General features: G+C 47.8%; 3 protein-coding genes across 6 annotated transcripts in view; 2 read left to right on the forward strand and 1 right to left on the reverse strand.

Annotated features, from left to right (window-relative positions):
- The first annotated feature begins 37,566 nt into the window (after nucleotides 1–37,566).
- Nucleotides 37,567–75,892, forward strand: PHF19 (PHD finger protein 19). Of its 4 annotated transcripts, XM_040406023.1 has the most exons (16): nucleotides 41,527–41,668; nucleotides 41,770–41,946; nucleotides 42,132–42,325; nucleotides 46,758–46,839; nucleotides 51,847–51,942; nucleotides 55,011–55,111; nucleotides 57,651–57,799; nucleotides 58,144–58,239; nucleotides 58,959–59,027; nucleotides 63,490–63,610; nucleotides 68,015–68,082; nucleotides 69,285–69,452; nucleotides 73,870–73,951; nucleotides 74,139–74,224; nucleotides 74,722–74,817; nucleotides 75,124–75,892. In XM_040406023.1, exons 3-16 carry the CDS (start codon nucleotides 42,134–42,136, stop codon nucleotides 75,470–75,472), a joined length of 1,755 nt encoding a protein of 584 aa, XP_040261957.1. In that variant the 5' UTR covers nucleotides 41,527–41,668; nucleotides 41,770–41,946; nucleotides 42,132–42,133; the 3' UTR covers nucleotides 75,473–75,892. The 4 variants fall into 4 exon arrangements, with proteins under 4 accessions (XP_040261955.1, XP_040261956.1, XP_040261957.1 ...); XM_040406021.1 differs by lacking the exons at nucleotides 41,527–41,668; nucleotides 41,770–41,946 and adding an exon at nucleotides 37,567–37,687; XM_040406022.1 differs by lacking the exon at nucleotides 41,770–41,946 and having other exon boundaries at nucleotides 41,526–41,668.
- An 8,371-nt stretch (nucleotides 75,893–84,263) lies between these two features.
- Nucleotides 84,264–114,004, reverse strand: LOC120977874 (protein CutA homolog). The gene is made up of 6 exons (XM_040406032.1): nucleotides 113,839–114,004; nucleotides 112,212–112,360; nucleotides 107,864–107,923; nucleotides 93,635–93,680; nucleotides 90,016–90,065; nucleotides 84,264–84,497 (listed from the first exon to the last, which is right to left on the reverse strand). The coding sequence occupies exons 1-6, from the start codon at nucleotides 113,896–113,898 to the stop codon at nucleotides 84,395–84,397; spliced, it is 468 nt and encodes a 155-aa protein (XP_040261966.1). The 5' UTR covers nucleotides 113,899–114,004; the 3' UTR covers nucleotides 84,264–84,394.
- A 23,226-nt stretch (nucleotides 114,005–137,230) lies between these two features.
- The window catches only part of PSMD5 (proteasome 26S subunit, non-ATPase 5), a 12,403-nt gene continuing 5,454 nt past the window's right edge, over nucleotides 137,231–144,179 (forward strand). Inside the window, exons 1-4 of the mRNA XM_040406028.1 lie at nucleotides 137,231–137,425; nucleotides 141,453–141,597; nucleotides 143,156–143,269; nucleotides 143,492–143,620. Of these exons, the coding sequence (XP_040261962.1) occupies nucleotides 137,253–137,425; nucleotides 141,453–141,597; nucleotides 143,156–143,269; nucleotides 143,492–143,620 (561 nt within the window). The 5' untranslated portion in view covers nucleotides 137,231–137,252. The remainder of the gene's footprint in view (nucleotides 137,426–141,452; nucleotides 141,598–143,155; nucleotides 143,270–143,491; nucleotides 143,621–144,179) is intronic.

The following is a 144,179-nucleotide window of genomic DNA, read 5'->3' on the forward strand; positions in this document are numbered from 1 at the left end:
TGATACTGTCTGCTGAGCTGTGTATCTAATCCTATCCTGTGTGATACTGTCTGCTGAGCTGTGTATCTAATCCCATCATGTGTGATACTGTCTGCTGAGCTGTGTATCTAATCCTATCCTGTGTGATACTGTCTGCTGAGCTGTGTATCTAATCCTATCCTGTGTGATACTGCCTGCTGAGCTGTGTATCTAATCCTATCCTGTGTGATACTGTCTGCTGAGCTGTGTATCTAATCCTATCCTGTGTGATACTGTCTGCTGAGCTGTGTATCTAATCCCATCATGTGTGATACTGTCTGCTGAGCTGTGTATCTAATCCTATCATGTGTGATACTGTCTGCTGAGCTGTGTATCTAATCCTATCCTGTGTGATACTGTCTGCTGAGCTGTGTATCTAATCCCATCATGTGTGATACTGTATGCTGAGCTGTGTATCTAATCCTATCATGTGTGATACTGTCTGCTGAGCTGTGTATCTCATCCTATCCTGTGCGATACTGCCTGCTGAGCGGTGTATCTCATCCTGTCCTGTGTGATACCGCCTGCTGAGCTGTGTATCTAATCCTGTGTGATACTGTCTGCTGAGCTGTGTATCTAATCCTCTCCTGTGTGATACTGTCTGCTGAGCTGTGTATCTAATCCTATCCTGTGTGATACTGACTGCTGAGCTGTGTATCTAATCCTGTCCTGTGTGATACTGTCTGCTGAGCTGTGTATCTAATCCTGTCCTGTGTAATACTGTCTGCTGAGCTGTGTATCTAATCCTATCATGTGTGATACTGTCTGCTGAGCTGTGTATCTAATCCTATCCTGTGTGATACTGACTGCTGAGCTGTGTATCTAATCCTATCCTGTGTGATACGGTCTGCTGAGCTGTGTATCTAATCCTATCCTGTGTGATACTGCCTGCTGAGCTGTGTATCTAATCCTATCCTGTGTGATACTGTCTGCTGAGCTGTGTATCTAATCCTCTCCTGTGTGATACTGTCTGCTGAGCTGTGTATCTAATCCTATCCTGTGTGATACTGACTGCTGAGCTGTGTATCTAATCCTGTCCTGTGTGATACTGTCTGCTGAGCTGTGTATCTAATCCTATCCTGTGTGATACTGTCTGCTGAGCTGTGTATCTAATCCTATCCTGTGTGATACTGTCTGCTGAGCTGTGTATCTAATCCTGTCCTGTGTAATACTGTCTGCTGAGCTGTGTATCTAATCCTATCCTGTGTGATACTGTCTGCTGATCCCCTGTATCTAATCCTATCCTGTGTGATACTGCCTGCTGAGCTGTGTATCTAATCCTATCCTGTGTGATACTGTCTGCTGAGCTATGTATCTAATCCTATCCTGTGTGATACTGTCTGCTGAGCTGTGTATCTAATCCTATCCTGTGTGATACTGTCTGCTGAGCTGTGTATCTAATCCTATCCTGTGTGATACTGTCTGCTGAGCTATGTATCTAATCCTATCCTGTGTGATACTGCCTGCTGAGCTGTGTATCTAATCCTATCCTGTGTGATACCGCCTGCTGAGCTGTGTATCTAATCCTGTGTGATACTGTCTGCTGAGCTGTGTATCTAATCCTCTCCTGTGTGATACTGTCTGCTGAGCTGTGTATCTAATCCTATCCTGTGTGATACTGACTGCTGAGCTGTGTATCTAATCCTGTCCTGTGTGATACTGTCTGCTGAGCTGTGTATCTAATCCTGTCCTGTGTAATACTGTCTGCTGAGCTGTGTATCTAATCCTATCCTGTGTGATACTGCCTTCTGAGCTGTGTATCTAATCCTATCCTGTGTGATACTGCCTGCTGAGCTGTGTATCTAATCCTATCCTGTGTGATACTGTCTGCTGAGCTGTGTATCTAATCCTATCCTGTGTGATACTGTCTGCTGAGCTGTGTATCTAATCCTCTCCTGTGTGATACTGTCTGCTGAGCTGTGTATCTAATCCTATCCTGTGTGATACTGTCTGCTGAGCTGTGTATCTAATCCTATCCTGTGTGATACTGTCTGCTGAGCTGTGTATCTAATCCTGTCCTGTGTGATACTGTCTGCTGAGCTGTGTATCTAATCCTATCCTGTGTGATACTGTCTGCTGAGCTGTGTATCTAATCCTATCCTGTGTGATACTGTCTGCTGAGCTGTGTATCTAATCCTATCCTGTGTGATACTGCCTGCTGAGCTGTGTATCTAATCCTATCCTGTGTGATACTGTCTGCTGAGCTGTGTATCTAATCCTCTCCTGTGTGATACTGTCTGCTGAGCTGTGTATCTAATCCTATCCTGTGTGATACTGCCTACTGAGCTGTGTATCTAATCCTATCCTGTGTGATACCGCCTGCTGAGCTGTGTATCTAATCCTGTCCTGTGTGATACTGTCTGCTGAGCTGTGTATCTAATCCTATCCTGTGTGATACTGTCTGCTGAGCTGTGTATCTAATCCTATCCTGTGTGATACTGCCTGCTGAGCGGTGTATCTAATCCTGTCCTGTGTGATACAGTCTGCTGAGCGGTGTATCTAATCCTGTCCTGTGTGATACTGCCTGCTGAGCTGTGTATCTCATCCTATTCTGTGTGATACAGTCTGTGGCGCTCACAGGTTTAGCAGGCGTTGTCAGTTTAACCAGTTATGTGCCGATATAACTGTTGATCTCTCGGGGAGTATAATCTCCAGCTGTGATGTCATCGCTGACGTGTTCGGCTACGTGCTGACATTTGGTTGGATTGGATACATGATACAATGGAGCGATTACTGACCCCCACGAGTGATCTCAATCCCATGGATTCCCATTTCCCCCGCAGATACATAGTGTTTGTGATGCACAGTCTGACTCCTGTCCTGATGGTTTGTTACAGTGCGTCAGTTTGCAGTCCCTGATGTTTAGCTCATACAATTGGATACAGCTGTAACAAACCTTCAGCTGTGAGAACTAGGTTTAGTAATTTTGCTGACAGCAAACAGAGGTGTTGACAAAAGACACAGCCTGACGTGGTCTGGGCTCCTTCCTCCAGTACGGGGCCCCCTCGGCCCCCCCGTGACTTACCAAGTGAGGGATGAATCACAGGGGATGAGCGGGAGCGCCATCCTGCTGCTATGTGAAGTATCTGCGGGGTCTACACATAAGACCCCCCCAATCATACAGACATAGGAAGAGAATCACATATCATAGACATGAAAGGTGTGTTCATCCTGAGCCACCTGCTTCATGTATATACCAATCAGGATTTATGGAAAGGCTGGGTGATGTCACCAGAACAGTCACATACGGGAGGTAATTGGGGGTCATTCACACAAGTAGAGCTATGATCACCCTGCCACTGATCTTATAGTGAGGGGTATGGGAGGGCCGCTCAGGTGGGGGTCACATATAGACTGACATTTACCTTCTGCCGCTGCTCTAACCCTAATGATGGACCTGGATGAGCTGGAGCCTTGTCCTCCATGACATCAGGCCGGTGCTGTTCCTGCAGAGGCACCATGACTGGAGTAATGATGGTCTTCAGGTGGTCTGGGCTGTCACTGGACCAGTCACACAGTGTAGGCCAGTCCTGTATGGACCAGACACCGGCCCACACTGTGACACCACCAAAGGTCCGTCTGGTGACCAGTGGCTGATGCAGAGCGCTCTCCTTGACGTCCCCAACATCCCTGGCCGCCATCATCTCTGCTCAGCGTGAATCGCCTTTCATCAGTGATCAGCACTGAGGCCACTGGTCCCTCGTCAGTGTAGATGCTCCCCGGCCCATAGAAGACGATGACGCCTGCGCCTGGTGGTGCGGTCAGGTACCTTGCAGGTCGTCTAGCAGGCAGACCACGCCAATGTAAACAGTTTGCAATGGTCTGACGAGACACATGGGTGCCTCTCACCTCCCTTACATGTGCCTGGAGTTGTGTGGCAGTCATCATCCGGCAGGGCATTGCTCACAATGAAGCGGTCTTCAGTGTGGGATGTGGCCACGGGACGTCCACTTCTCTGCCTTTCTGTGACTCTTCCAGTCTCTGTATCTCTGATACAACCTGTTGATGACACTGAGCTCAGGGGCCACCTCCGTCTGAGAACATCCTGCTTGAAGCCTCACAATGGCGAGGTCCTGTTCATTAATTGTTGGTCTCATGATGTCACAATGTGAGCAGCATGATGAGGAGGACGCTTTATTATCAATTCTAACTGAACCAGGAAATGGATTCATGGATCAAACTCCTGGTGTGAATTTTGCTGTTAAGCTCCTTGTTAGAGAACAGCAAGTTGTGCAAAAAGTCCTAAAAACATTGAAGAGTTGGACGTGTGCATTCAGAAGGTTAGAGAAGGTGACATTAAGGTATCCTGTAAAGACTTTGAGTAGTGTACAGGGAAAAAGAGCATAGTATATATGAGGGCAATAGAGTGTAGCATATCCAGTCAGCACAACACAGCAAATACAGTCAGAACAGCACCAGGTATATACAGTCAGTACAGTATATACAGTCAGTACAGCCCCCGGTATATACAGTCAGAACAGCACCAGGTATATACAGTCAGTACAGTATATACAGTCAATAAAGCACCTGGTATATACAGTCAGTACAGCACCAGGTATATCCAGTCAGTACATTACAGTCAGTACAGCACCAGGTATATACAGTCAGTACAGTATATACAGTCAATAAAGCACCTGGTATATACAGTCAGTACAGCACCAGGTATATACAGTCAGTACAGTATATACAGTCAATAAAGCACCTGGTATATACAGTCAGTACAGCACCAGGTATATACAGTCAGTACATTACAGTCAGTACAGCACCAGGTATATACAGTCAGTACAGTATATACAGTCAATAAAGCACCTGGTATATACAGTCAGTACAGCACCAGGTATATACAGTCAGTACATTACAGTCAGTACAGCACCAGGTATATACAGTCAGTACAGTATATACAGTCAATAAAGCACCTGGTATATACAGTCAGTACAGCACCAGGTATATACAGTCAGTACAGTATATACAGTCAATAAAGCACCTGGTATATACAGTCAGTACAGCACCAGGTATATACAGTCAGTACTATATAGTCAGTACAGTATATACAGTTACTACAGCACCAGGTATATACAGTCATTACAGTATATACAGTCAGAACATTACATACAGTACCCAGTATATACAGTCAGTACAGTATATACAGTTATTACAGCACCCGGTATATCCAGTCAGTACATTATATAGTCAGCACAGGATATACAGTCAGTACATTACATACAGTACCCGGTATATACAGTCAGTACATTATATAGTCAGCACAGGATATACAGTCAGTACATTACATACAGTACCCGGTATATCCAGTCAGTACATTATATAGTCAGCACAGGATATACAGTCAGTACATTACATACAGTACCCGGTATATACAGTCGTGGCCAAAAGTTTTGAGAATGACACAAATATTAGTTTTCACAGAGTTTGCTGCTAAACTGCTTTTAGATCTTTCTTTCAGTTGTTTCTGTGATGTAGTGAAATATAATTACACGCACTTCATACGTTTCAAAGGCTTTTATCGACAATTCCATGACATTGATGCAAAGAGTCAGTATTTGCAGTGTTGGCCCTTCTTTTTCCGGACCTCTGCAATCCGACTGCGCATGCTCTCAATCACCTTCTGGGCCAATTCCTGACTGATACAACCCATTCTTTCATCATCACTTCTTGGAGTTTGTCAGAATTAGTCGGTTTTTGTTTGTCCACCCGCCTCTTGAGGATTGACCACAAGTTCTCAATGGGATTAAGATCTGGGGAGTTTCCAGGCCATGGACCCAAAATGTCAGCGTTTTGGTCCCCGAGCCACTTAGTTATCACTTTTGCCTTATGGCACGGTGCTCCATCGTGCTGGAAAATGCATTGTTCTTCACCAAACTGTTGTTGGACTGTTGGAAGAAGTTGCTGTTGGAGGGTGTTTTGGTGCCATTCTTTATTCATGGCTGTGTTTTTGGGCAAAATTGTGAGTGAGCCTACTCCCTTGGATGAGAAGCAACCCCACACATGAATGGTCTCAGGATGCTTTACTGTTGGCATGACACAGGACTGATGGCAGCGCTCACCTTTTCTTCTCCGGACAAGCCTTTTTCCAGATGCCCCAAACAATCGGAAAGAGGCTTCATCGGAGAATATGACTTTGCCCCAGTCCTCAGCAGTCCATTCACCAGACTTTCTGCAGAAGATCAATCTGTCCCTGATGGGTTTTTGGAGAGAAGTGGCTTCTTTGCTGCCCTTCTTGACACCAGGCCATCTTCCAGAAGTCTTGGCCTCACTGTGCGTGCAGATGCGCTCACACCTGCCTGCTGCCATTCCTGCGCAAGCTCTGCACTGGTGGCACTCCGATCCCGCAGCTGAATCCTCTTTAGGAGACGATCCTGGCGCTTGCTGGACTTTCTTGGACGCCCTGAAGCCTTCTTAACAAGAATTGAACCTCTTTCCTTGAAGTTCTTGATGATCCTATAAATTGTTGATTGAGGTGCAATCTTAGTAGCCACAATATCCTTGCCTGTGAAGCCATTTTTATGCAACGCAATGATGGCTGCACGCGTTTCTTTGCAGGTCACCATGGTTAACAATGGAAGAACAATGATTTCAAGCATCACCCTCCTATTAACATGACAAGTCTGCCATTTTAACCCAATCAGCCTGACATAATGATCTCCAGCCTTGTGCTCGTCAACATTCTCACCTGAGTTACCAAGACGATTATGAAATGATCTCAGCAGGTCCTTTAATGACAGCAATGAAATGCAGTGGAAAGGTTTTTTTGGGATTAAGTTAATTTTCATGGCAAAGAAGGACTATGCAATTCATCTGATCACTCTTCATAACATTCTGGAGTATCTGCAAATTGCTATTATAAAAACTTAAGCAGAAACTTTTCAAATTTCCAATATTTATGTAATTCTCAAAACTTTTGGCCACAACTGTACAGTCAGTACATTACATACAGTACCCGGTATATACAGTCAGTACATTATATAGTCAGCACAGGATATACAGTCAGAACATTACATACAGTACCCGGTATATACAGTCAGTACATTATATAGTCAGCATAGGATATACAGTCAGAACAGCACGAGGTATATACAGTCAGTACTATATAGTCAGTACAGTATATACAGTCAGTACAGTATATACAGTCAGTACATTATATAGTCAGTACAGTATATAGTCAGCACAGCACCCGGTATATACAGTCAGTACCAAGTATATACAGTCAGTACATTATACAGAGTCAGTACAGCACCAGGTATATACAGTCAGTACAGTATATACAGTCAATAAAGCACCTGGTATATACAGTCAGTACAGCACCAGGTATATACAGTCAGTACAGTATATACAGTCAATAAAGCACCTGGTATATACAGTCAGTACAGCACCAGGTATATCCAGTCAGTACATTACAGTCAGTACAGCACCAGGTATATACAGTCAGTACAGTATATACAGTCAATAAAGCACCTGGTATATACAGTCAGTACAGCACCAGGTATATACAGTCAGTACAGTATATACAGTCAATAAAGCACCTGGTATATACAGTCAGTACAGCACCAGGTATATACAGTCAGTACATTACAGTCAGTACAGCACCAGGTATATACAGTCAGTACAGTATATACAGTCAATAAAGCACCTGGTATATACAGTCAGTACAGCACCAGGTATATCCAGTCAGTACATTACAGTCAGTACAGCACCAGGTATATACAGTCAGTACAGTATATACAGTCAATAAAGCACCTGGTATATACAGTCAGTACAGCACCAGGTATATACAGTCAGTACAGTATATACAGTCAATAAAGCACCTGGTATATACAGTCAGTACAGCACCAGGTATATACAGTCAGTACTATATAGTCAGTACAGTATATACAGTTACTACAGCACCAGGTATATACAGTCATTACAGTATATACAGTCAGAACATTACATACAGTACCCAGTATATACAGTCAGTACAGTATATACAGTTATTACAGCACCCGGTATATCCAGTCAGTACATTATATAGTCAGCACAGGATATACAGTCAGTACATTACATACAGTACCCGGTATATACAGTCGTGGCCAAAAGTTTTGAGAATGACACAAATATTAGTTTTCACAAAGTTTGCTGCTAAACTGCTTTTAGATCTTTCTTTCAGTTGTTTCTGTGATGTAGTGAAATATAATTACACGCACTTCATACGTTTCAAAGGCTTTTATCGACAATTCCATGACATTGATGCACAGAGTCAGTATTTGCAGTGTTGGCCCTTCTTTTTCAGGACCTCTGCAATCCGACTGCGCATGCTCTCAATCACCTTCTGGGCCAATTCCTGACTGATACAACCCATTCTTTCATCATCACTTCTTGGAGTTTGTCAGAATTAGTCGGTTTTTGTTTGTCCACCCGCCTCTTGGGGATTGACCACAAGTTCTCAATGGGATTAAGATCTGGGGAGTTTCCAGGCCATGGACCCAAAATGTCAACCTTTTGGTCCCCGAGCCACTTAGTTATCACTTTTGCCTTATGGCACGGTGCTCCATCGTGCTGGAAAATGCATTGTTCTTCACCAAACTGTTGTTGGATTGCTGGAAGAAGTTGCTGTTGGAGGGTGTTTTGGGACCATTCTTTATTCATGGCTGTGTTTTTGGGCAAAATTGTGAGTGAGCCCACTCCCTTGGATGAGAAGCAACCCCACACATGGATGGTCTCAGGATGCTTTACTGTTGGCATGACACAGGACTGATGGTAGCGCTCACCTTTTCTTCTCCGGACAAGCCTTTTTCCAGATGCCCCAAACAATCGGAAAGAGGCTTCATCGGAGAACATGACTTTGCCCCAGTCCTCAGCCGTCCATTCACCAGACTTTCTGCAAAAGATCAATCTGTCCCTGATGATTTTTTTGGAGAGAAGTGGCTTCTTTGCTGCCCTTCTTGACACCAGGCCATCTTCCAGAAGTCTTGGCCTCACTGTGCGTGCAGATGCGCTCACACCTGCCTGCTGCCATTCCTGAGCAAGCTCTGCACTGGTGGCACTCCGATCCCGCAGCTGAATCCTCTTTAGGAGACGATCCTGGCGCTTGCTGGACTTTCTTGGACGCCCTGAAGCCTTAACAAGAATTGAACCTCTTTCCTTGAAGTTCTTGATGATCCTATAAATTGTTGATTGAGGTGCAATCTTAGTAGCCACAATATCCTTGCCTGTGAAGCCATTTTTATGCAACGCAATGATGGCTGCACGCATTTCTTTGCAGGTCACCATGGTTAACAATGGAAGAACAATGATTTCAAGCATCACCCTCCTTTTAACATGTCAAGTCTGCCATTTTAACCCAATCAGCCTGACATAATGATCTCCAGCCTTGTGCTCGTCAACATTCTCACCTGAGTTACCAAGACGATTACTGAAATGATCTCAGCAGGTCCTTTAATGACAGCAATGAAATGCAGTGGAAAGGTTTTTTTGGGATTAAGTTAATTTTCATGGCAAAGAAGGACTATGCAATTCATCTGATCACTCTTCATAACATTCTGGAGTATATGCAAATTGCTATTATAAAAACTTAAGCAGAAACTTTTCAAATTTCCAATATTTATGTAATTCTCAAAACTTTTGGCCACAACTGTACAGTCAGTACATTACATACAGTACCCGGTATATACAGTCAGTACATTATATAGTCAGCACAGGATATACAGTCAGAACATTACATACAGTACCCGGTATATACAGTCAGTACATTATATAGTCAGTACAGTATATACAGTCAGTACAGTATATACAGTCAGTACAGTATATACAGTCAGTACATTATATAGTCAGTACAGTATATAGTCAGCACAGCACCCGGTATATACAGTCAGTACCAAGTATATACAGTCAGTACATTATACAGAGTCAGTACAGCACCAGGTATATACAGTCAGTACATTACATACAGTACCCGGTATATACAGTCAGTACATTATATAGTCAGCACAGGATATACAGTCAGAACATTACATACAGTACCCGGTATATACAGTCAGTACATTATATAGTCAGCATAGGATATACAGTCAGAACAGCACGAGGTATATACAGTCAGTACTATATAGTCAGTACAGTATATACAGTCAGTACATTATATAGTCAGTACAGTATATAGTCAGCACAGCACCCGGTATATACAGTCAGTACCAAGTATATACAGTCAGTACATTATACAGAGTCAGTACAGCACCAGGTATATACAGTCAGTACATTATATACAGTCAGCACAGCACCAGGTATATACAGTCAGTACATTATATACAGTCAGTACAGCACCAGGTATATACAGTCAGTACATTACAGTCAGTACATTATATACAGTCAGTACATTACATACAGTACAGCACCAGGCATATACAGTCAGTACAGTATATACAGTCAGTACAGCACCTGGTATATACAGTCAGTACATTACATACAGTACAGCACCAGGCATATATAGTCAGTACAGTATATAGTCAGTACAGCACCCGGTATATACAGTCAGTACAGCACCTGGTATATACAGTCAGCACATTACATACAGTACAGCACCAGGTATATACAGTCAGTACATTATATACAGTACAGCACCAGGTATATACAGTCAGTACATTACATACAGTCAGTACATTACATACAGTCAGTACCCGGTATATACAGTCAGTACATTACATACAGTACAGCCCCCGGTATATACAGTCAGTACAGCACCAGGTATATACAGTCAGTACATTACATACAGTCAGTACCCGGTATATACAGTCAGTACATTATATACAGTCAGTACATTATATACAGTCAGTACAGCACCCGGTATATACAGTCAGCACAGCACCTGGTATATACAGTCAGCACATTACATACAGTACAGCACCAGGTATATACAGTCAGTACATTATATAGTCAGTACAGCACCAGGTATATACAGTCAGTACAGCACCCGGTATATACAGTCAGTACAGAACCAGGTATATACAGTCAGTACATTATATAGTCAGTACAGTATATAGTCAGTACAGCACCCGGTATATACAGTCAGTACAGAACCAGGTATATACAGTCAGCACATTACATACAGTACAGCACCAGGTATATACAGTCAGCACATTACATACAGTACAGTACCCGGTATATACAGTCAGTACATTATATAGTCAGTACAGTATATAGTCAGTACAGCACCCGGTATATACAGTCAGTACAGAACCAGGTATATACAGTCAGTACATTATATAGTCAGTACAGTATATACAGTCAGTACATTATATAGTCAGTACATTATATACAGTCAGCACAGCACCCGGTATATACAGTCAGTACCAAGTATACACAGTCAGTACATTATACAGAGTCAGTACAGCACCAGGTATATACAGTCAGTACATTATATACAGTCAGCACATTACATACAGTACCCGGTATATACAGTCAGTACATTATATAGTCAGTACAGTATATAGTCAGTACAGCACCCGGTATATACAGTCAGTACAGAACCAGGTATATACAGTCAGTAAAATAGTATATACAGTCAGTACATTATACAGAGTCAGTACATTACATACAGTACCCGGTATAAACAGTCAGTGCATTATATAGTCAGTACAGTATATACAGTCAGTACAGCACCAGGTATATACAGTCAGCACAGCACCAGGTATATACAGTCAGTACATTATATACAGTACAGCACCAGGTATATACAGTCAGTACAGCACCAGGTATATACAGTCAGTACATTATATACAGTACAGCACCAGGTATATACAGTCAGTACAGCACCAGGTATATACAGTCAGTACCAAGTATACACAGTCAGTACATTACAGTCAGTACAGCACCAGGTATATACAGTCAGTACAGCACCAGGTATATACAGTCAGTACATTACATACAGTACAGCACCAGGTATATACAGTCAGTACATTATATAGTCAGTACATTATATAGTCAGTACAGCACCAGGTATATACAGTCAGCACAGCACCAGGTATATACAGTCAGTACCAAGTATACACCGTCAGTACATTACAGTCAGTACAGCACCAGGTATATACAGTCAGTACATTACATACAGTACAGCACCCGGTATATACAGTCAGTACATTACATACAGTACAGCACCAGGTATATACAGTCAGTACAGCACCGGGTATATACAGTCAGTACATTATATACAGTCAGTACATTACATACAGTACAGCACCAGGTATATACAGTCAGTACATTATATAGTCAGTACAGTATATACAGTCAGCACAGCACCAGGTATATACAGTCAGTACATTACATACAGTCAGTACCCGGTATATACACAGTCAGTGCATTATATAGTCAGTACATCACCCGGTATATACAGTCAGTACAGTATATACAGTCAGTGCATTACATACAGTACCCGGTATATACAGTCAGTACATTACATACAGTACAGCACCCGGTATATACAGTCAGTACATTACATACAGTACAGCCCCAGGTATATACAGTCAGTACCTTCTATACAGTCAGTACAGCACCCGGTATATACAGTCAGTACATTACATACAGTACAGCCCCAGGTATATACAGTCAGTACATTATATACAGTATAGCCCCTGGTATATACAGTCAGTACATTATATAGTCAGTACATTACAGTCAGTACAGCACCCGGTATATACAGTCAGTACAGCCCCAGGTATATACAGTCAGTACAGCCCCAGGTATATACAGTCAGTACATTATATACAGTCAGTACATTACATACAGTACAGCACCAGGTATATACAGTCAGTACATTATATACAGTCAGTACATTTCATACAGTACAGCCCCAGGTATATACAGTCAGTACATTATATACAGTACAGCCCTAGGTGTATATACAGTCAGAACATTATATACAGTACAGCCCCAGGTATATACAGTCAGTACATTATATACAGTACAGCACCCGGTATATACAGTCAGTACATTATATACAGTCAGTACATTACATACAGTACAGCACCAGATATATACAGTCAGTACCAAGTATATACAGTCAGTACATTATACAGAGTCAGTAATGCACCAGGTATATACAGTCAGTACATTATACAGAGTCAGTAATGCACCAGGTATATACAGTCAGTACATTATATACAGTCAGTACAGCCCCAGGTATATACAGTCAGTACATTATATACAGTCAGTACATTACATACAGTACAGCCCCAGGTATATACAGTCAGTACATTATATACAGTCAGTACATTACAGTCAGTACAGCACCCGGTATATACAGTCAGTACATTATATACAGTCAGTACATTATATACAGTCAGTACAGCAGCCGGTATATACAGTCAGTACATTATATACAGTCAGTACAGCCCCCGGTATATACAGTCAGTACATTATATACAGTCAGTACATTACATACAGTACAGCCCCAGGTATATACAGTCAGTACATTATATACAGTCAGTACATTACAGTCAGTACAGCACCCGGTATATACAGTCAGTACATTATATACAGTCAGTACATTATATACAGTCAGTACAGCAGCCGGTATATACAGTCAGTACATTATATACAGTCAGTACAGCCCCCGGTATATACAGTCAGTACATTATATACAGTCAGTACAGCCCCCGGTATATACAGTCAGTACATTATATACAGTCAGTACAGCCCCCGGTATATACAGTCAGTACATTATATACAGTACAGCACCCGGTATATACAGTCAGTACATTATATACAGTCAGTACAGCCCCCGGTATATACAGTCAGTACATTATATACAGTCAGTACAGCCCCCGGTATATACAGTCAGTACATTATATACAGTCAGTACAGCCCCCGGTATATACAGTCAGTACATTATATACAGTACAGCACCCGGTATATACAGTCAGTACAGCACCCGGTATATACAGTCAGTACATTATATACAGTCAGTACATTATATACAGTCAGTACAGCCCCCGGTATATACAGTCAGTACAGCCCCCGGTATATACAGTCAGGACCTTCAATACAGTCAGCACAGCACCCGGTATATACAGTCAGTACATTATATACAGTCAGTACATTATATACAGTCAGTACAGCCCCAGGTATATACAGTCAGTACATTATATACAGTCAGTACATTATATACAGTACAGCACCCGGTATATACAGTCAGTACATTATATACAGTCAGTACAGCCCCCGGTATATACAGTCAGTACATTATATACAGTCAGTACATTATATACAGTCAGTACAGCCCCCGGTATATACAGTCAGTACATTATATACAGTACAGCACCCGGTATATACAGTCAGTACATTATATACAGTCAGTACATTACAGTCAGTACAGCACCCGGTATATACAGTCAGTACATTATATACAGTCAGTACATTATATACAGTCAGTACAGCCCCAGGTATATACAGTCAGTACAGCCCCCGGTATATACAGTCAGTACATTATATACAGTCAGTACAGCCCCCGGTATATACAGTCAGTACAGCCCCCGGTATATACAGTCAGTACCTTCTATACAGTCAGTACATTACATACAGTCAGTACATTACAGTCAGTACAGCACCCGGTATATACAGTCAGTACATTATATACAGTCAGTACATTATATACAGTCAGTACATTATATACAGTCAGTACAGCCCCAGGTATATACAGTCAGTACAGCCCCCGGTATATACAGTCAGTACATTATATACAGTCAGTACAGCCCCCGGTATATACAGTCAGTACAGCACCCGGTATATACAGTCAGGACCTTCTATACAGTCAGTACATTACATACAGTCAGTACATTACAGTCAGTACAGCACCCGGTATATACAGTCAGTACATTATATACAGTCAGTACATTATATACAGTCAGTACAGCCCCAGGTATATACAGTCAGTACAGCCCCCGGTATATACAGTCAGTACATTATATACAGTCAGTACAGCCCCCGGTATATACAGTCAGGACCTTCTATACAGTCAGTACAGCACCCGGTATATACAGTCAGGACCTTCTATACAGTCAGTACAGCCCCCGGTATATACAGTCAGTACATTATATACAGTCAGTACAGCCCCCGGTATATACAGTCAGTACATTATATACAGTCAGTACAGCCCCCGGTATATACAGTCAGTACCTTCTATACAGTCAGTACAGCCCCCGGTATATACAGTCAGTACCTTCTATACAGTCAGTACAGCACCCGGTATATACAGTCAGTACATTATATACAGTCAGTACAGCACCCGGTATATACAGTCAGTACCTTCTATACAGTCAGTACAGCACCCGGTATATACAGTCAGTACATTATATACAGTCAGTACAGCCCCCGGTATATACAGTCAGTACAGCCCCAGGTATATACAGTCAGGACCTTCTATACAGTCAGTACAGCACCAGGTATATACAGTCAGTACATTATATACAGTCAGTACATTATATACAGTCAGTACATTATATACAGTCAGTACAGCCCCCGGTATATACAGTCAGTACCTTCTATACAGTCAGTACAGCCCCCGGTATATACAGTCAGTACCTTCTATACAGTCAGTACAGCACCCGGTATATACAGTCAGTACATTATATACAGTCAGTACAGCACCCGGTATATACAGTCAGTACCTTCTATACAGTCAGTACAGCACCCGGTATATACAGTCAGTACATTATATACAGTCAGTACAGCCCCCGGTATATACAGTCAGTACAGCCCCAGGTATATACAGTCAGGACCTTCTATACAGTCAGTACAGCACCAGGTATATACAGTCAGTACATTATATACAGTCAGTACATTATATACAGTCAGTACATTATATACAGTCAGTACAGCCCCCGGTATATACAGTCAGTACCTTCTATACAGTCAGTACAGCCCCCGGTATATACAGTCAGTACCTTCTATACAGTCAGTACATTACATACAGTACCCGGTACAGGGGCGTAACTACCATAGCGGCAGACCATGCGACTGCTATGGGGCCCAGGGCAAGAGGGGGCCCAGTTGGGATCATCTCCTCTTATACTGGAGGTGAAAACTTGGTCAGGACTCTACCCTCTAAAGAAACAACTTTTAACGAGGCTGAAGTTGGTTTCTTATTCGTCCAGTTTCTTATTCACTGAAGTTGGTTTCTTATTCGTCCAGTTTCTTATTCACTGAAGTTGGTTTCTTATTCGTCCAGTTTCTTATTCACTGAAGTTGGTTTCTTATTCGGCAGTTTCTTATACATTACTATGACAAATAAACCTTTTTTTCTCTTATTCCTCTGCAGTAAATCTGTTTTTTTTCTGGATAAATGTTAAATATTATTTGTGAACAATCAGATTAATAAAAAAAAAATCTAGATTATTTGTGTTTTTACAAAAAAAAGAGTGAAAAATGGATGAAAAAATATGCATTTTGAATAAGTAACTGAGGAATTTAAGGGGTTAAATGCCGTTGGGCCACTGATCTAAGGGTGGAAATATAAAGAGTAAGGACCCCTCCATAATACCCAACTGTACCCAGCCTGGCCCAAACTGTGGATTGGCAGGAAAACAGGTGCCAACCTTGCCAACTATATACATTTTCAGCATTTTGAATAAGTAACTGGTGATTTTAAGGGGTTAAACGCCGTTGGGTCACTAATCTAAGCGTGGAAATATAAAGAGTAAGGACCCCTCCATAATACCCAACTGTATCCAGCCTGGCCCAAACTGTGGATTGGCATTAAAACAGGTGCCAACCTTGCCAACTATATACATTTTCAGCATTTTGAATAAGTAACTGGTGATTTTAAGGGGTTAAACGCTGTTGGGCCACTAATCTAAGGGTGGAAATATAAAGATTAAGGACCCCTCCGTAATATCCAACTGTATCCAACCTGGCCCAAACTGTGGATTGGCAGGAAAACAGGTGCCAATCTTGCCAACTATATACATTTTCAGCATTTTGAATAAGTAACTGGTGATTTTAAGGGGTTAAACGCTGTTGGGCCACTAATCTAAGCGTGGAAATATAAAGAGTAAGGACCCCTCCATAATACCCAACTGTATCCAGCCCGTCCCAAACTGTGGATTGGTAAGAAAACAGGTGCCAATCTTGCCAACTATATACATTTTCAAGATTTTGAATAAGTAACTGAGTAATTTAAGGGGTTAAACGCTGTTGGGCCACTAATCTAAGGTTGGAAATACAAAGAGTAAGGACCCCTCCATAATACCCAACTGTACCCAGCCCGGCCCAAACTGTGGATTGGTAAGAAAACAGGTGCCAATCTTGCCAACTATATACATTTTCAAGATTTTGAATAAGTAACTGAGTAATTTAAGGGGTTAAACGCTGTTGGGCCACTAATCTAAGGTTGGAAATACAAAGAGTAAGGACCCCTCTATAATACCCAACTGTACCCAGCCTGGCCCAAACTTTGGATTGGCAAGAAAACAGGTGCCAACCTTGCCAACTATATACATTTTCAGCATTTTGAATAAGTAACTGAGGAATTTAAGGGGTTAAATGCCGTTGGGCCACTGATCAAAGGGTTAAAATATAAAGAGTAAGGACCCCTCTATAATACCCAACTGTATCCAGCCTGGCCCAAACAGTGGATTGGCAGGAAAACAGGTGCCAACCTTGCTAATATACATTTTCTACATTTTGAATAAGTAATGGAAGAATTTAAGGGGTTAAATGCCGTTGGGCCACTAATCTAAGGGTGGAAATATAAAGAGTAAGGGCCCCTCCATAATACCCAACTGTACCCAGCCTGGCCCAAACAGTGGATTGGCATTAAAACAGGTGCCAACCTTGCCAACTATATACATTTTCAGCATTTTGAATAAGTAACTGAGGAATTTAAGGGGTTAAACGCCGTTGGGCCACTAATCTAAGGGTGGAAATATAAAAAGTAAAGGCCCCTCCATAATACCCAACTGTATCCAGCCTGTCCCAAACTGTGGATTGGCATTAAAACAGGTGCCAACCTTGCCAACTATATACATTTTCAGCATTTTGAATAAGTAACTGAGGAATTTAAGGGGTTAAACGCCGTTGGGCCACTAATCTAAGCGTGGAAATATAAAGAGTAAGGACCCCTCCATAATACCCAACTGTATCCAGCCCGTCCCAAACTGTGGATTGGCAGGAAAACAGGTGCCAACCTTGCCAACTATATACATTTTCAGCATTTTGAATAAGTAACAGAGGAATTTAAGGGGTTAAACGCCGTTGGGCCACTAATCTAAGCGTGGAAATATAAAGAGTAAGGACCCCTCCATAATACCCAACTGTATCCAGCCTGGCCCAAACAGTGGATTGGCAGGAAAACAGGTGCCAACCTTGCTAATATACATTTTCTACATTTTGAATAAGTAATGGAAGAATTTAAGGGGTTAAATGCCGTTGGGCCACTAATCTAAGGGTGGAAATATAAAGAGTAAGGGCCCCTCCATAATACCCAACTGTACCCAGCCTGGCCCAAACAGTGGATTGGCATTAAAACAGGTGCCAACCTTGCCAACTATATACATTTTCAGCATTTTGAATAAGTAACTGAGGAATTTAAGGGGTTAAACGCCGTTGGGCCACTAATCTAAGGGTGGAAATATAAAAAGTAAAGGCCCCTCCATAATACCCAACTGTATCCAGCCTGTCCCAAACTGTGGATTGGCATTAAAACAGGTGCCAACCTTGCCAACTATATACATTTTCAGCATTTTGAATAAGTAACTGAGGAATTTAAGGGGTTAAACGCCGTTGGGCCACTAATCTAAGCGTGGAAATATAAAGAGTAAGGACCCCTCCATAATACCCAACTGTATCCAGCCCGTCCCAAACTGTGGATTGGCAGGAAAACAGGTGCCAACCTTGCCAACTATATACATTTTCAGCATTTTGAATAAGTAACAGAGGAATTTAAGGGGTTAAACGCCGTTGGGCCACTAATCTAAGCGTGGAAATATAAAGAGTAAGGACCCCTCCATAATACCCAACTGTATCCAGCCTGGCCCAAACAGTGGATTGGCAGGAAAACAGGTGCCAACCTTGCTAATATACATTTTCTACATTTTGAATAAGTAATGGAAGAATTTAAGGGGTTAAATGCCGTTGGGCCACTAATCTAAGGGTGGAAATATAAAGAGTAAGGGCCCCTCCATAATACCCAACTGTACCCAGCCTGGCCCAAACAGTGGATTGGCATTAAAACAGGTGCCAACCTTGCCAACTATATACATTTTCAGCATTTTGAATAAGTAACTGAGGAATTTAAGGGGTTAAACGCCGTTGGGCCACTAATCTAAGCGTGGAAATATAAAGAGTAAGGACCCCTCCATAATACCCAACTGTATCCAGCCCGTCCCAAACTGTGGATTGGCAGGAAAACAGGTGCCAACCTTGCCAACTATATACATTTTCAGCATTTTGAATAAGTAACAGAGGAATTTAAGGGGTTAAACGCCGTTGGGCCACTAATCTAAGCGTGGAAATATAAAGAGTAAGGACCCCTCCATAATACCCAACTGTATCCAGCCTGGCCCAAACAGTGGATTGGCAGGAAAACAGGTGCCAACCTTGCTAATATACATTTTATACATTTTGAATAAGTAATGGAGGAATTTAAGGGGTTAAACGTTGTTGGGCCACTAATCTAAGGGTGGGAATACAAAGAGTAAGGACCCCTCCATAATACCCAACTGTATCCAGCCTGGCCCAAACTTTGGATTGGCAAGAAAACAGGTGCCAACCTTGCCAACTATATACATTTTCAGCATTTTGAATAAGTAACAGAGGAATTTAAGGGGTTAAACGCCGTTGGGCCACTAATCTAAGCGTGGAAATATAAAGAGTAAGGACCCCTCCATAATACCCAACTGTATCCAGCCTGGCCCAAACTGTGGATTGGCAAGAAAACAGGTGCCAACCTTGCTAATATACATTTTATACATTTTGAATAAGTAATGGAGGAATTTAAGGGGTTAAACGTTGTTGGGCCACTAATCTAAGGGTGGGAATACAAAGAGTAAGGACCCCTCCATAATACCCAACTGTACCCAGCCTGGCCCAAACTGTGGATTGGCAAGAAAACAGGTGCCAACCTTGCCAACTATATACATTTTCAGCATTTTGAATAAGTAACAGAGGAATTTAAGGGGTTAAACGCCGTTGGGCCACTAATCTAAGCGTGGAAATATAAAGAGTAAGGACCCCTCCATAATACCCAACTGTATCCAGCCCGTCCCAAACTGTGGATTGGCATTAAAACAGGTGCCAACCTTGCTAATATACATTTTATACATTTTGAATAAGTAATGGAGGAATTTAAGGGGTTAAACGTTGTTGGGCCACTGATCTAAGGGTGGGAATACAAAGAGTAAGGACCCCTCCATAATACCCAACTGTACCCAGCCTGGCCCAAACTTTGGATTGGCAAGAAAACAGGTGCCAACCTTGCCAACTATATACATTTTCAGCATTTTGAATAAGTAACTGAGGAATTTAAGGGGTTAAATGCCGTTGGGCCACTGATCAAAGGGTTAAAATATAAAGAGTAAGGACCCCTCTATAATACCCAACTGTATCCAGCCTGGCCCAAACTGTGGATTGGCAAGAAAACAGGTGCCAACCTTGCTAATATACATTTTATACATTTTGAATAAGTAATGGAGGAATTTAAGGGGTTAAACGTTGTTGGGCCACTAATCTAAGGGTGGGAATACAAAGAGTAAGGACCCCTCCATAATACCCAACTGTACCCAGCCTGGCCCAAACTGTGGATTGGCAAGAAAACAGGTGCCAACCTTGCCAACTATATACATTTTCAGCATTTTGAATAAGTAACAGAGGAATTTAAGGGGTTAAACGCCGTTGGGCCACTAATCTAAGCGTGGAAATATAAAGAGTAAGGACCCCTCCATAATACCCAACTGTATCCAGCCCGTCCCAAACTGTGGATTGGCATTAAAACAGGTGCCAACCTTGCTAATATACATTTTATACATTTTGAATAAGTAATGGAGGAATTTAAGGGGTTAAACGTTGTTGGGCCACTGATCTAAGGGTGGGAATACAAAGAGCAAGGACCCCTCCATAATACCCAACTGTACCCAGCCTGGCCCAAACTTTGGATTGGCAAGAAAACAGGTGCCAACCTTGCCAACTATATACATTTTCAGCATTTTGAATAAGTAACTGAGGAATTTAAGGGGTTAAATGCCGTTGGGCCACTGATCAAAGGGTTAAAATATAAAGAGTAAGGACCCCTCTATAATACCCAACTGTATCCAGCCTGGCCCAAACTGTGGATTGGCAAGAAAACAGTTTGGGCCAGGCTGGATACATTTGGGTGTTATGGAGGGGCCCTTACTCTATATATTTACACCCTTAGATTAATGGCCCAACAGCGTTTAACCCCTTATATTCCTCAGTTACTTATTCAAAATGCTGAAAATGTATATAGTTGGCAAGGTTGGCACCTGTTTTAACCGCCTCACGTCCGCCCATAGGATATAAACGTCCTATGAGTGGATGTCTATTTCTGAACGGACGTTCCAGAACATCCGTTCAGAAAGTGCAGCTGCACGCTAATCGTGCAGCTGCTGATCGGGTTGCCCGCTGTCAGTGACAGCAGGGCAACCCTAAGACAAGGCAGGGACAGTGCCCAGGTGTCCCTGCCTTCTAGATCGCTGCAGACACAGCGCTCACCGAGCGCTGTGTCTGCAGAGAAGGAAGCGCTGTGCGCTTCCTGTTCCGGCCCGGCGGTCATGTGACCGCCGGGACCGGAGAGTGCAGGAGCTGTGTGAGGTCTCTCAGAGACCTCGATCAGCCCTGCTCTGAGGCTGTACAGCGCTGTATACTGCTGTACAGCCTCTCTAGGGGTGCATTTGTCCTGTAACTGGGGCTCCTATGTCAGCCCTGCTCTGAGGCTGTACAGCGCAGGATTGCTGCTGTACAGCCTCTCTAGGGGTGTATTTGTCCTGTAACTGGGGCTCCTATGTCAGCCCTGCACTGAGGCTGTACAGCGCTGTATACTGCTGTACAGCCTCTCTAGGGGTGCATTTGTCCTGTAACTGGGGCTCCTATGTCAGCCCTGCTCTGAGGCTGTACAGCGCAGGATTGCTGCTGTACAGCCTCTCTAGGGGTGTATTTGTCCTGCAACTGGGGCTCCTATGTCAGCCCTGCACTGAGGCTGTACAGCGCAGGATTCTGCTGTACAGCCTCTATAGGGGTGCATTTGTCCTGTAACTGGGGCTACTATGTCAGCCCTGCACTGAGGCTGTACAGCGCTGTATACTGCTGTACAGCCTCTATAGGGGTGCATTTGTCCTGTAACTGGGGCTACTATGTCAGCCCTGCACTGAGGCTGTACAGCGCTGTATACTGCTGTACAGCCTCTCTGGGGGGTGTATTTCCCCTGTAACTGGGGCTCCTATGTCAGCCCTGCACTGAGGCTGTACAGCGCTGTATACTGCTGTACAACCTCTCTGGGGGGTGTATTTCTCCTGTAACTGGGGCTACTATGTCAGCCCTGCACTGAGGCTGTACAGCGCTGTATACTGCTCTACGGCCTCTCTGGGGGGTGTATTTCTCCTGTAACTGGGGCTCCTATGTCAGCCCTGCAGTGAGGCTGTACAGCGCTGTATACTGCTGTACAGCCTCTCTAGGGGTGTATTTGTCCTGTAACTGGGGCTCCTATGTCAGCCCTGCACTGAGGCTGTACAGCGCTGTATACTGCTGTACAGCCTCTCTGGGGGGTGTATTTCTCCTGTAACTGGGGCTCCTATGTCAGCCCTGCAGTGAGGCTGTACAGCGCTGTATACTGCTGTACAGCCTCTCTAGGGGTGTATTTGTCCTGTAACTGGGGCTCCTATGTCAGCCCTGCACTGAGGCTGTACAGCGCTGTATACTGCTGTACAGCCTCTCTAGGGGTGTATTTGTCCTGTAACTGGGGCTACTATGTCAGCCCTGCACTGAGGCTGTACAGCGCTGTATACTGCTGTACAGCCTCTATAGGGGTGCATTTGTCCTGTAACTGGGGCTCCTATGTCAGCCCTGCACTGAGGCTGTACAGTGCTGTATACTGCTGTACGGCCTCTCTGGGGGGTGTATTTGTCCTGTAACTGGGGCTACTATGTCAGCCCTGCTGTGAGGCTGTACAGCGCTGTATACTGCTGTACAGCCTCTCTGGGGGGTGTATTTCTCCTGTAACTGGGGCACCTATGTCAGCCCTGCACTGAGGCTGTACAGTGCTGTATACTGCTGTACAGCCTCTATAGGGGTGCATTTGTCCTGTAACTGGGGCTCCTATGTCAGCCCTGCACTGAGGCTGTACAGCGCTGTATACTGCTGTACAGCCTCTCTGGGGGGTGTATTTCTCCTGTAACTGGGGCTACTATGTCTGCCCTGCACTGAGGCTGTACAACGCTGTATACTGCTGTACGGCCTCTCTGGGGGGTGTATTTCCCCTGTAACTGGGGCTCCTATGTCAGCCCTGCACTGAGGCTGTACAGCGCTGTATACTGCTGTACGGCCTCTCTGGGGGGTGTATTTCCCCTGTAACTGGGGCTCCTATGTCAGCCCTGCACTGAGGCTGTACAGCGCTGTATACTGCTGTACAGCCTCTCTAGGGGTGTATTTGTCCTGTAACTGGGGCTACTATGTCAGCCCTGCACTGAGGCTGTACAGTGCTGTATACTGCTGTACAGCCTCTCTGGGGGTGTATTTGTCCTGTAACTGGGGCTCCTATGTCAGTCCTGCACTGAGGCTGTACAGTGCTGTATACTGCTGTACAGCCTCTCTGGGGGTGCATTTGTCCTGTAACTGGGGCTCCTATGTCAGCCCTGCACTGAGGCTGTACAGCGCTGTATACTGCTGTACAGCCTCTCTGGGGGGTGTATTTCTCCTGTAACTGGGGCTACTATGTCTGCCCTGCACTGAGGCTGTACAGCGCTGTATACTGCTGTACAGCCTCTATAGGGGTGCATTTGTCCTGTAACTGGGGCTCCTATGTCAGCCCTGCACTGAGGCTGTACAGTGCTGTATACTGCTGTACAGCCTCTATAGGGGTGCATTTGTCCTGTAACTGGGGCTCCTATGTCAGCCCTGCACTGAGGCTGTACAGTGCTGTATACTGCTGTACGGCCTCTCTGGGGGGTGTATTTGTCCTGTAACTGGGGCTACTATGTCAGCCCTGCTGTGAGGCTGTACAGTGCTGTATACTGCTGTACAGCCTCTCTAGGGGTGCATTTGTCCTGTAACTGGGGCTCCTATGTCAGCCCTGCACTGAGGCTGTACAGCGCTGTATACTGCTGTACAGCCTCTCTAGGGGTGTATTTGTCCTGTAACTGGGGCTACTATGTCAGCCCTGCACTGAGGCTGTACAGCGCTGTATACTGCTGTACAGCCTCTATAGGGGTGCATTTGTCCTGTAACTGGGGCTCCTATGTCAGTCCTGCTCTGAGGCTGTACAGCGCTGTATACTGCTGTACAGCCTCTCTGGGGGGTGTATTTCCCCTGTAACTGGGGCTCCTATGTCAGCCCTACACTGAGGCTGTACAGTGCTGTATACTGCTGTACAGCCTCTATAGGGGTGCATTTGTCCTGTAACTGGGGCTCCTATGTCAGTCCTGCTTTGAGGCTGTACAGCGCTGTATACTGCTGTACAGCCTCTCTGGGGGGTGTATTTCCCCTGTAACTGGGGCTCCTATGTCAGCTCTGCACTCAGGCTGTACAGCGCAGTATACTGCTGTACAGCCTCTATAGGGGTGCATTTGTCCTGTAACTGGGGCTCCTATGTCAGCCCTGCACTGAGGCTGTACAGCGCTGTATACTGCTGTACAGCCTCTCTAGGGGTGTATTTGTCCTGTAACTGGGGCTACTATGTCAGCCCTGCACTGAGGCTGTACAGCGCTGTATACTGCTGTACAGCCTCTCTAGGGGTGTATTTGTCCTGTAACTGGGGCTACTATGTCAGCCCTGCTCTGAGGCTGTACAGCGCTGTATACTGCTGTACAGCCTCTATAGGGGTGCATTTGTCCTGTAACTGGGGCTCCTATGTCAGTCCTGCTCTGAGGCTGTACAGCGCTGTATACTGCTGTACAGCCTCTCTGGGGGGTGTATTTCCCCTGTAACTGGGGCTCCTATGTCAGCCCTACACTGAGGCTGTACAGTGCTGTATACTGCTGTACAGCCTCTATAGGGGTGCATTTGTCCTGTAACTGGGGCTCCTATGTCAGCCCTGCACTGAGGCTGTACAGCGCTGTATACTGCTGTACAGCCTCTCTAGGGGTGTATTTGTCCTGTAACTGGGGCTACTATGTCAGCCCTGCACTGAGGCTGTACAGCGCTGTATACTGCTGTACAGCCTCTATAGGGGTGCATTTGTCCTGTAACTGGGGCTCCTATGTCAGCCCTGCACTGAGGCTGTACAGCGCTGTATACTGCTGTACGGCCTCTCTAGGGGTGCATTTCTCCTGTAACTGGGGCTACTATGTCAGCCCTGCACTGAGGCTGTACAGCGCTGTATACTGCTGTACAGCCTCTATAGGGGTGCATTTGTCCTGTAACTGGGGCTCCTATGTCAGCCCTGCTGTGAGGCTGTACAGCGCTGTATACTGCTGTACAGCCTCTCTAGGGCTGCATTTCTCCTGTAACTGGGGCTACTATGTCAGCCCTGCACTGAGGCTGTACAGCACTGTATACTGCTGTACAGCCTCTATAGGGGTGTATTTCCCCTGTAACTGGGGCTACTATGTCAGCCCTGCTCTGAGGCTGTACAGCGCTGTATACTGCTGTACAGCCTCTCTGGGGGGTGTATTTCTCCTGTAACTGGGGCTCCTATGTCAGCCCTGCACTGAGGCTGTACAGCGCTGTATACTGCTGTACAGCCTCTCTGGGGGGTGTATTTCTCCTGTAACTGGGGCTCCTATGTCAGCCCTGCACTGAGGCTGTACAGCGCTGTATACTGCTGTACAGCCTCTCTGGGGGGTGCATTTGTCCTGTAACTGGGGCTACTATGTCAGCCCTGCACTGAGGCTGTACAGCGCTGTATACTGCTGTACAGCCTGTCTGGGGGGTGTATTTCTCCTGTAACTGGGGCTACTATGTCAGCCCTGCACTGAGGCTGTACAGCGCTGTATACTGCTGTACGGCCTCTCTAGGGGTGTATTTGTCCTGTAACTGGGGCTACTATGTCAGCCCTGCACTGAGGCTGTACAGCGCTGTATACTGCTGTACAGCCTGTCTGGGGGGTGTATTTCTCCTGTAACTGGGGCTACTATGTCAGCCCTGCACTGAGGCTGTACAGCGCTGTATACTGCTGTACGGCCTCTCTAGGGGTGTATTTGTCCTGTAACTGGGGCTACTATGTCAGCCCTGCACTGAGGCTGTACAGCGCTGTATACTGCTGTACAGCCTGTCTGGGTGGTGTATTTCTCCTGTAACTGGGGCTACTATGTCAGCCCTGCTCTGAGGCTGTACAGCGCTGTATACTGCTGTACAGCCTCTCTGGGGGGTGTATTTCCCCTGTAACTGGGGCACCTATGTCAGCCCTGCACTGAGGCTGTACAGCGCTGTATACTGCTGTACAGCCTCTATAGGGGTGTATTTGTCCTGTAACTGGGGCTCCTATGTCAGCCCTGCACTGAGGCTGTACAGCGCTGTATACTGCTGTACAGCCTCTCTGGGGGTGTATTTGTCCTGTAACTGGGGCTCCTATGTCAGCCCTGCACTGAGGCTGTACAGTGCTGTATACTGCTGTACGGCCTCTCTGGGGGGTGTATTTCTCCTGTAACTGGGGCTCCTATGTCAGCCCTGCACTGAGGCTGTACAGCGCTGTATACTGCTGTACAGCCTCTCTGGGGGGTGTATTTCCCCTGTAACTGGGGCTCCTATGTCAGCCCTGCACTGAGACTGTACAGCGCTGTATACTGCTGTACGGCCTCTCTGGGGGGTGTTCCCCCTGTAACTGGGGCTCCTATGTCAGCCCTGCACTGAGGCTGTACAGCGCTGTATACTGCTGTACAGCCTCTCTGGGGGGTGTATTTCCCCTGTAACTGGGGCTACTATGTCAGCCCTGCACTGAGGCTGTACAGCGCTGTATACTGCTGTACAGCCTCTCTGGGGGGTGTATTTCCCCTGTAACTGGGGCTACTATGTCAGCCCTGCACTGAGGCTGTACAGCGCTGTATACTGCTGTACAGCCTCTATAGGGGTGTATTTGTCCTGTAACTGGGGCTACTATGTCAGCCCTGCACTGAGGCTGTACAGCGCTGTATACTGCTGTACAGCCTCTATAGGGGTGCATTTCTCCTGTAACTGGGGCTACTATGTCAGCCCTGCACTGAGGCTGTACAGCGCTGTATACTGCTGTACAGCCTCTATAGGGGTGCATTTGTCCTGTAACTGGGGCTCCTATGTCAGCCCTGCACTGAGGCTGTACAGCGCTGTATACTGCTGTACAGCCTCTCTGGGGGGTGCATTTGTCCTGTAACTGGGGCTACTATGTCAGCCCTGCACTGAGGCTGTACAGCGCTGTATACTGCTGTACGGCCTCTCTGGGGGGTGTATTTGTCCTGTAACTGGGGCTCCTATGTCAGCCCTGCACTGAGGCTGTACAGTGCTGTATACTGCTGTACAGCCTCTATAGGGGTGCATTTGTCCTGTAACTGGGGCTACTATGTCAGCCCTGCACTGAGGCTGTACAGCGCTGTATACTGCTGTACAGCCTCTATAGGGGTGCATTTGTCCTGTAACTGGGGCTACTATGTCAGCCCCAGTTACAGGAGAAATCAACTATGAAAAAATAAATAAAAAGTGAAGTAAATGTCCCCCAGAGGTCTTGTATGACCTTATGGGGGATGAAAAGTGTAAAATAAAATAAAAATAAAATAAAGGGTTGAAAAAATAAAATAAAAAAAAGTTTCACATGTAAAAAAAAAAAAAAATCCCAAGTAAGGAATAAAAAAAAAAATTAAAAATAGAAAAAATAAAATAAAATAGACATATTTAGTATTGCCGCGTCCGTAAAAACCAGCTCTATAAAAATATCACATGACCTAACCCCTCGGGTGAACACCGTAAAAAATAAATAAAAAAAACTGTGTCAAAACAAGCAATTTTTGTCACCTTGCATCACAAAAGGTGCAACACCAAGTGATCAAAAACGCGTATGTCCCACAAAATAGTACCAATAAAACCGTCACCTCATCCCGCAAAAAATGAGCCCCTACATAAGAAAATCTCTCAAAAAATAAAAAAAACTATAGCTCTTAGAACATGGAGACACTAAAACATCATTTTTTTGGTTTAAAAAATGCTATTATTGTGTTAAAGTGAAACAAATAAAAAAAAGTATACATATTAGGTATTGCCGCGTCCGTAAAAACCAGCTCTATAAAAATATCACATGACCTAACCCCTCGGGTGAACACCGTAAAAAAAAAAAAAAAAAAACTGTCAAAACAAGCAATTTTTGTCACCTTGCATCACAAAAGGTGCAACACCAAGTGATCAAAAACGCGTATGTCCCACAAAATAGTACCAATAAAACCGTCACCTCATCCCGCAAAAAATGAGCCCCTACATAAGAAAATCTCTCAAAAAATAAAAAAACTATAGCTCTCAGAACATGGACACATTAAAACATAATTTTTGGGTTTAAAAAATGCTATTATTGTGTAAAACTTTAATAAATGAGAAAAAGTATACATATTAGGTATCGCCACGTCCGTAACAATCTGCTCTATAAAAATGTCACTTGACTGAACCCCTCAGGTGAACGCTGTAAAAATAAATAAATAGAAACTGTGCTAAAACAACCAATTTTTTGGTCACCTTGCCCCATAAAGTGTTATAATGAATGATCAAAAAATCATATGTACCCAAAAATAGTACTAATAAAACTGGCACCTTATCCCCTAGTTTCCAAAATGGGGTCACTTCTTGGGAGTTTCTACTGTAAGGGTGCATCAGGGGGCTTCAAATGGAACATGGCATCTAAAAGCCATGTGGAGTTCCTTTTCTTCTGCGCCCTGCCGTGTGCCCATACAGCAGTTTACGACCACATGTGGGGTGTTTCTGTAAACCGCAGAATCTGGTTAATAAATAGAGTTTTGTTTGGCTGTTAACCATCGATGTGTTAAAGAAAAAAATTGATTAAAATGGAAAATCTGCCAAAAAAGTGAAATTTAAAAATTTGATCTCCATTTTCCTTTAATTCTTGTGGAACGCCTAAAGGGTTAACAAAGTTTGTAAAATCGGTTTTGAATACCTTGTGGGGTGTAGTTTCTACAATGGGGTCATTTATGGGGGTATCCACTATGTAGGCCCCACAAAGTGACTTCAGACCTGAACTGGTCCTTATAAAGTGGGTTTTGGCAATTTTCTTAAGAATTTGAAGAATTGCTTCTAAACTTCTAAGCCTTCTAACGTCCTAAAAAAATAAAATGACATTTCCAAAATGATGCCAACATAAAGTAGACATATGGGGAATGTTAAATAATAAATATTTTATGAGGTATCACTTTCTGTTTTAAAAGCAGAGAAATTGAAATTTAGAAAATTGCGAATTTTTCAAATTTTTGGGTAAATTTGGGATTTTTTCATAAATAAAGGTGAAATATTTTGACTCAAATTTATGACTATCATGAAGTACAATGTGTCACGAGAAAACAATCTCTGAATGACTTGGATAAATAAAGGCGTTCCAAAGTTATTACCACATAAAGTGAGATATGTCAGTTTTGCAAAATTTGGCCTGGTCAGGAAGGGGGCAAAGGGCCCAGATGGGAAGTGGTTAATGCCAATCCACAGTTTGGGCCAGGCTGGATACAGTTGGGTATTATGGAGGGGTCCTTACTCTTTATATTTCCACCCTTAGATCAGTGGCCCAACGGCATTTAACCCCTTAAATTCCTCAGTTACTTATTCAAAATGCATATTTTTTCATCCATTTTTCACTCTTTTTTTTGTAAAAACACAAATAATCTAGATTTTTTTTTTATTAATCTAAAAACCAACTTCAGTGAATAAGAAACTGCCGAATAAGAAACCAACTTCAGCCTCGTCAACTTTTAGCAAATGAGGCAGTGGAAAAAATGGCCCAAGGGTCAATGAAAAGGGTTTAGGCAGAAACCCTTCTGTCCTGTGGGGGGCTTGGTTTGATCCTTGCTATGGGGCCCAAACTTCTCTATGTACGCCACTGACCCGGTATATACAGTCAGTACATTACATACAGTATAGCCCCCGGTATATACAGTCAGTACCTTCTATACAGTCAGTACATTATATACAGTCAGTACATTACATACAGTACAGCCCCCGGTATATACAGTCAGTACATTATATACAGTCAGTACCTTCTATACAGTCAGTACATTATATACAGTCAGTACATTACAGTCAGTACAGCACCAGGTATATACAGTCAGTACAGTATATACAGTCAATAAAGCACCTGGTATATACAGTCAGTACAGCCCCCGGTATATACAGTCAGTACCTTCTATACAGTCAGTACATTATATACAGTCAGTACATTACATACAGTACAGCCCCCGGTATATACAGTCAGTACATTATATACAGTCAGTACATTACATACAGTACAGCCCCCGGTATATACAGTCAGTACATTATATACAGTCAGTACATTACATACAGTACAGCCCCCGGTATATACAGTCAGTACATTACAGTCAGTACATTATATACAGTCAGTACAGCCCCCGGTATATACAGTCAGTACAGCCCCCGGTATATACAGTCAGTACATTACAGTCAGTACATTATATACAGTCAGTACATTACATACAGTACCCGGTATATACAGTCAGTACAGCACCGGGTATATACAGTTAGTACATTACATACAGTACCCGGTATATACAGTCAGTACATTATATACAGTCAGTACATTACAGTCAGTACAGCACCAGATATATACAGTGAGTACAGCACCAAGTATATACAGTCAGTACAGCACCTGGTATATACAGTCAGTACAGCCCCAGGTACATACAGTCAGTACATTACATACAGTCAGTACATTATATACAGCACAGCCCCCGGTATATACAGTCAGTACCTTCTATACAGTCAGTACATTACATACAGTCAGTACATTACATACAGTCAGTACATTATATACAGTACAGCCCCCGGTATATACAGTCAGTACCTTCTATACAGTCAGTACAGCCCCCGGTATATACAGTCAGTACCTTCTATACAGTCAGTACAGCCCCCGGTATATACAGTCAGTACCTTCTATACAGTCAGTACAGCCCCCGGTATATACAGTCAGTACATTATATAGTCAGTACAGTATATACAGTCAGTACAGCACCAGGTATATACAGTCAGTACATTATATAGTCAGTACAGTATATACAGTCAGTACAGCACCCGGTATATACAGTCAGTACATTATATACGGTACAGCACCTGGTATATACAGTCAGTACATTATATACAGTACAGCACCCGGTATATACAGTCAGTACAGCACCGGGTATATACAGTCAGTACCTTCTATACAGTCAGCACAGCACCCGGTATATACAGTCAGTACCTTCTATACAGTCAGTACAGCCCCCGGTATATACAGTCAGTACCTTCTATACAGTCAGTACAGCACCCGGTATATACAGTCAGTACATTATATACAGTCAGTACATTATATACAGCACAGCACCCGTATATACAGTCAGTACATTATATACAGCACAGCACCCGGTATATACAGTCAGTACAGCACCGGGTATATACAGTCAGTACCTTCTATACAGTCAGTACAGCCCCCGGTATATACAGTCAGTACCTTCTATACAGTCAGTACAGCACCCGGTATATACAGTCAGTACATTATATACAGTCAGTACATTACATACAGTACAGCCCCCGGTATATACAGTCAGTACATTACAGTCAGTACATTATATACAGTCAGTACAGCCCCCGGTATATATAGTCAGTACAGCCCCCGGTATATACAGTCAGTACATTACAGTCAGTACATTATATACAGTCAGTACATTACATACAGTACCCGGTATATACAGTCAGTACAGCACCGGGTATATACAGTTAGTACATTACATACAGTACCCGGTATATACAGTCAGTACATTATATACAGTCAGTACATTACAGTCAGTACAGCACCAGATATATACAGTGAGTACAGCACCAAGTATATACAGTCAGTACAGCACCTGGTATATACAGTCAGTACAGCCCCAGGTACATACAGTCAGTACATTACATACAGTCAGTACATTATATACAGCACAGCCCCCGGTATATACAGTCAGTACCTTCTATACAGTCAGTACATTACATACAGTCAGTACATTACATACAGTCAGTACATTATATACAGTACAGCCCCCGGTATATACAGTCAGTACCTTCTATACAGTCAGTACAGCCCCCGGTATATACAGTCAGTACCTTCTATACAGTCAGTACAGCCCCCGGTATATACAGTCAGTACCTTCTATACAGTCAGTACAGCCCCCGGTATATACAGTCAGTACCTTCTATACAGTCAGCACAGCACCCGGTATATACAGTCAGTACCTTCTATACAGTCAGTTCCGGCCCCCGGCCGGTATATACAGTCAGTACCTTCTATACAGTCAATACAGCCCCCGGTATATACAGTCAGTACCTTCTATAGAGTCAGTACAGCCCCCGGTATATACAGTCAGTACCTTCTATACAGTCAGTACAGCCCCCGGTATATACAGTCAGTACAGCCCCAGGTATATACAGTCAGTACATTACATACAGTCAGCACATTACATACAGTCAGCACCCGGTATATACAGTCAGTACATTATATACAGTCAGCACATTACATACAGTACAGCCCCCGGTATATACAGTCAGTACATTATATAGTCAGTACAGTATATACAGTCAGTACAGCACCAGGTATATACAGTCAGTACATTATATAGTCAGTACAGTATATACAGTCAGTACAGCACCCGGTATATACAGTCAGTACATTATATACGGTACAGCACCTGGTATATACAGTCAGTACATTATATACAGTACAGCACCCGGTATATACAGTCAGTACAGCACCGGGTATATACAGTCAGTACCTTCTATACAGTCAGCACAGCACCCGGTATATACAGTCAGTACCTTCTATACAGTCAGTACAGCACCCGGTATATACAGTCAGTACATTATATACAGTCAGTACATTATATACAGCACAGCACCCGTATATACAGTCAGTACATTATATACAGCACAGCACCCGGTATATACAGTCAGTACAGCACCGGGTATATACAGTCAGTACCTTCTATACAGTCAGTACAGCCCCCGGTATATACAGTCAGTACCTTCTATACAGTCAGTACAGCACCCGGTATATACAGTCAGTACATTATATACAGTCAGTACATTATATACAGCACAGCACCCGTATATACAGTCAGTACATTATATACAGCACAGCACCCGGTATATACAGTCAGTACAGCACCGGGTATATACAGTCAGTACCTTCTATACAGTCAGTACAGCCCCCGGTATATACAGTCAGTACCTTCTATACAGTCAGTACAGCACCCGGTATATACAGTCAGTACATTACATACAGTACAGCACCAGGTATATACAGTCAGTACATTATATACAGCACAGCACCCGGTATATACAGTCAGTACCTTCTATACAGTCAGTACAGCACCGGGTATATACAGTCAGTACCTTCTATACAGTCAGCACAGCACCCGGTATATACAGTCAGGACCTTCTATACAGTCAGTACAGCCCCCGGTATATACAGTCAGTACCTTCTATACAGTCAGTACAGCACCCGGTATATACAGTCAGTACCTTCTATACAGTCAGTACAGCCCCCGGTATATACAGTCAGTACCTTCTATACAGTCAGTACAGCACCCGGTATATACAGTCAGTACATTATATACAGTCAGTACATTATATACAGCACCCGGTATATACAGTCAGTACATTATATACAGTACAGCACCCGGTATATACAGTCAGTACATTATATACAGTACAGCACCCGGTATATACAGTCAGTACATTATATACAGTCAGTACAGCCCCCGGTATATACAGTCAGTACCTTCTACACAGTCAGTACAGCACCCGGTATATACAGTCAGTACATTACATACAGTACAGCACCCGGTATATACAGTCAGTACATTATATACAGCACAGCACCCGGTATATACAGTCAGTACATTATATACAGTACAGCACCCGGTATATACAGTCAGTACAGCACCGGGTATATAGAGTCAGTACCTTCTATACAGTCAGCACAGCACCCGGTATATACAGTCAGTACCTTCTATACAGTCAGTACAGCCCCCGGTATATACAGTCAGTACCTTCTATACAGTCAGTACAGCACCCGGTATATACAGTCAGTACATTACATACAGTACAGCACAAGGTATATACAGTCAGTACATTATATACAGTCAGTACATTATATACAGCACAGCACCCGGTATATACAGTCAGTACATTATATACAGTACAGCACCCGGTATATACAGTCAGTACATTATATACAGTACAGCACCCGGTATATACAGTCAGTACATTATATACAGTACAGCACCCGGTATATACAGTCAGTACATTATATACAGCACAGCACCAGGTATATACAGTCAGTACCTTCTATACAGTCAGTACAGCCCCCGGTATATACAGTCAGTACCTTCTACACAGTCAGTACAGCACCCGGTATATACAGTCAGTACATTACATACAGTACAGCACCTGGTATATACAGTCAGTACATTACATACAGTACAGCACCAGGTATATACAGTCAGTACATTACATACAGTACAGCACCCGGTATATACAGTCAGTACATTATATACAGCACCCGGTATATACAGTCAGTACATTATATACAGCACCCGGTATATACAGTCAGTACATTATATACAGTACAGCACCCGGTATATACAGTCAGTACATTATATACAGCACAGCACCCGGTATATACAGTCAGTACAGCCCCCGGTATATACAGTCAGTACCTTATATACAGTCAGTACAGCACCCGGTATATACAGTGAGTACATTATATACAGTACAGCACCAGGTATATACAGTCAGTACATTATATACAGTCAGTACAGCCCCCGGTATATACAGTCAGTACCTTCTACACAGTCAGTACAGCACCCGGTATATACAGTCAGTACATTACATACAGTACAGCACCCGGTATATACAGTCAGTACATTATATACAGCACAGCACCCGGTATATACAGTCAGTACATTATATACAGTACAGCACCCGGTATATACAGTCAGTACAGCACCGGGTATATACAGTCAGTACCTTCTATACAGTCAGCACAGCACCCGGTATATACAGTCAGTACCTTCTATACAGTCAGTACAGACCCCGGTATATACAGTCAGTACCTTCTATACAGTCAGTACAGCACCCGGTATATACAGTCAGTACCTTCTATACAGTCAGTACAGCACCCGGTATATACAGTCAGTACATTACATACAGTACAGCACAAGGTATATACAGTCAGTACATTATATACAGCACAGCACCCGGTATATACAGTCAGTACATTATATACAGTACAGCACCCGGTATATACAGTCAGTACATTATATACAGTACAGCACCCGGTATATACAGTCAGTACATTATATACAGTCAGTACAGCCCCCGGTATATACAGTCAGTACCTTATATACAGTCAGTACAGCACCCGGTATATACAGTGAGTACATTATATACAGTACAGCACCAGGTATATACAGTCAGTACATTATATACAGTCAGTACATTATATACAGTCAGTACAGCACCTGGTATATACAGTCAGTACCTTATATACAGTCAGTACAGCCCCCGGTATATACAGTCAGTACCTTCTATACAGTCAGTACATTATATACAGTCAGTACATTACATAGAGAACAGCCCCCGGTATATACAGTCAGTACATTATATACAGTCAGTACCTTCTATACAGTACAGCACAGCCCCCGGTATATACAGTCAGTACATTATATACAGTCAGTACCTTATATACAGTCAGTACATTATATACAGTCAGTACCTTATATACAGTCAGTACAGCCCCCGGTATATACAGTCAGTACCTTCTATACAGTCAGTACAGCACCCGGTATATACAGTGAGTACATTATATACAGTACAGCACCAGGTATATACAGTCAGTACATTATATACAGTCAGTACATTATATACAGTCAGTACAGCACCTGGTATATACAGTCAGTACCTTCTATACAGTCAGTACATTATATACAGTCAGTACATTACATACAGAACAGCCCCCGGTATATACAGTCAGTACCTTCTATACAGTCAGTACATTATATACAGTCAGTACATTACATACAGAACAGCCCCCGGTATATACAGTCAGTACATTATATACAGTCAGTACCTTATATACAGTCAGTACAGCCCCCGGTATATACAGTCAGTACCTTCTATACAGTCAGTACAGCACCCGTATATACAGTCAGTACATTATATACAGTCAGTACAGCCCCCGGTATATACAGTCAGTACCTTGTATACAGTACAGCACAGCCCCCGGTATATACAGTCGGTACCTTATATACAGTCAGTACATTATATACAGTCAGTACAGCCCCCGGTATATACAGTCAGTACATTATATACAGTCAGTACAGCACCAGGTATATACAGTCAGCACAGCACCAGGTATATACAGTCAGTACCTTCTACACAGTCAGTACAGCACCCGGTATATACAGTCAGTACCTTCTATACAGTACAGCACAGCCCCCGGTATATACAGTCAGTACCTTATATACAGTCAGTACATTATATACAGTCAGTACCTTATATACAGTCAGTACAGCCCCCGGTATATACAGTCAGTACATTATATACAGTCAGTACAGCACCAGGTATATACAGTCAGCACAGCACCAGGTATATACAGTCAGTACCTTCTACACAGTCAGTACAGCACCCGGTATATACAGTGAGTACATTATATACAGTACAGCACCAGGTATATACAGTCAGTACATTATATACAGTCAGTACAGCCCCCGGTATATACAGTCAGTACATTATATACAGTCAGTACCTTCTATACAGTACAGCACAGCCCCCGGTATATACAGTCAGTACATTACATACAGCACCAGGTATATACAGTCAGTACATTATATACAGTCAGTACAGCACCCGGTATATACAGTCAGTACAGCCCCCGGTATATACAGTCAGTACATTACATACAGTACCAGGTATATACAGTCAGTACAGCACCAGGTATATACAGTCAGTACAGCACCCGGTATATACAGTCAGTACCTTCTATACAGTACAGCACAGCACACACAGCCGGAGGTGTGGACGGCGGGGTCCGTGGTGCTGCCCCCGGGCAGGCGGGGGTGTCTGGGGGCAGAGTCGGGGTTCTGCGCGGCCAATGACAGAGGCCGGGGGCGGCGGGGGGGACACTCCTCATTACATAAGACAAACGTCAATAATCCGCGGGAAAAGTGACGGCGGCTGAACATGGGGAAGAGCGGGGGAGCCGGGCGGACTGACAGGGTCTGCTGCACCCCCATATGAGCGGCGGAGCGACCCCCAAACTGAGGTAAGATACAGAGGGAACTCCGCCGGCATCACTGGGGCCCCCCCACCGGTCATATAGTGAGGTAACCCCCCCCCCACACCGGTCATATAGTGAGGTAACCCCCCCCCACACCGGTCATATAGTGAGGTAACCCCCCCCACCGGTCATATAGTGAGGTAACCCCCCCACACCGGTCATATAGTGAGGTAACCCCCCCCCCACACCGGTCATATAGTGAGGTACCCCCCCACACCGGTCATATAGTGAGGTAACCCCCCCACACCGGTCATATAGTGAGGTAACCCCCCCCCCCACACCGGTCATATAGTGAGGTAACCCCCCCCCACACCGGTCATATAGTGAGGTAACCCCCCCCACCGGTCATATAGTGAGGTAACCCCCCCACACCGGTCATATAGTGAGGTAACCCCCCCCCACACCGGTCATATAGTGAGGTAACCCCCCACACCGGTCATATAGTGAGGTAACCCCCCCCACACCGGTCATATAGTGAGGTAACCCCCCCCCCCACACCGGTCATATAGTGAGGCACCCCCCCCCCACACCGGTCATATAGTGAGGTAACCCCCCACACCGGTCATATAGTGAGGTAACCCCCCCACACCGGTCATATAGTGAGGTAACCCCCCCCCACACCGGTCATATAGTGAGGTAACCCCCCACACCGGTCATATAGTGAGGTAACCCCCCACACCGGTCATATAGTGAGGTAACCCCCCCACACCGGTCATATAGTGAGGTAACCCCCCACACCGGTCATATAGTGAGGTAACCCCCCCACACCGGTCATATAGTGAGGTAACCCCCCCCCCACACCGGTCATATAGTGAGGTAACCCCCCCCACACCGGTCATATAGTGAGGTACCCCCCCCCCACACCGGTCATATAGTGAGGTAACCCCCCACACCGGTCATATAGTGAGGTAACCCCCCCACACCGGTCATATAGTGAGGTAACCCCCCCCCACACCGGTCATATAGTGAGGTAACCCCCCCCCACACCGGTCATATAGTGAGGTAACCCCCCCACACCGGTCATATAGTGAGGTAACCCCCCCACACCGGTCATATAGTGAGGTAACCCCCCCCCCCCTCCCCCTCACACCGGTCATATAGTGAGGTAACCCCCCCCCCCCCTCACACTGGTCATATAGTGAGGTAACCCCCCCCCCACACACTGGTCATATAGTGAGGTAACCCCCCCCCCACACCGGTCATATAGTGAGGTAACCCCCCCCCCACACACTGGTCATATAGTGAGGTAACCCCCCCCCACACCGGTCATATAGTGAGGTAACCCCCCCCCACACACTGGTCATATAGTGAGGTAACCCCCCCCACACACCGGTCATATAGTGAGGTAACCCCCCCCACACACCGGTCATATAGTGAGGTAACCCCCCCCACACACCGGTCATATAGTGAGGTACCCCCCCCCACACACCGGTCATATAGTGAGGTAACCCCCCCACACCGGTCATATAGTGAGGTAACCCCCCCCCCACACACTGGTCATATAGTGAGGTAACCCCCCCCCACACCGGTCATATAGTGAGGTAACCCCCCCCCACACACTGGTCATATAGTGAGGTAACCCCCCCCCCACACACTGGTCATATAGTGAGGTAACCCCCCCCACACACCGGTCATATAGTGAGGTAACCCCCCCCACACACCGGTCATATAGTGAGGTAACCCCCCCCACACACCGGTCATATAGTGAGGTAACCCCCCCACACCGGTCATATAGTGAGGTAACCCCCCCCCCCCCCCATATAGTGAGGTAACCCCCCCTTACCCCCACCGGTCATATAGTGAGGTAACCCCCCCCCCCCCCCCCCTCACACCGGTCATATAGTGAGGTAACCCCCCCCCCCCCCCCTCACACTGGTCATATAGTGAGGTAACCCCCCCCCACACACTGGTCATATAGTGAGGTACCCCCCCCCCACACCGGTCATATAGTGAGGTAACCCCCCCCCACACACTGGTCATATAGTGAGGTAACCCCCCCCACACACTGGTCATATAGTGAGGTAACCCCCCCCACACACCGGTCATATAGTGAGGTAACCCCCCCCACACACCGGTCATATAGTGAGGTAACCCCCCCCCCCCCCACACTGGTCATATAGTGAGGTAACCCCCCCACACTGGTCATATAGTGAGGTAACACCCCCCACCGGTCATATGACCTCTAAAGGCATTCCGTCCTACAAATGCGTTATGGTCCGTGGTAACGGAATCCATAGCGCAATTCACCTTTTACCAGTAAACGAAGCGTGAACGAATTTCATAAGCGGAAATCCGCTCATCTCTAGAAGTGACTAACCGCTGACTTACCTGATGTAACGGAGGACAACCATGCCCATCATTCGCTCAGGGTTATAGACATGGACAGACTTCAGCTGCTAGCTTTATCAAGTCCTCAAGCAGGTGAGGTGATGATGAGGATAGTAGTCACAGCTGTGATGACAGGGGAGCCGCACCATCTGACAACTTATCCCAATACATTATAAAGGTATAGCTCCTGTTAACCCCTTCACCTCCAAAGTGGGATCCCCATAGAAGAAGAACCCACTTTCGTAACCAGACATCACTCACAAAGCGATCGCCGGGGATCAGGTTGTCAGAGCTGATTCCAGTGCTGGACTATACCATCAGTGATGGGGGTCTGGGTGTCAGAGCTGATTCCAGTGCTGGACTATACCATCAGTGATGGGGGTCTGGGTGTCAGAGCTGATTCCAGTGCTGAACTATACCATCAGTGATGGGGGTCTGGGTGTCAGAGCTGATTCCAGTGCTGGACTATACCATCAGTGATGGGGATCAGGGTGTCAGAGCTGATTCCAGTGCTGGACTATACCATCAGTGATGGGGGTCGGGTGTCAGAGCTGATTCCAGTGCTGGACTATACCCTCAGTAATGGGGATCAGGGTGTCAGAGCTGATTCCAGTGCTGGACTATACCATCAGTGATGGGGGTCGGGTGTCAGAGCTGATTCCAGTGCTGGACTATACCCTCAGTAATGGGGATCAGGGTGTCAGAGCTGATTCCAGTGCTGGACTATACCATCAGTAATGGGGATCAGGGTGTCAGAGCTGATTCCAGTGCTGGACTATACCATCAGTGATGGGGTTGGGGTGTCATTGGGGGTCATTTACTCAAGACTTGAGTTTCACACTTTTTTTTTCTTGCGTCTGTGACTGAAATCTGCACTACCCCGGAGCTGACCTAGATTCCAGTTATAATTTATGTCCGTTTTCTGGCCCCGCCTCTTTCGCCAAGCTCTGCCCTCTTTTTAAGGAAGGAGCGAGAGTGGCATAGAAAGTCAAAAAGCCGCAAATCTTTGTGCAAAATGCCGTTTCCGCACAGAAAACTGGCGTCCACGTTTTGTAAATGACCTCCCTTAGGTCTGGCTCAGGACCCCAGGCCTGGTGACTGGTCAGGACCCCAGGCCTGGTGACTGGTCAGGACCCCAGGCCTGGTGACTGGTCAGGACCCCAGGCCTGGTGACTGGTCAGGACCCCAGGCCTGGTGGCTGCTCAGGACCCCAGGCCTGGTGGCTGCTCAGGACCCCAGGCCTGGTGGCTGCTCAGGACCCCAGGCCTGGTGGCTGCTCAGGACCCCAGGCCTGGTGGCTGCTCAGGACCCCAGGCCTGGTGGCTGCTCAGGACCCCAGGCCTGGTGGCTGCTCAGGACCACAGGCCGGTGCTGAGGCCAGGAGGTGTCCTGCAGAGCGTCTCACCGAGCTGGGGGGGTGGGGGCGTTCTTGAGGTTTTACATTATTAGAAAACAGGAAATATAAATTACAGCTCAGATTTCCGTTCTCCAGTAAACCCCAGTGTAACCCTGTGTAGAGTGCGGCAGGGGGATGATTGCAGGGTGCAGGTGCCCAGCTGCAGGGTGCAGACCCGCCATCGCAGGGAGTACTGAGACTAGACCGCCAGGACCACTAGGGGGAGGTAGCGGGACGTGCAGGTAAATGCAGGCGATGCCCTCAGCTGCTGCTGCATCTTCTCCCTCACAAGGCGTTAGATGCATCATCTCATCCTCCCTGAGCGCCTGTCTCTGTATGACAGGGCGACACAGGAAGAGGAAACTGCTTCTGACTCAGAATAAGAAATGGTTCACCAGCTCCCAGAACATGTGGCCCGATTAACTAATGTCCCAAGAAGCATCGTGGCATGCTACATGTCCAGATCCTACAAAAAATGGGTCTAAGTACCCTCAGCCCCTGAGGTGCATGCAGTAACAAGGTACAGCTATAGGCCCTGCATCCTGGGACGCACAAGTAGAAAGGTCCACCCTGAGCAGCCAGCATTTAACTCTTTATTCCTAGTTGAGGGGGGCAGTTACATTGCTGATAGTGTCATATATGAACTTTCTGTTCATTGAATGATGGGTGAAATTTCTGTTTTTGGTCACATGTCCTGTCTGGCAGACATGGAAGACAGAAGCCTGGAGCCGACACTGCGAGATGTCTACCCATCCTGCGGGCACCTGCATTGTTCATCCATGGAGACATCTGCAAAGAATGGACAAGGCTGCTCAGAGCTGATGGTCAGTCAGGCCGAAGGCCAGTACGTGCTGTGCCGCTGGACAGACGGCCTCTATTACCTAGGGAAAATTAAGAGGGTAAGTGTGGAAAAACAAGCTGCGCTCCTGGGAGGCGCCACTGCCCACGGCTAGAACCACTAGTGAAGGTAATGCCAGCCGAATCCATCCACAGCCACAGGTTCCTATGACCGTGTGTATTAGATTGTGAGCTCCTGAGGACAGGGATGACAGCAGTGATACACTGTGTGCGATACAGAGATTAGATTGTGAGCTCCTGAGGACAGGGATGACAGCAGTGATACACTGTGTGCGGTAGGGAGGTTAGATTGTGAGCTCCTGAGGACAGGGATGACGGCAGTGATACACTGTGTGAGATACAGAGGTTAGATTGTGAGCTCCTGAGGACAGGGATGACGGCAGTGATACACTGTGTGCGATACAGAGGTTAGATTGTGAGCTCCTGAGGACAGGGATGACAGCAGTGATACACTGTGTGAGATACAGAGGTTAGAGATTGTGAGCTCCTGAGGACAGGGATGACAGCAGTGATACACTGTGTGAGATACAGAGGTTAGAGATTGTGAGCTCCTGAGGACAGGGATGACAGCAGTGATACACTGTGTGAGATACAGAGGTTAGATTGTGAGCTCCTGAGGACAGGGATGACGGCAGTGATACACTGTGTGAGATACAGAGGTTAGATTGTGAGCTCCTGAGGACAGGGATGACGGCAGTGATACACTGTGTGCGGTAGGGAGGTTAGATTGTGAGCTCCTGAGGACAGGGATGACGGCAGTGATACACTGTGTGAGATACAGAGGTTAGATTGTGAGCTCCTGAGGACAGGGATAACAGCAGTGATACACTGTGTGAGATACAGAGGTTAGATTGTGAGCTCCTGAGGACAGGGATGACAGCAGTGATACACTGTGTGAGATACAGAGGTTAGAGATTGTGAGCTCCTGAGGACAGGGATGACAGCAGTGATACACTGTGTGAGATACAGAGGTTAGATTGTGAGCTCCTGAGGACAGGGATAACGGCAGTGATACACTGTGTGCGGTAGGGAGGTTAGATTGTGAGCTCCTGAGGACAGGGATGACGGCAGTGATACACTGTGTGCGGTAGGGAGGTTAGATTGTGAGCTCCTGAGGACAGGGATGACAGCAGTGATACACTGTGTGAGATACAGAGGTTAGATTGTGAGCTCCTGAGGACAGGGATAACAGCAGTGATACACTGTGTGAGATACAGAGGTTAGATTGTGAGCTCCTGAGGACAGGGATGACGGCAGTGATACACTGTGTGAGATACAGAGGTTAGATTGTGAGCTCCTGAGGACAGGGATGACGGCAGTGATACACTGTGTGCGATACAGAGGTTAGATTGTGAGCTCCTGAGGACAGGGATGACAGCAGTGATACACTGTGTGAGATACAGAGGTTAGAGATTGTGAGCTCCTGAGGACAGGGATGACAGCAGTGATACACTGTGTGAGATACAGAGGTTAGATTGTGAGCTCCTGAGGACAGGGATAACGGCAGTGATACACTGTGTGCGGTAGGGAGGTTAGATTGTGAGCTCCTGAGGACAGGGATGACGGCAGTGATACACTGTGTGCGGTAGGGAGGTTAGATTGTGAGCTCCTGAGGACAGGGATGACAGCAGTGATACACTGTGTGAGATACAGAGGTTAGATTGTGAGCTCCTGAGGACAGGGATAACAGCAGTGATACACTGTGTGAGATACAGAGGTTAGATTGTGAGCTCCTGAGGACAGGGATGACAGCAGTGATACACTGTGTGAGATACAGAGGTTAGATTGTGAGCTCCTGAGGACAGGGATGACAGCAGTGATACACTGTGTGCGATACAGAGGTTAGATTGTGAGCTCCTGAGGACAGGGATGACAGCAGTGATACACTGTGTGCGATACAGAGGTTAGATTGTGAGCTCCTGAGGACAGGGATGACGGCAGTGATACACTGTGTGCGGTAGGAAGGTTAGATTGTGAGCTCCTGAGGACAGGGATGACAGCAGTGATACACTGTGTGCGATACAGAGGTTAGATTGTGAGCTCCTGAGGACAGGGATGACAGCAGTGATACACTGTGTGAGATACAGAGGTTAGATTGTGAGCTCCTGAGGACAGGGATGACAGCAGTGATACACTGTGTGAGATACAGAGGTTAGATTGTGAGCTCCTGAGGACAGGGATGACAGCAGTGATACACTGTGTGCGATACAGAGGTTAGATTGTGAGCTCCTGAGGACAGGGATGACAGCAGTGATACACTGTGTGCGATACAGAGGTTAGATTGTGAGCTCCTGAGGACAGGGATGACAGCAGTGATACACTGTGTGAGATACAGAGGTTAGATTGTGAGCTCCTGAGGACAGGGATGACGGCAGTGATACACTGTGTGAGATACAGAGGTTAGATTGTGAGCTCCTGAGGACAGGGATGACGGCAGTGATACACTGTGTGAGATACAGAGGTTAGATTGTGAGCTCCTGAGGACAGGGATGACGGCAGTGATACACTGTGTGCGATACAGAGGTTAGATTGTGAGCTCCTGAGGACAGGGATGACGGCAGTGATACACTGTGTGCGATACAGAGGTTAGATTGTGAGCTCCTGAGGACAGGGATGACGGCAGTGATACACTTTGTGAGATACAGAGGTTAGATTGTGAGCTCCTGAGGACAGGGATGACGGCAGTGATACACTGTGTGCGGTAGGGAGGTTAGATTGTGAGCTCCTGAGGACAGGGATGACAGCAGTGATACACTGTGTGCGATACAGAGGTTAGATTGTGAGCTCCTGAGGACAGGGATGACAGCAGTGATACACTGTGTGCGATACAGAGGTTAGATTGTGAGCTCCTGAGGACAGGGATGACGGCAGTGATACACTGTGTGCGATACAGAGGTTAGATTGTGAGCTCCTGAGGACAGGGATGACGGCAGTGATACACTGTGTGCGATACAGAGGTTAGATTGTGAGCTCCTGAGGACAGGGATGACGGCAGTGATACACTGTGTGAGATACAGAGGTTAGATTGTGAGCTCCTGAGGACAGGGATGACAGCAGTGATACACTGTGTGCGGTAGGGAGGTTAGATTGTGAGCTCCTGAGGACAGGGATGACGGCAGTGATACACTGTGTGAGATACAGAGGTTAGATTGTGAGCTCCTGAGGACAGGGATGACGGCAGTGATACACTGTGTGCGATAAAGAGGTTAGATTGTGAGCTCCTGAGGACAGGGATGACGGCAGTGATACACTGTGTGCGATACAGAGGTTAGATTGTGAGCTCCTGAGGACAGGGATAACAGCAGTGATACACTGTGTGAGATACAGAGGTTAGATTGTGAGCTCCTGAGGACAGGGATGACGGCAGTGATACACTGTGTGCGGTAGGGAGGTTAGATTGTGAGCTCCTGAGGACAGGGATGACAGCAGTGATACACTGTGTGAGATACAGAGGTTAGATTGTGAGCTCCTGAGGACAGGGATGACAGCAGTGATACACTGTGTGAGATACAGAGGTTAGATTGTGAGCTCCTGAGGACAGGGATAACAGCAGTGATACACTGTGTGCGGTAGGGAGGTTAGATTGTGAGCTCCTGAGGACAGGGATGACGGCAGTGATACACTGTGTGAGATACAGAGGTTAGATTGTGAGCTCCTGAGGACAGGGATGACGGCAGTGATACACTGTGTGCGATACAGAGGTTAGATTGTGAGCTCCTGAGGACAGGGATGACGGCAGTGATACACTGTGTGCGGTACAGAGGTTAGATTGTGAGCTCCTGAGGACAGGGATGACGGCAGTGATACACTGTGTGAGATACAGAGGTTAGATTGTGAGCTCCTGAGGACAGGGATGACAGCAGTGATACACTGTGTGCGATACAGAGGTTAGATTGTGAGCTCCTGAGGACAGGGATGACGGCAGTGATACACTGTGTGCGGTAGGGAGGTTAGATTGTGAGCTCCTGAGGACAGGGATGACAGCAGTGATACACTGTGTGCGATACAGAGGTTAGATTGTGAGCTCCTGAGGACAGGGATGACGGCAGTGATACACTGTGTGCGATACAGAGGTTAGATTGTGAGCTCCTGAGGACAGGGATGACGGCAGTGATACACTGTGTGCGATACAGAGGTTAGATTGTGAGCTCCTGAGGACAGGGATGACGGCAGTGATACACTGTGTGAGATACAGAGACCGTGGCACATCTGAGGTCTGGTTACATGTCAGTAGTGGTGATGATCCCTGTTCACACACATAAGTCATGCGCTGGGTATCACTTAGTCTCTGCAGCATTGTATCATTCGCAGCCTGCCCTGTCCTTGGCATTTGGGGAAGATTTTCCTCATTTTGCATTTAAATTTTTGTGCGCTTATTATCTAGCTTTCGGTCTGTAGGGGTTATTGTGGAATCAGCGGGCCGGGAACCCTGAATATTCTAGAACGTTATCATTTCTTGTCTTCTGCTTGTAGGTGAGTAGCACAAAGCAAAGCTGCCTCGTGACGTTTGAAGACAACTCAAAGTACTGGGTGCTGTGGAAGGACATTCAGCACGGTAAGTTCTAGATCCAGCCGCTGACTTACCGGCCCAATGTGGGGTCAGTGCTGAAAACCTGCCCTGACTAGTCCTGATCACACAGCTAAGGATTTGCTTCAGTGTGCCAGTTTAGAAAACTCATCACAATCTAAGGCTACTTTCACACTCTCGTTATTCTTTTCCGGTATTGAATTCCGGTAAAGGGTCTCAATACCAGAAAAAAACGCATCCGTTTTGTCCTAATGCATTCTGAATGGAAAGCAATTTGTTCAGTGTGCATCAGGATGTCTCCCTTGTACGGTATTTCACCAGACAAATTACCGCAGCTTTCTGCTGTGTTTTTTTCCGGCCAAAATCCCGGCACACTACCGCACTTGCCGGCATTAATTTCCATAGAGATGTATTAATACTGGATCCGGTACCAAGTGTTTCGGAAATTGCCGCGTTGCTGGATCTGGTTTTCCGGTCTGCGCATGCCCCGGGACATATGAGGAGCTATTTTGGCTTTTGATCTTTGAAAAAAATAAAATAAATACCAGATCCGTTATTCCAGATGAGACTAACGGATCCGGAAAAAACATATTTCCGTTTGCATACGGTTTGCCTAAACTGCGTGCCGGATCCGAACAATGCTAGTGTAAAAGTACCCTAAGCACAGCAGCAGCACGAATGTCGTTTCTATTCTGATAGTTTGCTACAATGTGTCAGTGTATGTAATATGACTGGACATAAAGTATTGCCTTTGCTTTATACAATTGTAGCAAACCCTCAGCCATGACACATATTAGGTCAGGACAGATTTTCAGCTTCTGTGTGTGTGTGTGTGTGTGTGTATGTATATATATATTAGCAGAGGACGCGGCTTCGCACGAGTATATTTCATCTATTTCATTTAATGTTTGTGTGTGTCGTTAAAAGATATTGACAGTATTCCCCATAACAGTGACCTCTACAGCACCCCGCCCCTTTAACAGTGAACTCCACAGTCGTCCATCTCCCTTAGGGCTCATGCACACGACAGTATTTTGCGTTCAGTATACTGGCCGTTTTTTGAGTTCAGTATGCGGTACATATACTGAACCATTCATTTCAATGGTTGAGCAAAAAAAAAACGGAAGTGTCTCCGTGTGCATTCCGTTCCAGTATTTCCGTACCGTGAAAAGATAGAACATGTCCTATTCTTGTCCGCAAATCACGGTGCTTGGCTCCATTCAAGTCAATGGGTCCGCAAAAAAATGGAACACATACGGAAATGCATCCGTATGTCTTCCGTATCCGTTCCTTTTTTGCTGAACTATCTATTGAAAATGTTATGCCCAGCCCATTTTTTCTATGTAATTACTGTATACTGTATATGGCATACGGAAAAACGGAAAGGAAACGGAAACACAACGGAAACAAAAAACGGAACAACGGATCTGTAAAAAAAGGACCACAAAACACTGAAAAAGCCATACTGTCGTGTGCAATGAGCCCTAACTTTGACCTTTACAGCAGCCCGCCCCTTTAACAGTCAGTTTCACAGCACCCCACTCCCTTGACAATGAACTCCTCAGGGGCCCGCCCCCTTAACAATGACCTCTACAGCACTCCGCCCCTTAACACTGACCTCCATAGGGAACCATCCACTTATCTGTGACCTCCACTGTTCCCTGCTCCCTTAACAGTGACCTCCACGGTAGCCCGCTCCCTTAACAGTGACCTCCACGGTAGCCCACTCCCTTAACAGTGACCTCCACTGTTCCCTGCTCCCTTAACAGTGACCTCCACTGTTCCCCGCTCCCTTAACAGTGACCTCCACGGTAGCCCGCTCCCTTAACAGTGACCTCCACGGTAGCCCGCTCCCTTAACAGTGACCTCCACGGTAGCCCGCTCCCTTAACAGTGACCTCCACGGTAGCCCGCTCCCTTAACAGTGACCTCCACGGTAGCCCGCTCCCTTAACAGTGACCTCCACGGTAGCCCGCTCCCTTAACAGTGACCTCCACGGTAGCCCGCTCCCTTAACAGTGACCTCCACGGTAGCCCGCTCCCTTAACAGTGACCTCCACGGTAGCCCGCTCCCTTAACAGTGACCTCCACGGTAGCCCGCTCCCTTAACAGTGACCTCCACGGTAGCCCGCTCCCTTAACAGTGACCCCTGCCCCCGCCCCTTTAATTTTAGGGCTACACGACGACATGTGTCGCGCAACATTTTGTCTCAGCAATTTTTATAATGCTAGGCTATGGTGTCGCACTGCGACATGCTGCGACGCAACAGTCGCAAAAAATCTATTCAAGATGGATTTTTCAGCGACTGTCGCGTCGCAGTTGCATCAATGTCATGTGACACATGTAGCAGTGTAGCTGTGCCCTATGTGTCATGAGAATTAGGCTAGGTCTACACGACGACATTTGTCGCGCGACTGATAGGGCACAACTGCACTGCAACATTTGTCGCGCGACATTTGCAGCAGTGTCGCGTAACAATTTTTATAATGGCAGTCTGTGGTGTCGCATTGCAACATGTTGCGACAGTCGCAGAAAAATCCATCTCGAATGTCGCATTGCAGTCGCAGCATGTTGCAGTGCGACACCATAGGCTGCCATTATAAAAATTGTCGCGCGACATTGGTGCAATAAAATGTTGCGCGACAAATGTCGTTGTGTAGACCTAGCCTTATTGACGTCCTGTAGCCCTAGCCTAAAGCTTACCTATAGCAGTGAAGAAAAATGTTTGGGTTGTTATGGAAACCTGGAGTAAAACTGTGTGTATGTGGAGACTAAGGGCCTATTGGCTGATAAGGGTCATGTGACCGCGTGTATGGCAGTTGGGATTTAAGTGAAAGCTTGCCGGCTTGTATTGGTTAATGCAGGTCATGTTTTGGGAATATCTCAGGAACGGTTCCTCCTAGAGAGCTGAGGTCTAAAACATTCCCGGACACCTGACGTACCTGTGTGCCAAATTTGGTGACGATCGGTCCAGTTGTTTGGTCGCGCATAAAGAACAGACAGACAAACTCATTTTTATAATATAAGAGATATATATATGTGTGTTTCCTTTGACTAACAGCAAGCAGAGGTCTTGAGGCATTCTGATTAAGGTATATTGGAAAGTTGCAGAACTTTTCCTACAAGTAGAAAACCCTCTGAAACTTTGAGTCCGAACCTTTCAGACCCCTGTCTTCTATCAGTCTCAGGCAACCATTCATTCACAACACAATGCAGACTTTCCCTTACTCCGTCTCAAGTCCAAACTTGTCATAATGGTACATAATAAAATGGCATTTTGACTGCAGTGTGTAGTGTTGCTGCACATGTTTGTGAATGAGCAGTCGCAGGAATTCAGTCAGAACCGACACAAACCCGATTCTGATGAGGATTTTTACAATAAACAAGGTAAATGTCATCCCATAATCTCCTGGGTGCGGGGCCGATGTGTGAGGAGGCGGCTCATGTTCCTGTTTATACCATTCATATAGGTGCCTGTGTTATTTATCCACCACAAGAACTTCCCAGACACGGCCTGAATGGAGACACAAGGCAGTGAATGCAGGAGCTGATAGCAGACCGCTCATTACCTGACATAAAGCCAGGCGTTAGTCTCGGGGTCATCAGTCACTCTGCAGATGTGCAAGGACTGTTTACCTAAATCCAGGAGGCACTCCGTTTTCCCAGCTGTGTGGCAGTATGGCATTAAGAATGGTTGGCAGTGAATTCTGCAGTCTAGAAGAGCTTCTATATCAACAACCATCACCCAGCTTTCCCAGAACCAACTAAACAGAATTTTCAGAGACCTGACGGGGGAGAATCCCATGGACACTAGAGGCGAATCCTGTGTGAGGGGCTTTCTGTAGTATTTCGGCTGTCACATAGGCTGTGCAGGGTTTCCTCCTGTGGAGTTGGGTTATTATCTCAGCAGCATATCATGTCTTGGCATCCTCCACACTTGTGGCCTCTTCAGGGGGCTGATGGTGGAGGCTGCGTCTGCATTACCAGAAATGACATCCTGTGTTTATAGTGGGGGAAAAGCTCCACAGTGTGAACTGCACCTTAGGGGCAGCTAGAATAACAGCACAGTGCGAGGGGCAGTTGTATAAGGCTACTTTCACACCTGCGTTCAGGTGTCCGCTCGTGAGCTCCGTTTGAAGGGGCTCACGAGCGGCCCCGAACGCATCCGTCTGGCCCCAATGCATTCTCAGTGGAGGCGGATCCACTGAGAATGCATCCGCCTGCCAGCGCTCAGCCTCCGCTCCGCTCAGTGAGCGGACACCTGAACGCAGCTTGCAACGTTCGGGTGTACGCCTGGCCGTGCGGAGGCGAGCGGATCCGTCCAGACTTATAATGGAAGTCAATGGGGACGGATCCGCTTGAAGATGACACAATATGGCTCAATCTTCAAGCGGATCCGTTCCCCATTGACTTACAATGTAAAGTCTGAACGGATCCGCTCAGACAACTTTCACACTTAGAAAATTTTCAAAGTAATAATGCAGACGGATCCGTTCTGAACGGATGCGAACGTCTGCATTATCGGAGCGGATCCGTCTGATGAAACATCAGACGTATCCGCTCCGAACGCTAGTGTGAAAGTAGCCTAAGCAGGATAGCCATGTGAAGACGCAGACGTCTGTGCTTGATGTCGAGTCCATGGTGCCAATACTGGGGCCCCAGGGAGCCACATCAGATTATACAAGGAGACTTTGCTATTATGTGAATGAAAACACAGTAACCTGATTAGATTGCAAGCAGGGAGGACCAACACAGTCACAGTATCATGACGACCACAAGACTATTATTTTGGGGGGACCTACTGCTGTCATGATCATTTTGGACATGGTGCAGGTACATTGTTTTGCGTTTTAGGTGTAATTGCATCCAGTGCCTTTTGACAGCTTGGGGTGAACAGAACGTTCATAGGTGGCGGCAGGAATAACTGACAAGAGACCTGGAGAAGCCCATTATCCATCTCACCTCACTCTTGTAATATATTACAATATTAGAGAGGGAACTTATCATCCAATATATCTTTTCTTCTTTCGTTACAGCCGGGGTGCCCGGAGAGGAGCCGAAGTGTAATATCTGCATGGCAAAGACCATAGCCCCACTGAATGAGATTCTCATATGTGGCAAGTGTGGACTTGGTAGGTGCAAGAGTGAGAACAATGACACAGTAATCCGCTTCTATAATGAAGTCACAAATTATGGCACAAGTAATTTATTTGCACAAAAATTTGTGACATTTCTGGGGCTTAGTGAGAGAAGCATAGCCTTCCGCAGTCCAACAACTTTACTATAATGTATTCTGTAAACTGGTGTAAAATATAGCACAAATCATATCTGGCATAGATCTGAGTGTCTGTGCATGGGCAGGCAGAAGATGCACCTCATATATTATGTAGGCTTCTTAACGGATTTGAAATACCAGATCGCATGAAATCAAATATCATAATTATTGACAAAATAAATTATAATAAAAACCAGTGCAGGGTCAAGGCGACATCAACCAGAGCAGGATGGCATCAATTCATACTGCTCCAATAATTAATCCAAAACTATATAAAGTGCACTTGAAAGCAATACTAAAAATTACACAGACGGGATCAATTACCCATAATGTGCCTCCTCTGGGATAGCACGGTCTGGTATTTCTTGTGTAGGCATTTGTAATTTATTCTTATACCATAAACATGTGCATATGTAGGGATCTATGATCGATATTATGAGGTGATAAGCCTCTTGCTCTTTTTTGGTATAGACTCTTAACAGATTTGGCAGATTTGACCTGACACTGACACACGGGGTACAGGATAATGACACTGACACTGGGGGTACAGGCTAATGACACTGACACTCGGGGTACAGGATATTGACGCTGACACTCTGGGTACAGGATAATGACGCTGACACTCGGGGTACAGGATAATGACACTGACACTCGGGGTACAGGATAATGACGCTGACACTCGGGGTACAGGATAATGACGCTGACACTCGGGGTACAGGATGATGACGCTGACACTCGGGGTACAGGATGATGACGCTGACACTCGGGGTACAGGATGATGACGCTGACACTCGGGGTACAGGATAATGACGCTGACACTCGGGGTACAGGATAATGACGCTGACACTCGGGGTACAGGATGATGACGCTGACACTCGGGGTACAGGATGATGACGCTGACACTCGGGGTACAGGATAATGACACGCTGACACTTGGGGTACAGGATAATGACGCTGACACTCGGGGTACAGGATAATGACGCAGACACTTGGGGTACAGGATAATGACACTTGGGGTACAGGATAATGACACTTGGGGTACAGGATAATGACACTCAGGGTACAGGATAATGACACTCGGGGTACAGGATAATGACACTGACACTCGGGGTACAGGATAATGACACTGACACTCGGGGTACAGGATAATGACACGCTGACACTCGGGGTACAGGATAATGACACTGACACTCGGGGTACAGGATAATGACGCTCGGGGTACAGGATAGTGACGCTGACACTCGGGGTACAGGATAATGACGGTGACACTCGGGGTACAGGATAATGACACGCTGACACTCGGGGTACAGGATAATGACACGCTGACCCTCGGGGTACAGGATAATGACACGCTGACCCTCGGGGTACAGGATAATGACACGCTGACACTCGGGGTACAGGATAATGACACGCTGACACTCTGGGTACAGGATAATGACACGCTGACACTCGGGGTACAGGATAATGACACGCTGACACTCGGGGTACAGGATAATGACACTGACACTCGGGGTACAGGATAATGACACTGACACTCGGGGTACAGGATAATGACTCTGACACTCGGGGTACAGGATAATGACACTGACACTCGGGGTACAGGATAATGACACGCTGACACTCGGGGTACAGGATAATGACACTGACACTCAGCAGTCTTCTTATGAGTGTATTCAGACAGTGCAGTTAAAATGGCATTTGGTAAGACCACACAGGTCCTTTCTGTGTTTAATTGTAATTGCATTGATAATGTGTTGTAAACGTATGTGTTGTTTGTCTGATGTGGTTTTAACTGCACCCATCTTCACCGTCTGAATGCACCTTTAGCGACGCTTGTGATTCTTCTTGACGTTATGCAGGTGTGTGACTTGTGCGGGGTCCACAGTCGAGGGCCCTTTCCGTCACATCACTTCTCCCTGATTAAAGTTAGCTGTGAGTGACTTTGCTGAGACTCCCGGAGCGCCTGCGCGTGCAGTGTGTGAGACGACTGGTCATACACGGAACATCTCAGTGTGCGCTGCCATTTGTGGGAACCTCCTCCCCAACCCTAAATCTTCATGAAAGATCAATTCCCCTCCGGACTTCAGAGAGTTACCCCTGACATGACCAGGGAAGTGAATGAGGTGTAAATCTCCGAAGTGCTCGCTGAATATTTGACAGCGGCCCCCGGAGATAGTGAAGGCCAGTGTCATTACCGGGAACATCCCGTTGTGACGTCACTTCTGGGAAAGATGAAAATTACAGTTTGGGGAATGTGGATCCATGCGCTGGGCAGAATGGATCCTTAATTGTTACCTTATGTGTCCTGTCTACGGGGGAGGTCAGAAGAAAGGTTGTCAGATTGTGGCCCCATTTCTTGTTTAAGCTCTGGCCCAGGTGTTCACAGTAGTCATGGGAGTAGTGCACTATAATCGCAGTGGGATGCAGCTGGATTTCTGTGTCAGGAATATATGGTCGGTCTGTTACAGTGTACCAGCGGATAGAACGCCATCCTGTCCTTTTGTACCATGTATCATAAATAACTATAATGTATTGATGATGAGTATCTTGAATAGTCATTGATGTGGTGGTCTTTATGTGCCGGAGATTGGAGTCAGCCAGTAAACTAAAGAACTGACACCCTTAGGGCTCATGCACACATTTTGTGGAACTGAACGTCCAGGCCATAATAGAACAATCCTCTCCTCCATAATGCGGACAAGTATAGGGCCACGGAATGGACATACGGACAACACATGGGGTGCTGTCCACATCTTTTCCAGACGCATTGAAGTGAATGGTACAGAAGATAAGTTTGCGTGCATGAGCCCTAACGTATAGAATGACCTGGAACTATTGATGTCACGTGTGTTGCTCATTCCTTCATGGTTATCACTCTGGTTTGGTCAGTGTTCACTGCATCTCCTGCACCTTTGCTGTTTTTAGGATATCATCAGAAGTGTCACATCCCAGCGGTGGAGAGCGGAGAGAACGGCATTCTGGAGCCCTGGTTCTGCAGACGCTGTATCTTTGTCCTGGCTGTCAGGGTAGGAGCACACAGTTATCCCCAGCCCACCGGCCACATCCAGATGAAATAGCCACCACTTCCCATACCTGCATAACTGAGTGCCTTCACACATTGCAGATTTTGTGTCTGAAAATCGTTTTGGCTCACCTGAATGAGGCTAGCCTCCTCCTTCAAATAAATAGAGCTAATTTTAAGTTGCAGAAAATTCTTCAACAAAATCCACAGCGTGTGAAGAGACCCTGACGAGCTGTGTTGCTGACCATAATGGCTGTCATCCAGCATCCCAAAGCTCACGAAGTGTAATTGTGTCTGCACTTATAAAGACTGCGTAATTAGGCAGATTTGCTGTTCAGAACTCTAGGAAAGCTGGGTGACATCCCTTTTGGGAGCTCTAATGGCTACCATATTGGTTATCCCCCAGCTTCTTTATGTTCCCAGTGATACAGATATAGAGGATATAATATTTGCTGCTGTAGGAAAGCTGGATGACAGCCCTTATGGAGAATACTAATGGCTGCCTTAGTGGTTATTATCCAGCTATTTCTGAATATGACGTACTTTAATGGAATTGTTAACAACTAGATAAAAAGATGATGGCGGGCTGAAGTTTGTAAAGAAATTTTAGAAATAAAGAAATTAAAAACTAAAAAGGAATAATCAGATTTGTCATTCATGCCTTACTCTTTAGTAAAGATGTTTGAGGTATGAAGCCAGCGGCCCTAAACCTCATCCAGCACGTCTTCTCCATTATATATTAATCATCAGCATTGGGCCTGACCGCAGTCCTGAGGCAACCGTTATCATCATGGCTCAAATATGTGGCGGTCAAGAACCGTTATTGGCAGGAAGGTAATGGTCTGGCTGCACCCAGCTGCTGCATGTTGTCGGTTGTCTGCCAGGCGCTGTCTCAGATAAATAAGAATATAAAGTGATTCACAGTGACACACTGTCCTCTCCACCAGTGCCGCTGGAAAAAGAGGATTTGGCCGCTGTGAGGTCACTGAGCAAATCGCCTTCCATTCCACTCATTCCTGATCTGGAAAGCCTTGGCATGCTGTCATAAATGTAATTGCAGCGCCAGGGGCGTGTGTGCTGCAAACGATGCAACCCCATTAATTTACAAGGCTTCAGTCAATATCCAAATGATTGGAAAGACATGATCCAGCCAACAACAGCTGATTGACCAGGCAGACGCAGGGCCAAGAGAGACCACTAGAAGGCAGCATGGGGCATGCAGGCTGTTCGGTAGGAAAATATTGCACATTGGGGTGGGGTGCCCTTTGGTGGTGTCAGACTTCGAGGCCTGAAGCATTTTACTAACACATTGCATCAAACTATTAGGAAAGGAAAAAAATGTGTGTTGCTGTTAGGGTTGGGGTTAATTAAGAGACATTGTAACAAACCCTCAGCTGAAGAAAACTTTCACTTTATTTCATTTTAGAGGTTCATTTTTGCATCAGGCTCTAAAAAAAAAAATCCTTCCTCATGTCTCACTCCCGTCCATGATACCAGCGCCATTTGTCACTATGGAAATGCTAAAAGAAATCAAATGATTGTGCTACCATTCAGAAACTGGTCACAGCTTGAGTTGGAGGCCTGCACGAGCGCTGCAGTCTGCTGTATGTGTACTCCATGTTGTAGCTCACATAGGGGGAATTTACAAAGAATGGGTTTTTATGTCGGTCTTTGTTTCCCTCCTTCGCTGAAAGAGATTGCACCTAATATATGATGAGAATCAGTCCTGGCAGTGCATGCACCTGGAGTAAATACGACTTGACAGGTCCTGACTGCTAGCGCCCTGACTTGACAGGTCCTGACTGCTAGAGCCCTGACTTGACAGGTCCCGACTGCTAGCGCCCTGACTTGACAGGTCCCGACTGCTAGCGCCCTGACTTGACAGGTCCCGACTGCTAGCGCCCTGACTTGACAGGTCCCGACTGCTAGCGCCCTGACTTGACAGGTCCCGACTGCTAGCGCCCTGACTTGACAGGTCCCGACTGCTAGCGCCCTGACTTGACAGGTCCCGACTGCTAGCGCCCTGACTTGACAGGTCCCGACTGCTAGCGCCCTGACTTGACAGGTCCCGACTGCTAGCGCCCTGACTTGACAGGTCCCGACTGCTAGCGCCCTGACTTGACAGGTCCCGACTGCTAGCGCCCTGACTTGACAGGTCCCGACTGCTAGCGCCCTGACTTGACAGGTCCCGACTGCTAGCGCCCTGACTTGACAGGTCCCGACTGCTAGCGCCCTGACTTGACAGGTCCCGACTGCTAGCGCCCTGACTTGACAGGTCCCGACTGCTAGCGCCCTGACTTGACAGGTCCCGACTGCTAGCGCCCTGACTTGACAGGTCCCGACTGCTAGCGCCCTGACTTGACAGGTCCCGACTGCTAGCGCCCTGACTTGACAGGTCCCGACTGCTAGCGCCCTGACTTGACAGGTCCCGACTGCTAGCGCCCTGACTGGAGTCGTTTTACACCTCTTTTATGCCTGTTCCGGTTTTGGTGCTGACCTCAGAAGTGAATCGTTGCTAATATTAAACTTTTTCTGTTTTGCAGAAAGGAGGCGCATTAAAGAAAGGTCCCATTGCAAAGACCCTGCAGGCGGTGAAGATGTTCCTGACCTACTGTCCTGAGGATCTGGACTGGGACTCTGCGCACAGAACCAACCAGCAGCAGTGTTACTGTTACTGTGGGGGCCCCGGAGAGTAAGGGAAAGGGCCACGTCTTGCTTACTCCTTCTATAACTACTGTTTCTGTCCAACCATGCATTAAAGCGCATTGTAAAATTCTACATACCGTTCCCCTGAAGTCAGTGCTGGCCCATGGTTCTATTAAAGCTTACAATGGCTTCTGAAAAGCAAATGGGCCTAACCATGTCTGGCAGTATGGCCATGCGGATTTGTCACTCAGGAGTGTGGGAAAGCTGGATTATCATCAGAAAAATCCCAATGCCATAATGTGATATGTGCCTGGTATAGTAACTCTGCCAATTATCAGAGCTTCTGTGAGCCGTGTAAACTGACATCTGTCTCTGGTCTTCTTGTCACAGGTGGTACCTGAAGATGATCCAGTGTTACCGGTGTCGGCAGTGGTTCCACGAGGCTTGTATCCAGTGCCTGAATGAGGCCATGTTGTTTGGAGACAGGTAGAGTCAGCCATCTTTGTCTCCCTCCCCCAGTTCTCCTGCGGTGTGGGAAATGGCGCGTTTATTTCGGGAGGCTCTCGGCTGTGAACACTGTGCTCTGCCAGGCAGCTTATCACCTGAGCTAGTTGTGAGGAAATAAGCTGCCCTCATTCTGGGCTGGTCAGTGACATGGCATGAGGGGCATTTTCCAGCGGGTATATATATGTATTTATAGTTATACCACAATTTAGCGCAGAGTTGTAAGTGACGTCAGAACATGCAATGGCACCGATCGGCTCCCATCTTACAGCACTGTGAGGGGCCCCGTCTCCTTCCTGCGTGGATTTGTAGGGGCGCAGTCAGTGTGAAGTGGCAGCTTTTAGAATGGATTCTGTACATTCTTACACATTCCTGAGACTGGGCCTCTCCTCTCACAGCACATGGGGCCCGCCCTGTGCTACCAGCTAAAGCATTCCCTGTATTAACCCTTTAACAAACATGGCCGCCCCCAGGCTCGCTGTACTACATACAGGGTATGGATAAGAAACTAAGCAGAACTCTCATTATTTCTCCTGAGCAGCATGCGTCCATAATAAATACTGCGGGGTGCAAGGTAAATGGGGGCGCCCCACACTAGCTGTAGAGGGGGATCCACAGACCTCCCAGCAGCAGGGACTGGCAATTGCTAGATGGCATATATGCATTCCATACTGCATAATTAACCCTTTGTTTCCTGGCAGGTTTTTCATATTTTTTTGCTCTGTCTGCAACCATGGGGTGGAGTTCATCAAGCGGCTCCCGCTGCGATGGTAAGAGTTCAGTGCGCCAGAATTCTGTCACAAATTACACCAGAATAGTGGACTTCATGGCACGTGCCAAATTAATTAGATGTTTGAGGTTTACAGAAAAGCCTAGCGCCAAACACATTGGGGGTCATTTACGAAGACTGACTTCTTACGCTGGTCTTAGATTCCCCCTTGTGCTGGCGAGAGAGCGCCAAATTTATGAAGAGGCCCAGGTCTTGTCCTGAATTAGGTGCACAGCTGGCTGTCCGTGCCATGGATTAAAAACTACTCCAGCCCCTGACTGACAGTATCTAACTCGTGGCCCCTGTCTGTGTCTCCCTGACTGACAGTCCCTGACTCGTGGCCCCTGTCTGCCTCTCCCTGACTGACAGTATCTGACTCGTGGCCCCTGTCTGCCTCTCCCTGACTGACAGTATCTGACTCGTGGCCCCTGTCGGCCTCTCCCTGACTGACAGTATCTGACTCGTGGCCCCTGTCTGCCTCTCCCTGACTGACAGTATCTGACTCGTGGCCCCTGTCGGCCTCTCCCTGACTGACAGTATCTGACTCGTGGCCCCTGTCTACCTCTCCCTGACTGACAGTATCTGACTCGTGGCCCCTGTCTGCCTCTCCCTGACTGACAGTATCTGACTCGTGGCCCCTGTCGGCCTCTCCCTGACTGACAGTCCCTGACTCGTGGCCCCTGTCTGCGTCTCCCTGACTGACAGTCCCTGACTCGTGGCCCCTGTCTGCGTCTCCCTGACTGACAGTCCCTGACTCGTGGCCCCTGTCTGCCTCTCCCTGACTGACAGTATCTGACTCGTGGCCCCTGTCTGCCTCTCCCTGACTGACGGTATCTGACTCGTGGCCCCTGTCGGCCTCTCCCTGACTGACGGTATCTGACTCGTGGCCCCTGACTGACGGTCCCTGACTCGTGGCCCCTGACTGACAGTATCTGACTCGTGGCCCCTGTCTGCCTCTTCCTGACTCGTGGCCCCTGACTGACAGTCCCTGACTCGTGGCCCCTGACTGACAGTATCTGACTCGTAGCCCCTGTCTGCCTCTCCCTGACTGATGGTCCCTGACTCGTGGCCCCTGTCTGCGTCTCCCTGACTGACAGTCCCTGACTCGTGGCCCCTGTCTGCGTCTCCCTGACTGACGGCCCCTGACTCGTGGCCCCTGTCTGCCAGTCCCTGACTGACGGCCCCTGACTCGTGGCCCCTGTCTGCCAGTTCCTGACTGACAGTATCTGACTCGTGGCCCCTGTCTGCCTCTCCCTGACTGACGGCCCCTGTCTGCCAGTCCTTGACTGACAGTATCTGACTCGTGGCCCCTGTCTGCCTCTCCCTGACTCGTGGCCCCTGACTGACGGCCCCTGTCTGCCTCTCCCTGACTGACGGCCCCTGACTCGTAGCCCCTGTCTGCCTCTCCCTGACTGACGGCCCCTGACTCGTAGCCCCTGTCTGCCTCTCCCTGACTGACGGCCCCTGACTCGTGGCCCCTGTCTGCCAGTCCCTGACTGACGGCCCCTGACTCGTGGCCCCTGTCTGCCAGTCCCTGACTGACGGCCCCTGACTCGTGGCCCCTGTCTGCCAGTCCCTGACTGACGGCCCCTGACTCGTGGCCCCTGTCTGCCAGTTCCTGACTGACAGTATCTGACTCGTGGCCAGGGCCGTCTTTGCCGCAGGGCAAAAGGGGCAGCTGCCACGGGCCCAGTTGCTCCTGGGGGCCCTCGCAACTCCCATCCACTGACTCTGACTCTCTATGCAGCTGCGCAGCAGTCTTCTTCACTAGAACAACTTGAATTTACACAAACCAAGCGCTTCGGCGCCCGTCACGTGATAAAAGGGGGTGTGTCACTCACCTCGGCCTGGTGAGTGGCGCCACGGCGGAGCAGCCAGCAGCAGGGACTAAGTCCCCGCCTCCGGTCCGGAGCTAAAGGGATTGGGTGGCGGTGGTGAGTTGCCTCACGTGACCAAACAAGAACCAGACCAGACCAGTGACTCACTCACGTCACCGTCCTGACCTAATAGTAGTAGTAGTTTAAGTTACAGTCAGCCAGCCAGACCTGCCACTGCCGCGCCAGGAGGGGAGGACTGAGGTAAGGTAAAGCAACTGCTGCGCATATATATATTGACTTTATTTGATATTAGAAGAAACCGGTCAGGTCACTGAATGTGATTTAATAATTAACCCCAGATCCGACCATTCATAAATTAGTGGGGGATAAGGGATTATTATAGAGACAGACGGCCCCAGGAGACATAAGGGGTTGGGTTGGGTAAGGGTTCTTCTCTCTGTCTGACTCTGCTGCTGAACTGTGGCCTGGGGCCACCACCTGCCACATTTACTAATCTTTGCTCAGGGGGGGCCCTCATGGTGTGGTGTGGACTGGACATTTTCACTAAGGAATATAGTTTAACCATTTATGTGCACAAGAGAAAAAAGAAGTCGGCTCCAATCAGATATCAATCTGCACATAGACCAAGACTCTGGGTCTATGTGCAGATATCTGATTGGAGCTGACTTAGTGACTTATTTTTTTCTCTTTTGCACATAAACGGTTAAACTATATTCCTTAGAAAAAATGACAAGTCCACACCATGAGGGCCCCCCTGAGCAAAGATTAGTAAATGTGGCCGGCCGGCCCCAGGCCACAGTTCAGCAGACAGAGAGAACCCAACTCCTTTGTCTCCCATCTCTCGAATAATCCCCCACTAATGGGGTTATTTAAATTACTGGTGGATTATTAGAGAGACGGGAGACAAAGGAGTTGGGTTCTCTCTGTCTGCTAAACTGTGGCCTGGGGCCACCACCTGCCACATTTACTAATCTTTGCTCAGGGGGGGCATGGCGGGCCCTCATGGTGCAGTGTGGACTGGACTGGTCATTTTCACTAAGGAATATAGTTTAACCATTTATGTGCAAAAGAGAAAATAAGAAGTCAGCTCCAATCAGATATCAATCTGCACATAGACCAAGACTCTGGGTCTATGTGCAGATATCTGATTGGAGCTGACTTAATGACCTCTTTTTTTTCTCTTTTGCACATAAACGGTTAAACTATATTCCTTAGTAAAAATGACCAGACCACACCACACCATGAGGGCCCCCCCTGAGCAAAGGGTGACACCAGCCCTAGCAACGCCACTGCCTCTATCTGTAAGTGGCTGGAGTGCACGGCAGGCTCGCTTTTCTGAAGGAAGTGGAACTGTGAACTGTGTGAACTCTGAATGGCTGTACAGTCAGTAGTGGCATGTGACACATGTGGCAATAATAATGTGTCTGTTGGCCTGCAGCCTGGTAAAGACCTGTGTCATGTCATGTGTGATGTGCATCCCATTTATGCCATACAAACATGTGCAGATACTGGTCCTGTACTCCTGGGAGGCTGCAAGGCAGGGGTGTGGTGTGGACCACTCCAGAGACTGCATGTGCTTAGGCCTCATGCACACGGCCGTTGTTTGGGTCCGCATCTGAGCCGCCGTTTTGGCGGCTCGGATGCCGACCCATTCACTGTGTGTTGGGGTGGAGGGCGTGATTGCATGCTAGGGTGTGTGAAGGCGGGGTCCAGGGGGCCCAAGTAAATTCTTGCCCAGGGTCCAATCAATATTAAAGACTGCCCTGCTCGTGGCCCCTGTCTGCCTCTACCTGACTGACGGCCCCTGTCTGCCAGTCCCTGACTGACAGTATCTGACTCGTGGCCCCTGTCTGCCAGTCCCTGACTGACAGTATCTGACTCGTGGCCCCTGTCTGCCAGTCCCTGACTGACAGTATCTGATTCGTGGCCCCTGTCTGCCTCTCCCTGACTGACGGCCCCTGTCTGCCAGTCCTTGACTGACAGTATCTGACTCGTGGCTCCTGTCTGCCAGTCCCTGACGGACAGTATCTGACTCGTGGCCCCTGTCTGCCAGTCCCTGACTGACAGTATCTGACTCGTGGCCCCTGTCTGCCTCTCCCTGAGTGACGGCCCCTGTCTGCCAGTCCCTGACTGACTGTATCTGACTCGTGGCCCCTGTCTGCCAGTCCCTGACTGACAGTATCTGACTCGTGGCCCCTGTCTGCCTCTCCCTGACTGACAGTATCTAACTCGTGGCCCCTTTCTGCCTCTCCCTGACTGGCAGTATCTGACTCGTGGCCCCTGACTGGCAGTATCTGACTCGTGGCCCCTGACTGGCAGTATCTGACTCGTGGCCCCTGACTGGCAGTATCTGACTCGTGGCCCCTGACTGGAGTACTTTTTACTCCTCTTTTAGGCCTGTTTCTCGGCGTAAAAAATCGTAACGTGTCAGAGTCAAGGTCCCGCCCTGACCTGGCCCCCACCACACCCCTGTCACTCCCTGCCGCTCCGAAATGGCAAGGATGGCACAAAAACGCCCGTGCGACACATGCCATTCTGATTTTTAATTTGTGCCATTTTCACTGCTGCAGATTCCGCCGTGTGTGGACGTTGAACGCTTCTGATTGGTTGTGGGTTTCTTTTCAGGGTGGACATCGTTCACTCGCGCTGTACAAACCTGGGGGTCCTCAGTAAGAAGAAATACTTTGATTTTGAGGAGATCCTGACTTTTGTCAGTGACAACTGGGAGCACCTGCAGCTCGGGAAGGTAAATGTGGCGTGTACAGGGGAAATGCAAGAGGCGATGCATGAAAAGAATATGAGGTGCCTTCACAGGGCGACTGTGCCCATAGTTTACACAACTTACTGCAACTGCGGAAGGAGAAGTAGAACTCCGGTGAAAACTGATTGCGTCTGCCCTGTGGCTCCATGACAGTCAATGCCCTATGAGGAGGTGATGACTCAAAATGCATTGTGCATATGGTAGAAACGGGCATCTGTCATAAATCCCATGTGGACAGAAAAGCGCTTAGCTGTGTCCTGAGGTTTGTCACTGCCCAGTGACCGGGCACAAAGTGTATGGGGGGCCTGCCAGCGGTAGAACCAGGCAGCAGAACTTCTGGGGCATCCCTGAATGTGAAGGTCAGAGTGTCACATCTGCAGGAGCGCAGCTCCGCCATCATATCCTGCCAGTTCTGGGAAGTGGGAGTGAGGTGGATGATGGGAAGAGGGGGCACACGCAGCTCGCTTACTGTGTGAATAGACTGCTAGCACTGCATTGTTTACTGACGAGGGAATTTCCGGAATAGCTTGGAAATTGGGATGTTTGTTTTTGTTTTTTGAGGGGGTTATGCAACAGTCACATTATAAAATCTCTTTTTACTGTCTGCTGAGCTGTGTATCTAATCCTATCCTGTGTGATACTGTCTGCTGAGCTGTGTATCTAATCCTATCCTGTGTGATACTGTCTGCTGAGCTGTGTATCTAATCCTGTCCTGTGTGATACTGGCTGCTGAGCTGTGTATCTAATCCTATCCTGTGTGATACTGTCTGCTGAGCCGTGTATCTAATCCTATCCTGTGTGATACTGACTGCTGAGCTGTGTATCTAATCCTCTCCTGTGTGATACTGTCTGCTGAGCTGTGTATCTAATCCTGTCCTGTGTGATACAGTCTGCTGAGCTGTGTATCTAATCCTATCATGTGTGATACTGTCTGCTGAGCTGTGTATCTAATCCTATCCTGTGTGATACTGTCTGCTGAGCTGTGTATCTAATGCTCTACTGTGTGATACTGACTGCTGAGCGGTGTATCTAATCCTATCCTGTGTGATACTGCCTGCTGAGCGGTGTATCTAATCCTATCCTGTGTGATACTGTCTGCTGAGCTGTGTATCTAATCCTATCCTATGTGATACTGACTGCTGAGCTGTGTATCTAATCCTCTCCTGTGTGATACTGTCTGCTGAGCTGTGTCTCTAATCCTATCCTGTGTGATACTGCCTGCTGAGCTGTGTATCTAATCCTATCCTGTGTGATACTGTCTGCTGAGCTGTGTATCTAATCCTATCCTGTGTGATACTGTCTGCTGAGCTACGTATTTAATCCTATCCTGTGTGATACTGCCTGCTGAGCGGTGTATCTAAACCTATCCTGTGTGATACTGTCTGCTGAGCTATGTATCTAATCCTATCCTGTGTGATACTGTCTGCTGAGCTGTGTATCTAATCCTATCCTGTGTGATACTGTCTGCTCTGTATCTAATCCTATCCTGTGTGATACTGTCTGCTCTGTATCTAATCCTATCCTGTGTGATACTGTCTGCTGAGCTGTGTATCTAATCCTATCTTGTGTGATACTGTCTGCTGAGCTGTGTATCTAATCCTATCCTGTGTGATACTGCCTGCTGAGCGGTGTATCTAATCCTATCCTGTGTGATACTGTCTGCTGAGCTGTGTATCTAATCCTATCCTGTGTGATACTGTCTGCTGAGCTGTGTATCTAATCCTATCCTGTGTGATACTGTATGCTGAGCTACGTATTTAATCCTATCCTGTGTGATACTGCCTGCTGAGCTGTGTATCTAATCCTATCCTGTGTGATACTGTCTGCTGAGCTGTGTATCTAATCCTGTCCTGTGTGATACTGCCTGCTGAGCTGTGTATCTAATCCTATCCAGTGTGATACTGCCTGCTGAGCTGTTATCTAATCCTATCCTGTGTGATACTGCCTGCTGAGCGGTGTATCTAATCCTATCCTGTGTGATACTGCCTGCTGAGCGGTGTATCTAATCCTATCCTGTGTGATACTGTCTGCTGAGCTGTGTATCTAATCCTATCCTGTGTGATACTGTCTGCTGAGCTACGTATTTAATCCTATCCTGTGTGATACTGCCTGCTGAGCGGTGTATCTAAACCTATCCTGTGTGATACTGTCTGCTGAGCTATGTATCTAATCCTATCCTGTGTGATACTGTCTGCTGAGCTGTGTATCTAATCCTATCCTGTGTGATACTGTCTGCTGAGCTGTGTATCTAATCCTATCCTGTGTGATACTGTCTGCTGAGCTGTGTATCTAATCCTATCCTGGGTGATACTGTCTGCTGAGCTGTGTATCTAATCCTCTCCTGTGTGATACTGTCTGCTGAGCTGTGTATCTAATCCTGTCCTGTGTGATACTGTCTGCTGAGCCGTGTATCTAATCCTATCCTGTGTGATACTGTCTGCTGAGCTATGTATCTAATCCTATCCTGTGTGATACTGTCTGCTGAGCTGTGCATCTAATCCTATCCTGTGTGATACTGTCTGCTGAGCTGTGTATCTAATCCTATCCTGTGTGATACTGTCTGCTGAGCTGTGCATCTAATCCTATCCTGTGTGATACTGCCTGCTGAGCTGTGTATCTAATCCTATCCTGTGTGATACTGTCTGCTGAGCTACGTATTTAATCCTATCCTGTGTAATACTGTCTGCTGAGCTGTGTATCTAATCCTATCCTGTGTGATACTGTCTGCTGAGCTGTGTATCTAATCCTATCCTGTGTGATACTGCCTGCTGAGCTGTGTATCTAATCCTATCCTGTGTGATACTGTCTGCTGATCCCCTGTATCTAATCCTATCATGTGTGATACTGTCTGCTGAGCTGTGTATCTAATCCTATCTTGTGTGATACTGTCTGCTGAGCTGTGTATCTAATCCTATCCTGTGTGATACTGTCTGCTGAGCTGTGTATCTAATCCTATCCTGTGTGATACTGTCTGCTGAGCTGTGTATCTAATCCTATCCTGTGTGATACTGTCTGCTGAGCTACGTATTTAATCCTATCCTGTGTGATACTGTCTGCTGAGCTGTGTATCTAATCCTATCCTGTGTGATACTGCCTGCTGAGCTGTGTATCTAATCCTATCCTGTGTGATACTGTCTGCTGAGCTACGTATTTAATCCTATCCTGTGTGATACTGTCTGCTGAGCTGTGTATCTAATCCTATCCTGTGTGATACTGCCTGCTGAGCTGTGTATCTAATCCTATCCTGTGTGACACAGTCTGCTGAGCTGTGTATCTAATCCTATCCTGTGTGATACTGCCTGCTGAGCTGTGTATCTAATCCTATCCTGTGTGATACTGTCTGCTGAGCTGTGTATCTAATCCTATCCTGTGTGATACTGCCTGCTGAGCTGTGTATCTAATCCTATCCTGTGTGACACAGTCTGCTGAGCTGTGTATCTAATCCTATCCTGTGTGATACTGCCTGCTGAGCTGTGTATCTAATCCTATCCTGTGTGATGCTACCTGCTGAGTCGTGTATCTAATCCTGTTCTGCAGGAGCGGACTGGGAGCTTAAAGTGGCCCCAATGTTGTAGGCAAATCCAAATTGTCTGAAGGTGGAGCAAAACAAGGAGGCGTGGCGAACACAAGGAGGCGGGGCCAGCAATACCATAGAGCAGCACGAAATCCCGCCCCAGCAAAACCAAATACCACAGTGCAGTATAAACTCCTGCCCTATGCCCATACTGATGACTGTGATGCAGTTGGCTGCTGGCCACGTGCGTAGTACCCTAGCATTAATTAATGAGCACATGAGATGGTTATGTACCACGGGCTCGGGCGGCCCCTCGGGCATCAGCCCACCAGGAGATTTCCCTGTAGGGCCTATGGCCAGTCCATCCCTGCTGTGCTGTCAAATACTGCACAATTTTTCCTGCTCTCTGTACGCTAATACTTTGCTGCCACCTAGTGATGACATCCTGAATTACAGACCTGAGCCCAGAGCAGGATGCTATCCTTCCATGTCTCTGACTTTTAGGGCTCATTCAGACGACCATATTCAATTTTGTGGTCCGCAGATTGTGGATCCGCAGAACAAGGACCATGGCCGTGTGCGTTCCGCATTTTGTGGAACAGAACGTCCAGCTCTATGATCGAAATGTCTATTCTTCTCTGCAATTGCGGGCAAAAATAGGTCATGTTCTATCTGTTTTGCAGGGGCCACAGAATGGAAGTACGGATGCGGACAGTACGCGCTTTGCTGTCCACACCTATTTCGGCCCCATTGAAATGAATAGGTCCGCATTTTGCAGAATAGGTGCGGACACAAATATACGGTCATCTCTGTACAGTTGTAATAACCTGCCACTATACATGTCTGCTTCTGACCTGTCGGTCATTCCTCTTTAGCTGTCAGTCACCCCAGTGGAGGAGCGAGGGCAGCATCTTCTGGAAGCTTTAAACAGCTACAAAAGCAGGTAAGTGTTTTTATAAGGGTGCCTGCTCACAGTGGTGCAGTCTGTGCAGATTGTCATACCGTTTTCACTGCATGTCCATGCTAAATCTGCACCAAAATCTGAGGGTTTTGACACAGATTTGCCCCAGATCTCACCCTGTGCATTATAAGGGGTGAAGTCTGCACTTAATGTCCACATGGTAGGTCAAGTTCTGTGCAGAAAGGTCAGCCCCATGTACAGGGTCTATTTAGGGTTAGGGTTTGTTTTTGTATTTTCTGCACCAAAATCTGCATGTAATACGCAGTGTGGGCTGGAGATCCCTGCCGACATCTGTGCTCCCCTCTTGTGTGGATAATAAATATGCTGAAATCATTAAAGGGGTTCTCCGGGAATTAAGAAAATGAAAATAGTAACATATTACTTTATTATAAATATATTCCCAAATACCTTTCATGACCCGTCTTGTCTGTGGAGCAATTATTAGGAGAAATAAAATGGCCACCGTCCTATTAGTGCACACAGAACCTGTCCTAATCACACAGGAGGACTTCAGAACACTGAGCTAAAGAGCTGCATCATCCTGCTCTCTGCTGTCAGGGATCATGATCCTGAATACAGATGATAAGATCTCCAGCTGAATCTCTGTAGGAATGGAGTTCATGAGAAGACATGAAGTACAGAGAGGACGAACAGGACAGACTGTGGTGATGGAGACTGCGTACAAGAGCTGCTGCTCATTACCTCCACCCCCTTCTGTACTTCATGTCTCCTCATGAACTCCATTCCTACAGAGATTCAGCTGGAGATCTTATCATCTGTATGATCATCATCCCTGACAGCTGAGAGAAGGATGATGCAGCTCTTTAGCTCAGTGTTCTGAAGTCCTCCTGTGTCATTAGGACAGGTTCTGTGTGCACTAATAGGACGGTGGCCATTTTATTTCTCCTAATGATTGCTCCTGGGACAAAATGAGCCATTATAACTAATGAAAGGTATTTGGGAATAGATTTATAATAAAGTAATATGAAAGGATTTTCATTTTCTGAATCCCCAGAGAACCCCTTTAAGTCTTATTGCTTCTTGCTTTAGAGGTCAGGAAAAGTAATTCCAGCCCCCAGTGAATTGGGTGTGCAGCCGGCACCTCCTAGCTGAATGTCAAATTGCAGGGGTTCGCTGTCTAAACTGTGCTCCCCACATTCTCTAATTATATTTTATATTTTAAGGTTTCTTTGTGGCAAAGAAATAAAGAGAAAAAAATGCATCTTCCGCTTACGTATCCGTGTCCCACCGAGTCCCCCCAGTAAACTCTTACCAGACAAACTGCTGGGTCAGACAGAAAACAGGTCTGTGGGTGACGTCAAGAAGAAGGGACAGAGCAAATACAAGAACAGGTATTACTGTTTCACGTGTAAGACATAGCTCCGCCCACTACCCGCGATGTCATCATCGCTTCTTCTGATGGCCTCTTTTTTATCTTCAACAGTAATTTTTATTGGTTTTTGATACATTTTAAAGTTATAGTTATTTTCATTCATGTGAAAAATATATATTAATAAACAGGACTTTTACATCAATTTCATTGGTTTGTTAGTTATGAATTTGAATAGATAATAAAAGGGTTGGACATGCCGATATGTTAGTGAGATTGGTTTTGAATATATAAATATACATAGAAATGTAAAATAAACATGTACTTAAACATTCATTATCATCACTATGTAGCATTTTGAGTATGTGTGTGTGTGTGTGTGTCTACATCTATTCACACACACATCTATATATTTGTATTCATCTATATAAATATATAAACTATATAAATATATTTATATATATATACACGTATGCGTTCATGCCTATATATACATATGTCGTCGTGATCATACATATATTCACATATCAAATGTATATACACACGCATATACAGTGGGGGAAATAATTATTTGACCCCTCACTGATTTTGTAAGTTTGTCCAATGACAAAGAAATGAAAAGTCTCAGAACAGTATCATTTCAATGGTAGGTTTATTGTAACAGTGGCAGATAGCACATCAAAAGGAAAATCGAAAAAATAACTTTAAATAAAAGATAGCAACTGATTTGCATTTCATTGAGTGAAATAAGTATTTGAACCCCTACCAACCATTAAGAGTTCTGGCTCCCACAGAGTGGTTAGACACTTCTACTCAATTAGTCACCCTCATTAAGGACACCTGTCTTAACTAGTCACCTGTATAGAAGACACCTGTCCACAGAATCAATCAATCAAGCAGACTCCAAACTCTCCAACATGGGAAAGACCAAAGAGCTGTCCAAGGATGTCAGAGACAAAATTGTAGACCTGCACAAGGCTGGAATGGGCTACAAAACCATTAGCAAGAAGCTGGGAGAGAAGGTGACAACTGTTGGTGCGATTGTTCGAAAATGGAAGGAGCACAAAATGACCATCAATCGACCTCGCTCTGGGGCTCCACGCAAGATCTCACCTCGTGGGGTGTCAATGGTTCTGAGAAAGGTGAAAAAGCATCCTAGAACTACACGGGAGGAGTTAGTTAATGACCTCAAATTAGCAGGGACCACAGTCACCAAGAAAACCATTGGAAACACATTACACCGCAATGGATTAAAATCCTGCAGGGCTCGCAAGGTCCCCCTGCTCAGGAAGGCACATGTGCAGGCCCGTCTGAAGTTTGCCAATGAACACCTGAATGATTCAGAGAGTGACTGGGAGAAGGTGCTGTGGTCTGATGAGACCAAAATAGAGCTCTTTGGCATTAACTCAACTCGCTGTGTTTGGAGGAAGAAAAATGCTGCCTATGACCCCCAAAACACCGTCCCCACCGTCAAGCATGGGGGTGGAAACATTTTGCTTTGGGGGTGTTTTTCTGCTAAGGGCACAGGACAACTTATTCGCATAAACTGGAAAATGGACGGAGCCATGTATCGTGAAATCCTGAGCGACAACCTCCTTCCCTCTGCCAGGAAACTGAAAATGGGTCGTGGATGGGTGTTCCAGCACGACAATGACCCAAAACATACAGCAAAGGCAACAAAGGAGTGGCTCAAGAAGAAGCACATTAAGGTCATGGAGTGGCCTAGTCAGTCTCCGGACCTTAATCCAATCGAAAACCTATGGAGGGAGCTCAAGCTCAGAGTTGCACAGAGACAGCCTCGAAACCTTAGGGATTTAGAGATGATCTGCAAAGAGGAGTGGACCAACATTCCTCCTAAAATGTGCGCAAACTTGGTCATCAATTACAAGAAACGTTTGACCTCTGTGCTTGCAAACAAGGGTTTTTCCACCAAGTATTAAGTCTTTTTTTGTTAGAGGGTTCAAATACTTATTTCACTCAATGAAATGCAAATCAGTTACTATCTTTTATTTAAAGTTATTTTTTCGATTTTCCTTTTGATGTGCTATCTGCCACTGTTACAATAAACCTACCATTGAAATGATCCTGTTCTGAGACTTTTCATTTCTTTGTCATTGGACAAACTTACAAAATCAGTGAGGGGTCAAATAATTATTTCCCCCACTGTATACTATACACATACATACATTTGCAATACCATACATATATATACAAATACAATATGCATCTTCTATTTTTAAAAAGATTAGTGTGTATATATATATATATATATATCCCATATACATACACATACAGTCAGGTCCATAAATATTGGGACATGGACACAATACTAACATGTTTGGCTCTATGCACCACCACAATGGATTTGAAATGAAACAAACAAGATGTGCTTTACCTGCAGACTGTCAGCTGTAATCTGAGGGGATTTACATCCAAATCAGGTGAACGGTGCAGGAATTACAGCAGTTACATATGTGCCTCCCACTTGTTAAGGGACCAAAAGTAATGGGACAATTGTCTTCTCAGCTGTTCCATGGCCGGTGTGTGTTGTTCCCTCATTATCCCAATTACAATGAGCAGATACAAGGTCCAGAGGTCATTTCCAGTCTGCTATCTGCATTTGGAATCTGTTGCTGTCAACTCTCAAGATGAGATCCAAAGAGCTGTCACTATCAGTGAAGCCATCATTAGGCTGAAAAACACCACAAACCCATCAGAGAGATAGCAAGAACATTAGGCGCGGCCAAAACAACTGCTTGGAACATTCTTATAAAGAAGGAACGCACCGGTGAGCTCAGCAACACCTAAAGACCCGGAAGACCACGGAAAACAACTGTGGTGGATGAGCGAAGAATTCTTTCCCTGGTGAAGAAAACCCCCTTCACAACAGTTGGCCAGATCAAGAACCCTCTCCAGGAGGTAGGTGTATGTGTGTCAGAGTCATCAGGAGAAGACTTCACCAGAGTGAATACAGAGGGTTCACCACAAGATGGAAACCATTGGTGAGCCTCAAAAACACGAAGGCCAGATTAGAGTTTGCCAAACGGCATCTAAAAAAGCCTTCACAGTTCTGGAACAACATCCTATGGACGGATGAGACCAAGATCAACTTGTACCAGAGTGATGGGAAGAGAAGAGTATGGAGAAGGAAAGGAGCTGCTCATGATCCTAAGCATACCACCTCATCAGTGAAGCATGGTGGTGGTAGTGTCATGGCGTGGGCATGTATGGCTGCCAATGGAACTGCTTCTCTTGTAGTTATTGAGGATGTGACTGATGACAAAAGCAGCAGGATGAATTCTGAAGGGTTTCGGGCAATATTATCTGCTGATATTCAGCCAAATGCTTCAGAACTCATTGGACGGCGCTTCACAGTGCAGATGGACAATAACCCAAAGCATACTGCAAAAGCAACCAGAGAGTTTATAAGGGAAAGAAGTGGAATGTTCTGCAATGGCCGAGTCAATCCCCGGACCTGAATCCGATTGAGCATTTCACTTGCTGAAGACAAAACTGAAGGGAAAATGCCCCAAGAACAAGCAGGAGCTGAAGACAGTTGCAGTAGAGGCCTGGCAGAGCATCACCAGGGATGAGACCAGCGTCTGGTGATGTCTATGTGTTCCAGACTTCAGGCTGTAATTGACTGCAAAGGATTTGTAACCAAGTATTAAAAAGTGAGAGTTTGATTTATGATTATTATTCTGTCCCATTACTTCTGGTCCTTTAACAAGTGGGAGGCACATATGTAACTGCTGTAATTCCTGCACCGTTCACCTGATTTGGATGTAAATCCCCTCAAATTACAGCTGACAGTCTGCAGGTAAAGCACATCTTGTCCGATTAATCTCACATCCATTGTGGTGATGTATAGAGCCAAAAATGTTAGAGTTGTGTCCATGTCCCAATATTTATGGACCTGACTATGTGTTTGTTTTGTATATAGAAGGATTAGTTATTATATTTTTTTTATAATAGATATAACCGGTAAATAATGTTAACATTTAGTTTTGAAACGTATCTATAATTAGAGAGAGAATCAGTTTGGTTTGTTGTTTAGGTCGTTCGGGTTCCATAGAGACCAATATTTTTTTATTTTACTCAAGGATAGTGAATATGATGCATATTTAACTGTGTGCGTGTGAGACCGATGTCCGCTCTTCTGTGCGGTGGGGATTTCTGGGCTCTGAGGCTTCTTGCGGCCAGTATTATATGGGATCCCACTGTTGTAGTATGTTGTGGGAAACATAAGGCAAAGTCTGGAGATGGTTGGATATTTGTATTCTGTTTAGCTTTTCATATACTTGGACATATATTTTTGGACATGTCCACCATAGATGTAGATAGGTTCCTTGGGCTCCACAGTTTTCCCAGCATAGATCGGAGTAGTTGGGATCCATATGGCCTCTTTGTTTACAGGTCCAATGTCTTGTCTGTTGCAGCCTCCTGCCTCGTGAGCGCCAGAAGAGGAGCGGTATCTGCAGGAAGCAGTCCCAGTTCCTCCTGGAGGATGCCATTCCCAGTGTCAGTAACTAGCTCCAGATACAGAATACGTTATCTTGTTCTGTGGAGGATGATATTTATTATCCTCAGCATCGTTATTACCACCTTGATATCATCCTCATTTTATTGCTGTACATGTCATGTCACCTCCATAATCTCATCGGCCACAATTCCTTTATGATGAGTCCTTCCCCTCCTGACATTACAGAGCGACTTCACTTCCGCCTGGAGCACCAATCACCACCTGGCGAGCATCTTTGATTTTACGCTGGATGAGATTCAGAGCCTGAAGAGGTAAATTCAATGACTTCCTAACAGGTTTGGAGAAAATAATCTGCAAGTTATTGATGGATGTTTCCCCGTATCCCTGTGTGACTGGTGACAAGGAGCAGCCTCTGGTCTTGTGTAAGCCCCAGTTTATGAGCTATTTTCAGTGGCTCTTCCAACATGAAACACACAGATTAGGTGCTCTCTCCTGGCAACACCCAATGCCGACTAATTATGGATTACAGAATAATAATAATATATAAGGAGGGCACGCTGATATCTGGCTGCTGCAGAAAAGAGGTATTACAATGAATTTATAATAAAAAGGATATTTGTAATACCTCTTTTCTGCAGCAGCCAGATATCAGAGTGCCCTCCTTATATATTATTATTCTGTACTTGCATACATTATGTCTTATACTCCTGTCACATCCAGAGCTGCAGTCACAGATAGCGCTGTGCTGACACCCCAGCTGGCATCCTACACCCTCCTCCCTGTAATGTATTGTCTTTACTGATTTTAGTGCAAGTTCTGGACAGAATTTCACTTCGGATCTGGATTCCAATGACACAGCCAGCACATCCGGCTCTGCATCTACCAGCCTGTCCTACGAGTCGCAGTAAGTGCCGCTGTGCTGAGTTATTTCATTTGGGAGAAGACACAGTAATATACAAGTCGCTGTGTGTAGAAGGCATTGGGCCTTGTGGGCAACATCCAAAAGCCATAAAATACTAATCACAGCTGAAGGTTTGTGGCTGTGGACAGGGGAGAGATTAGTGCTGCTGACATGTGTTAACTCATATAGGATTTCACGTGTTGGTCTTTCCATTCACTGACAGCAAGCAGAAATCGTAAATGTAAGGATATAAAACGCTATAATCTAACTGCATAATGATGAAGCTTCATATTCTTCTATCTGTTATAGGGGCCATGTCGGAAGCAGGAAGAGAAAGTTGACTTCCAAGATGTACTCCTCCTTTGAGTCAAAGAGACGGGCAGTGAACCATTCCGACCAACCGAACAGCTGCACCAGCGAACTGATAGAATATGCCAGGACATCCGATTTCCAACACAACGGCATGGATGGCCACACTTACGAAAGCATCAGCGAGGATGATGCGTCACTGCCGCACCTTAAAACCTCCATCACCAATTTCTTTGGCGCTGCAGGCAGGTTGGCATGTGGAGAGAAGTACCAGGTCCTGGCGCGGAGGATCACCCCAGAGGGCAAAGTTCAGTACTTGGTAGAGTGGGATGGAACAACTCCCTACTGAGAGATTTATAACCTAAGTATATATTGTGTATGTTAGTCTGATAACCAAAGGTGAGGTGTGCAGGCGGCAGGCAGGGCTCCCCGCTGTGCAGCTGGCGAGAGGTTCTGTTGCTGAAACGAGGGCGTTGTGTATGTGTCAGAGACTTGCTGCAATCATGAAGAAAGCACTTAATACAGGGTACTATGCCGAATTGCCTTCCTCAACATTACGGACAATTTTAACAGTTCTGGTTTTATGCACCATGAATGGCGCGGTAATATGGCTGCCAGCCGACATTTATGGTACAGTTATCAGTAGGACCAAAGACTTTAAAACTCGCTATTAAAGGGGTTGTCTCATCATGGACAACGGGGGAGGTATCGCTAGGATATGCCCCCATTGTCTTATAGGTGCGGGTCCCACTCCTATATCGAGAACAGAGCCCCATAAGGTGGTGGCTGGAGGACTCCGGTCCGGCCACCACCAAGCCGGCTCCCCATGGAAGTGAATGGGAGCGTACCGAGCATGCACGGACCCTGCTCCCATTCATTTCTATGGAGCCGACAGAAATGGCCGAGCCAGCGCTCAGCTATTTTCTCCAGCCCCATAAAAAAATTAATGGAGGGCAGCTGCGCATGCGCAGTGCGCCCACCTTCACTTGCGGGGCTCCGGTCTCGATATAAGTGCGGGTCCCAGCGGTGGGACCCACTCCTATAAGACAATGGGGGCATATCCTAGCGATCCCTACCCCATTGTCCATGATGAGACAACCCCTTTAAATGCCTGATCTAAGTCAAGCTCCAGCACTCTCTAGTGGAATGGTCTGTGTTTTAATTCCTCGCCAGTTCTTAGCACAGCTGATGGTTTGGTACAGTTGTATTGAATCTAGACAATCCTCTGGGGTTTAGTAGTCTGGCGATGAAATGATACAATTTACCTGCGCTGATACCTTGTAACAAACTATCAGGGCTGGAGAGGGATTTGTGCTGCTGCTGCTGTGATTTGCTCATGGAGGATTGTCAAGATTGTGCATAGCTGTAACAAACCCTCAGCTGTGAGACAAAATGTTCCTGTTCACTGACAGCAAGCAGAGATTTTGAAATGGTGAAGAATTGAAACAAACTACAGGGTGGGCCATTTATATGGATACACCTTAATAAAATGGGAATGGTTGGTGATATTAACTTCCTGTTTGTGGCACATTAGTATATGTGAGGGGGGAAACTTTTCAAGATGGGTGGTGACCATGGTGGCCATTTTGAAGTCGGCCATTTTGAATCCAACTTTTGTTTTTTCAATAGGAAGAGGGTCATGTGACGCATCAAACTTATTGGGAATTTCACAAGAAAAACAATGGTGTGCTTGGTTTTACCGTAACTTTATTCTTTCATGAGTTATTTACAAGTTTCTGACCACTTACAAAATGTGTTCAATGTGCTGCCCATTGTGTTGGATTGTCAATGCAACCCTCTTCTCCCACTCTTCACAAACTGATAGCAACACGGCAGGAGAAATGCTAGCACAGGCTTCCAGTATCCGTAGTTTCAGGTGCTGCACATCTCGTATCTTCACAGCATAGACGATTGCCTTCAGATGACCCCAAAGATAAAAGTCTAAGGGGGTCAGATCGGGAGACCTTGGGGGCCATTCAACTGGCCCACGGCGACCAATCCACTTTCCAGGAAACTGTTCATCTAGGAATGCTCGGACCTGACACCCATAATGTGGTGGTGCACCATCTTGCTGGAAAAACTCAGGGAACGTGCCAGCTTCAGTGCATAAAGAGGGAAACACATCATCATGTAGCAATTATGCATATCCAGTGGCCTTGAGGTTTCCATTGATGAAGAATGGCCCCACTATCTTTGTACCCCATATACCACACCATACCATCAAACAGTCTTGGAGGGATCTATCCAATGTGGGTTAGTGTCAGACCAATAACTTCACCATTCACATAAAAGTTTGCCTCATCACTGAACAGAATCTTCTGCGTAAACTGAGGGTCCTGTTCCAGTTTTTGTTTTGCCGATCTGGGTCATCATTGTTGAGATGCTGCAGTAGCTGGAGTTTGTAAGGGCGCCATTTGTGAGTAGCTAATATCCGCCGAAGGAATGTTCGACTAATGCCACACTCCAGTGACATGCGGCGAGTGCTACGCTGTGGGCTCTTGCTGAATGAAGCTAGGACAGCCACTGAACCAGTTTCACGAAACTTAAGCAAGCAGTTTGCTAACTGTAGCATGGGAGATGGGTGGTCTCGTAGGGTGTCTTGCATTGAAATCTGCTGCAATGACTCGGTTACTGCGTTCACCAGACATCAACACAATTTCTATCCGCTTCTCACGTGTTAACCTCAGCGACATGTCAATGGCTGTAAACAAAGAGAAACTTGTAAATAACTCATGAAAGAATAAAGTTATGTTAAAACCACGCACACCATTGTTTTTCGTGTGAAATTCCCAATAAGTTTGATTTGTCACATGACCCTCTTCCTATTGAAAAAACAAAAGTTGGATTCAAAATGGCCGCCATGGTCACCACCCATCTTGAAAAGTTTCCCCCTCACATATACTAATGTGCCACAAACAGGAAGTTAATATCACCAACCATTCCCATTTTATTAAGGTGTATCCATATAAATGGCCCACCCTGTAGACTCAGAGATTGCGGCACTTCTTTTTTTCAGTTCCTCCATAACCCCCCCCCCCCCCCCCCCCCAGAGATGGCTCCGCTCCTGGTTGTTTAACCCTTTAGATAGAAGCAGCCCCTGAATCTAAGGTGGGCTCTCGCTGTCATTCCATCGGTGCCTGCAGGATTTTTCTTTATTTTTATTGAAAGATAGAGAACCCCAGCACTTCTACTATTTATCTTTTTATAAAGCCACAGTTGTTTTGCACTTATTTTAGCTAAACACAGGAGCGGGAAATGCAAAGGAAGAATTTTAACTTCTCCTTCCTGCTGGATCCATTCCGGGTTTTGGCTCAAAAACTACAAAACTGTTTGTGAAACTACCCTAAAGGAGCTGCGCCATGTCCCCTGTCCGCCTCCTCCTACTTTCACACTAGTGTCGCTGGATTCCAGCAATCTGTATGCAAACAGAAACCATTTGTAGATGGGTCTGGATCCGTCTCACAAATGCATTGCAATACCGGATCCGTCTCTCCGGTTGTCATCCGGAAAAACAGATCCGGTATTTATCTTTTTCACATTTTTAAAGGTCTGCTCGTGCGCAGACGGCAAAACCGGATCCGTTTTGCCAGAACACTTGGGGCCGGATCGGCATTAATGCATTTCAATGTAAAATAGTGCCGGATCCGGCATTCCAGCAAGTGTTCCGGAATTTTCAACTGCTGTATTTTCTCCGTCCAAAAACCGTACAGTGACTGAACTGATGCATCCTGAACGGATTACTCTCCATTCAGAATGCATGGCGATAAAACTGATCAGTTCTTTTCCGGTACAGAGCCCCTGTGACGGAACTAGTGTGAAAGTAGCCTAGGACAGCTGGCTGCAGCAGGAGCCTCCCCGCACTTCCCTGTCTGAAGCAGGGTGCTGAGACCAACCGTGGCAGAAGGAGGAGATCAGCCAGAGATTAACCCTGTGTTTTCTGCGTGTGTCCGATCTTGCAGAAAGTGCTGCAGACTAACTGTATGGGGCGACTGTATTTCTTGTAGCCTTCAGTTCTTAGTTTAGTGTTTCTTTAAGGGGTTAAAGGGCAATACCTGATGAAATGCACTTAGAGATGGGAGGCAGTCAGCATCACAGTCAATCTTCTCCTTCCCAGGGTGTAATATTAAGACCTTTTGTCTGGGGGCTCCGAGGAAGACAGCCCTGGTGACTGTTAAAGGGGCATCTTCAGAGGGGTGGTCTGCTCCGTCAGCCCCGGTCATATCCCCCCCTGGAGATGGGCAGCGGATCATTAGTGATATTCTCTCCCTGTCATATTAATGTAGCCCCCAGCTGTCTGCATGTAGCAATAAACCCACACTGTGAGACCACCTACCCAAACTACTGGGGCCCTAACAATAATTCTACTTTACACTCGGCATCAGGACGTAGGTGCTTCACTCATGGCGCCTCCTCTGGCTGCGGCTCCATCTTGTGTCAACACTAACCCTTTAGATACCTTGAATCACTCCAATACTGACATATAATACTGACGTATGATGCCCACTTGTAACACTGACATATGATACTGACTGGTAATTTCTGTTCTTCGTACTGAGGTCATCTTTTTTTTTGCTGCTCCCTGTGCTCTTGGCGGCTTGAGATAAAAAGATTTTCTGCATAAGGTTCAAACCAAGGCAATTCTGCCAGTAGGGGGCGCAGTGACTCCTCTTCTGTTTATAGCCTATTATGCCTTTAGGTGGCCATTGATTTCCAACTAAAGGTGTTAATACAGTTCTCTGTTCTGCCTGTAGGTGGCCATTGATTTCCAACTAAAGGTGTTAATACAGTTCTCTGTTCTGCCTGTAGGTGGCGCAGTGATCCCTACCAATGGTATTCATACAGTTCTCTGTTCTGCCTGTAGGTGGCGCAGTGATCCCTACCAGTGGTATTCATACAGTTCTCTGTTCTGCCTGTAGGTGGCGCAGTGATCCCTACCAATGGTATTCATACCGTTCTCTGTTCTGCCTGTAGGTGGCGCAGTGATCCCTACCAATAGTATTCATACAGTTCTCTGTTCTGCCTGTAGATGGCGCAGTGATCCCTACCAATGGTATTAATACAGTTCTCTGTTCTGCCTGTAGGTGGCGCAGTGATCCCTACCAATGGTATTCATACAGTTCTCTGTTCTGCCTGTAGGTGGCGCAGTGATCCCTACCAGTGGTATTCATACAGTTCTCTGTTCTGCCTGTAGGTGGCGCAGTGATCCCTACCAATGGTATTCATACAGTTCTCTGTTCTGCCTGTAGGTGGCGCAGTGATCCCTACCAATGGTATTAATACAGTTCTCTGTTCTGCCTGTAGGTGGTGCAGTGATCCCTACCAATGGTATTCATACAGTTCTCTGTTCTGCCTGTAGATGGCGCAGTGATCCCTACCAATGGTATTAATACAGTTCTCTGTTCTGCCTGTAGGTGGCGCAGTGATCCCTACCAATGGTATTCATATAGTTCTCCGTTCTGCCTGTAGGTGGCGCAGTGATCCCTACCAGTGGTATTCATACAGTTCTCTGTTCTGCCTGTAGGTGGCGCAGTGATCCCTACCAATGGTATTCATACAGTTCTCTGTTCTGCCTGTAGGTGGCGCAGTGATCCCTACCAATGGTATTAATACAGTTCTCTGTTCTGCCTGTAGGTGGCGCAGTGATCCCTACCAATGGTATTCATACAGTTCTCCGTTCTGCCTGTAGGTGGCGCAGTGATCCCTACCAGTGGTATTAATACAGTTCTCCGTTCTGCCTGTAGGTGGCGCAGTGATTCCTACCAATGGTATTCATACAGTTCTCTGTTCTGCCTGTAGGTGGTGCAGTGATCCCTACCAATGGTATTAATACAGTTCTCTGTTCTGCCTGTAGGTGGTGTAGTGATCCCTACCAATGGTATTAATACAGTTCTCCGTTCTGCCTGTAGGTGGCGCAGTGATCCCTACCAATGGTATTCATACAGTTCTCCGTTCTGCCTGTAGGTGGCGCAGTGATCCCTACCAATGGTATTCATGCAGTTCTCTGTTCTGCCTGTAGGTGGCGCAGTGATCCCTACCAATGGTATTGTCATGACGGACGTGCACAGTATAACAGATAACACACCAACCAGGCTCTGGACGAGAGACAGGGGAAGGGTCACCTCCTAGTAAATCCCTGACCTCTTTCCCTGCACTGCTCAGCCCACAGGCAGACCTTAAAGGTAGGTTTGCTGTGTCCACCAGCCTAGACTAACAAAACCCTGAACTCCCTGAGATGGTGAAGTGGGGAGATAGGAGCAGCCTGCTCGCACAGAACCTGGATGGGATAGATGACACAAACAACCAAACTAGAAATGACACTTATCTCTGAGAGCAGGAACTGACAGCCAACCTTTCCTCCAAACTTCCCAGACCAAAATGAACAGTATAATCCGCTCAGAGCACTTAGCTGGAGACCATTTAAACTAATGACTCCACCCAGTGCACCTGATGCGAGGCAGATCCAGCACGGCATCAAAACAAAAACTAAACTCGTGCTGCTATCCTGGCCGACCTCTGCACATCGTCAGAGTGGGGCATGACAGGTATTCATATAGTTCTCCGTTCTGCCTGTAGGTGGCGCAGTGATCCCTACCAATGGTATTCATACAGTTCTCCGTTCTGCCTGTAGGTGGCGCAGTGATCCCTACCAATGGCATTCATACAGTTCTCCGTTCTGCCTGTAGGTGGCGCAGTGATCCCTACCAATGGTATTCATACAGTTCTCCGTTCTGCCTGTAGGTGGCGCAGTGATCCCTACCAATGGTATTCATACAGTTCTCTGTTCTGCCTGTAGGTGGCGCAGTGATCCCTACCAGTGGTATTCATACAGTTCTCCGTTCTGCCTGTAGGTGGCGCAGTGATCCCTACCAATGGTATTCATACAGTTCTCCGTTCTGCCTGTAGGTGGCGCAGTGATCCCTACCAATGGTATTCATACAGTTCTCCGTTCTGCCTGTAGGTGGCGCAGTGATCCCTACCAATGGCATTAATACAGTTCTCCGTTCTGCCTGTAGGTGGCGCAGTGATCCCTACCAATGGTATTCATACAGTTCTCCGTTCTGCCTGTAGGTGGCGCAGTGATCCCTACCAATGGTATTCATACAGTTCTCTGTTCTGCCTGTAGGTGGCGCAGTGATCCCTACCAGTGGTATTCATACAGTTCTCCGTTCTGCCTGTAGGTGGCGCAGTGATCCCTACCAATGGTATTCATATAGTTCTCCGTTCTGCCTGTAGGTGGCGCAGTGATCCCTACCAATGGTATTCATACAGTTCTCCGTTCTGCCTGTAGGTGGCGCAGTGATCCCTACCAATGGTATTCATACAGTTCTCCGTTCTGCCTGTAGGTGGCGCAGTGATCCCTACCAATGGCATTAATACAGTTCTCCGTTCTGCCTGTAGGTGGCGCAGTGATCCCTACCAATGGTATTCATACAGTTCTCCGTTCTGCCTGTAGGTGGCGCAGTGATCCCTACCAATGGTATTAATACAGTTCTCTGTTCTGCCTGTAGGTGGCGCAGTGATCCCTACCAATGGTATTCATACAGTTCTCCGTTCTGCCTGTAGGTGGCGCAGTGATCCCTACCAATGGTATTCATACAGTTCTCCGTTCTGCCTGTAGGTGGCGCAGTGATCCCTTATGATTTAAGATGCTGGTCTGTAGAGGGCCCACTTGACTCGGTTTTCCATTGCACTGTATGTGCTCTGCCTGCAGGGGGCGCACTTCTGCTACTCTACAGCTTGCAGTGACACCAGTAGCTGCTGAGGCCACTTTACATCCAGTGTTGAGGGGCCTTCCCTGCTGTGACCCCATTACAGTGAATTATTAGCGAGTGCAGGGAGCCGTCACTACACAGCTTTGGGCCACGGTATGTGATGACACCTGGACGAGTGCGCCTGTCACCAGGGGTGGTAAACCCACCGCCCACAAAGGCTGTCACACGTCTGCCGCAGCCAGTGTCAGGCGCTTCACTTTGCAGTGTGTTTTTTTATTTTTTTAAATGGCGCATCTTTTCTGTCAGTGTTTTTGCAGCTGACATTCCACCGCTGGGCTGATGCATTTCATACATGTAGGGCGGACCTCAGCCAATCAGAAGCCCAGAGAGGCCTCATGTGATGTCTTTGGACCTGACTGTAGTTGACTTCTCCTGACCACCGGGGAAGGGGGGCTCCATATTCTAGGCCACTCCCCCTATCTGCACTCCTGGGGGGCGGGGTTTAGTAGCTCCGTAAATGACCCCCCTTGTGACAAGATGGCGGCCGGCACTGTGTATCTGGTGCGCTAAACGCAGCTACGTCTAAATATCTACTCATTAGTATTTCTCATAATTAATATAAGAAGAAGATGTCTATGGTAGATGGCGCGCCGCGTCGCGCTCCTATTTTATAGAGATTGTATTTTATCATTTGCTGCTAATAATCATCTCCTCGCGGCGTCTCATCGGTCAGCGCCGGAAACATGAGAAGAAGCGGGGGGGTAAAGATGGACGCTCTGATTGTGATGTCACCGGGTGCAGCGAGGACATGTATCAATAAAACTGCTATATGTTACCCTCTGTCTTACATTGTGACGTTTTTCCTGCCACATGAAATGTGCTCCGTGCTGTGCGACCCTGAGCACAGGAGAAAGCTGCCTCCTGAGGCATGCTGGGAAGGGATCCATTACTTGTGCCTCCGGGCTGGAACCACCCCTTTAAGAGGCTGGGGTCCCTCAGGGTCACTTGTCTGGAGTCATTGATGATGTGTTTTGTGAGTGCAGATCCCACCGGACAGGGCAGCATCAGAGGAGGGTGAGGATGATGAGAGTTAGAATCTTCAGTCTGAACCCCAGACTTCAGCAGCGGAGGATGGAGGTTATCTGCTCTATGTGGACACCTGTGCCACCCGGATGAGGGGCCGGGGCAAGACCTGCCTGTGTCCAGCCTGTAGGCAAAGGCCGCACCCACGGAGCACATGAAGCGGTGGTGTCGGGCTATATGACGGTATAATAGATCATTGGCAGTAGTTATAAAGATCCCCAAGCTGGAGGTCCTGGTGGCTTTATTATGAGGGGGTAAGGCACATGGGGGGTTCAGGTTCTGTCCTCTTCCCTACAGTTCTATAGAAGGAGATTGGACTTTGTTCACATCAATAATGCTAGTGCCCCCCCAGCCTGCTGAGGTATGGTCCATGTGTGCGCAGGCCACTACTCCCATCATCCATCTTCTGACCACGGTCATCGCCTACAAGTGAAATGGCAGCTGCTACTTCTCACGGAGCATCTTCACTGGGGGCGTCACTTCCCCTCCATCACCTCTTCTATATACTTAGAGTAGTCCCGGTTCTGCAGATCGATGGGCACGGTCATAAAATCCGGGGCTTCAAAGGGATGAATGAGCCTGCAAATGGGAAGGAGAGGGCGATAGCGCCCGTTACCCGTCTGTTATACCGCCTGCCTCCTCTGCGCTGTACACAAAGCAATATATTGTCATCTGGAAACCATCAACAAGCTGGAGTACAGCAGGACCTGACAGTGCCGGATTGTGGGGTGACCATCAACAAGCTGGAGTACAGCAGGACCTGACAGTGCCGGATTGTGGGGTGACCATCAACAAGCTGGAGTACAGCAGGACCTGACAGTGCCGGATTGTGGGGTGACCATCAACAAGCTGGAGTACAGCAGGACCTGACAGTGCCGGATTGTGGGGTGACCATCAACAAGCTGGAGTACAGCAGGACCTGACAGTGCCGGATTGTGGGGTGACCATCAACAAGCTGGAGTACACACTCTGTATTGTGTGCCGCGTGTTCTGTATTGTGTGCCGCGTGTTCTGTATTGTGTGCATTGTGCTCTGTATTGTGTGCATTGTGCTCTGTATCATTTGCGTCGCGTTCTATATTGTGCGTTTTTCATGCAGCTCTGGCTCCATAGAAGCAAATGGGGCGGCATGAAAAACGGAAGGTATCTGGACGCAATGCGTTTTTCACTGATGGTTGCTCACAGAGCAAATGGGGCGGCATGAAAAACGGAAGGTATCTGGACGCAATGCGTTTTTCACTGATGGTTGCTCAGAGATGCTGAGGGTTATTCTTCACGTGTGTGAAAATCGCATCAAAAACTGATTGTATCCAGAAGGAAGAAATTGAAACCCTGAACACAAAAAAAAACCCTGATTTGAACCTGTGAAGCCGTCAGTTTTCCTGGAACAGATCCTGACGCAATCTGTATGGCCAGTGTGAAAGAGGCCTAAGAGATCCCCATGGTGACTGGAGCATTCTCATCTGTATGACCAGTGTGAAAGAGGCCTAAGAGATCCCCATGGTGACTGGAGCATTCCCATCTGTATGGCCGGTGTGAAAGAGGCCTAAGAGATCCCCATGGTGACTGGAGCATTCCCATCTGTATGACCAGTGTGAAAGAGGCCTAAGAGATCCCCATGGTGACTGGAGCATTCTCATCTGTATGACCAGTGTGAAAGAGGCCTAAGAGATCCCCATGGTGACTGGAGCATTCCCATCTGTATGGCCAGTGTGAAAGAGGCCTAAGAGATCCCCATGGTGACTGGAGCATTCCCATCTGTATGGCCGGTGTGAAAGAGGCCTAAGAGATCCCCATGGTGACTGGAGCATTCCCATCTGTATGACCAGTGTGAAAGAGGCCTAAGAGATCCCCATGGTGACTGGAGCATTCTCATCTGTATGACCAGTGTGAAAGAGGCCTAAGAGATCCCCATGGTGACTGGAGCATTCCCATCTGTATGGCCAGTGTGAAAGAGGCCTAAGAGATCCCCATGGTGACTGGAGCATTCCCATCTGTATGACCAGTGTGAAAGAGGCCTAAGAGATCCCCATGGTGACTGGAGCGTTCTCATCTGTATGACCAGTGTGAAAGAGGCCTAAGAGATCCCCATGGTGACTGGAGCATTCCCATCTGTATGGCCAGTGTGAAAGAGGCCTAAGAGATCCCCATGGTGACTGGAGCGTTCTCATCTGTATGGCCAGTGTGAAAGAGGCCTAAGAGATCCCCATGGTGACTGGAGCATTCCCATCTGTATGACCAGTGTGAAAGAGGCCTAAGAGATCCCCATGGTGACTGGAGCGTTCTCATCTGTATGACCAGTGTGAAAGAGGCCTAAGAGATCCCCATGGTGACTGGAGCATTCCCATCTGTATGGCCAGTGTGAAAGAGGCCTAAGAGATCCCCATGGTGACTGGAGCGTTCTCATCTGTATGGCCAGTGTGAAAGAGGCCTAAGAGATCCCCATGGTGACTGGAGCATTCTCATCTGTATGGCCGGTGTGAAAGAGGCCTAAGAGATCCCCATGGTGACTGGAGCATTCTCATCTGTATGGCCGGTGTGAAAGAGGCCTAAGAGATCCCCATGGTGACTGGAGCGTTCTCATCTGTATGGCCAGTGTGAAAGAGGCCTAAGAGATCCCCATGGTGACTGGAGCATTCTCATCTGTATGGCCAGTGTGAAAGAGGCCTAAGAGATCCCCATGGTGACTGGAGCATTCCCATCTGTATGGCCAGTGTGAAAGAGGCCTAAGAGATCCCCATGGTGACTGGAGCATTCTCATCTGTATGGCCGGTGTGAAAGAGGCCTAAGAGATCCCCATGGTGACTGGAGCATTCCCATCTGTATGGCCGGTGTGAAAGAGGCCTAAGAGATCCCCATGGTGACTGGAGCATTCCCATCTGTATGACCAGTGTGAAAGAGGCCTAAGAGATCCCCATGGTGACTGGAGCGTTCTCATCTGTATGGCCAGTGTGAAAGAGGCCTAAGAGATCCCCATGGTGACTGGAGCATTCCCATCTGTATGACCAGTGTGAAAGAGGCCTAAGAGATCCCCATGGTGACTGGAGCGTTCTCATCTGTATGGCCAGTGTGAAAGAGGCCTAAGAGATCCCCATGGTGACTGGAGCATTCCCATCTGTATGGCCGGTGTGAAAGAGGCCTAAGAGATCCCCATGGTGACTGGAGCATTCCCATCTGTATGACCAGTGTGAAAGAGGCCTAAGAGATCCCCATGGTGACTGGAGCGTTCTCATCTGTATGGCCAGTGTGAAAGAGGCCTAAGAGATCCCCATGGTGACTGGAGCATTCCCATCTGTATGACCAGTGTGAAAGAGGCCTAAGAGATCCCCATGGTGACTGGAGCGTTCTCATCTGTATGGCCAGTGTGAAAGAGGCCTAAGAGATCCCCATGGTGACTGGAGCATTCCCATCTGTATGGCCAGTGTGAAAGAGGCCTAAGAGATCCCCATGGTGACTGGAGCGTTCTCATCTGTATGGCCAGTGTGAAAGAGGCCTAAGAGATCCCCATGGTGACTGGAGCATTCTCATCTGTATGACCAGTGTGAAAGAGGCCTAAGAGATCCCCATGGTGACTGGAGCATTCCCATCTGTATGGCCAGTGTGAAAGAGGCCTAAGAGATCCCCATGGTGACTGGAGCGTTCTCATCTGTATGGCCAGTGTGAAAGAGGCCTAAGAGATCCCCATGGTGACTGGAGCATTCTCATCTGTATGGCCAGTGTGAAAGAGGCCTAAGAGATCCCCATGGTGACTGGAGCATTCCCATCTGTATGGCCAGTGTGAAAGAGGCCTAAGAGATCCCCATGGTGACTGGAGCATTCTCATCTGTATGGCCGGTGTGAAAGAGGCCTAAGAGATCCCCATGGTGACTGGAGCATTCCCATCTGTATGGCCGGTGTGAAAGAGGCCTAAGAGATCCCCATGGTGACTGGAGCATTCCCATCTGTATGACCAGTGTGAAAGAGGCCTAAGAGATCCCCATGGTGACTGGAGCGTTCTCATCTGTATGGCCAGTGTGAAAGAGGCCTAAGAGATCCCCATGGTGACTGGAGCATTCCCATCTGTATGACCAGTGTGAAAGAGGCCTAAGAGATCCCCATGGTGACTGGAGCGTTCTCATCTGTATGGCCAGTGTGAAAGAGGCCTAAGAGATCCCCATGGTGACTGGAGCATTCCCATCTGTATGGCCAGTGTGAAAGAGGCCTAAGAGATCCCCATGGTGACTGGAGCATTCCCATCTGTATGGCCAGTGTGAAAGAGGCCTAAGAGATCCCCATGGTGACTGGAGCATTCTCATCTGTATGACCAGTGTGAAAGAGGCCTAAGAGATCCCCATGGTGACTGGAGCATTCCCATCTGTATGGCCGGTGTGAAAGAGGCCTAAGAGATCCCCATGGTGACTGGAGCATTCCCATCTGTATGGCCGGTGTGAAAGAGGCCTAAGAGATCCCCATGGTGACTGGAGCATTCTCATCTGTATGACCAGTGTGAAAGAGGCCTAAGAGATCCCCATGGTGACTGGAGCATTCCCATCTGTATGGCCAGTGTGAAAGAGGCCTAAGAGATCCCCATGGTGACTGGAGCATTCTCATCTGTATGACCGGTGTGAAAGAGGCCTAAGAGATCCCCATGGTGACTGGAGCATTCCCATCTGTATGGCCAGTGTGAAAGAGGCCTAAGAGATCCCCATGGTGACTGGAGCATTCCCATCTGTATGGCCGGTGTGAAAGAGGCCTAAGAGATCCCCATGGTGACTGGAGCATTCTCATCTGTATGGCGTATAATGGAGCACAGGAGATAATGGGAAACATCCAGTAGAAGGGCTTTCATCAGAACACAGCCGGCATGCTGATGGTTTCCAGGTAAAAATCAGTTTGCTTCTGTAAAAGATCATCATAGATCAGTGGAATAGATCACTATGTTATTATAGATAATAATCATGGATTAGTGTAACAGATCACTGTAAATCATTAATAGACCATCATAGATCTGTGTAATAGATTACTATGAATGTGTCTTTTTAGATCAGTAATAGATTATCGTAGATCGGTGTAATAGATCCTTATAGATAGGTAATAGATTATAGGGATCTATTACACTGATCTATGATAGATCAGTAATACATTAACATAGATTGGTGTAATAGATCCCTATAGATTTGTGTAATAGATTATCGTAGATCGGTGTAATAGATCCTTATAGATCAGTAATAGATCCATATAGATCAGTAATAGATTATCATAGATTGGTGTAATAAATCCTTATAGATCAGTAATAGATTATCGTAGATCGATGTAATAGATCCTTGTAGATCAGTAATAGATCCGTATAGATCAGTAATAGATTATCATAGATCAGTGATAGATCCCTATAGATCAGTAATAGATTATCGTAGATCGGTGTAATAGATCCTTATAGATAGGTAATAGATTATAGGGATCTATTACACCGATCTATGATAGATCGGTAATACATTATCATAGATTGGTGTAATAGGTTTAATAGATCTATATAGATTGGTGATAGATTATCATAGATTGGTGTAATAGATCCCTATAGATTTGTGTAATAGATTATCGTAGATCGGTGTAATAGATCCTTGTAGATCAGTAATAGATCCGTATAGATCAGTAATAGATTATCATAGATCAGTGATAGATCCCTATAGATCAGTAATAGATTATCGTAGATCGGTGTAATAGATCCTTGTAGATCAGTAATAGATCCGTATAGATCAGTAATAGATTATCATAGATCGGTGTAATAGACCCTTGTAGATCAGTAATAGATCAGTAATAGATCCTTGTAGATCAGTGATAGATCCCTATAGATCAGTGTAATAGATCCTTATAGATCAGTAATAGATTATCGTAGATTGGTGTAATAGATCCTTGTAGATCAGTAATAGATCCTTGTAGATCAGTAATAGATCCCTATAGATCCTTGTAGATCAGTGATAGATCCCTATAGCTCAGTGTAATAGATCCCTATAGAATAATATTCTTCCCTCTCTTCCAGAGACCCCGGGGGTCACATGTGGTCGCTGGAGGCGGAGTCTGATAGATAAGTAAGTGAACCCCCCTGTACATGAGGCACCTACCGGACGTATCCTGAGAGCTCCTGGAGCTGCGCCGTTCGGGTTCTGACAACCTGCAATACAAAGCGATTGTCTTTAGTGACATTGTACCCCCAGAGTCACAGAACAGCAAATTCCTTTAATCCAGCATCAGCAGATTATCAAATGTATATAAAGTAGGAGAGCAGAGGACCTGCGGGAGCCCACAGACTGCTCCTCATACAGCCGGATTATGTTCCAGATTATCAGACACTGGATTAAGGGAATTTGAGTGTAGATGTGAAAGAAGTGTTCTCAGGACGCAGCTCCCCCTTTAAATGTCGGCGTTGATGTTGGTCGCAGGTCAGCTCCGTCCTGTCAGGTGACTAATTACATTCCAGAGCCTCGTTATTCCACAGGATTAGCCTCAGTGCGCAGGGTGGGGGATGGTTGTGACGGGTGTGTTATATGGGGTCTCCTGTGAGATTATAGGAGACCCCCGAATCAGTCAAACTGTTCGTTGTGGGAATGCCCACCAATCCGTAGAGTGTAGCGGGCGCCCATAATAATACTGGAGAAAATCCTCACCCCCGCTCCCCCTGCCGGACGCGGTTCTCTGCTGACTGGATCATATATCGGTTAGATGTACACAGGCAGGGGCTGTGCAGTCAGCTGTAACCCAGTACTGCACTGGAGCGCAAAATGAGGCGTAAAGTACTCAGCGGTATAACACAGGACGCCCCATACCGTGTGGACCGGTAGAATGTATATAGAGCGCCGCTGACAGTGTGTGGACTGGTAGACAGTATATAGAGCGCTGCCCCTGCTGACTGTGGGGACCGGTAGACAGTATATAGAGCGCTGCCCCTGCTGACTGTGGGGACTGGTAGACAGTATATAGAGCGCTGCCCCTGCTGACTGTGGGGACTGGTAGACAGTATATAGAGCGCCGCTGACGGTGTGGGGATCGGTAGAATGTATACAGAGTGTTGCCCCCCCCCCCCCCCCCCGCTGACGGTGTGGGGATCGGTAGAATGTATATAGAGCGCCGCTGACAGTGTGTGGACTGGTAGACAGTATATAGAGCGCTGCCCCTGCTGACTGTGGGGACCGGTAGACAGTATATAGAGTGCTGCCCCTGCTGACTGTGGGGGACCGGTAGACAGTATATAGAGCGCCGCTGACGGTGTGGGGATCGGTAGAATGTATATAGAGCGCCGCTGACAGTGTGTGGACCGGTAGACAGTATATAGAGCGCTGCCCCTGCTGACTGTGGGGACCGGTAGACAGTATATAGAGCGCTGCCCCTGCTCTGACTGTGGGGGACCGGTAGACAGTATATAGAGCGCCGCTGACTGTGTGGGGATCGGTAGAATGTATATAGAGCGCCGCTGACAGTGTGTGGACTGGTAGACAGTATATAGAGCGCTGCCCCTGCTGACTGTGGGGACCGGTAGACAGTATATAGAGCGCTGCCCCTGCTGACTGTGGGGACCGGTAGACAGTATATAGAGCGCCGCTGACGGTGTGGGGACCGGTAGAATGTATACAGAGTGTTGCCCCCCCCCCGCTGACGGTGTGTGGACCGGTAGACAGTATATAGAGCCCCGCTGACTGTGTGTGGACCGGTAGACAGTATAGAGCCCCGCTGACGGTGTGTGGACCGGTAGACAGCATATAGAGCCCCGCTGACGGTGTGTGGACCGGTAGACAGCATACAGAGCCCCGCTGACGGTGTGTGGACCGGTAGACAGCATATAGAGCCCCGCTGACGGTGTGTGGACCGGTAGACAGCATATAGAGCCCCGCTGACGGTGTGTGGACCGGTAGACAGTATATAGAGCCCCGCTGACTGTGTGTGTGGACCGGTAGACAGCATATAGAGCCCCGCTGACGGTGTGTGGACCGGTAGACAGCATATAGAGCCCCGCTGACGGTGTGTGGACCGGTAGACAGCATATAGAGCCCCGCTGACTGTGTGTGGACCGGTAGACAGTATATAGAGCCCCGCTGACGGTGTGTGGACCGGTAGACAGTATATAGAGCCCCGCTGACGGTGTGTGGACCGGTAGACAGTATATAGAGCCCCGCTGACGGTGTGTGGACCGGTAGACAGCATATAGAGCCCCGCTGACGGTGTGTGGACCGGTAGACAGCATACAGAGCCCCGCTGACGGTGTGTGGACCGGTAGACAGTATATAGAGCCCCGCTGACGGTGTGTGGACCGGTAGACAGCATACAGAGCCCCGCTGACGGTGTGTGGACTGGTAGACAGCATATAGAGCCCCGCTGACGGTGTGTGGACCGGTAGACAGCATATAGAGCCCCGCTGACGGTGTGTGGACCGGTAGACAGTATATAGAGCCCCGCTGACTGTGTGTGTGGACCGGTAGACAGCATATAGAGCCCCGCTGACGGTGTGTGGACCGGTAGACAGCATATAGAGCCCCGCTGACGGTGTGTGGACCGGTAGACAGTATACAGAGCCCCGCTGACGGTGTGTGGACCGGTAGACAGCATATAGAGCCCCGCTGACTGTGTGTGGACCGGTAGACAGTATATAGAGCCCCGCTGACGGTGTGTGGACCGGTAGACAGCATATAGAGCCCCGCTGCCGGTGTGTGGACCGGTAGACAGTATATAGAGCCCCGCTGACGGTGTGTGGACCGGTAGACAGTATATAGAGCCCCGCTGACGGTGTGTGGACCGGTAGACAGCATATAGAGCCCCGCTGACGGTGTGTGGACCGGTAGACAGCATATAGAGCCCCGCTGACGGTGTGTGGACCGGTAGACAGTATTTAGAGCCCCGCTGACGGTGTGTGGACCGGTAGACAGCATATAGAGCCCCGCTGACGGTGTGTGGACCGGTAGACAGTATATAGAGCCCCGCTGACTGTGTGTGGACCGGTAGACAGTATATAGAGCCCCGCTGACTGTGTGTGGACCGGTAGACAGTATATAGAGCCCCGCTGACTGTGTGTGGACCGGTAGACAGTATACAGAGCCCCGCTGACGGTGTGTGGACCGGTAGACAGTATACAGAGCCCCGCTGACGGTGTGTGGACCGGTAGACAGCATATAGAGCCCCGCTGACGGTGTGTAAACCGGTAGACCGCATATAGAGCCCCGCTGACGGTGTGTGGACTGGTAGACAGTATACAGAGCCCCGCTGACGGTGTGTGGACCGGTAGACAGTATATAGAGCCCCGCTGACGGTGTGTGGACCGGTAGACAGTATTTAGAGCCCCGCTGACGGTGTGTGGACCGGTAGACAGTATATAGAGCCCCGCTGACGGTGTGTGGACCGGTAGACAGTATATAGAGCCCCGCTGACGGTGTGTGGACCGGTAGACAGTATATAGAGCCCCGCTGACGGTGTGTGGACCGGTAGACAGTATACAGAGCCCCGCTGACGGTGTGTGGACCGGTAGACAGTATACAGAGCCCCCCTGACGGTGTGTGGACTGGTAGACAGTATACAGAGCCCCGCTGACGGTGTGTGGACCGGTAGACAGTATACAGAGCCCCGCTGACGGTGTGTGGACTGGTAGACAGTATTTAGAGCGCTGCTATAAATGTTGCCCCCTTCCTGCTGTCAACTTTTCAAAAATGTCTTTAAACTTCCGCCCGCTCTAACCGCTGAGTGCCGGGGGTGACTTACCAGCAGCACCTCGCTGGACTCCTCGATTTCGCCCTTCCAGATGTAGCTGCGGAATACGAACATTAACAATAAGCACACGAGGAAGAGTTAATATGGCGGCGCGGTATTCGTCACCAGCGCCTCGTGCCGCTGTTACATAACATAACTGTTCAGATACAGAAACTGCGCAATTCATCTCACTGGTAGAGATGAGGGGTCAGCGTCTACTTTGCGCCGTACATCTTGCATCCGTTTTAGCCATGTTTTAAATGGGAAAAAAAAGTCCTACACAAAGTGTAGACGGAATTGGCTAAAACGGGTGCAAAATGTGGAAAACTGAGCACGTCGGACACTTACAATACAGGACTCGGCGGATCAGAACAGGAAACAGTGTGAACCCGACCTTGTGGCGTCTAAAAATATATCTATTTAAAAAAGTCCCAGAAAATGTCACATCGCATCGTCTGCTACAGCCCCAAAAACTGAGGGAAACTTCTGGGTAACACACACTGTGGTCAGCAGTCACTGCATCAATACCGCCTTATCACAGCCCCGCCCCTGCTGATGACATCACTGATATAATGACATGTGATCAGACACCTTATACTACAGGAACATCTATTACTGCTGACAACCTGCCTGTATATCCTGTCTGAGAGGTAGTCACAGCCCCGCCCCCTGCTGATGACATCACTTATATAATGACATGTGATCAGACATGAGATCCACACCTTATACTACAGGAACATCTATTACTGCTGACAACCTGCCTGTATATCCTGTCTGAGAGGTTGTCACAGCCCCGCCCCCTGCTGATGACATCACTGATATAATGACATGTGATCAGACATGAGATCCACACCTTATACTACAGGAACATCTATTACTGCTGACAACCTGCCTGTATATCATGTCTGAGAGGTTGTCACAGCCCCGCCCCCTGCTGATGACATCACTGATATACTGACATGTGATCAGACATGAGATCACACACCTTATACTACAGGAACATCTATTACTGCTGACAACCTGCCTGTATATCCTGTCTGAGAGGTAGTCACAGCCCCGCCCCCTGCTGATGACATCACTGATATAATGACATGTGATCAGACATGAGATCACACACCTTATACTACAGGAACATCTATTACTGCTGACAACCTGCCTGTATATCCTGTCTGAGAGGTAGTCACAGCCCCGCCCCGCCCCCTGCTGATGACATCACTGATATACTGACATGTGATCAGACATGAGATCACACACCTTATACTACAGGAACCTCTATTACTGCTGACAACCTGCCTGTATATCCTGTCTGAGAGGTAGTCACAGCCCCGCCCCCTGCTGATGACATCACTGATATAATGACATGTGATCAGACATGAGATCACACACCTTATACTACAGGAACATCTATTACTGCTGACAACCTGCCTGTATATCCTGTCTGAGAGGTAGTCACAGCCCCGCCCCCTGCTGATGACATCACTGATATACTGACATGTGATCAGACATGAGATCACACACCTTATACTACAGGAACCTCTATTACTGCTGACAACCTGCCTGTACATCCTGTCTGAGAGGTTGTCACAGCCCCGCCCCCTGCTGATGACATCACTGATATAATGACATGTGATCAGACATGAGATTACACACCTTATACTACAGGAACATCTATTACTGCTGACAACCTGCCTGTATATCATGTCTGAGAGGTTGTCACAGCCCCGCCCCCTGCTGATGACATCACTGATATACTGACATGTGATCAGACATGAGATCACACACCTTATACTACAGGAACATCTATTACTGCTGACAACCTGCCTGTATATCCTGTCTGAGAGGTAGTCACAGCCCCGCCCCTGCTGATGACATCACTGATATAATGACATGTGATCAGACATGAGATCACACACCTTATACTACAGGAACATCTATTACTGCTGACAACCTGCCTGTATATCCTGTCTGAGAGGTTGTCACAGCCCCGCCCCCTGCTGATGACATCACTGATATAGTGACATGTGATCAGACATGAGATCCACACCTTATACTACAGGAACCTCTATTACTGCTGACAACCTGCCTGTATATCCTGTCTGAGAGGTAGTCACAGCCCCGCCCCCTGCTGATTACATCACTGATATAATGACATGTGATCAGACATGAGATCCACACCTTATACTACAGGAACATCTATTACTGCTGACAACCTGCCTGTATATCCTGTCTGAGAGGTAGTCACAGCCCCGCCCCCTGCTGATGACATCACTGATATAATGACATGTGATCAGACATGAGATCCACACCTTATACTACAGGAACCTCTATTACTGCTGACAACCTGCCTGTATATCCTGTCTGAGAGGTAGTCACAGCCCCGCCCCCTGCTGATGACATCACCGATATACTGACATGAGATCACACACCTTATACTACAGGAACATCTATTACTGCTGACAACCTGCCTGTATATCCTGTCTGAGAGGTAGTCACAGCCCCGCCCCTGCTGATGACATCACTGATATACTGACATGTGATCAGACATGAGATCACACACCTTATACTACAGGAACATCTATTACTGCTGACAACCTTCCTGTATATCCTGTCTGAGAGGTAGTCACAGCCCCGCCCCCTGCTGATGACATCACTGATATAATGACATGTGATCAGACATGAGATCACACACCTTATACTACAGGAACATCTATTACTGCTGACAACCTGCCTGTATATCCTGTGTGAGAGGTAGTCACAGCCCCGCCCCCTGCTGATGACATCACTGATATAATGACATGTGATCAGACATGAGATCACACACCTTATACTACAGGAACCTCTATTACTGCTGACAACCTGCCTGTATATCCTGTCTGAGAGGTTGTCACAGCCCCGCCCCCTGCTGATGACATCACTGATATAATGACATGTGATCAGACACCTTATACTACAGGAACATCTATTACTGCTGACAACCTGCCTGTATATCCTGTCTGAGAGGTCACAGCCCCGCCCCCTGCTGATGACATCACTGATATACTGACATGTGATCAGACATGAGATCCACACCTTATACTACAGGAACCTCTATTACTGCTGACAACCTGCCTGTATATCCTGTCTGAGAGGTTGTCACAGCCCCGCCCCCTGCTGATGACATCACTGATATAATGACATGTGATCAGACATGAGATCACACACCTTATACTACAGGAACATCTATTACTGCTGACAACCTGCCTGTATATCCTGTCTGAGAGGTAGTCACAGCCCCGCCCCCTGCTGATGACATCACTGATATAATGACATGTGATCAGACACCTTATACTACAGGAACATCTATTACTGCTGACAACCTGCCTGTACATCCTGTCTGAGAGGTAGTCACAGCCCCGCCCCCTGCTGATGACATCACTGATATAATGACATGTGATCAGACATGAGATCACACACCTTATACTACAGGAACATCTATTACTGCTGACAACCTGCCTGTATATCCTGTCTGAGAGGTAGTCACAGCCCCGCCCCCTGCTGATGACATCACTAATATACTGACTTGTGATCAGACACCTTATACTACAGGAACATCTATTACTGCTGACAACCTGCCTGTATATCCTGTCTGAGAGGTAGTCACAGCCCCGCCCCCTGCTGATGACATCACTGATATAATGACATGTGATCAGACATGAGATCCACACCTTATACTACAGGAACCTCTATTACTGCTGACAACCTGCCTGTATATCCTGTCTGAGAGGTTGTCACAGCCCCGCCCCCTGCTGATGACATCACTGATATAATGACATGTGATCAGACCCCTTATACTACAGGAACATCTATTACTGCTGACAACCTGCCTGTATATCCTGTCTGAGAGGTAGTCACAGCCCCGCCCTCTGCTGATGACATCACTGATATAATGACATGTGATCAGACATGAGATCCTCACACCTTATACTACAGGAACATCTATTACTGCTGACAACCTGCCTGTATATCCTGTCTGAGAGGTAGTCACAGCCCCGCCCCCTGCTGATGACATCACTGATATAATGACATGTGATCAGACATGAGATCACACACCTTATACTACAGGAACATCTATTACTGCTGACAACCTGCCTGCGTATCCTGTGTGAGAGGTTGTCACAGCCCCGCCCCCTGCTGATGACATCACTGATATAATGACATGTGATCAGACATGAGATCACACACCTTATACTACAGGAACATCTATTACTGCTGACAACCTGCCTGTATATCCTGTCTGAGAGGTTGTCACAGCCCCGCCCCCTGCTGATGACATCACTGATATAATGACATGTGATCAGACATGAGATTACACACCTTATACTACAGGAACATCTATTACTGCTGACAACCTGCCTGTATATCATGTCTGAGAGGTTGTCACAGCCCCGCCCCCTGCTGATGACATCACTGATATACTGACATGTGATCAGACATGAGATCACACACCTTATACTACAGGAACATCTATTACTGCTGACAACCTGCCTGTATATCCTGTCTGAGAGGTAGTCACAGCCCCGCCCCCTGCTGATGACATCACTGATATAATGACATGTGATCAGACATGAGATCACACACCTTATACTACAGGAACCTCTATTACTGCTGACAACCTGCCTGTATATCCTGTCTGAGAGGTAGTCACAGCCCCGCCCCGCCCCCTGCTGATGACATCACTGATATACTGACATGTGATCAGACATGAGATCACACACCTTATACTACAGGAACCTCTATTACTGCTGACAACCTGCCTGTATATCCTGTCTGAGAGGTAGTCACAGCCCCGCCCCCTGCTGATGACATCACTGATATAATGACATGTGATCAGACATGAGATCACACACCTTATACTACAGGAACATCTATTACTGCTGACAACCTGCCTGTATATCCTGTCTGAGAGGTAGTCACAGCCCCGCCCCCTGCTGATGACATCACTGATATAATGACATGTGATCAGACATGAGATCACACCCCTTATACTACAGGAACATCTATTACTGCTGACAATCTGCCTGTATATCCTGTCTGAGAGGTTGTCACAGCCCCGCCCCCTGCTGATGACATCACTGATATACTGACATGTGATCAGACATGAGATCACACACCTTATACTACAGGAACATCTATTACTGCTGACAACCTGCCTGTATATCCTGTCTGAGAGGTAGTCACAGCCCCGCCCCCTGCTGATGACATCACTGATATACTGACATGTGATCAGACATGAGATCACACACCTTATACTACAGGAACCTCTATTACTGCTGACAACCTGCCTGTACATCCTGTCTGAGAGGTTGTCACAGCCCCGCCCCCTGCTGATGACATCACTGATATAATGACATGTGATCAGACATGAGATCACACACCTTATACTACAGGAACATCTATTACTGCTGACAACCTGCCTGTACATCCTGTCTGAGAGGTTGTCACAGCCCCGCCCCCTGCTGATGACATCACTGATATAATGACATGTGATCAGACCCCTTACACTACAGGAACATCTATTACTGCTGACAACCTGCCTGTATATCCTGTCTGAGAGGTAGTCACAGCCCCGCCCCCTGCTGATGACATCACTTATATAATGACATGTGATCAGACATGAGATCACACACCTTATACTACAGGAACCTCTATTACTGCTGACAACCTGCCTGTATATCCTGTCTGAGAGGTAGTCACAGCCCCGCCCCCTGCTGATGACATCACTGATATAATGACATGTGATCAGACATGAGATCACACACCTTATACTACAGGAACATCTATTACTGCTGACAACCTGCCTGTATATCCTGTCTGAGAGGTGGTCACAGCCCCGCCCCCCGCTGATGACATCACTGATATAATGACATGTGATCAGACATGAGATCACACACCTTATACTACAGGAACATCTATTACTGCTGACAACCTGCCTGTATATCATGTCTGAGAGGTTGTCACAGCCCCGCCCTCTGCTGATGACATCACTGATATAATGACATGTGATCAGACATGAGATCACACACCTTATACTACAGGAACCTCTATTACTGCTGACAACCTGCCTGTACATCATGTCTGAGAGGTAGTCACAGCCCCGCCCCCTGCTGATGACATCACTGATATAATGACATGAGATCAGACATGAGATCACACACCTTATACTACAGGAACATCTATTACTGCTGACAACCTGCCTGTATATCCTGTCTGAGAGGTAGTCACAGCCCCACCCCCTGCTGATGACATCACTGATATAATGACATGTGATCAGACATGAGATCACACTCCTTATACTACAGGAACATCTATTACTGCTGACAACCTGCCTGTACATCATGTGTGAGAGGTAGTCACAGCCCCGCCCCCTGCTGATGACATCACTGATATAATGACATGTGATCAGACATGAGATCACACACCTTATACTACAGGAACCTCTATTACTGCTGACAACCTGCCTGTACATCCTGTCTGAGAGGTTGTCACAGCCCCGCCCCCTGCTGATGACATCACTGATATAATGACATGTGATCAGACATGAGATTACACACCTTATACTACAGGAACATCTATTACTGCTGACAACCTGCCTGTATATCATGTCTGAGAGGTTGTCACAGCCCCGCCCCCTGCTGATGACATCACTGATATACTGACATGTGATCAGACATGAGATCACACACCTTATACTACAGGAACATCTATTACTGCTGACAACCTGCCTGTATATCCTGTCTGAGAGGTAGTCACAGCCCCGCCCCCTGCTGATGACATCACTGATATAATGACATGTGATCAGACATGAGATCACACACCTTATACTACAGGAACATCTATTACTGCTGACAACCTGCCTGTATATCCTGTCTGAGAGGTAGTCACAGCCCCGCCCCGCCCCCTGCTGATGACATCACTGATATACTGACATGTGATCAGACATGAGATCACACACCTTATACTACAGGAACCTCTATTACTGCTGACAACCTGCCTGTATATCCTGTCTGAGAGGTAGTCACAGCCCCGCCCCCTGCTGATGACATCACTGATATAATGACATGTGATCAGACATGAGATCACACACCTTATACTACAGGAACATCTATTACTGCTGACAACCTGCCTGTATATCCTGTCTGAGAGGTAGTCACAGCCCCGCCCCCTGCTGATGACATCACTGATATACTGACATGTGATCAGACATGAGATCACACACCTTATACTACAGGAACCTCTATTACTGCTGACAACCTGCCTGTACATCCTGTCTGAGAGGTTGTCACAGCCCCGCCCCCTGCTGATGACATCACTGATATAATGACATGTGATCAGACCCCTTACACTACAGGAACATCTATTACTGCTGACAACCTGCCTGTATATCCTGTCTGAGAGGTAGTCACAGCCCCGCCCCCTGCTGATGACATCACTTATATAATGACATGTGATCAGACATGAGATCACACACCTTATACTACAGGAACATCTATTACTGCTGACAACCTGCCTGTATATCCTGTCTGAGAGGTTGTCACAGCCCCGCCCCCTGCTGATGACATCACTGATATAATGACATGTGATCAGACATGAGATCCACACCTTATACTACAGGAACATCTATTACTGCTGACAACCTGCCTGTATATCCTGTCTGAGAGGTTGTCACAGCCCCGCCCCCTGCTGATGACATCACTGATATAATGACATGTGATCAGACATGAGATCACACACCTTATACTACAGGAACATCTATTACTGCTGACAACCTGCCTGTATATCCTGTCTGAGAGGTAGTCACAGCCCCGCCCCCTGCTGATGACATCACTGATATAATGACATGTGATCAGACATGAGATCCACACCTTATACTACAGGAACATCTATTACTGCTGACAACCTGCCTGTATATCCTGTCTGAGAGGTTGTCACAGCCCCGCCCCCTGCTGATGACATCACTGATATAATGACATGTGATCAGACATGAGATCACACACCTTATACTACAGGAACATCTATTACTGCTGACAACCTGCCTGTATATCCTGTCTGAGAGGTAGTCACAGCCCCGCCCCCTGCTGATGACATCACTGATATACTGACATGTGATCAGACATGAGATCACACACCTTATACTACAGGAACATCTATTACTGCTGACAACCTGCCTGTATATCATGTCTGAGAGGTAGTCACAGCCCCGCCCCCTGCTGATGACATCACTGATATAATGACATGTGATCAGACATGAGATCACACCCCTTATACTACAGGAACATCTATTACTGCGGACAACCTGCCTGTATATCATGTCTGAGAGGTTGTCACAGCCCCGCCCTCTGCTGATGACATCACTGATATAATGACATGTGATCAGACATGAGATCACACACCTTATACTACAGGAACCTCTATTACTGCTGACAACCTGCCTGTACATCATGTCTGAGAGGTAGTCACAGCCCCGCCCCCTGCTGATGACATCACTGATATAATGACATGTGATCAGACATGAGATCACACACCTGATACTACAGGAACATCTATTACTGCTGACAACCTGCCTGTATATCCTGTCTGAGAGGTAGTCACAGCCCCGCCCCCTGCTGATGACATCACTGATATAATGACATGAGATCAGACATGAGATCACACACCTTATACTACAGGAACATCTATTACTGCTGACAACCTGCCTGTATATCCTGTCTGAGAGGTAGTCACAGCCCCACCCCCTGCTGATGACATCACTGATATAATGACATGTGATCAGACATGAGATCACACTCCTTATACTACAGGAACATCTATTACTGCTGACAACCTGCCTGTACATCATGTGTGAGAGGTAGTCACAGCCCCGCCCCCTGCTGATGACATCACTGATATAATGACATGTGATCAGACATGAGATCCACACCTTATACTACAGGAACATCTATTACTGCTGACAACCTGCCTGTACATCCTGTCTGAGAGGTAGTCACAGCCCCACCCCCTGCTGATGACATCACTAATATAATGACATGTGATCAGACATGAGATCCTCACACCTTATACTACAGGAACATCTATTACTGCTGACAACCTGCCTGTATATCCTGTCTGAGAGGTAGTCACAGCCCCGCCCCCTGCTGATGACATCACTGATATACTGACATGTGATCAGACACCTTATACTACAGGAACATCTATTACTGCTGACAACCTGCCTGTATATCCTGTCTGAGAGGTAGTCACAGCCCTGCCCCCTGCTGATGACATCACTGATATAATGACATGTGATCAGACATGAGATCACACACCTTATACTACAGGAACATCTATTACTGCTGACAACCTGCCTGTATATCCTGTCTGAGAGGTTGTCACAGCCCCGCCCCCTGCTGATGACATCACTGATATAATGACATGTGATCAGACATGAGATCACACACCTTATACTACAGGAACATCTATTACTGCTGACAACCTGCCTGTATATCCTGTCTGAGAGGTTGTCACAGCCCCGCCCCCTGCTGATGACATCACTGATATAATGACATGTGATCAGACATGAGATCACACACCTTATACTACAGGAACATCTATTACTGCTGACAACCTGCCTGTATATCCTGTCTGAGAGGTAGTCACAGCCCTGCCCCCTGCTGATGACATCACTGATATAATGACATGTGATCAGACATGAGATCACACACCTTATACTACAGGAACATCTATTACTGCTGACAACCTGCCTGTATATCCTGTCTGAGAGGTTGTCACAGCCCCGCCCCCTGCTGATGACATCACTGATATACTGACATGTGATCAGACATGAGATCACACACCTTATACTACAGGAACATCTATTACTGCTGACAACCTGCCTGTATATCCTGTCTGAGAGGTAGTCACAGCCCCGCCCCCTGCTGATGACATCACTGATATAATGACATGTGATCAGACATGAGATCACACACCTTATACTACAGGAACCTCTATTACTGCTGACAACCTGCCTGTATATCCTGTCTGAGAGGTTGTCACAGCCCCGCCCCTGCTGATGACATCACTAATATAATGACATGTGATCAGACATGAGATCACACACCTTATACTACAGGAACCTCTATTACTGCTGACAACCTGCCTGTATATCATGTCTGAGAGGTTGTCACAGCCCCGCCCCCTGCTGATGACATCACTGATATAATGACATGTGATCAGACATGAGATCACACACCTTATACTACAGGAACCTCTATTACTGCTGACAACCTGCCTGTACATCCTGTCTGAGAGGTTGTCACAGCCCCGCCCCCTGCTGATGACATCACTGATATACTGACATGAGATCAGACATGAGATCACACACCTTATACTACAGGAACCTCTATTACTGCTGACAACCTGCCTGTATATCCTGTCTGAGAGGTAGTCACAGCCCCGCCCCCTGCTGATGACATCACTGATATAATGACATGTGATCAGACATGAGATCCTCACACCTTATACTACAGGAACCTCTATTACTGCTGACAACCTGCCTGTATATCCTGTCTGAGAGGTTGTCACAGCCCCGCCCCCTGCTGATGACATCACTGATATAATGACATGTGATCAGACATGAGATCACACACCTTATACTACAGGAACATCTATTACTGCTGACAACCTGCCTGTATATCCTGTCTGAGAGGTTGTCACAGCCCCGCCCCCTGCTGATGACATCACTGATATAATGACATGTGATCAGACATGAGATCACACACCTTATACTACAGGAACATCTATTACTGCTGACAACCTGCCTGTATATCCTGTCTGAGAGGTTGTCACAGCCCCGCCCCCTGCTGATGACATCACTGATATAATGACATGTGATCAGACATGAGATCACACACCTTATACTACAGGAACCTCTATTACTGCTGACAACCTGCCTGTATATCCTGTCTGAGAGGTAGTCACAGCCCCGCCCCCTGCTGATGACATCACTGATATAATGACATGTGATCAGACACCTTATACTACAGGAACATCTATTACTGCTGACAACCTGCCTGTATATCCTGTCTGAGAGGTAGTCACAGCCCCGCCCCCTGCTGATGACATCACTGATATAATGACATGTGATCAGACATGAGATCACACTCCTTATACTACAGGAACATCTATTACTGCTGACAACCTGCCTGTATATCCTGTCTGAGAGGTAGTCACAGCCCCGCCCCCTGCTGATGACATCACTGATATAATGACATGTGATCAGACATGAGATCACACACCTTATACTACAGGAACCTCTATTACTGCTGACAACCTGCCTGTATATCCTGTCTGAGAGGTAGTCACAGCCCCGCCCCCTGCTGATGACATCACTGATATAATGACATGTGATCAGACACCTTATACTACAGGAACATCTATTACTGCTGACAACCTGCCTGTACATCCTGTCTGAGAGGTAGTCACAGCCCCGCCCCCTGCTGATGACATCACTGATATAATGACATGTGATCAGACATGAGATCACACTCCTTATACTACAGGAACATCTATTACTGCTGACAACCTGCCTGTATATCATGTCTGAGAGGTAGTCACAGCCCCGCCCCCTGCTGATGACATCACTGATATAATGACATGTGATCAGACACCTTATACTACAGGAACATCTATTACTGCTGACAACCTGCCTGTATATCCTGTCTGAGAGGTAGTCACAGCCCCGCCCCCTGCTGATGACATCACTGATATAATGACATGTGATCAGACATGAGATCACACTCCTTATACTACAGGAACATCTATTACTGCTGACAACCTGCCTGTATATCATGTCTGAGAGGTAGTCACAGCCCCGCCCCCTGCTGATGACATCACTGATATAATGACATGTGATCAGACATGAGATCACACCCCTTATACTACAGGAACATCTATTACTGCTGACAACCTGCCTGTATATCCTGTCTGAGAGGTTGTCACAGCCCCGCCCCCTGCTGATGACATCACTGATATAATGACATGTGATCAGACATGAGATCACACTCCTTATACTACAGGAACATCTATTACTGCTGACAACCTGCCTGTATATCCTGTCTGAGAGGTAGTCACAGCCCCGCCCCCTGCTGATGACATCACTGATATAATGACATGTGATCAGACATGAGATCACACTCCTTATACTACAGGAACATCTATTACTGCTGACAACCTGCCTGTATATCATGTCTGAGAGGTAGTCACAGCCCCGCCCCCTGCTGATGACATCACTGATATAATGACATGTGATCAGACACCTTATACTACAGGAACATCTATTACTGCTGACAACCTGCCTGTATATCCTGTCTGAGAGGTAGTCACAGCCCCGCCCCCTGCTGATGACATCACTGATATAATGACATGTGATCAGACATGAGATCACACTCCTTATACTACAGGAACATCTATTACTGCTGACAACCTGCCTGTATATCATGTCTGAGAGGTAGTCACAGCCCCGCCCCCTGCTGATGACATCACTGATATAATGACATGTGATCAGACATGAGATCACACCCCTTATACTACAGGAACATCTATTACTGCTGACAACCTGCTGTATATCCTGTCTGAGAGGTTGTCACAGCCCCGCCCCCTGCTGATGACATCACTGATATAATGACATGTGATCAGACATGAGATCACACACCTTATACTACAGGAACATCTATTACTGCTGACAACCTGCCTGTATATCCTGTCTGAGAGGTAGTCACAGCCCCACCCCCTGCTGATGACATCACTGATATAATGACATGTGATCAGACATGAGATCACACACCTTATACTACAGGAACATCTATTACTGCTGACAACCTGCCTGTATATCCTGTCTGAGAGGTGGTCACAGCCCCGCCCCCTGCTGATGACATCACTGATATACTGACTTGTGATCAGACATGAGATCCACACCTTATACTACAGGAACCTCTATTACTGCTGACAACCTGCCTGTATATCCTGTCTGAGAGGTAGTCACAGCCCCGCCCCCTGCTGATGACATCACTGATATAATGACATGTGATCAGACATGAGATCACACACCTTATACTACAGGAACATCTATTACTGCTGACAACCTGCCTGTATATCCTGTGTGAGAGGTAGTCACAGCCCCGCCCCCTGCTGATGACATCACTAATATAATGACATGTGATCAGACCCCTTATACTACAGGAACATCTATTACTGCTGACAACCTGCCTGTATATCCTGTCTGAGAGGTGGTCACAGCCCCGCCCCCTGCTGATGACATCACTGATATAATGACATGTGATCAGACATGAGATCACACACCTTATACTACAGGAACATCTATTACTGCTGACAACCTGCCTGTATATCCTGTCTGAGAGGTAGTCACAGCCCCGCCCCCTGCTGATGACATCACTGATATAATGACATGTGATCAGACATGAGATCACACACCTTATACTACAGGAACATCTATTACTGCTGACAACCTGCCTGTATATCCTGTCTGAGAGGTAGTCACAGCCCCGCCCCCTGCTGATGACATCACTGATATAATGACATGTGATCAGACATGAGATCACACACCTTATACTACAGGAACATCTATTACTGCTGACAACCTGCCTGTATATCATGTCTGAGAGGTTGTCACAGCCCCGCCCCCTGCTGATAACATCACTGATATAATGACATGTGATCAGACATGAGATCACACACCTTATACTACAGGAACATCTATTACTGCTGACAACCTGCCTGTATATCCTGTCTGAGAGGTAGTCACAGCCCCGCCCCCTCATGTCTGATCCCGTCATTATATCAGTGATGAAATAAAGACAATGTAGCAGCGCCCTGCAAATCAGATAAAGTACAACAATGCCATAGTCACATAGATAATGATTACAAATATTATGGTGCTATTGCTGCGCTTATTTATAAAGGGAGACGCTTGGCCAATGCATTTTGTACAAACCATCGGAGCCCGTCTGCCGGAGGTCAGATCTCTGTAAGACGGGTCCTGACACTAAATACTGCCTGTTGTGCGCCATAAAATTCAGGGAGTGCTGGATCCACTCTGCCTTTTTCAATTTTTTTGTGCCATAATGGCCTCCTTTACAAAAAATGGATGATTTATGGATGATTTATGATAATCCATCAGGAGCCCCTCCGCCTGTGGTGTCATGTACTCACAGTGATGAGCTTTTTGGCAGGATGTTCACACTGGCCGCCAGCTTCTTCTCCAAGATCCCCCTAGAGAACAGAGAACATGAGACAAACATGTCCGCACACCGCCTGACGGTACTGACCCCTGCCTGCACAGCACCCGCCAATCACCAGCAAGACGCTGCTGATCTCTAGTGATGGATAGGCGGCATTCTCAGTGATGGCACCGCTGATCTCTAGTGAATGGATAGGCGGCATTCTCAGTGATGTCACCGCTGATCTCTAGTGATGGATAGGCGGCATTCTCAGTGATGGCACCGCTGATCTCTAGTGAATGGATAGGCGGCATTCTCAGTGATGTCACCGCTGATCTCTAGTGAATGGATAGGCTGCATTCTCAGTGATGTCACTGCTGATCTCTAGTGAATGGATAGGCGGCATTCTCAGTGATGCCACCGCTGATCTCTAGTGAATGGATAGGCGTCATTCTCAGTGATGGCACCGCTGATCTCTAGTGAATGGATAGGCGGCATTCTCAGTGATGGCACCGCTGATCTCTAGTGAATGGATAGGCGGCATTCTCAGTGATGTCACCGCTGATCTCTAGTGATGGATAGGCGGCATTGTCAGTTATGTCACCGCTGATCTCTAGTGATGGACAGGCGGCATTCTCAGTGATGTCACCGCTGATCTCTAGTGATGGATAGGCGGCATTCTCAGTGATGGCACCGCTGATCTCTAGTGAATGGATAGGCGTCATTCTCAGTGATGGCACCGCTGATCTCTAGTGAATGGATAGGCGGCATTCTCAGTGATGTCACCGCTGATCTCTAGTGATGGATAGGCGGCATTGTCAGTTATGTCACCGCTGATCTCTAGTGATGGACAGGCGGCATTCTCAGTGATGTCACCGCTGATCTCTAGTGAATGGATAGGCGTCATTCTCAGTGATGGCACCGCTGATCTCTAATGAATGGATAGGCGGCATTCTCAGTGATGGCACCGCTGATCTCTAGTGAATGGATAGGCGGCATTCTCAGTGATGGCACCGCTGATCTCTAGTGAATGGATAGGCGGCATTCTCAGTGATGGCACCGCTGATCTCTAATGAATGGATAGGCGGCATTCTCAGTGATGGCACCGCTGATCTCTAGTGAATGGATAGGCGGCATTCTCAGTGATGGCACCGCTGATCTCTAGTGAATGGATAGGCGGCATTCTCAGTGATGGCACCGCTGATCTCTAGTGAATGGATAGGCGTCATTCTCAGTGATGGCACCGCTGATCTCTAGTGAATGGATAGGCGGCATTCTCAGTGATGGCACCGCTGATCTCTAGTGAATGGATAGGCGGCATTCTCAGTGATGTCACCGCTGATCTCTAGTGATGGATAGGCGGCATTGTCAGTTATGTCACCGCTGATCTCTAGTGATGGACAGGCGGCATTCTCAGTGATGTCACCGCTGATCTCTAGTGATGGATAGGCGGCATTCTCAGTGATGGCACCGCTGATCTCTAGTGAATGGATAGGCGTCATTCTCAGTGATGGCACCGCTGATCTCTAGTGAATGGATAGGCGGCATTCTCAGTGATGTCACCGCTGATCTCTAGTGATGGATAGGCGGCATTGTCAGTTATGTCACCGCTGATCTCTAGTGATGGACAGGCGGCATTCTCAGTGATGTCACCGCTGATCTCTAGTGAATGGATAGGCGTCATTCTCAGTGATGGCACCGCTGATCTCTAATGAATGGATAGGCGGCATTCTCAGTGATGGCACCGCTGATCTCTAGTGAATGGATAGGCAGCATTCTCAGTGATGGCACCGCTGATCTCTAGTGAATGGATAGGCGGCATTCTCAGTGATGGCACCGCTGATCTCTAATGAATGGATAGGCGGCATTCTCAGTGATGGCACCGCTGATCTCTAGTGAATGGATAGGCGGCATTCTCAGTGATGGCACCGCTGATCTCTAGTGAATGGATAGGCGGCATTCTCAGTGATGGCACCGCTGATCTCTAGTGAATGGATAGGCGTCATTCTCAGTGATGGCACCGCTGATCTCTAGTGAATGGATAGGCGGCATTCTCAGTGATGGCACCGCTGATCTCTAGTGAATGGATAGGCGGCATTCTCAGTGATGTCACCGCTGATCTCTAGTGATGGATAGGCGGCATTGTCAGTTATGTCACCGCTGATCTCTAGTGATGGACAGGCGGCATTCTCAGTGATGTCACCGCTGATCTCTAGTGATGGATAGGCGGCATTCTCAGTGATGGCACCGCTGATCTCTAGTGAATGGATAGGCGTCATTCTCAGTGATGGCACCGCTGATCTCTAGTGAATGGATAGGCGGCATTCTCAGTGATGTCACCGCTGATCTCTAGTGATGGATAGGCGGCATTGTCAGTTATGTCACCGCTGATCTCTAGTGATGGACAGGCGGCATTCTCAGTGATGTCACCGCTGATCTCTAGTGAATGGATAGGCGTCATTCTCAGTGATGGCACCGCTGATCTCTAATGAATGGATAGGCGGCATTCTCAGTGATGGCACCGCTGATCTCTAGTGAATGGATAGGCAGCATTCTCAGTGATGGCACCGCTGATCTCTAGTGAATGGATAGGCGGCATTCTCAGTGATGGCACCGCTGATCTCTAATGAATGGATAGGCGGCATTCTCAGTGATGGCACCGCTGATCTCTAGTGAATGGATAGGCGGCATTCTCAGTGATGGCACCGCTGATCTCTAGTGAATGGATAGGCGGCATTCTCAGTGATGGCACCGCTGATCTCTAGTGAATGGATAGGCGGCATTCTTAGTGATGGCACCGCTGATCTCTAGTGATGGATAGGCTGCATTCTCAGTGATGTCACCGCTGATCTCTAGTGAATGGATAGGCGGCATTCTCAGTGATGGCACCGCTGATCTCTAGTGATGGATAGGCGGCATTCTCAGTGATGTCACCGCTGATCTCTAGTGAATGGATAGGCGGCATTCTCTGTGATGTCACTGCTGATCTCTAGTGATGGATAGGCGGCTTTCTCAGTGATGGCACCGCTGATCTCTAGTGAATGGATAGGCGGCATTCTCAGTGATGGCACCGCTGATCTCTAGTGAATGGATAGGCGGCATTCTCAGTGATGTCACCGCTGATCTCTAGTGAATGGATAGGCGGCATTCTCAGTGATGGCACCGCTGATCTCTAGTGAATGGATAGGCGGCATTCTCAGTGATGGCACCGCTGATCTCTAGTGAATGGATAGGCGGCATTCTCAGTGATGGCACCGCTGATCTCTAGTGAATGGATAGGCGGCATTCTCAGTGATGCCACTGCTGATCTCTAGTGATGGATAGGCGGCATTCTCAGTGATGGCACTGCTGATCTCTAGTGAATGGATAGGCGGCATTCTCGGTGATGTCACCGCTGATCTCTAGTGAATGGATAGGCGGCATTCTCAGTGATGGCACTGCTGATCTCTAGTGAATGGATAGGCGGCATTCTCAGTGATGGCACCGCTGATCTCTAGTGAATGGATAGGCGGCATTCTTAGTGATGGCACTGCTGATCTCTAGTGAATGGATAGGCGGCATTCTTAGTGATGTCACCGCTGATCTCTAGTGATGGATAGGCTGCATTCTCAGTGATGGCACCGCTGATCTCTAGTGATGGATAAGCGTCATTCTCAGTGATGTCACCGCTGATCTCTAGTGAATGGATAGGCAGCATTCTCAGTGATGGCACTGCTGATCTCTAGTCAATGGATAGGCGTCATTCTCAGTGATGGCACTGCTGATCTCTAGTGAATGGATAGGCGGCATTCTTAGTGATGGCACCGCTGATCTCTAGTGAATGGATAGGCGGCATTCTCAGTGATGGCACCGCTGATCTCTAGTGATGGATAGGCAGCATTCTCAGTGATGGCACTGCTGATCTCTAGTGAATGGATAGGCGGCATTCTTAGTGATGGCACCGCTGATCTCTAGTGAATGGATAGGCGGTATTCTCAGTGATGTCACCGCTGATCTCTAGTGAATGGATAGGCGGCATTCTCAGTGATGGCACTGCTGATCTCTAGTGATGGATAGGCGGCATTCTCAGTGATGGCACTGCTGATCTCTAGTGAATGGATAGGCGGCATTCTCAGTGATGGCACCACTGATCTCTAGTGATGGATAGGCTGCATTCTCAGTGATGGCACTGCTGATCTCTAGTGATGGATAGGTGGCATTCTCAGTGATGGCACCGCTGATCTCTAGTGAATGGATAGGCTGCATTCTCAGTGATGGCACCGCTGATCTCTAGTGAATGGATAGGCTGCATTCTCAGTGATGGCACCGCTGATCTCCGCTGTGTGTCAGTACATATTTACCTGGCGATTTCTCTGGCTATCTGCTCGCTGGGGCAGTTGATGAGGGCCAGGGAGTGGGCGCCTGAGATGTAGCTTCCGGTAATTGCTCCATTGAGCTGCCAGAATGTGCTCCACAGGACGGGGTACAGCAGAGACGACCCGACCATGACCTGAAACACAGACACTTTGACAACCTGGGGCAGGACACAGTCAGACAGAGAAGGTGTCGGCTTTACTCTATAATTGGATCTTGGTGCTGTTCCATCACCTTCAAGCCTCGGATGTCCCTGTCAGCATTACCACCCGAGCTCCGGGGCCACAAGCCTGGCACTGGATTACAGACGGGCACCTTGTACTCTACATGAGGTCATTCTAGCAGCAGTCTATAAGATAACAGTCTAGTAGAACTGTATATGATGAGAACATTCTTGCTGTACTCTATACAATAAGAGAATTCCAGCAGCACTCTCTATGAAGAGAGCATTCTAGCGGCACTCTATACGATGAAAGCATTCTAGCGGCACTCTATACGATGAAAGCATTCTAGCGGCACTCTATACAATGAAAGCATTCTAGCGGCACTCTATACGATGAAAGCATTCTAGCGGCACTCTATACGATGAAAGCATTCTAGCGGCACTCAATACGTTGAAAGCATTCTAGCGGCACTCTATACGATGAAAGCATTTTAGCGGCACTCTATACGATGAAAGCATTCCAGCGGCACTCTATACGATGAAAGCATTCTAGCGGCACTCTATACGATGAAAGCATTCTAGCAGCACTCTATATGATGTGAGCATTCTAGCGGCACTCTATACGATGAAAGCATTCTAGAGGCACTCTATACGATGAAAGCATTCTAGCAGCACTCTATATTATGTGAGCATTCTAGCGGCACTCTATACGATGAAAGCATTCTAGCGGCACTCTATGCAATGAAAGCATTCTAGCGGCACTCTATATTATGTGAGCATTCTAGCGGCACTCTATACGATGAAAGCATTCTAGCGCCACTCTATTCGATGAAAGCATTCTAGCAGCACTCTATATGATGTGAGCATTTAAGCGTCACTCTATACGATGAAAGCATACTAGCGGCACTTTATGCGATGAAAGCATTCTAGCGGCACTCTATGCGATGAAAGCATTCTAGCGTAGCGGCACTCTATGCGATTAAAGCATTCTAGCGGCACTCTATACGATGAAAGCATTCCAGCAGCACTCTATATGATGTGAGCATTCTAGCGGCACTCTATACAATGAATCCTATTTTCACCCATATACGGACACCGTCATTGTGTGTGTCTCTTTGTTACAATAGGCGGTGGCCATGGCTTATATCTGCGCCCCCAGCCCCATCGTAGTCATCAATATGTGTAGTGACCTCTTTGGTCTTTTGCTTAAAAAAAATAATCAGTCACTAACTTTGTGTTGATGTCAGGAAGGTTTCCTGTCCCAAGTAAACCGCCGGCGCCAGCATGGCAAAGCACTTAACCCCTGGGCTGCCACTCATGAGAAATACATGGCAGGGGTTGTTCCAGGACACCAGATGCCAGCGCTGATTAACCCTGTACAGTCCGCTGTCTGAGGGACTGTCACCGCCTGGCACACAATACCTAGGTGTGAAAGAAGAAAAGCAGCTCACCAGCACCGCTGTCATCCAGCCCGAGCGCAGCCAGTTCTGAGAGGGCATCTGACACCCCATGATCACAGGCTAACTGCCACCCCACCTTTCCTCATGCCAGTGGATGGGCTGAGCTCTGCTCACTGTGTGCCGCTCATGACTTATCTCTCATACCCGCTGGACTCATCTGTCAGTCTCTATCCCACCCCCTTTAGATCCCAGCAACTCCCTTCCTGCCTCCATGTTGTCAGTCCTGCCCCCTGCCCTGTGCCAGCCTGTCATTACTGCCACACCTCCAGATGTCACCCGTCATCTTCACATCGACAGCTGCAAGGGTTAAATATACCCAGTGCTTCTCCCTGGGATTGTATTCTCCTGTCCTACAGTCATCCTCTCCTCTGAAATGGCTGATAACAGGGGGCAATAGACTGTATTCTCCTGTCCTACAGTCATCCTCTCCCCTGAAATGGCTGATAACAGGGAGCAATAGACTGTATTCTCCTGTCCTACAGTCATCCCCTCCCCTGAAATGGCTGATAACAGGGGGCAATAGACTGTATTCTCCTGTCCTACAGTCATCCTCTCCCCTGAAATGGCTGATAACAGGGAGCAATAGACTGTATTCTCCTGTCCTACAGTCATCCTCTCCCCTGAAATGGCTGATAACAGGGAGCAATAGACTGTATTCTCCTGTCCTACAGTCATCCTCTCCCCTGAAATGGCTGATAACAGGGGGCAATAGACTGTATTCTCCTGTCCTACAGTCATCCTCTCCCCTGAAATGGCTGATAACAGGGAGCAATAGACTGTATTCTCCTGTCCTACAGTCATCCTCTCCCCTGAAATGGCTGATAACAGGGAGCAATAGACTGTATTCTCCTGTCCTACAGTCATCCTCTCCCCTGAAATGTCTGATAACAGGGGGCAATAGACTGTATTCTCCTGTCCTACAGTCATCCTCTCCCTGAAATGGCTGATAACAGGGGGCAATAGACTGTATTCTCCTGTCCTACAGTCATCCTCTCCCTGAAATGTCTGATAACAGGGGGCAATAGACTGTATTCTCCTGTCCTACAGTCATCCCCTCCCCTGAAATGGCTGATAACAGGGAGCAATAGACTGTATTCTCCTGTCCTACAGTCATCCTCTCCCCTGAAATGGCTGATAACAGGAGGCAATAGACTGTATTCTCCTGTCCTACAGTCATCCTCTCCCCTGAAATGTCTGATAACAGGGGGCAATAGACTGTATTCTCCTGTCCTACAGTCATCCTCTCCCCTGAAATGGCTGATAACAGGGGGCAATAGACTGTATTCTCCTGTCCTACAATCATCCTCTCCCCTGAAATGGCTGATAACAGGGAGCAATAGACTGTATTCTCCTGTCCTACAGTCATCCTCTCCCCTGAAATGGCTGATAACAGGAGGCAATAGACTGTATTCTCCTGTCCTACAGTCATCCTCTCCCCTGAAATGTCTGATAACAGGGGGCAATAGACTGTATTCTCCTGTCCTACAGTCATCCTCTCCCCTGAAATGGCTGATAACAGGGAGCAATAGACTGTATTCTCCTGTCCTACAGTCATCCTCTCCCCTGAAATGGCTAATAACAGGAGGCAATAGACTGTATTCTCCTGTCCTACAGTCATCCTCTCCCCTGAAATGGCTGATAACAGGGAGCAATAGACTGTATTCTCCTGTCCTACAGTCATCCTCTCCCCTGAAATGGCTGATAACAGGGAGCAATAGACTGTATTCTCCTGTCCTACAGTCATCCTCCCCCTGAAATGGCTGATAACAGGGGGCAATAGACTGTATTCTCCTGTCCTACAGTCATCCTCTCCCCTGAAATGGCTGATAACAGGGAGCAATATACTGTATTATCCTGTCCTACAGTCATCCTCTCCCCTGAAATGGCTGCTAACAGGGGGCAATAGACTGTATTCGCCTGTCCTACAGTCATCCTCTCCCCTGAAATGGCTGATAACAGGGGGCAATAGACTGTATTCTCCTGTCCTACAGTCATCCTCTCCCCTGAAATGGCTGATAACAGGGAGCAATATACTGTATTCTCCTGTCCTACAGTCATCCTCTCCCCTGAAATGGCTGACAACAGGGGGCAATAGATTGTATTCTCCTGTCCTACAGTCATCCTCTCCCCTGAAATGTCTGATAACATAGGGCAATAGACTGTATTCTCCTGTCCTACAGTCATCCTCTCCCCTGAAATGGCTGATAACAGGGGCAATAGACTGTATTCTCCTGTCCTACAGTCATCCCCTCCCCTGAAATGGCTGATAACAGGGGCAATAGACTGTATTCTCCTGTCCTACAGTCATCCTCTCCCCTGAAATGGCTGATAACAGGGGCAATAGACTGTATTCTCCTGTCCTACAGTCATCCTCTCCCCTGAAATGGCTGATAACAGGGAGCAATAGACTGTATTCTCCTGTCCTACAGTCATCCTCTACCCTGAAATGGCTGATAACAGGAGGCAATAGACTGTATTCTCCTGTCCTACAGTCATCCTCTCCTCTGAAATGGCTGATAACAGGGGGCAATAGACTGTATTCTCCTGTCCTACAGTCATCCTCCCCCCTGAAATGTCTGATAACAGGGAGCAATAGACTGTATTCTCCTGTCCTACAGTCATCCTCTCCCCTGAAATGGCTGATAACAGGGAGCAATAGACTGTATTCTCCTGTCCTACAGTCACCCTCTCCCCTGAAATGTCTGATAACAGGGAGCAATAGACTGTATTCTCCTGTCCTACAGTCACCCTCTCCCCTGAAATGTCTGATAACAGGGAGCAATAGACTGTATTCTCCTGTCCTACAGTCATCCTCTCCCCTGAAATGGCAGATAACAGGGGGCAATAGACTGCATTCTCCTGTCCTACAGTCATCCTCTCCCCTGAAATGGCTGATAACAGGGAGCAATAGACTGTATTCTCCTGTCCTACAGTCACCCTCTCCCCTGAAATGTCTGATAACAGGGAGCAATAGACTGTATTCTCCTGTCCTACAGTCATCCTCTCCCCTGAAATGGCTGATAACAGGGAGCAATAGATTGTATTCTCCTGTCCTACAGTCATCCTCTCCCCTGAAATGGCTGATAACAGGGGGCAATAGACTGTATTCTCCTATCCTACAGTCATCCTCTCCCCTGAAATGGCTGATAACAGGGGGCAATAGACTATATTCTCCTGTCCTACAGTCATCCTCTCCCCTGAAATGGCTGATAACAGGGGGCAATAGATTGTATTCTTCTGTCCTGCAGTCATCCTCTCCCCTGAAATGGCTGATAACAGGGGGCAATAGACTGTATTCTCCTGTCCTACAGTCATCCTCTCCCCTGAAATGGCTGATAACAGGGAGCAATAGACTGTATTCTCCTGTCCTACAGTCATCCTCTCCCCTGAAATGGCTGATAACAGGGAGCAATAGACTGTATTCTCCTGTCCTACAGTCATCCTCCCCCCTGAAATGGCTGATAACAGGGAGCAATAGACTGTATTCTCCTGTCCTACAGTCATCCTCTCCCCTGAAATGGCTGATAACAGGGAGCAATATACTGTATTCTCCTGTCCTACAGTCATCCTCTCCCCTGAAATGGCTGATAACAGGGAGCAATAGACTGTATTATCCTGTCCTACAGTCATCCTCTCCCCTGAAATGGCTGCTAACAGGGGGCAATAGACTGTATTCGCCTGTCCTACAGTCATCCTCTCCCCTGAAATGGCTGATAACAGGGGGCAATAGACTGTATTCTCCTGTCCTACAGTCATCCTCTCCCCTGAAATGGCTGATAACAGGGAGCAATATACTGTATTCTCCTGTCCTACAGTCATCCTCTCCCCTAAAATGGCTGACAACAGGGGGCAATAGATTGTATTCTCCTGTCCTACAGTCATCCTCTCCCCTGAAATGTCTGATAACATAGGGCAATAGACTGTATTCTCCTGTCCTACAGTCATCCTCTCCCCTGAAATGGCTGATAACAGGGGCAATAGACTGTATTCTCCTGTCCTACAGTCATCCCCTCCCCTGAAATGGCTGATAACAGGGGCAATAGACTGTATTCTCCTGTCCTACAGTCATCCTCTCCCCTGAAATGGCTGATAACAGGGGCAATAGACTGTATTCTCCTGTCCTACAGTCATCCTCTCCCCTGAAATGGCTGATAACAGGGAGCAATAGACTGTATTCTCCTGTCCTACAGTCATCCTCTACCCTGAAATGGCTGATAACAGGAGGCAATAGACTGTATTCTCCGGTCCTACAGTCATCCTCTCCTCTGAAATGGCTGATAACAGGGGGCAATAGACTGTATTCTCCCGTCCTACAGTCATCCTCTCCTCTGAAATGTCTGATAACAGGGAGCAATAGACTGTATTCTCCTGTCCTACAGTCATCCTCTCCCCTGAAATGGCTGATAACAGGGAGCAATAGACTGTATTCTCCTGTCCTACAGTCACCCTCTCCCCTGAAATGTCTGATAACAGGGAGCAATAGACTGTATTCTCCTGTCCTACAGTCACCCTCTCCCCTGAAATGTCTGATAACAGGGAGCAATAGACTGTATTCTCCTGTCCTACAGTCATCCTCTCCACTGACATGGCTGATAACAGGGGGCAATAGACTGTATTCTCCTGTCCTACAGTCATCCTCCCCCCTGAAATGGCTGATAACAGGGGGCAATAGACTGTATTCTCCTGTCCTACAGTCATCCTCTCCCCTGAAATGGCTGATAACAGGGGGCAATAGACTGCATTCTCCTGTCCTACAGTCATCCTCTCCCCTGAAATGGCTGATAACAGGGAGCAATAGACTGTATTCTCCTGTCCTACAGTCACCCTCTCCCCTGAAATGTCTGATAACAGGGAGCAATAGACTGTATTCTCCTGTCCTACAGTCATCCTCCCCCCGGACATGGCTGATAACAGGGGCAATAGACTGTATTCTCCTGTCCTACAGTCATCCTCTCCTCTGAAATGGCTGATAACAGGGGGCAATAGATTGTATTCTCCTGTCCTACAGTCATCCTCTCCCCTGAAATGGCTGATAACAGGGAGCAATAGACTGTATTCTCCTGTCCTACAGTCATCCTCTCCCCTGAAATGGCTGATAACAGGGAACAATAGATTGTATTCTCCTGTCCTACAGTCATCCTCTCCCCTGAAATGGCTGATAACAGGGGGCAATAGACTGTATTCTCCTATCCTACAGTCATCCTCTCCCCTGAAATGGCTGATAACAGGGGGCAATAGACTATATTCTCCTGTCCTACAGTCATCCTCTCCCCTGAAATGGCTGATAACAGGGGGCAATAGATTGTATTCTTCTGTCCTGCAGTCATCCTCTCCCCTGAAATGGCTGATAACAGGGGGCAATAGACTATATTCTCCTGTCCTACAGTCATCCTCTCCCCTGAAATGGCTGATAACAGGGAGCAATAGACTGTATTCTCCTGTCCTACAGTCATCCTCTCCCCTGAAATGGCTGATAACAGGGGGCAATAGATTGTATTCTCCTGTCCTACAGTCATCCTCTCCCCTGAAATGGCTGATAACAGGGGGCAATAGACTGTATTCTCCTGTCCTACAGTCACCCTCTCCCCTGAAATGTCTGATAACAGGAGGCAATAGATTGTATTCTCCTGTCCTACAGTCATCCTCTCCCCTGAAATGTCTGATAATAGGGGGCAATTGACTGTATTCTCCTGTCCTACAGTCATCCTCTCCCCTGAAATGGCTGATAACAGGGGGCAGTAGACTATTCTCCTGTCCTACAGTCATCCTCTCCCCTGAAATTGCTGATAACAGGGGGCAATAGACTGTATTCTCCTGTCCTACAGTCATCCTCTCCGCTGAAATGGCTGATAACAGGGGGCAATAGACTGTATTCTCCTGTCCTACAGTCATCCTCTCCTCTGAAATGGCTGATAACAGGGGGCAATAGACTGTATTCTCCTGTCCTACAGTCATCCTCCCCCCTGAAATGTCTGATAACAGGGAGCAATAGACTGTATTCTCCTGTCCTACAGTCATCCTCTCCCCTGAAATGGCTGATAACAGGGAGCAATAGACTGTATTCTCCTGTCCTACAGTCACCCTCTCCCCTGAAATGTCTGATAACAGGGAGCAATAGACTGTATTCTCCTGTCCTACAGTCATCCTCTCCCCTGAAATGGCTGATAACAGGGGGCAATAGACTGCATTCTCCTGTCCTACAGTCATCCTCTCCCCTGAAATGGCTGATAACAGGGAGCAATAGACTGTATTCTCCTGTCCTACAGTCACCCTCTCCCCTGAAATGTCTGATAACAGGGAGCAATAGACTGTATTCTCCTGTCCTACAGTCATCCTCTCCCCTGAAATGGCTGATAACAGGGGGCAATAGATTGTATTCTCCTGTCCTACAGTCATCCTCTCCTCTGAAATGGCTGATAACAGGGGGCAATAGATTGTATTCTCCTGTCCTACAGTCATCCTCTCCCCTGAAATGGCTGATAACAGGGGGCAATAGATTGTATTCTCCTGTCCTGCAGTCATCCTCTCCCCTGAAATGGCTGATAACAGGGGGCAATAGACTATATTCTCCTGTCCTACAGTCATCCTCTCCCCTGAAATGGCTGATAACAGGGAGCAATAGACTGTATTCTCCTGTCCTACAGTCATCCTCTCCCCTGAAATGGCTGATAACAGGGGGCAATAGATTGTATTCTCCTGTCCTACAGTCATCCTCTCCCCTGAAATGGCTGATAACAGGGGGCAATAGACTGTATTCTCCTGTCCTACAGTCACCCTCTCCCCTGAAATGTCTGATAACAGGGGGCAATAGACTGTATTCTCCTGTCCTACAGTCATCCTCTCCCCTGAAATGGCTGATAACAGGGGGCAATAGACTATATTCTCCTGTCCTACAGTCATCCTCTCCCCTGAAATGGCTGATAACAGGGGGCAATAGATTGTATTCTCCTGTCCTACAGTCATCCTCTCCCCTGAAATGGCTGATAACAGGGGGCAATAGACTGTATTCTCCTGTCCTACAGTCATCCTCTCCCCTGAAATGGCTGATAACAGGGGGCAATAGACTGTATTCTCCTGTCCTACAGTCATCCTCTCCCCTGAAATGGCTGATAACAGGGGGCAATAGATTGTATTCTCCTGTCCTGCAGTCATCCTCTCCCCTGAAATGGCTGATAACAGGGAGCAATAGATTGTATTCTCCTGTCCTACAGTCATCCTCCCCCCTGAAATGACTGATAACAGGGGGCAATAGATTGTATTCTCCTGTCCTACAGTCATCCTCTCCCCTGAAATGGCTGATAACAGGGGGCAATAGACTGTATTCTCCTGTCCTACAGTCATCCTCTCCCCTGAAATGGCTGATAACAGGAGGCAATAGATTGTATTCTCCTGTCCTACAGTCATCCTCTCCCCTGAAATGTCTGATAATAGGGGGCAATAGACTGTATTCTCCTGTCCTACAGTCATCCTCTCCCCTGAAATGGCTGATAACAGGGGGCAGTAGACTATTCTCCTGTCCTACAGTCATCCTCTCCCCTGAAATTGCTGATAACAGGGGGCAATAGACTGTATTCTCCTGTCCTACAGTCATCCTCTCCCCTGAAATGGCTGATAACAGGGGGCAATAGACTGTATTCTCCTGTCCTACAGTCATCCTCTCCCCTGAAATGGCTGATAACAGGGGGCAATAGACTGTATTCTCCTGTCCTACAGTCATCCTCTCCCCTGAAATGGCTGATAACAGGGGGCAATAGACTGTATTCTCCTGTCCTACAGTCATCCTCTCCCCTGAAATGGCTGATAACAGGGGGCAATAGACTGTATTCTCCTGTCCTACAGTCATCCTCTCCCCTGAAATGGCTGATAACAGGGGGCAATAGACTGTATTCTCCTGTCCTACAGTCATCCTCTCCCCTGAAATGGCTGATAACAGGGGGCAATAGACTGTATTCTCCTGTCCTACAGTCATCCTCTCCCCTGAAATGGCTGATAACAGGGGGCAATAGACTGTATTCTCCTGTCCTACAGTCATCCTCTCCTCTGAAATGGCTGATAACAGGGGGCAATAGACTGTATTCTCCTGCCCGGACTCCCCTGAAATGGCTGATAACAGGGAGCAATAGATTGTATTCTCCTGTCCTACAGTCATCCTCTCCCCTGAAATGGCTGATAACAGGGGGCAATAGATTGTATTCTCCTGTCCTGCAGTCATCCTCTCCCCTGAAATGGCTGATAACAGGGAGCAATAGATTGTATTCTCCTGTCCTACAGTCATCCTCCCCCCTGAAATGACTGATAACAGGGGGCAATAGATTGTATTCTCCTGTCCTACAGTCATCCTCTCCCCTGAAATGGCTGATAACAGGGGGGAATAGACTGTATTCTCCTGTCCTACAGTCATCCTCTCCCCTGAAATGGCTGATAACAGGAGGCAATAGATTGTATTCTCCTGTCCTACAGTCATCCTCTCCCCTGAAATGTCTGATAATAGGGGGCAATAGACTGTATTCTCCTGTCCTACAGTCATCCTCTCCCCTGAAATGGCTGATAACAGGGGGCAGTAGACTATTCTCCTGTCCTACAGTCATCCTCTCCCCTGAAATTGCTGATAACAGGGGGCAATAGACTGTATTCTCCTGTCCTACAGTCATCCTCTCCCCTGAAATGGCTGATAACAGGGGGCAATAGACTGTATTCTCCTGTCCTACAGTCATCCTCTCCCCTGAAATGGCTGATAACAGGGGGCAATAGACTGTATTCTCCTGTCCTACAGTCATCCTCTCCCCTGAAATGGCTGATAACAGGGGGCAATAGACTGTATTCTCCTGTCCTACAGTCATCCTCTCCCCTGAAATGGCTGATAACAGGGGGCAATAGACTGTATTCTCCTGTCCTACAGTCATCCTCTCCCCTGAAATGGCTGATAACAGGGGGCAATAGACTGTATTCTCCTGTCCTACAGTCATCCTCTCCCCTGAAATGGCTGATAACAGGGGGCAATAGACTGTATTCTCCTGTCCTACAGTCATCTTCTCCCCTGAAATGGCTGATAACAGGGGGCAATAGACTGTATTCTCCTGTCCTACAGTCATCCTCTCCTCTGAAATGGCTGATAACAGGGGGCAATAGACTGTATTCTCCTGCCCGGACTCCCCTGAAATGGCTGATAACAGGGAGCAATAGATTGTATTCTCCTGTCCTACAGTCATCCTCTCCCCTGAAATGGCTGATAACAGGGAGCAATAGATTGTATTCTCCTGTCCTACAGTCATCCTCTCCCCTGAAATGGCTGATAACAGTGGGCAATAGACTGTATTCTCCTGTCCTACAGTCATCCTCTCCCCTGAAATGGCTGATAACAGGGGGCAATAGATTGTATTCTCCTGTCCTACAGTCATCCTCTCCCCTGAAATGGCTGATAACAGGAGGCAATAGATTGTATTCTCCTGTCCTACAGTCATCCTCTCCCCTGAAATGGCTGATAACAGGGGGCAATAGACTGTATTCTCCTGTCCTACAGTCATCCTCTCCCCTGAAATGGCTGATAACAGGGGGCAATAGACTGTATTCTCCTGTCCTACAGTCATCCTCTCCCCTGAAATGGCTGATAACAGGAGGCAATAGACTGTATTCTCCTGTCCTACAGTCATCCTCCCCCTGAAATGGCTGATAACAGGGGGCAATAGATTGTATTCTCCTGTCCTACAGTCATCCTCTCCCCTGACATGGCTGATAACAGGGGGCAATAGACTGTATTCTCCTGTCCTACAGTCATCCTCTCCCCTGACACAGCTGATAACAGGCAGCAATAGACTGTATTCTCCTGTCCTACAGTCATCCTCCCCCCTGAAATGTCTGATAACAGGGAGCAATAGACTGTATTCTCCTGTCCTACAGTCATCCTCTCCCCTGAAATGGCTGATAACAGGAGGCAATAGACTGTATTCTCCAGTCCTACAGTCATCCTCTCCCCTGAAATGGCTGATAACAGGGGGCAATAGACTGTATTCTCCTGTCCTACAGTCATCCTCTCCCCTGACATGGCTGATAACAGGGGGCAATAGACTGTATTCTCCTGTCCTACAGTCATCCTCTCCCCTGAAATGGCTGATAACAGGGGGCAATAGACTGTATTCTCCTGTCCTACAGTCATCCTCTCCCCTGAAATGGCTGATAACAGGGGGCAATAGACTGTATTCTCCTGTCCTACAGTCATCCTCTCCCCTGAAATGGCTGATAACAGGGGGCAATAGACTGTATTCTCCTGTCCTACAGTCATCCTCTCCCCTGAAATGGCTGATAACAGGGAGCAATAGACTGTATTCTCCTGTCCTACAGTCATCCTCTCCCCTGAAATGGCTGATAACAGGGGGCAATAGACTGTATTCTCCTGTCCTACAGTCATCCTCTCCCCTGAAATGGCTGATAACAGGAGGCAATAGACTGTATTCTCCTGTCCTACAGTCATCCTCTCCTCTGAAATGGCTGATAACAGGGGCAATAGACTGTATTCTCCTGTCCTACAGTCATCCTCTCCCCTGACACAGCTGATAACAGGCAGCAATAGACTGTATTCTCCTGTCCTACAGTCATCCTCCCCCCTGAAATGTCTGATAACAGGGAGCAATAGACTGTATTCTCCTGTCCTACAGTCATCCTCTCCCCTGAAATGGCTGATAACAGGGGGCAATAGACTGTATTCTCCTGTCCTACAGTCATCCTCTCCCCTGAAATGGCTGATAACAGGAGGCAATAGACTGTATTCTCCTGTCCTACAGTCATCCTCTCCCCTGAAATGGCTGATAACAGGGAGCAATAGACTGTATTCTCCTGTCCTACAGTCATCCTCTCCCCTGAAATGGCTGATAACAGGGGGCAATAGACTGTATTCTCCTGTCCTACAGTCATCCTCTCCTCTGAAATGGCTGATAACAGGGGGCAATAGACTGTATTCTCCTGTCCTACAGTCATCCTCTCCCCTGAAATGGCTGATAACAGGGGCAATAGACTGTATTCTCCTGTCCTACAGTCATCCTCTCCCCTGAAATGTCTGATAACAGGGGGCAATAGACTGTATTCTCCTGTCCTACAGTCATCCCCTCCCCTGAAATGGCTGATAACAGGGGGCAATAGACTGTATTCTCCTGTCCTACAGTCATCCTCTCTCCTGAAATGGCTGATAACAGGGAGCAATAGATTGTATTCTCCTGTACTACAGTCATCCTCTCCCCTGAAATGGCTGATAACAGGGGGCAATAGACTGTATTCTCCTGTCCTACAGTCATCCTCTCCCCTGAAATGGCTGATAACAGGGGGCAATAGACTGTATTCTCCTGTCCTACAGTCATCCTCTCCCCTGAAATGTCTGATAACAGGGAGCAATAGACTGTATTCTCCTGTCCTACAGTCATCCTCTCCCCTGAAATGGCTGATAACAGGGGGCAATAGACTGTATTCTCCTGTCCTACAGTCATCCTCCCCCTGAAATGGCTGATAACAGGGAGCAATAGATTGTATTCTCCTGTCCTACAGTCATCCTCTCCCCTGAAATGGCTGATAACAGGGGGCAATAGACTGTATTCTCCTGTCCTACAGTCATCCTCTCCCCTGAAATGGCTGATAACAGGGGCAATAGACTGTATTCTCCTGTCCTACAGTCATCCTCTCCCCTGAAATGGCTGATAACAGGGAGCAATAGACTGTATTCTCCTGTCCTACAGTCATCCTCTCCCCTGAAATGGCTGATAACAGGGGGCAATAGACTGTATTCTCCTGTCCTACAGTCATCCTCTCCCCTGAAATGTCTGATAACAGGGAGCAATAGACTGTATTCTCCTGTTCTACATTCATCCTCCCCCCTGAAATGTCTGATAACAGGGGGCAATAGACTGTATTCTCCTGTCCTACAGTCATCCTCTCCTCTGAAATGGCTGATAACAGGTAGCAATAGACTGTATTCTCCTGTCCTACAGTCATCCTCTCCTCTGAAATGGCTGATAACAGGTAGCAATAGACTGTATTCTCCTGTCCTACAGTCATCCTCTCCTCTCCTCTGAAATGGCTGATAACAGGGAGCAATAGATTGTATTCTCCTGTCCTACAGTCATCCTCTCCCCTGAAATGGCTGATAACAGGGGGCAATAGATTGTATTCTCCTGTCCTACAGTCATCCTCTCCCCTGAAATGGCTGATAACAGGGGGCAATAGACTGTATTCTCCTGTCCTACAGTCATCCTCTCCCGCCTGCAATGGCTGATAACAGGGGGCAATAGACTGTATTCTCCTGTCCTACAGTCATCCTCTCCCCTGAAATGGCTTATAACAGGGAGCAATAGACTGTATTCTCCTGTCCTACAGTCATCCTCTCCCCTGAAATGGCTGATAACAGGGGGCAATAGACTGTATTCTCCTGTCCTACAGTCATCCTCTCCCCTGAAATGGCTGATAACAGGGAGCAATAGATTGTATTCTCCTGTCCTACAGTCATCCTCTCCCCTGAAATGGCTGATAACAGGGGGCAATAGACTGTATTCTCCTGTCCTACAGTCATCCTCTCCCCTGAAATGGCTGATAACAGGGAGCAATAGACTGTATTCTCCTGTCCTACAGTCATCTTCTCCCCTGAAATGGCTGATAACAGGGGGCAATAGACTGTATTCTCCTGTCCTACAGTCATCCTCTCCCCTGAAATGGCTGATAACAGGGGCAATAGACTGTATTCTCCTGTCCTTCAGTCATCCTCTCCTCTGAAATGGCTGATAACAGGGAGCAATAGACTGTATTCTCCTGTCCTACAGTCATCCTCTCCCCTGAAATGGCTGATAACAGGGGGCAATAGACTGTATTCTCCTGTCCTACAGTCATCCTCCCCCTGAAATGGCTGATAACAGGGAGCAATAGATTGTATTCTCCTGTCCTACAGTCATCCTCTCCCCTGAAATGGCTGATAACAGGGGGCAATAGACTGTATTCTCCTGTCCTACAGTCATCCTCTCCCCTGAAATGGCTGATAACAGGGGCAATAGACTGTATTCTCCTGTCCTACAGTCATCCTCTCCCCTGAAATGGCTGATAACAGGGAGCAATAGACTGTATTCTCCTGTCCTACAGTCATCCTCTCCCCTGAAATGGCTGATAACAGGGGGCAATAGACTGTATTCTCCTGTCCTACAGTCATCCTCTCCCCTGAAATGTCTGATAACAGGGAGCAATAGACTGTATTCTCCTGTTCTACAGTCATCCTCCCCCCTGAAATGTCTGATAACAGGGGGCAATAGACTGTATTCTCCTGTCCTACAGTCATCCTCTCCTCTGAAATGGCTGATAACAGGTAGCAATAGACTGTATTCTCCTGTCCTACAGTCATCCTCTCCTCTGAAATGGCTGATAACAGGTAGCAATAGACTGTATTCTCCTGTCCTACAGTCATCCTCTCCTCTCCTCTGAAATGGCTGATAACAGGGAGCAATAGATTGTATTCTCCTGTCCTACAGTCATCCTCTCCCCTGAAATGGCTGATAACAGGGGGCAATAGATTGTATTCTCCTGTCCTACAGTCATCCTCTCCCCTGAAATGGCTGATAACAGGGGGCAATAGACTGTATTCTCCTGTCCTACAGTCATCCTCTCCCGCCTGCAGTGGCTGATAACAGGGGGCAATAGACTGTATTCTCCTGTCCTACAGTCATCCTCTCCCCTGAAATGGCTTATAACAGGGAGCAATAGACTGTATTCTCCTGTCCTACAGTCATCCTCTCCCCTGAAATGGCTGATAACAGGGGGCAATAGACTGTATTCTCCTGTCCTACAGTCATCCTCTCCCCTAAAATGGCTGATAACAGGGAGCAATAGATTGTATTCTCCTGTCCTACAGTCATCCTCTCCCCTGAAATGGCTGATAACAGGGGGCAATAGACTGTATTCTCCTGTCCTACAGTCATCCTCTCCCCTGAAATGGCTGATAACAGGGAGCAATAGACTGTATTCTCCTGTCCTACAGTCATCCTCTCCCCTGAAATGGCTGATAACAGGGGGCAATAGACTGTATTCTCCTGTCCTACAGTCATCCTCTCCCCTGAAATGGCTGATAACAGGGGCAATAGACTGTATTCTCCTGTCCTTCAGTCATCCTCTCCTCTGAAATGGCTGATAACAGGGAGCAATAGATTGTATTCTCCTGTCCTACAGTCATCCTCTCCTCTGAAATGGCTGATAACAGGGAGAAATAGACTGTATTCTCCTGTCCTACAGTCATCCTCTCCTCTGAAATGGCTGATAACAGGGGGCAATAGATTGTATTCTCCTGTCCTACAGTCATCCTCTCCCCTGAAATGGCTGATAACAGGGGGCAATAGATTGTACTCTCCTGTCCTACAGTCATCCTCTCCCCTGAAATGTCTGATAACAGGGGGCAATAGATTGTATTCTCCTGTCCTACAGTCATCCTCTCTCCCCTGAAATGGCTGATAACAGGGGCAATAGACTGTATTCTCCTGTCCTACAGTCATCCTCTCCCCTGAAATGGCTGATAACAGGGAGCAATAGACTGTATTCTCCTGTCCTACAGTCATCCTCTCCCCTGAAATGGCTGATAACAGGGGGCAATAGACTGTATTCTCCTGTCCTACAGTCATCCTCCCCCCTGAAATGGCTGATAACAGGGGGCAATAGACTGTATTCTCCTGTCCTACAGTCATCATCTCCCCTGAAATGGCTGATAACAGGGGGCAATAGACTGTATTCTCCTGTCCTACAGTCATCATCTCCCCTGAAATGGCTGATAACAGGGGGCAATAGACTGTATTCTCCTGTCCTACAGTTATCCTCTCCCCTGAAATGACTGATAACAGGGGGCAATAGACTGTATTCTCCTGTCCTACAGTCATCCTCTCCCCCTGAAATGGCTGATAACAGGGGGCAATAGACTGTATTCTCCTGTCCTACAGTCATCCTCTCCCCTGAAATGGCTGATAACAGGGAGCAATAGACTGTATTTTCCTGTCCTACAGTCATCCTCTCCCCTGAAATGGCTGATAACAGGGGGCAATAGACTGTATTCTCCTGTCCTACAGTCATCCTCTCCCCTGAAATGGCTGATAACAGGGGGCAATAGACTGTATTCTCCTGTCCTACAGTCATCCTCTCCCGCCTGCAGTGGCTGATAACAGGGGGCAATAGACTGTATTCTCCTGTCCTACAGTCATCCTCTCCTCTGAAATGGCTGATAACAGGGGGCAATAGACTGTATTCTCCTGTCCTACAGTCATCCTCTCCTCTGAAATGGCTGATAACAGGGGGCAATAGACTGTATTCTCCTGTCCTACAGTCATCCTCTCCCCTGAAATGGCTGATAACAGGGGGCAATAGACTGTATTCTCCTGTCCTACAGTCATCCTCTCCTCTGAAATGGCTGATAACAGGAGGCAATAGATTGTATTCTCCTGTCCTACAGTCATCCTCTCCCCTGAAATGGCTGATAACAGGGAGCAATAGACTGTATTCTCCTGTCCTACAGTCATCCTCTCCTCTGAAATGGCTGATAACAGGGGGCAATAGACTGTATTCTCCTGTCCTACAGTCATCCTCTCCCCTGAAATGGCTGATAACAGGTAGCAATAGACTGTATTCTCCTGTCCTACAGTCATCCTCCCCCCTGAAATGTCTGATAACAGGGAGCAATAGACTGTATTCTCCTGTCCTACAGTCATCCTCTCCCCTGAAATGGCTGATAACAGGGAGCAATAGACTGTATTCTCCTGTCCTACAGTCATCCTCTCCTCTGAAATGGCTGATAACAGGGGGCAATAGACTGTATTCTCCTGTCCTACAGTCATCCTCTCCTCTGAAATGGCTGATAACAGGTAGCAATAGACTGTATTCTCCTGTCCTACAGTCATCCTCCCCCCTGAAATGTCTGATAACAGGGAGCAATAGACTGTATTCTCCTGTCCTACAGTCATCTTCTCCTCTGAAATGACTGATAACAGGGGGCAATAGACTGTATTCTCCTGTCCTACAGTCATCCTCTCCTCTGAAATGGCTGATAACAGGAGGCAATAGACTGTATTCTCCTGTCCTACAGTCATCCTCTCCTCTGAAATGGCTGATAACAGGGGGCAATAGACTGTATTCTCCTGTCCTACAGTCATCCTCTCCTCTGAAATGGCTGATAACAGGAGGCAATAGACTGTATTCTCCTGCAGAACAGTCATCCTCTCCCCTGAAATGGCTGATAACAGGGGGCAATAGACTGTATTCTCCTGTCCTACAGTCATCCTCTCCTCTGAAATGGCTGATAACAGGGAGCAATAGACTGTATTCTCCTGTCCTACAGTCATCCTCTCCCCTGAAATGGCTGATAACAGGGGGCAATAGACTGTATTCTCCTGTCCTACAGTCATCCTCTCCCCTGAAATGGCTGATAACAGGGGGCAATAGACTGTATTCTCCTGTCCTACAGTCATCCTCTCCCCTGAAATGGCTGATAACAGGGAGCAATAGACTGTATTCTCCTGTCCTACAGTCATCCTCTTCCCTGAAATGGCTGATAACAGGAGGCAATAGATTGTATTCTCCTGTCCTACAGTCATCCTCTCCCCTGAAATGGCTGATAACAGGGGGCAATAGACTGTATTCTCCTGTCCTACAGTCATCCTCTCCCCTGAAATGGCTGATAACAGGGAGCAATAGACTGTATTCTCCTGTCCTACAGTCATCCTCTTCCCTGAAATGGCTGATAACAGGAGGCAATAGACTGTATTCTCCTGTCCTACAGTCATCCTCTCCCCTGAAATGGCTGATAACAGGGAGCAATAGACTGTATTCTCCTGTCCTACAGTCATCCTCACCCCTGAAATGGCTGATAACAGGAGGCAATAGACTGTATTCTCCTGTCCTACAGTCATCCTCTACCACCACAGATGCTGCATTATTACTGATGTTATATTTTAGATTCATCTCTCATTTCTTGGTTTATAAATTTTATGCCAGACCTGCAGTGGAGACTGACACACAGGCAGAGCAGTAGGTGAGAGCCAATGTAATTGTGTAACACAGGAGATGTATATGGCATTCAGGGTGTGTAGAAAGCTGGGTGATTTCCTTGGCTGTTTTTATGCTGGAGCTGCAGGTAATAAGCGGCGCCTTTGTCTCTGCACCTACCCCCCAATATAAAGGCGGCATTGAGCTGCGCAGAGACAGTGGGGCATTCACAGCGGCCTCCACGTACGGAGTGTTCCCATTCAGTACAGACCAGACGCAGTGTGCCCGTGGTCTGCCCCAGGATACAGCGAAGTCACAGACGAGGAAAGCGACAACACATAGCTTTGTGCAAATCAGAAACTTTACTAAAACAGTAATATAAACACAACAATGTGAAGGTGCACCACAGATCTTATACCCCGGGCCCACAGTCCCTGTCCCTGTCCGGTTGAACAGACCTATCGCGATGGCGCACACAGCAGAGCCTGCAAGTCAATACTGTGGCGCATAACAATTCGGTAAAGCCTGCCAAGCATGCAAGTCCGAACTAACTATTTGCAGGGCTACACTTATTTTTTGATGCTTCAGGCGCCACTAATACAATGCGATAGGTAAAACGGATTTACTGACCTGCGCCTCTTAGGCTACTTTCACACTCGCGTTTTGTGCGAACGGATCTGTTCAGATAATACAACCGTCTGCATCCGTTCAGAACGGATCTGGTTGTATTATCCGTTTTGAACACCATTGAAAGTCAAGGGAGGACGAATCCGTTTTCTATTGTAGCAGATTGTGTCAGTGAAAACGGATCCGTCACCATTAACTTACATTGTGTGCCAGGATGGATCTGTTTGGCTCAGTTTCATCAGACGGACACTAAAACGCTGCAAGTAGCGTTTTGGTGTCCGTCCCCAAAAAGACAGAACTGATGCAAACTGAGGCATTCTGAGCGGATCCTTTTCCATTCAGAATGCCAACTGATCCGTTTTGGACCGCTGAGCCCTGAACGGATCTCACAAACAGAAAGCCAAAACGCGAGTGTGAAAGTAGCCTTAAAAGTGATGGCCACCAGTCCCTTATTGCACACGCGGCCTTGCTTGGTAGTTAGACTTCTGTCCCAAACGCTGTGGCAGTCCTCCTGAGACAATCCCTCTTCCTAAGGGCCGGATCTAGGTGAGGGACAAAGACTAGTTCCCCTCCACTGTGTCCCCAATCACTCCAGGACACTCGCAACCAAGATGGAACCGGATTCAGCCTCACACAGACAATCCTTCCACCATGTCAGCTCTCTCTCTCTCACAGACAATCCTTCCACCATGTCAGCTCTCTCTCTCTCACACAGACAATCCTTCCACCATGTCAGCGCTCTCTCTCACACAGACAATCCTTCCACCATGTCAGCTCTCTCTCTCACACAGACAATCCTTCCACCATGTCAGCTCTCTCTCTCTCACACAGACAATCCTTCCACCACGTCAGCTCTCTCTCTCACACAGACAATCCTTCCACCATGTCAGCTCTCTCTCTCACACAGACAATCCTTCCACCATGTCAGCTCTCTCTCTCTCACACAGACAATCCTTCCACCACGTCAGCTCTCTCTCTCACACAGACAATCCTTCCACCATGTCAGCTCTCTCTCACACAGACAATCCTTCCACCATGTCAGCTCTCTCTCTCACACAGACAATCCTTCCACCATGTCGGCTCTCTCTCTCACACAGACAATCATTCCACCATGTCGGCTCTCTCTCTCACACAGACAATCCTTCCACCATGTCGGCTCTCTCTCTCACACAGACAATCCTTCCACCATGTCGGCTCTCTCTCTCACACAGACAATCCTTCTACCATGTCAGCTCTCTCTCTCACACAGACAATCCTTCCACCATGTCGGCTCTCTCTCTCACACAGACAATCCTTCCACCATGTCAGCTCTCTCTCTCACACAGACAATCCTTCCACCATGTCAGCTCTCTCTCTCACACAGACAATCCTTCCACCATGTCGGCTCTCTCTCTCACACAGACAATCCTTCCACCAGGTCAGCTCTCTCTCTCACACAGACAATCCTTCCACCATGTCAGCTCTCTCTCTCACACAGACAATCCTTCCACCATGTCAGCTCTCTCTCTCTCACACAGACAATCCTTCCACCATGTCAGCTCTCTCACACAGACAATCCTTCCACCATGTCAGCTCTCTCTCTCACACAGACAATCCTTCCACCATGTCAGCTCTCTCTCTCACACAGACAATCCTTCCACCATGTCAGCTCTCTCTCTCACACAGACAATCCTTCCACCATGTCAGCTCTCTCACACAGACAATCCTTCCACCATGTCAGCTCTCTCTCTCACACAGACAATCCTTCTACCATGTCAGCTCTCTCTCTCACACAGACAATCCTTCCACCATGTCAGCTCTCTCTCTCACACAGACAATCCTTCCACCATGTCGGCTCTCTCTCTCACACAGACAATCCTTCCACCATGTCGGCTCTCTCTCTCACACAGACAATCCTTCCACCATGTCGGCTCTCTCTCACACACAGACAATCCTTCCACCATGTCAGCTCTCTCTCTCACACAGACAATCCTTCCACCATGTCGGCTCTCTCTCTCTCTCACACAGACAATCCTTCCACCATGTCAGCTCTCTCTCACACACAGACAATCCTTCCACCATGTCGGCTCTCTCTCTCACACAGACAATCCTTCCACCATGTCGGCTCTCTCTCACACACAGAGAATCCTTCCACCATGTCGGCTCTCTCTCTCTCTCACAGACAATCCTTCCACCATGTCAGCTCTCTCTCTCACACAGACAATCCTTCCACCATGTCAGCTCTCTCTCTCACACAGATAATCCTTCCACCATGTCAGCTCTCTCTCTCACACAGACAATCCTTCCACCATGTCAGCTCTCTCTCTCACACAGACAATCCTTCCACCATGTCAGCTCTCTCTCTCACACAGACAATCCTTCCACCATGTCAGCTCTCTCTCTCACACAGACAATCCTTCCACCATGTCAGCTCTCTCTCTCACACAGACAATCCTTCCACCACGTCAGCTCTCTCTCTCACACAGACAATCCTTCCACCATGTCAGCTCTCTCTCTCACACAGACAATCCTTCCACCACATCAGCTCTCTCTCTCACACAGACAATCCTTCCACCACGTCAGCTCTCTCTCTCACACAGACAATCCTTCCACCATGTCGGCTCTCTCTCTCTCTCTCTCTCTCTCACACAGACAATCCTTCCACCATGTCAGCTCTCTCTCTCACACAGACAATCCTTCCACCATGTCAGCTCTCTCTCTCACACAGACAATCCTTCCACCATGTCAGCTCTCTCTCTCACACAGACAATCCTTCCACCATGTCAGCGCTCTCTCTCACACAGACAATCCTTCCACCATGTCAGCTCTCTCTCTCACACAGACAATCCTTCCACCATGTCAGCTCTCTCTCTCACACAGACAATCCTTCCACCATGTCAGCGCTCTCTCTCACACTTCCTGGTTCTTCTTCTGGCAGCAGCAGGAGTCATCCTCTACTTTGCATATTTAAATCCAGCAGTCTCTTAGCTGTAACAGAGAACCAGCGGCCTCCTGTGGCCTAAATGCAAAATGACAATCCTGAAGTTTAACTATGCACCAGCATCAGACAGGAAGAGCTGCTCCACAATCTCACAAGTCAGCACTGTGCTCCTCTAGAACCAGGAAAATCCTAGGAAACGTGATTCTGAGCGCTGCGTCGGGTCACACGGGGACAATTACTCACCATATTCAAGATCTCTGCTTTCTGTCAGTATCTCTGCCCAGAATATGAGATGGTTTGGCTAGTTTCACCTCTGTGGCGGGGGCTCTGGCAGGCAGGGATCGTGTTGATTTTATTTCAGCAGTTTTTACAGTGCAGGGTGTGGCGGGTTTTTATGCTTAGGCTTCTGTATAGTATTGAAAGACTCCAGATGGTGTGAGTGCGCCTGAAAGGTCGGCAGCTCACCTGTCCGCACCTGCCGGAGTCTCTGCGCCGCGTGCGGGAGCGCGGCCTGCTGCAGCAGGAGGAGTAGGGGCCTTCATACTGGCGATTGTTGGAGGATTCTGATGGGTTTTCTGTGTCAAAAACGGCAGAATCTGAACCTCCCGGAATCTGCACCAGAGAAGCTAACCGGCATTGAATGGAGCAAATTCTGCAATTCAAGGATCCCCAATCTATGGCGGATCTCCGCTGACATCCGTGTATCTATGGCGGATCTCCGCTGACATCCGTGTATCTATGGCGGATCTCCGCTGACATCCCTGTATCTATGGCGGATCTCCGCTGACATCCCTGTATCTATGGCGGATCTCCGCTGACATCCGTGTATCTATGGCGGACCTCCGCTGACATTTGTGTATCTATGGCGGACCTCCGCTGACATCCGTGTATCTATGGTGGACATCCGCTGACATCCGTGTATCTATGGCGGATCTCCGCTGACATCCGTGTATCTATGGCGGATCTCCGCTGACATCCGTGTATCTATGGCGGATCTCCGCTGACATCCGTGTATCTATGGCGGACCTCCGCTGACATCCGTGTATCTATGGCGGATGTCCGCTGACATCCGTGTATCTATGGCGGACATCCGCTGACATCCGTGTATCTATGGCAGATCTCCGCTGACATCCGTGTATCTATGGCGGATGTCCGCTGACATCCGTGTATCTATGGCGGACCTCCGCTGACATCCGTGTATCTATGGCGGACATCCGCTGACATCCGTGTATCTATGGCGGACATCCGCTGACATCCGTGTATCTATGGCAGATCTCCGCTGACATCCGTGTATCTATGGCGGATCTCCGCTGACATCCTTGTATCTATGGCGGATCTCAGCTGACATCCGTGTATCTATGGCGGATCTCAGCTGACATCCGTGTATCTATGGCGGATCTCCGCTGACATCCGTGTATCTATGGCGGATCTCAGCTGACATCCGTGTATCTATGGCGGACCTCCGCTGACATCCGTGTATCTATGGCGGATCTCTGCTGACATCCGTGTATCTATGGTGGACATCCGCTGACATCCGTGTATCTATGGCGGATCTCCGCTGACATCCGTGTGCAGCGTACTCAAGTTAGGTGTAGAAATGTTCCTGGGTGTTGTAGTGCAATAGACACTAACCTGAGACGGCTGACTCTCTGCAAGGGCAGGTGATGATGAGAAATGTTCATGACGCCAGTGCCAATTAAACGGTGGCACGCCGTTTGCTGACAGCAGGAATAACTGAGGAACCACGTGATGTTAAAGCAGAACTCAAACTTTAGTAGTCATCATATAGGGACAATAACGGAAACGCAGTTCCTTTGCAGACAGTTGATTTTCAATACAGTTGATGCAGGCAATATATGTATATATAGCAAGGTGACTTTAGAGTGTTAAACACAGGACTTGCAGTACAGGAGCTTGCACTCTATTCCTGACTGATCCTGGAACATAGAAACTCTTCTCCAAGGCCCAATGCCCGATACCCTAGCTCTGGCGTATATCCTTGGTTTTATAATTATCAAGTACCTCCTCTGTTGTCTTGAGTACCTCTTGCTTTTCCTTGACTTTGCCTCTGTCTCTCTCTCAGCTTCCTCAGGCTCTTTAACTGAGGTGTTCCTGCTTCTGCATATATATAAACTCAGGAGGGGAACCTTCTCCTTGGATCTGGAACCCGGTTACAGGGTCTGCAATACCCTCTCCTGGTCTGCAGGCTTCAGGCCTGGACTTGACTCTGACATAGTCTAATCTCCAACTGCTGTAGACTGACTTTAGACTCCCTCTCCTTTCCCTGACTGGGCCTTATATAACCTAGGGCTCCCTAGCTCCCTCTAGTGACTAAGAGCTGGAATGACACCCCTAGCAGGCCTGTACATGCAAGTGTCACAGTAACAGGGAAATACATAGCATTACCTTACATTAAATTTTATAAAGACGACTTATACCAACTTCCCCATAAATAAGGGGGACGACAGCACACAAGTGACCCTTCTGTAGTGACGGGTATTACAGTCCCCGTACACTACACGTGTATCTATGGCGGATCTCCGCTGACAACCGTGTATCTATGGCGGATCTCCGCTGACAACCGTGTATCTATGGCGGACCTCCGCTGACATTCTCCAGTATTTTATTGTTTTTTTGTTCACACAGAGCTGTCAGTACTCAGACTAGAAGAGCAGCAGATAACGCTACAGCAGATACCGCAGACACTGGTACAATGAATAGTGACATATACAGCACAGAGAGCAGCAACACCACCTAAACTACAAGACCCAGAATCCCCCGGACTCTCTGACGTCATATGAGGGGCGGGGCTCCACGCTTCTGCCTCCGTCGCCGTAGCAACCGCTGCATTCTCGCGAGGTTTGCCTGCTTCCCCAAGATGGCGGAGTCCATAGAGGAGTTGTTGTCTGCGCTGACAGGACCCGGGGAGCCCCTGGAGGAGCTGAAGACCCTGAAGACGGCGGCGCTGGCCCTGCCCCTGAGCGTCCTGAGAGAGCGGGCCCCGGGGCTGCGGCTGGGCCCCATCTTCTCCCTCATGAACGACCGGGACACGTGAGTCAGTGGTGCCTGCGCCACAGGATATAATACACCCCCCCCCCCACACACACACACAGTACTGCACCCCCCCCCCCCCCCCACATAGTACTGCGCCCCATCATACACCCCCCACACAGTACTGCACCCCCCCCCCCCACATAGTACTGCGCCCCATCATACACCCCCCACACAGTACTGCACACCCCCCCCCCACATAGTACTGCACCCCCCACATAGTACTGCGCCCCATCATACACCCCCCACACAGTACTGCACCCCCCCCCCACATAGTACTGCGCCCCATCATACACCCCCCACACAGTACTGCACACCCCCCCCCACATAGTACTGCACACCCCCCCCCACATAGTACTGCGCCCCATCATACACCCCTCACATAGTACTGCACCCCCCCCCACATAGTACTGCACCCCCCCCCACATAGTACTGCACCCCCCACATAGTACTGCGCCCCATCATACACCCCCCACACAGTACTCCCCCCCCCCCCCCACATAGTACTGCACCCCTCCACATAGTACTGCGCCCCATCATACACCCCCCACATAGTACTGTGCCCCATCATACACCCCCCACATAGTACTGCACCCCATTATACACCCCCCACATAGTACTGCACCCCATTATACACCCCCCACATAGTACTGCACCCCATTATACACCCCCCACATAGTACTGCACCCCATTATACACCCCCAATAGTACTGCACCCCATTATACACCCCCACATAGTACTGCACCCCATTATACACCCCCCACATAGTACTGCACCCCATTATACACCCCCAATAGTACTGCACCCCATTATACACCCCCAATAGTACTGCACCCCATTATACACCCCCCACATAGTACTGCACCCCTCCACATAGTACTGCACCCCATTATACACCCCCCACATAGTACTGCACCCCATTATACACCCCCAATAGTACTGCACCCAGGATATAATACACCCCCCCCCCCCCCCCCACACACAGTACTCCCCCCCCCCCCCCCACATAGTACTGCACCCCCCCACATAGTACTGCGCCCCATCATACACCCCCCACACAGTACTGCCCCCCCCCCCCACATAGTACTGCACCCCCCACATAGTACTGCGCCCCATCATACACCCCCCACACAGTACTGCACCCCCCCCCCACATAGTACTGCACCCCTCCACATAGTACTGCGCCCCATCATACACCCCCCACATAGTACTGTGCCCCATCATACACCCCCCACATAGTACTGCACCCCATTATACACCCCCCACATAGTACTGCACCCCATTATACACCCCCCACATAGTACTGCACCCCATTATACACCCCCCACATAGTACTGCACCCCATTATACACCCCCCACATAGTACTGCACCCCATTATACACCCCCCACATAGTACTGCACCCCATTATACACCCCCAATAGTACTGCACCCCATTATACACCCCCAATAGTACTGCACCCCATTATACACCCCCCACATAGTACTGCACCCCTCCACATAGTACTGCACCCCATTATACACCCCCCACATAGTACTGCACCCCATTATACACCCCCAATAGTACTGCACCCCATTATACACCCCCCACATAGTACTGTGCCCCATCATACACCCCCCACATAGTACTGCACCCCATTATACACCCCCCACATAGTACTGCACCCCATTATACACCCCCAATAGTACTGCACCCCATCATACACCCCCCACATAGTACTGTGCCCCATCATACACCCCCCACATAGTACTGCACCCCATTATACACCCCCCACATAGTACTGCACCCCATTATACACCCCCCACATAGTACTGCACCCCATTATACACCCCCCACATAGTACTGCACCCCATTATACACCCCCAATAGTACTGCACCCCATTATACACCCCCACATAGTACTGCACCCCATTATACACCCCCCACATAGTACTGCACCCCATTATACACCCCCAATAGTACTGCACCCCATTATACACCCCCAATAGTACTGCACCCCATTATACACCCCCCACATAGTACTGCACCCCTCCACATAGTACTGCACCCCATTATACACCCCCCACATAGTACTGCACCCCATTATACACCCCCAATAGTACTGCACCCAGGATATAATACCCCCCCCCCCCACACACAGTACTGCACCCCCCCCCCACATAGTACTGCACCCCCCCACATAGTACTGCGCCCCATCATACACCCCCCACACAGTACTGCACCCCCCCCCCCACATAGTACTGCACCCCCCACATAGTACTGCGCCCCATCATACACCCCCCACACAGTACTGCACCCCCCCCCCCACATAGTACTGCACCCCTCCACATAGTACTGCACCCCTCCACATAGTACTGCACCCCATCATACACCCCCCACATAGTACTGTGCCCCATCATACACCCCCCACATAGTACTGCACCCCATTATACACCCCCCACATAGTACTGCACCCCATTATACACCCCCCACATAGTACTGCACCCCATTATACACCCCCCACATAGTACTGCACCCCATTATACACCCCCCACATAGTACTGCACCCCATTATACACCCCCCACATAGTACTGCACCCCATTATACACCCCCCACATAGTACTGCACCCCATTATACACCCCCAATAGTACTGCACCCCATTATACACCCCCAATAGTACTGCACCCCATTATACACCCCCCAATAGTACTGCATCCCATTATACACCCCCAATAGTACTGCACCCCATTATACACCCCCAATAGTACTGCACCCCATTATACACCCCCAATAGTACTGCACCCCATTATACACCCCCCACATAGTACTGCACCCCATTATACACCCCCCACATAGTACTGCACCCCATTATACACCCCCAATAGTACTGCACCCCATTATACACCCCCAATAGTACTGCACCCCATTATACACCCCCCACATAGTACTGCACCCCATTATACACCCCCCACATAGTACTGCACCCCATTATACACCCCCCACATAGTACTGCACCGCCCCCACAGTACTGCACCCCCCCACATAGTACTGCACCCCATTATACACCCCCCACATAGTACTGCGCCCCATTATACACCCCCCACATAGTACTGCGCCCCATTATACACCCCCCACATAGTACTGCACCCCATTATACACCCCCCACATAGTACTGCACCGCCCCCACAGTACTGCACCCCCCCACATAGTACTGCACCCCATTATACACCCCCCACATAGTACTGCGCCCCATTATACACCCCCCACATAGTACTGCACCCCATTATACACCCCCCACATAGTACTGCACCCCATTATACACCCCCCACATAGTACTGCACCCCATTATACACCCCCCACATAGTACTGCACCCCATTATACACCCCCCACATAGTACTGCACCGCCCCCACAGTACTGCACCCCCCCACATAGTACTGCACCCCATTATACACCCCCCACATAGTACTGCACCCCATTATACACCCCCCACATAGTACTGCACCCCATTATACACCCCCCACATAGTACTGCACCCCATTATACACCCCCCACATAGTACTGCACCCCATTATACACCCCCAATAGTACTGCGCCCCATTATACACCCCCCACAGTACTGCGCCCCATTATACACCCCCACATAGTACTGCACCCCATTATACACCCCCACATAGTACTGCACCCCATTATACACCCCCACATAGTACTGCACCCCATTATACACCCCCCATAGTACTGCGCCCCATTATACACCCCCACATAGTACTGCACCCCATTATACACCCCCACATAGTACTGCACCCCATTATACACCCCCACATAGTACTGCACCCCAATATACACCCCCACAGTACTGCGCCCCATTATACACCCCCCACATAGTACTGCGCCCCATTATACACCCCCACATAGTACTGCACCCCATTATACACCCCCCACAGTACTGCGCCCCATTATACACCCCCCACAGTACTGCACCCCCCACAGTACTGCGCCCCATTATACACCTGTCCACATATTTCTCACCTTGTCCCCTCCCCCAGGGAGCAGGTCACATTGTGTGTTGCGATTCTGGAGCGATTCCTTCAAGCCTCGGAGCCGCTTCACATCGCCCGGAATTATAAGGAAGAACTCCAGAGGGGGCTGTATCACCCGGAGGAGGGCGTGCGGCTGCTGGCTATATCACAGGTGAGGGGGTCTTACATCCAGGAGACTAGTGGGGGGAGGCGCTAAAATTCAGGGTGTTATTTAAGTTAAAACAATAGGGTGAACAGTGTGATGCGTTTCGTCAGCTTCCTGCACCTTCCTCATAAACCCCCAGGATGTTAACGCCGCCATCTGCTTTATGTTCACATATTGGCTGGACCTGACACGCCCGGCTGCTGTCTCCTTCTGTGTGTGGGTTCTTACACGCGAGGCGCGCTCCTCTGCTCTTCAGTCGGTTCTTACACGCGAGGCGCGCTCGTCTGCTCTTCGGTCGGTTCTTACACGCGAGGCGCGCTCCTCTGCTCTTCAGTCGGTTCTTACACACGAGGCGCGCTCCTCTGCTCTTCAGTCGGCTCTTACACGCGAGGCGCGCTCCTCTGCTCTTCAGTCGGTTCTTACACACGAGGCGCGCTCCTCTGCTCTTCAGTCGGTTCTTACACGCGAGGCGCGCTCCTCTGCTCTTCAGTCGGTTCTTACACGCGAGGCGCGCTCCTCTGCTCTTCAGTCGGTTCTTACACGCGAGGCGCGCTCCTCTGCTCTTCAGTCGGTTCTTACACGCGAGGCGCGCTCGTCTGCTCTTCAGTCGGCTCTTACACGCGAGGCGCGCTCGTCTGCTCTTCAGTCGGTTCTTACACGCGAGGCGCGCTCGTCTGCTCTTCAGTCGGTTCTTACACGCGAGGCGCGCTCGTCTGCTCTTCAGTCGGTTCTTACACGCGAGGCGCGCTCCTCTGCTCTTCAGTCGGCTCTTACACACGTGGCGCGCTCCTCTGCTCTTCAGTCGGCTCTTACACACGTGGCGCGCTCCTCTGCTCTTCAGTCGGTTCTTACCCGCGAGGCGCGCTCGTCTGCTCTTCAGTCGGTTCTTACCCGCGAGGCGCGCTCCTCTGCTCTTCAGTCGGCTCTTACTCCATATAGACAGCACAGTTATCATGTGGACCATTTGGCTCCGGCTGCAGAGGTCCAGCACTAATGAGTGTATTCATTGATTGTCATCACTGGTCTACTGTAGGGGGTGTTATCTGGGGATTCCTTACCAGGGAGTGAGTAGATGTATGTGCCTGGTGAGCCTTTTATATCTGGGGTTCGAGATGTCTTAGGGGTGAGCGGCGGGGTCCGGGATGTCTTAGGGGTGAGCGGCGGCGTCCGTGAAGTCTTAGGGGGGAGCGGCGGCGTCCGTGAAGTCTTAGGGGTGAGCGGCGGCGTCCGTGAAGTCTTAGGGGTGAGCGGCGGTGTCCGTGAAGTCTTAGGGGTGAGCGGCGGGGTCCGGGATGTCTTAGGGGCGAGCGGCGGCGTCCGGGAAGTCTTAGGGGCGAGCGGCGGCGTCCGGGAAGTCTTAGGGGTGAGCGGCGGCGTCCGGGAAGTCTTAGGGGTGAGCGGTGGGGTCCGGGATGTCTTAGGGGTGAGCGGCGGCGTCCGGGAAGTCTTAGGGGTGAGCGGTGGGGTCCGGGATGTCTTAGGGGTGAGCGGCGGCGTCCGGGAAGTCTTAGGGGTGAGCGGTGGCGTCCGGGATATCTTGCTTTATCATTCTTTTCCTTTGCAGGTTGGTAGAATTGCGGAAAGTTCGGAAGCCAGGACAGAAATATTGAACAATCTGGAATTACTGAAACAGCTGATTCTGTGCATCGGAGAAGACAAGATCGCTGTGGCGAAGGAGGTGAGCGGCGTAACCCAGGCGTCAGGCTGTTCGGTAGGGGGAGGGCATAGTTGTGAGCGCTGCGGCGTACATTCCTGCACACACCATACAGGAGCGGGGATTGCTGTGTGCAGTTCCTGTCATGGCGATCTCCTGACCGTAGGAAGTCTCGCAGGCATACATGAAGCGCCCTCTGTTGCTGCTGCTCCTCGGAGTGTATTACAAGATGTGTTTGCCCCACAGGCTGCCACGTCCCTCGCCAGGATTGCCCGGAGCGCACCCGGTGTCCAGCTGCTGTTCGGAGGCAACTTGTTAGCAGACCTGAGATCTGTCATGGCGGTCAGTGACGTCGTTCGTTACAGAGTCTATGAGGTGATTATAGCGCCTGCCTCGCCTAGTTCTGGCTGCTGACACCACCCAGCTTTCCCCCAGCCCTGTATGGCACTGCTCCCCTATCACTCTATGTATGTTCTGGTTGTCACCCAGCTTTCCCCGAGCCCTGTATGGCACTGCTCCCCTATCACTCTCTGTATGTTCTGGTTGTCACCCAGCTTTCCCCCAGCCCTGTATGGCACTGCTCCCCTATTACTCTATGTTCTGGTTGTCACCCAGCTTTCCCCCAGCCCTGTATGGCACTGCTCCCCTATCACTCTCTGTATGTTCTGGTTGTCACCCAGCTTTCCCCCAGCCCTGTATGGCACTGCTCCCCTATCACTCTATGTTCTGGTTGTCACCCAGCTTTCCCCCAGCCCTGTATGGCACTGCTCCCCTATCACTCTATGTAGGTTCTGGTTGTCACCCAGCTTTCCCCCAGCACTGTATGGCACTGCTCCCCCTATCACTCTATGTATGTTCTGGTTGTCACCCAGCTTTCCCCCAGCCCTGTATGGCACTGCTCCCCTATCACTCTCTGTATGTTCTGGTTGTCACC

The sequence above is a fragment of the Bufo bufo genome, chromosome 8, assembly GCF_905171765.1.
Source record: "Bufo bufo chromosome 8, aBufBuf1.1, whole genome shotgun sequence".
Lineage (NCBI taxonomy): Eukaryota > Metazoa > Chordata > Amphibia > Anura > Bufonidae > Bufo > Bufo bufo.

Excerpts from the sequence above, each read along its gene's own strand:
- PHF19 (XM_040406021.1), top strand. The coding sequence starts at position 42,134 with ATGGAAGACAGAAGCCTGGAGCCGACACTGCGAGATGTCTACCCATCC. Across the intron at positions 59,028-63,489 it reads AAGCGGCTCCCGCTGCGATG|GGTGGACATCGTTCACTCGC; the intron begins GTAAGAGTTCAG and ends GTTTCTTTTCAG. Across the intron at positions 73,952-74,138 it reads TGGAGGATGCCATTCCCAGT|AGCGACTTCACTTCCGCCTG; the intron begins GTCAGTAACTAG and ends CTGACATTACAG.
- LOC120977874 (XM_040406032.1), bottom strand. The coding sequence starts at position 113,898 with ATGGGGTGTCAGATGCCCTCTCAGAACTGGCTGCGCTCGGGCTGGATG. Across the intron at positions 107,924-112,211 it reads ATAGCCAGAGAAATCGCCAG|GGGGATCTTGGAGAAGAAGC; the intron begins GTAAATATGTAC and ends TCTGTTCTCTAG. Across the intron at positions 93,681-107,863 it reads CTGCCAAAAAGCTCATCACT|CTACATCTGGAAGGGCGAAA; the intron begins GTGAGTACATGA and ends CGTATTCCGCAG.